At 37.4% G+C, this 144,179-nt stretch overlaps 3 protein-coding genes and 4 long non-coding RNA genes across 8 annotated transcripts; 5 read left to right on the top strand and 2 right to left on the bottom strand.

The window, feature by feature from the left end:
* Positions 1-42,681: 42,681 nt before the first annotated feature.
* LOC309510102 lies at positions 42,682-46,600 on the bottom strand. Of its 2 annotated transcripts, XR_014210206.1 has the most exons (4): positions 46,473-46,600; positions 43,728-45,423; positions 43,539-43,622; positions 42,682-43,094 (listed from the first exon to the last, which is right to left on the bottom strand). It is a non-coding gene; the product is annotated as an uncharacterized lncRNA (long non-coding RNA). The 2 variants fall into 2 exon arrangements; XR_014210207.1 differs by lacking the exon at positions 42,682-43,094 and having other exon boundaries at positions 43,382-43,622.
* Positions 46,601-48,879: 2,279 nt separating this feature from the next.
* On the top strand, positions 48,880-50,812 carry LOC309510101. The gene is made up of 3 exons (XR_014210205.1): positions 48,880-49,050; positions 49,237-49,642; positions 50,757-50,812. It is a non-coding gene; the product is annotated as an uncharacterized lncRNA (long non-coding RNA).
* An 8,340-nt stretch (positions 50,813-59,152) lies between these two features.
* LOC309510103 lies at positions 59,153-61,498 on the top strand. The gene is made up of 4 exons (XR_014210208.1): positions 59,153-59,294; positions 59,789-59,845; positions 60,344-60,416; positions 60,495-61,498. It is a non-coding gene; the product is annotated as an uncharacterized lncRNA (long non-coding RNA).
* Positions 61,499-63,483: 1,985 nt separating this feature from the next.
* LOC309510097 (NLR family CARD domain-containing protein 3-like) lies at positions 63,484-108,082 on the top strand. The gene is made up of 10 exons (XM_082191184.1): positions 63,484-63,780; positions 63,989-64,076; positions 64,268-64,381; positions 65,201-65,308; positions 65,490-67,286; positions 69,100-69,273; positions 77,963-78,133; positions 93,721-93,896; positions 102,644-105,948; positions 106,204-108,082. The coding sequence occupies exons 2-9, from the start codon at positions 64,027-64,029 to the stop codon at positions 102,646-102,648; spliced, it is 2,595 nt and encodes an 864-aa protein (XP_082047310.1). The 5' UTR covers positions 63,484-63,780; positions 63,989-64,026; the 3' UTR covers positions 102,649-105,948; positions 106,204-108,082.
* Positions 107,924-114,534, bottom strand: LOC309510099 (protein adenylyltransferase SelO-like). Its single transcript, XM_082191186.1, has 19 exons — positions 114,292-114,534; positions 114,097-114,215; positions 112,959-113,087; positions 112,807-112,871; positions 112,463-112,519; positions 112,198-112,296; positions 111,908-111,975; positions 111,734-111,821; positions 111,580-111,649; positions 111,406-111,478; positions 111,217-111,300; positions 110,455-110,584; positions 110,333-110,377; positions 110,170-110,251; positions 109,697-109,789; positions 109,526-109,605; positions 109,398-109,444; positions 108,669-108,748; positions 107,924-108,492 (listed from the first exon to the last, which is right to left on the bottom strand). The coding sequence occupies exons 1-19, from the start codon at positions 114,473-114,475 to the stop codon at positions 108,370-108,372; spliced, it is 1,716 nt and encodes a 571-aa protein (XP_082047312.1). The 5' UTR covers positions 114,476-114,534; the 3' UTR covers positions 107,924-108,369.
* Positions 114,535-119,737: 5,203 nt separating this feature from the next.
* LOC309510100 lies at positions 119,738-124,591 on the top strand. Its single transcript, XR_014210204.1, has 3 exons — positions 119,738-120,118; positions 120,396-120,536; positions 124,322-124,591. It is a non-coding gene; the product is annotated as an uncharacterized lncRNA (long non-coding RNA).
* A 1,510-nt stretch (positions 124,592-126,101) lies between these two features.
* LOC309510098 (NLR family CARD domain-containing protein 3-like) lies at positions 126,102-133,765 on the top strand. The gene is made up of 6 exons (XM_082191185.1): positions 126,102-126,254; positions 126,463-126,550; positions 126,740-126,853; positions 127,867-127,974; positions 128,156-129,952; positions 131,770-133,765. The coding sequence occupies exons 2-6, from the start codon at positions 126,501-126,503 to the stop codon at positions 131,945-131,947; spliced, it is 2,247 nt and encodes a 748-aa protein (XP_082047311.1). The 5' UTR covers positions 126,102-126,254; positions 126,463-126,500; the 3' UTR covers positions 131,948-133,765.
* The last annotated feature ends 10,414 nt before the right edge of the window (positions 133,766-144,179 follow it).

Genomic DNA, 144,179 nt, shown 5'->3' with positions numbered 1-144,179 from the left:
TATAGATCTTTTATTGAAATTGCCTCAAGAACCATTGCTGTCAATCAAACACTTAATTAAATATTCATGAATATGTTAAAAACCTACTTTTGCGAACTAGTCCTTGGTTTTTCGCCCGATCGGAACCAGACCAGTCTAGGACAATTCTCTGGACTCTCTAGATCAATAATTATTGAAAAAAAGTTTAACTTTTGCATTTGGGTGGCTGTAATAGGGTAATTTATAAAAGGGGCGTGGCAAAATACACTAAAATGCCTATAAATCATAAATGAAAACTCAAAACTTCACAAAAATTGGTGAGCATATGTGACATAACATCATTAACAAGCATGCCAAATTTTATGGAGATCGGACCAAAGGTGGCGCTATAACTGTTAAAAAGCTTTAAAACCATATATTTCCCATGGTAAACTGCCTGTATTGGCTGTAAATGGTCTTTTCAGTCTATTATGTCAGTTGTTAAATGCTTTCTAAATAAAACTTAATGTCTTTTGATACTTGTGTGCTTAAAGGCCTTAAAGGCGTTAACTGCTTGAACCCCGATAAATGCTGCTTGCAGCTTTAATTATTATTATTATTCTTCTCCGCTAAAACGCATCGTGCAGCCCAAACCGTAAGAGCTAGAGACTTGAAACTTGGCCACAAGGTAGTACAAAAATCGAGGAGAGGTTATCAAAGTATGAGCCCGATTGGCCAATAGGTGGCGCTATAGCGCAAAAAACAAAAAAAAATCACTATTTTGCTCATATCTCAATAACCATTTGTCTCAGCTTCAAGTGTCATACATCATTGGAATCCTTGGCTCAAGCCGAACAAGAAATATAGGAGGTATTTTATTTCCGGTATGCAAATTTTTCCGCCATTTTGGATTTTGTCCAAAACCTACTTTTGCGAACTAGTCCCTGGTTTTTCGCCCGATCGGAACCAAACCAGTGCAGAAATGTTCACAGTAGTCTGAATATCAATAATTATCGAAAAAAAGTTGAAATTTCGATTCACGGTCGCTAAGGGGTGCCAAAACGTTTGAAGAAGGCGGAGCCTATTTTACTAAAATGGCTATAACTCCAGAAGTAAATGAGGTATCTTCACCAAACTCGGTACACATGTGTAAGAGGTCAATCTGAGGTCACAGTAAAAAAATCGCGGCGATTGGCCACATGGTGGCGCTATAACATGAAAAAAACATAAAATGGGCTATAACCACCTGACCGTTAGTCCGATTGACTTGAAAATTGGTATGCAGTGTCTTGGTCCAAGGTGCCATGTATATCTATGAGGACATTAGTGTATCTCAAAAAACATGGCCGCCATCAGCCAATGAAGTTTGAGCACCTATTAGACAAGGTTAACGGAGGCCGATCGGAACGAAACTCGATGGGCATGTTCGACTCATGGCCCTAAAGGTCTGTAAGAATTTTGAAAGAAATCGGCCACTAGTTGGCGCTAACGAGTTTTATGGCTCTGTAATCACGTGGTGTTACACTTATCGTCACAAAATGCATATCATTTGATAGAGCTTCTCATCCTGAACAACTTTGCCTCTAGAACCATTCCTGTCAATCAAACCGTTCATTAAATATTCATGAATATGTTAAAAACCTACTTTTGCAAACTAGTCCCTGGTTTTTCGCCCGATCGGAACCAGACCAGTCTAGGACAATTCTCTGGACTCTCTAGATCAATAATTATCAAAAAAAAGTTGAACTTTTGCATTTGTATGGCTGTAATAGGGTCATTTATAAAATGGGCGTGGCAAAATACACTAAAAAGCCTATAAATCCTAAATGAAAACTCAGAACTTCACAAAAGTTGGTGAGCATATGTGACATGACATCATTAACAAGCATGCAACATTTTATGGAGATTGGACCAAAGGTGGCGCTATAACTGTTAAAAAGCTTTAAAACCATATATTTCCTATGGTAAACTGCCTGTATTGGCTGTAAATGGTCTTTTCCATCTCTGATCATATAGTTTTCATATCATAATGTTCAAAACTAGTGCAATACAATTCTCTGGACTCACTAGGTCAATAATTGTCAGAAAAAGTTGAACTACTTCATTTGGATAGATATAATAGGTTCACTTCAAAATGTAGCCTTTACCAAGTGTCCCCGAAAGCCTATATCTCTTTAATGAATGACTCAGACCTTCTTAAAAAGCCAGTGAAATATCACTCTGAACATGCATGAAAATTTTCAGACCGATCGGACAAAATTTGCCTCTATAACAGTTAAAAAGGTGAAAATTATATGAATATAATGGCATATTAAGCCAATAAGTTGTATTTTACTGCCCCCTGCTGTTTAAAATTTATAAAATCACTATTTTAACATTTACAATTACATTTAGTCAAAATCCGTCCGTTAAAGTATTAGTATTGACAGTTTTATCACATCATATATTTCAAATGTCTGTATCTACAACATAATGTGTTTGTGTAGTCTTAGGTTTCTGAATAAATTCTGAATCTTCTGATTAATAGCTAACAAAGACTTTGTGAAATGTTTATAGACCATTCAAATATATTTTCATTATGACATATCCCAATAGCATTGAAAAAACAACAACAACATTTGTCTTTGTGTGTGTGTGTGTGTGTGCATGCATGATTGAGTTAACATGGAAAAACTGGTTTGCTTTAGTGCAGAAAACTGCTTAACTATATAGTTATAACTATAAATCCTAAACGAAAACTCAGAACTTCACAAAAATTGATGAGCATATGTGTCATAACCTGCTAAAGAAGCATGGAAAATTTTATGGAGATCGGACCATAGTTGGCGCTATAACTGTTAAAACGCTTTAAAACCATATATTTCCTATATGGTAAATTGCCTGTATTTGCTGTAAATGGTGTCTTCTATCTATTATCGTATAATGTTCATATCATAATGTTCAAAACCAGTGCAGCACAATTCTCTGAACTCTCTAGATCAATAATTATCAGAAAAAAAGTTTAACTTCTTCAAAAGGTGATTTTATATGAATATAATGACATATTAAGCCAATAAGTGGTATTTTACTGCCCCCTGCTGTCATTTCATCATACTACTCCCTAATATTGTTATAAAATTCATATTTAGACTTTATAAAATCATTATTTTAACATTTACAATCACATTTTGTCAAAACTCATCTATTGGAGTATTATTATTGACAATTGTGTCACACTGTCTGTCTGAGATATGGAAATTGAAAATGAAAGTAAAACGGCATTTAGGCCACGCCCCCCCAGTACAAATTCATTCATAACTCGAAAACGGAAAGTCGTTGCGCGCTCAAATTTTGATGGTAAGGTCCTCTCCGGGCTCTTGATCGAAACGTGTCATCGCGGGCCTCGGGAGCGCGCCCCCCACGAATCGCAAATTCGTGGGACCCCCGATTTTGAACGGCCGAAACTCCCGACCCAGACCACCCCGAACCTTGTGTGAGAGCTCGTTGGAAAGGGCCAGTTCTTGGCTAGCTTCGATTCAAATGTGGTGTAATTTGCCCTGGGCATTCCAGAGATAAAAGCCCCAATAGATATGCCTTTGAACGGTCATATTTCCGGGCTCCAATCGCCCAAAAACACCGCGATGGTCTCATTCAACAGGGCTCCTCAAGAACTATCTATGCTCTGAATTTCAGAATTTTTCGCCTTCTGGTTCCCGAGATATAAGTGAAAAACCAAATTCCCATTCATTCATTCAAACACTTCAACTGTAAGATGGAGGCTGTAATTCCACTGTTGTCAACTAGAGGGAGCAGCAGTATTAGACATAGTATTAATCTTTTTATCAGCTTTCAGCTTTGGCCAACAAACAAATGGTTAAAGCTATTTTTTTTTTTTATTATTATTATTGGACTGATAATATAGATCACAATGAAATATATGAAATGGTTAGACCATTAAAATATTTTTTTCACAATAACACATCCTAAAGACATTGAAAACATATTTGTATATGTGTGTGTGTGTGTGTGTGTGTGTAAGCATGCATTATTGAGTTAACATGGAAAACACTTATATTACAATAACTATTATAACACAGTCATATTTTGTCAGTGTTTATCACTTCATTTGCACTGACACTTCACATAATTGCTAGTAATGTGGTAAATCACGCTAGAAACATGGTAAATCATAGTAAATAATTGATGGTCTCATTCAACAGGGCTCCTCAAGCACTCTCTATGCTCTGAGTTTCAGAATTTTTCGCCTTCTGGTTCCCGAGATATAAGTGAAATACCAAATTCCCATTCATTAATTCATTCAAACACTTCAACTGTAAGATGGAAGCTGTAATACCACTGTCCACTGGAGGGAGCAGCAGGATTACGCATGACCTTTTCATTAGTTTTCAGTATTGGGAAACAAACAAATGCTTTAAAAAGCAATCTTTTTAAAAAAAATTTTTTTTTAATATTATTAGATCACAAAGGAATTCTAATAGACCAATAAATATATTTTCTCAATAACATATTCCAAAACATTAAAAACATATTTGCATTTGTGTATGTTTATTTCTGTGTGTGTGTGTGTGTGTGTGTGTGTGTGTGTGTGTGTGTGTGTGTGTGTGTGTGTGTGTGTGCGTGTGTGTGCGTGTGTGTGCGTGTGTGTGCGTGTGTGTGCGTGTGTGTGCGTGTGTGTGCGTGTGTGTGCGTGTGTGTGCGTGTGTGTGCGTGTGTGTGCGTGTGTGTGCGTGTGTGTGCGTGTGTGTGCGTGTGTGTGCGTGTGTGTGCGTGTGTGTGCGTGTGTGTGCGTGTGTGTGCGCGTGTGTGCGCGTGTGTGTGCGTGTGTGTGCGTGTGTGTGCGTGTGTGTAAGCATGCATTATTGAGTTAACATGGAAAAACTGGTTTGCTTTAGTCCAGAAAACTGGTGAAAATCATGAAGTTTAAAGTGAAAGTGAGCCAATAAGTGGTCTTCTTCTGCCCTCTGCTGGCCATTCTACTTATTAATGAAGTCTTTTCACATGTGCTCACATTCATATTTAGACTCTAAAAATCACTTATATAACAATAACTATTATAACACAATCAGATTTTGTCAGTGTTTATCACTTCATTTGCACTGACACTTCACATAATTGCTAGAAACATGGTAAATCATAGTGAATAATACTATAATGTGGTGTATCAAGGTAAACCATGCTAGAATCCTGGCAAATCATTCTAGAACGTGGTAAATCATGGTAAACTATGCTAAAACAGGGTAAATCATGGTAAACCATGATAAACTATGGTAAATCATGTTAGAATGTGGTATATCATGGTAAATCATGCTAGAACAGGGTAAATCATGGTAAACTATGATAAATCATGATAAACTATGGTAAACCATGCTAGAATCACAGTAAACAATGGTAAATCATACTAGAATGTAGTATATCATGGTAAATCATGCTAGAATATGGTAAATCAAGGTAAACTAAGATAAAATCATGGTAAACTATGTAAATCATGCTAGAATCATAGTAAATAATACTAGAATGTGGTAAATTATTGTGGGAGGAGCCTATTTTACTAAAATGGCTATAACTCAAGAAGTAAATGAGATATCTTCACCAAACTCAGTACACATGTGTATGGGTTCAATTTGAGGTCACAGTAAACAATTTTATGGAGATCGGTCCATAGATGGCACTATAACTCCTATAAAAAGCTTTAAAACCACATATTTCCTATGGTACATTGCCTGTATTGGCTGTAAATGGTCTTTTATGCCATCTATTATGTCAGTGGTTACATGCTTGCTAAATAAAACTTAATAACTTTTGATGCTTTTGTGCTTAAAGGCCTTAAATGCTTGAACCCCGATAAATGCTGCTTGCAGCTTTAATTATTATTATTATTATTCTTCTCCGCTAAAACGCATCGTGCAGCCCAAACCGTAAGGGCTAGAGCATTGAAACTTTGCCAGATGGTAGTACAAAAATCGAGGAGAGGTTCAGAGATTATGAACCCGATTGGCCCATAGGTGGCGCTATAGCAACCAAAAGCGCGAAACAGCTCATAACTCCTAGACCGTAAGTCGTAGACTCAAGTGTCTTATATCATTGGAAAGCTGGACGGCTGACGAACAAAACGTATATCTCCGATTTCATTTCCGCCATGAAAGATTTTCCGCCATTTTGAATTTTGTCAAAAACCTACTTTTGCGAACTAGTCTGTGGTTTTTCGCCCGATCGGAACCAAACCAGTGCAGAAATGTTCTCTGGAGTCTGAAGATCAATAATTATCGAAAAAAAGTTGAAATTTCGATTCAAGGTCGCTAAGGGGCGCCAAAATGTATGTTGTGGGAGGAGCCTATTTTACTAAAACGGCTATAACTCCAGAAGTAAATGAGGTATATTTACCAAACTCGGTTCACTTGTGTAAGAGGTCAATCTGAGGTCACAGTAAAAAAATCGCGGTGATTGGCCACATGGTGGCGCTATAATATGAAAAAAACATAAAACAGGCTATAACCACCTGACCGTTAGTCCGATTGACTTGAAAATTGGTATGCAGTGTCTTGGTCCAAGGTGACATGTATGTCTATGAGGACATTGGTGTATCTCAAAAAACATGGCCGCCATCGGCCAATGAAGTTTGAGCACCTATTAGACAAGGTTAACGGAGGCCGATCGGAACAAAACTCGATGGGCATGTTCAACTCATGGCCCTAGAGGTCTGTAAGAATTTTGAAAGAAATCGGCCACTAGTTGGCGCTAACGAGTTTTATGGCTCTGTAATCACGTGGTGTTAAACTTATTGTCACATTATGCCTATCATTTGATAGATCTGCTCATGGTGAACAACTTTGCCTCAAGAACCACTACTGTCAATCAAACCATTCATTAAATATTCGCAAACATGTTAAAAACCTACTTTTGCGAACTAGTCCCTGGTTTTTGGCCCGATCGGAACCAGACCAGTCTAGGGCAATTCTCTGGACTCTCTAGATCAATAATTATCGAAAAAAAGTTGAACTTTTGCATTTGGATGGCTGTAATAGGGTCATTTAGAAAATGGGCGTGGCAAAATACACTAAAAAGCCTATAAATCCTAAATGAAAACTCAGAACTTCACAAAAATTGATGAGCATATGTGACATAACATGCTAAAGAAGCATGGAAATTTTTATGAAGATCGGACCATAGTTGGCGCTATAACTGTTAAAAAGCTTTAAAACCATATATTTCCTATGGTAAATTGCCTGTATTGGCTGTAAATTGTGTTTTCCACATGATCATGTTTATAAAATAATGTTAAAAACCAGTGCAATACAATTCTCTGGACTCACTAGATCAATAATTGTCAGAAAAAGTTGAACTACTTCATTTGGATAGCTATAATAGGGTCACTTCAATATGTAGCCTTAAAATGAATACCATATTAAGCCAATAAGTGGTATTTTACTGCCCCCTGCTGTCATTTCATCATACTACTCCCTAATATTGTTATATAATTCATATTTAGACTTTATAAAATCATTATTTTAACATTTAACATGAAAACGAAAGTAAAACGGCATTTAAGCCACGCCCCCGAATACAAATTCATTCATAACTCGAAAACGGAAAGTCGTTGCGCGCTCAAATTTTGATGGTAAGGTCCTCTCCGGGCTCTTGATCGAAACGTGTCGTCGCGGGCCTCGGGAGCGCGCCCCCCACGAATCGCAAATTCGTGGGACCCCCGATTTTGAACGGCCGAAACTCCCGACCCAGACCACCCCGAACCTTGTGTGAGAGCTCGTTGGAAAGGGCCCGTTCTAGGCTAGCTTCGATTCAAATGTGGTGTAATTTGCCCTGGGCATTCCAGAGATAAAAGCCCCAATAGATATGCCTTTGAACGGTCATAATTCCGGGCTCCAATCGCCCAAAAACACCGCGATGGTCTCATTCAACAGGGCTCCTCAAGAACTATCTATGCTCTGAATTTCAGAATTTTTCGCCTTCTGGTTCCCGAGATATAAGTGAAAAACCAAATTCCCATTCATTCATTCAAACACTTCAACTGTAAGATGGAGGCTGTAATTCCACTGTTGTCAACTAGAGGGAGCAGCAGTATTAGACATAGTATTAGACATAGTATTAATCTTTTTATCAGCTTTCAGCTTTGGCCAACAAACAAATGGTTAAAGCAATCTTTTTAAAATTATTATTGGACTGATAATATAGATCACAATGAAATATATGAAATGGTTAGACCATTAAAATATTTTTTCACAATAACACATCCTAAAGACATTGAAAACATATTTGTGTGTGTGTGTGTGTGTGTGTGTGTGTGTGTGTGTGTGTGTGTGTGTGTGTGTGTGTGTGTGTGTGTGTGTGTAAGCATGCATTATTGAGTTAACATGGAAAACACTTATATTACAATAACTATTATAACACAATCATATTTTGTCAGTGTTTATCACTTCATTTGCACTGACACTTCACATAATTGCTAGTAATGTGGTAAATCACGCTAGAAACATGGTAAATCATAGTAAATCATTGATGGTCTCATTCAACAGGGCTCCTCAAGCACTATCTATGCTCTGAGTTTCAGAATTTTTCGCCTTCTGGTTCCCGAGATATAAGTGAAAAACCAAGCACTTCAACTGTAAGATGGAAGCTGTAATACCACTGTCCACTAGAGGGAGCAGCAGTATTGCATATTATCTTTTCATTAGTTTTCAGTATTGGGAAACAAACAAATGCTTTAAAAAGCAATCTTTTTTTCTTTTTTTTCTTTTCTTTTTTATATTATTAGATCACAAAGGAATTCTAATAGACCAATAAATATATTTTCTCAATAACATATTCCAAAACATTAAAAACATATTTGTATTTGTGTATGTTTATTTCTCTGTGTGTGTGTGTGTGTGTGTGTGTGTGTGTGTGTGTGTGTGTGTGTGTGTGTGTGTAAGCATGCATTATTGAGTTAACATGGAAAAACTGGTTTGCTTTAGTCCAGAAAACAGGTGAAAATCATGAAGTTTAAAGTGAAAGTGAGCCAATAAGTGGTCTTCTTCTGCCCTCTGCTGGCCATTCTACTTATTAATGAAGTCTTTTCACATGTGCTCACATTCATATTTAGACTCTAAAAATCACTTATATAACAATAACTATTATAACACAATCAGATTTTGTCAGTGTTTATCACTTCATTTGCACTGACACTTCACATAATTGCTAGAAACATGGTAAATCATAGTAAATAATACTATAATGTGGTGTATCAAGGTAAACCATGCTAGAATCCCGGCAAATCATTCTAGAACGTGGTAAATCATGGTAAACTATGCTAGAACAGGGTAAATCATGGTAAACCATGATAAACTATGGTAAATCATGTTAGAATGTGGTATATCATGGTAAATCATGCTAGAACAGGGTAAATCATGGTAAACTATGATAAATCATGATAAACTATGGTAAACCATGCTAGAATCACAGTAAACAATGGTAAATCATACTAGAATGTAGTATATCATGGTAAATCATGCTAGAATATGGTAAATCAAGGTAAACTAAGATAAAATCATGGTAAACTATGTCAATCATGCTAGAATCATAGTAAATAATACTAGAATGTGGTAAATTATTGTGGGAGGAGCCTATTTTACTAAAATGGCTATAACTCAAGAAGTAAATGAGATATCTTCACCAAACTCAGTACACATGTGTATGGGTTCAATTTGAGGTCACAGTAAACAATTTTATGGAGATCGGTCCATAGATGGCACTATAACTCCTATAAAAAGCTTTAAAACCATATATTTCCTATGGTACATTGCCTGTATTGGCTGTAAATGGTCTTTTCCATCTATTATGTCAGTGCTTACATGCTTGCTAAATAAAACTTAATAACTTTTGATGCTTTTCTACTTAAAGGCCTTAAATGCTTGAACCCCGATAAATGCTGCTTGCAGCTTTAATTAAATTTGACTTTGTGATGTTTTTTACTATTTTTTTAATTTAACAAATTATTTGTGATCAAGCATTAATTGGCGGACCCCTGTAGTACGGCTGCGGACCCTTGTGTTAAACTGATCTGATCTGAACTGAGAGAGTGAAGAGTGTGTCATTGTTCTCTACAGGTTGAGGGATTGTGGAGTCACAGATGAAGGTTGTTCTGCTCTGGCTTCAGCTCTGAGATCAAACCCCTCACACCTGAGAGATCTGGATCTGTCTGAGAATAAACTAGGAGATTCAGTTCATCTGCTCTCTGCTGTACTGGAGGATCCTCACTGTAAACTGGAGAAACTGGGGTAAGATGAACTCTCTGATAAACACATATTTTGTCCTTGGTAAATATATTATGTATTAGTTATTTAATAGTTTTTAACTTTTTTACTCAATTATCACCAACTTTGCTTGTTAAACTCTAGCTTGTTTTCGGGTCCAACCAAACAATTACACATCCACACAACACAAATGAGAGACAAATGAATACATTTCATTGAGAGCTCATTTTCTGTACAATTATAGTTTGACCAGGAAAACCAAAACCAGTATTTTTATGTGTGATTCATAGACACTCAGTTAAACAATAAATTACAAGTGATTCTTACTTCAGTCCAAATGCACAATAAATAAATATTCAGTTAAATCAGTGAACATCACAGGTGAGCCAATGCTTGATTAAACATGCTAATCCTAAAACATAAATGTTCTCCCCAGTGTATACAGTACTGTGCAAAAGTCTTAGGCATGTTAATACCCCCCCCCCCCCCCCCCCCCCCCAAAATATGGTTTTAAGTCAGTTATTTATATATTTTGCTGTAGTGTGTCAGTAGGAAATATCAGTTTAGATTTCCAAACATTCTTTTTGCCATTAATTGTAATAATCCAGTGAGATTTGTGTATGCACAAGGAATCTGACAACAGCCGGTATGATCTGATCTCACCATCATCGAGTCCGTCTGTGATTACATGAAGAAACAGAAAAATGATTAACATGCCTAAGACTTTTGCACAGTACTATATAGTATATATATATATAATTACTCCACATCACAAACAAGACAAAACATTACACAAATACACAAAGTATAAATGTTATATTAAAACAACAGTGTTTTTGAACTGACAGAGTTACAACACCCACAGACTTCCATAGGAATCGAGGAATGCGGAAGTAAAGTTTTGTATTGCAGTAAATATCATTACAATAAGGCAAAACAAAACTATAATAAATGTCCTATAGAACAGAGCACAATATAAAAAAGGAAAAATAAATAGAAAAAAAATAATAATATCAGGGACAAAAAGGTTTCTAATAATTACAATTTCTTTAATAAATTGATTAATCTTCCACTTTTCAATGTTGACATTCTCTGATCCTCTTCGGTTTAAAAATGACCGAACACGTTTTTAATTTAATTGTTTTGCTTCATCTGAATGGGATGACACTTGGTGACGTTTGTTGTATTAGCTTTGTGAACACACACAAAATAATCATAGACATGATTCGGATATGGTAAAGGGTCGTAAAAAAAAAAGTGTCACACTTGGTTCCTTCAAAAATGACCGACAGGAAATGAATGGGAAATACGAAAACTCAGAGAAACTTTTGGTGGTACAAACTACAAATCAGCCGCTGTGCAGAAAAAAAGTGCACAGCAATGAAACACACACACACACACACACACACACACACACACACACACACACACACACACACACACACACACACACACACACAGACACAGACACAGACACACACACACAGGCACACACAGACACACACAGACACACACAGGCACACACAGGCACACACAGACACACACAGACACACACAGAGAGAAATGAACTAGTTAGACTGCAACAGTAAATTTTGAGAATATGCGTAATAAAATCAATAAATGAAGAAAATACAAAAGAGACTCTCTCTCGCTCAAACACACGCACACACACTCACACACACACACACACACACACACACACACACACAGAGAGAGAGAAATGAACTGGTAAGACTGCAACAGCAAATTTTGATAATATGCAAAATAAAATCAATAAATGAAGAAAAATACAAAAGAGACTCTCAAATGCGCACGCACACACACACACACACACACACACACACACACACACACACACACAATAATTGTTTGGTCTTATTTTAGCCTAATAGGTGTTCCTGATATCTGCTGCATATGCAACAATACATAAAATAATTACAGTTTGTATGTACATAGTTAAAATAATATTTATTATTATAATTCAATTTTTATTCCTGTTTTTTAACCTACAGTTTGATAATGATTGTTTGCTGTTGTTATTTTATTGTTTTTGCTGTTGGATCATAATTGCTGTTCCCTTCTGAAGTTTTATTACCATTTATAGAATTAAACTGAATAAAATACCAATTAATTGCAAAATGTCTGTATAAAGTGTTTTGAATTATCACTATCCATCCCTTATTTTGTTAGATTTTTTTAATTATCAAATACTGATTAACAAAAATGCTTGCATTGTGTTCCTTTTCTAACCAAACATTATTGTTTGATTGTAATCATAATGCAAAACCTGATACTTATGTAACAAAAATATCTAAACCTTAAAAAAAATAGTCTTTTAGAATGTCTAAATATATATCTAAATAAATTTTTAAAAAAACTAATAAAATGGAGAAATCATGTCTAAAAAAAACAATGGGAATCAAAAAGCCTCTCTATGTATTTATATAGTGAGCAACAGTACAGCCTACAGGCGGTTACACGACATTACACAAGTTTTTACTTTTTAACGCCACTGGATGACGCTTTTCTCACTTCAAAAAATGGATTTTAAAGGCCTGCACTAATGTGACATGTTGCATTTATTGAAAAATAATAATAATACAAATAAAAATATGAATTCTAATGGAACAAAATGCTCATACATTTTTTTTTTTGTAGTACCATAGAAACCTTTCTAAATTCGAAATAATAATAAAAAAATATTATTGAACAAAAATATGACTGAATTATAAGATTGTATTAGATTGCTACGAAACTATTAATTAGCAATAGCATATATTAGCATGCTAAATGCTAAGCATGAAATCCAATTGTAATATAAGTAATAAACATATTAGAATTATTTATTTATTTTTAAATGGCCATTAATGGATCGTTATTGGACAAATATTTAGAAACAAAAAATATCTTCAAAATATTAAATTAATATTATTGAACCAAAATATAGTACATTTAATTGATAAAGTTACACTTCAGGTGTTATTAATGTTATCTCTTTATCACTCCATAGTTACAGCACTGCATGGTATTTGTCCCTCAGTTTCTCCTCAAGTTCATGGGCAATCTTTAATAAAATATTAATTTTACACACTGTTTACACAGCGTCATTGTTCTCTACAGGTTGAGTGATTGTGGAGTCACAGATGAAGGTTGTTCTGCTCTGGCTTCAGCTCTGAGATCAAACCCCTCACACCTGAGAGATCTGGATCTGTCTGGGAATAAACTAGGAGATTCAGTTCATCTGCTCTCTGCTGTACTGGAGGATCCTCACTGTAAACTGGAGAAACTGGGGTAAGATGAACTCTCTGATAAACACATATTTTGTCCTTGGTAAATATATTATGTATTAGTTATTTAATAGTTTTTAACTTTTTTACTCAATCACCAACTTTGCTTGTTAAACTCTAGCTTGTTTTCGGGTCTGAAGAAGGAGTCCAACCAAACAATTACACATCCACACAACACAGATGAGAGACAAATGAATCCATTGCGCAATGGATAAGACACATGCCTTTGGTGTGAGAGACCCGGGTTCGAATCCACTGTGAGACACCAATGTGTCCCTGAGCAAGACACTTAACCCCTAGTTGCTCCAGAGGCGTGCGACCTCTGACATATATAGCAATTGTAAGTCGCTTTGGATAAAAGCGTCAGCTAAATGAATAAATGTAAATGTAAATGTTTATTGAGAGCTCATTTTCTGTACAATTATAGTTTGGCCAGGAAAACCAAAACCAGTATTTTATGTGTGATTCATAGACACTCAGTTAAACAATAAATTACAAGTGATACTTACTTCAGTCCAAATGCACTTTAAATAAATATTCAGTTAAATCAGTGAACATCACAGGTGAGCCAATGCTTGATTAAACATGCTAATCCTAAAACATAAATGTTCTCCCCAGTGTATACAGTACTGTGCAAAAGTCCCCCCCCCCCCCCCCCCCCCCAAAAAAAAGATGGTTTTAAGTCAGTTATTTATATATTTTGCTGTAGTGTGTCAGTAGGAAATATCAGTTTAGATTTCCAAACATTCTTTTTGCCATTAATTGTAATAATCCAGTGAGATTTGTGTATGCACAAGGAATCTGACAACAGCCGGTATGATCTGATCTCACCATCATCGAGTCCGTCTGTGATTACATGAAGAAACAGAAAAATGATTAACATGCCTAAGACTTTTGCACAGTACTATATAGTATATATATATATAATTACTCCACATCACAAACAAGACAAAACATTACACAAATACACAAAGTATAAATGTTATATTAAAACAACAGTGTTTTTGAACTGACAGAGTTACAACACCCACAGACTTCCATAGGAATCGAGGAATGCGGAAGTAAAGTTTTGTATTGCAGTAAATATCATTACAATAAGGCAAAACAAAACTATAATAAATGTCCTAAAGAACAGAGCACAATATAAAAAAAGGAAAAAGAAATAGAAATAGAAAAACATTTCTTTAATAAATTGATTAATCTTCCACTTTTCAATGTTGACATTCTCTGATCCTCTTCGGTTTAAAAATGATTAATCTTGCTTCATCTGAATGGGATGACACTTGGTGACGTTTGTTGTATTAGCTTTGTGAACACACACAAAATAATCATAGACATGAATCGGATATGGTAAAGGGTCGTAAAAAAAAAAGTGTCACACTTGGTTCCTTCAAAAATGACCGACAGGAAATGAATGGGAAATACGAAAACTCAGAGAAACTTTTGGTGGTACAAACTACAAATCAGCCGCTGTGCAGAAAAAAAGTGCACAGCAATGAAGGAGTGACGCAAATAAGACCCCCCCTCTCTCTCTCTCTCTCTCTCTCTCTCTCTCTCTCTCTCTCTCTCTCTCTCTGTGCGCATGTGCGGCGTGTTTGTGGGGAGCGCGTGAGCAAGGAGTGTGTGGAGTTGCCAGTGGTGGAATGTAACGAAGTACAAATACTTCGTTACTTTACTTAAGTACATTTTTCACGTATCTGTACTTTACTTAAGTAGAATCAATAGTGCATACTTTTGACTTTTACTTCGTTACTTTTTGCAGCAATTATTATACTTTCTACTCCACTACATTTCTACAACGTTTCGTTACATTTTCGGATCAGTTTTTCCCCCTGCCAAAACAGGGATTGAAAAAAATCTCCATGTTTTCGGTGCTGATCGCGTTGGTGGCGCTAACAATAAAGCACCTAAAAGCTGTCACAAAGAACCAGCAAAAGTAATGAATATGTCAAATATAGCAAGAAGACATTTTAATTGTTTATTAATAAACAAGTGTTTTCTGTGTCGGCTGCAAAGATGAGGTTGACGATACTGATACGCGATCTTCGCAGTAGTGAACGCGCCAGAGAGAAATGCGCATTTCATACGGATTATAAGCAGAGAGCAGTCGGTTTTCTTTCGTTTTGAATTGTTCTGTTTAAAAGTACACATTTAAAGCTGTCTAAAGATATATTTATCAGGTCTGTGAGGCAAGTAGGATACCTTATACGCTGAGTTTCGGTTCATTTATGAGACGAGCTCCAGTTCACTCGCCAGCGCCTACGTGTCGTGATTATCTATTTTCTACTTATTTATTAAATCCTGGCAATTGTTTGATGAAACATTGATTAAAATTGAGATACAATTAATACAAAACGAAATTCAAATTTAAAAAAGGCTTTGTGCTTTCTGTTTGAGGTCTCAGTGAAAGTTTTAAAGCAGTCTTTTAGTGCCTTTCAGAGCGGTCACGTCTGTAACATTGTTTTTTCCTCATAAATGGGAACACGAAAAATAAAATAAAATGAATATGTTATGTTCTGTGGAGAGCCAACCCTTCATCCGGTGGGTATTACTTTTGGTTTGCGCAGTGTAATTCACAGAATTACAAAAAAATATTTTTCTACCTAAAAGTTAAATATTGTTTGTGTCCCGTAACGCATGTGTAGCCTAGATTTCCCATTAAATATAAAACGCATACTGGTATTTTTCAATATGTATTAAATGCATTTTCTGAGAATTTATATTTCAAGTTTTTACTGCAAATGTCCCGTTTATAACGATGGAATTGCCAAATATTAAATAATTTATCCTCAACTAGTTTTGTGGTGTAGGTCTACGTATTGTATAATGTTAACTTCAAAAAAGGGGTGTGTCGCGATTCTGCCTTCTCCCTTCTCACACCGCGACACAGGTTCGTAGATCTGAGTGTAGCGATTTCGGATTCATATTGTTACAGCCCTAATTATTAGAATATAGACATTAAGAGAATAAATTGTTATGCAAGTACTTTTACTTTTAATACTTAAAAGTACATTTAAAATCAGGTACTTTTTACTTTTTACTTAAGTAGGGTTTTCATTGTGGTACTTCTACTTTTACTAAAGTAAATATGTCTCTGGTTATTTGTACTTTTACTTAAGTACTGAGATTCAGTACTTCCTCCACCACTGGGAGTTGCTGAGTGAGTTGAACTTTTCCTTTCTGAGTTTATTTATTTATTTTGAATATTGCTGTAAGTTAGAGGAGAAGGTGTTATAGTGGCTATTTTTGTCAGTTTATCTGATAAAGATGGGCTCAAATTCCGATGGATTTTCCTGTTTGTCTGCTCGGCACGCGTGCAAGTGCATGCCGTCAGATGAGTCTGTGTCTATTGAGAGTGTTTTGGTCGCTATTGGTCGAGAAATAGGTGCACAAAACATAATGTCCGCTTCAAGAATGAATAAAGCAATTGTCGTTTTTCTGAAGGAAATCGAAATGGTTAGTCAATTGGTGGAGTGTGGTTTAACTGTTCAGGATGTATTTGTTCCAATTTTACCTTTGTCTTTCTAAAAGAGTGATGTTGTCAAACGTACCTCCGTTTATTTCTGATAAAGCGCTCGAGTCTATCTTAGCTCGTTATGGAAAATTGGTTGGGCAGATTAGAATGATTCCTCTAGGACTGAAAAATCCAGAGTTGAAACATGTCATGTCTTTCAGACGTCAGGCTCTGATGATATTAAGCGCTGAATTTGAAATGCTTGATGTGTCTGTTAAATTGACAGTGTTTGGTAAGGACTATACAATATTTATCACTACTGAGACTATGAAATGCTTTGTTTGCGGAAAATACGGCCATATTAAAACAGGTTGTCCTGTTGTGAAAGAGGCTCAAAGTGCAAAGAATGGTTCAGTGCAAGATTCAATTGTTTTGGAGAATAACGAGTTGGTTAAACCGACTATAGAAAGCGCTGCAGTTGATTTGAATGCGGAAATTGACGCGTCTACTGAAATGAGAGAACAGTTGCCTCAGGGTGGCAATATTGAGATTACAGAAACGGATGCGATCATTCCTGATGCTAGACAGAGTGGAATGAATGACCCTGTAGAGATTGTGGAGGAGGTAGAACAATCTGGAGAACAAGATGGGTCTAAAGTGAGGGATGTCTTGGATGAGGTGCAGGCATCAAATAGGGATATGTCCCAAAATGATGCTGAACCAATATCACAGGATGTTGACAGTGATCCGGATAGTGAGTGTTCAGACTTAATCACTGATGAATTGGATGAATTCAATTCTCAGGAAAGAACTGTTGGGCGATTAAAGAGGATCTGGTATTATAGTTTGGAACAGCTGGATGAATTCTTGAATGCTACAAAAAAACAGAGAAAACCAAAGATTGAAACGTATTTTCCTGATTTGAAGCTTTTTATTGATTCCTCTGCTATGGCTATGAAGAAAGCAACACTTGAGGAATTAGATCAGCCTAAGCGTTATCGTTTAAAAAAGTTTGTAAGTGCTGTCAGAAAAAGAGTAAAGAAAAGTCCTTAAAGAGGTAGCCTATTATGTATTGGAAATTACATCTATATTGGCATTTATTCATTTTCTCTTTTTTCATCCTGATGGTATCCTTTAATATCGGATCCTTAAATATAAATGGATGTAGGGATGTACGAAAGAGAGTGACTTTATTTAAGTATTTACAACTTAAAAAAGCAGATGTAATTTTGTTGCAAGAGACTCATACTGATGCCTGTAATGAGACAGATTGGATAAATGAATGGGAGGGCAGTATTAGTCTTAGTCATGGTACGAACGTGAGTGCTGGTGTTGCGTTTTTATTCTCAAAGCGTGTTAAAGATAATCCAGTTTTCTTAGAAATAATACCAGGACGCCTTCTTAGAGCTGATTTAATAATAGGCAATAATAGTTTTTCTTTTTATAATATCTATGCTCCTAATATAGGAAGCGAGCGCTGTGATTTTTTTCTGAAACTTTCTGAAGAATTGTTGAAGTGTTCAGATGATAAGATTGTTGTTATAGGGGGTGATTTTAATTGTACGGTAGATCATAAATTGGATAGGAATCATGAACAGGGTTTTTCCTGCATAGAGAATTATGAGGCGGCCGCCTCCGTCAAATTTCGGGCCGCCTCCGTCTGTCGACAAAAACTCAAGACGGAATCACATGATTAGATACCTCTTTTCCACCGACACGATTCGGCAGCGGGTTCACGGCCGGGTTCCATTCCATTCTCAAACCGTTCTGCGCATTTCGACTGCATCAGAATAAGCACGAGCCCGGCCCTGGCCCGAGACGCTCAAGCACAAGTCCGACAGCTCATCAGAATTATCAGCCCGAGTCCGTTTTTTTTATTATTATTATTACACAGCGGCAGCCTGCCCTATTTGCAGCCATTAAAATAGGTCAGTTTTGTTAGTTATGTTTCTTTTCATTTCTTTATCATGTTAATTTAGACAAATGTTTTGGAGCATTTTTTTTTTTTAAATGAAGCCGAACCGACAGCGAGTATAGCCTACAACATGTTTGATCAATTTAGCCTCTCAAATCAACGCTAATAGGCTACTTTACTTGGCTACAATCCATAGATAGGCTATAAAACACTTCAAGCATATCACACAGACAGTTAATTTAACAAATGATTATTTATTAAACCACAGTGAGTAAAACAACTTTTTTTGAAATACTGAGGCAGGCTCAGGCTGCTCGAACCAGCGCTCGCAAACGAAAGGAGCAATAGCCTATCTAAACCAATTAAATTAAATAAACTTGCAGGTTATCTTACCTCAAAAATGCACGACAGAACATGGCCATTCTTTTTTCCAGTAGTTTCCAACAGTTAAACGAAAATAAAGTCCAATGAAACGAAAAGTTAGAGCAGTCTTTTACAGAGCATCGTGGAGAAAAAGAATAGCATCCACAGTGTAGCCTAAGGTTTTAACCCAGTCCTCCTCTCTTCTATCACTCTTCCCGCTGCGTTTTAAGTTGGCCATCTGTGATTTTTTCTCTTAATATTCTCCATTATTTGCACATGAGGTGAATCGTGGGTCGCGCTGATGGGAAACCTTCTGTGTGTGTGTGTGCGTGCGTGCGTATGTGTGTGTGTGTGTGTGTGTGTGTGCGTGCGTGCGTGCGTGCATGAGACTGTCATGTCAGTCATATGTCACTGTGTAATTATAAGATTATGAAAGTTATGAGGTTATGAAATGTCTTTCTATGTTTGTTTTTCTATCGTCGTCGTCAGCTTCTCATATTTTTTAAATTAATGTCTAAAAATATAAAAAGAAGGATAACCCCAAAAAAGCCCGAGGCCCGGGCCGCATGTGAATTATGACGTGAGAATTGGCCCGAAGCCCGGCCCTAGGGGCATAAATAAGTCAATAATAATAATATTGGCACGTCGGGCTCGGGCTGAAATGCAGGGCTTTAAGCACCAAAACGTGCTTGTCTCAAACGGAGCAAGGTAAATTTCTGCGAAAGCGCACGAGCCCCTGCCCCTCCCCCTTTTCAACATCACCTGTCAGTTATCACAACCTCCACAGACGCACGAAAGTCAAGAAGCACCTTCTCTGCAGCATCGAAGTGCCTTCACTTGTCACAGCCAGGTACCGATACTGTTTTTCTTAAGCTTCGGCTCTCAAACTAGTTAGGTTACTTAAAATATATCCATAGAGCCAGCCTGACTTAGGCAATAGCCGAAATTCTTCTGCCGTTTTTATAAAATAAGCTATCACAAGTAGCAGTCACGTAATTTACTAGTACTGTTTTGTAATTTCATGGCCCCCTATGAACTGTAAATAAAATCAAATTATCTGATTATTAAAATGCCTAAAAATAAATAAATACATGCTTGTAAAAAGTTTTTTTTTTTTCACCTTCTAGTGGTCATTATACATAAAAAGATGCACCAGATTAATGCATTTATCTTTGAAATGTACAAAATGTTCCTACGGGGGGGCATGCCCCCGGACCCCCCTAGAGGAACCGAGCTATCGGATTTTGCTACCTCCGCCTCATTTTCAGCCAGGAAAAACCTGATGTTCTTAAATCTTTAATTAATAGACATAGTCTTGTAGATTTGTGGAGGGATGTTTATCCTCAAGTTAAACAATATACTTGGCTGAAAATTAATTCAAATAAGGTTTCTGCTGCCAGATTGGATCGTTTTTATATTGAGGAATGCAATAAAGGAAGATTTTTTAGTAATCGTATTTCCCCTACATCTATATCAGATCATCATTATATCTCTATGTCTATGTCTGTCTTGTCACCTAAATCCTATAAGTCACAGTGGCACTTTAATAATACATTACTTCAAGATCACATCTTTGTGCACTCTTTTGGTCTTTTGTGGAAGTCTTGGAGAGAAGAGAGAGGTAGTTATTCATCTCTTAGTCAATGGTGGGATCTGGGAAAAGTCCAGATAAAGGTTTTTTGTCAACAATACACAGCAAATAATACTGAGAACTTGAAAGTGAAGATGAAGATGATAGAGCAAGAAATTCTTCAACAAAGCCTCCGCAATCAGGGAGGAGGTGATATCATTAAAGAGAACAAAGGCCTTTTGAAGGATTTATTGGAAGAGCAGGAGAAGGAGACACTTGTCAGAACAAGATATGTGAAGTGCAATGAAATGGATGCTCCAACTGCTTTTTTTTTTTCGGACTGGAGAAAAAAAATCTAAAGAGCAGAAATTTTTTCACAAACTGAAACTTCCTAATGGCAAAGAAATAACCAATCAACGAGAAATGATAGTTTCTGCTATTTCTTTTTATGAAAAACTTTATCAGTCCGAATTTTGTGATGAAGTAGCAGTTGAAGAACTTCTTCTAGATCTTCCACAGTTGTCTAAAGAAGAAAAGATGGAATTGGAAGAATTCTTGACTTTTGATGAGCTTTCAAGTGCTGTGCAAGGGCTGAACAGTGGCAAATCTTCTGGTGTGGATGATCTCTCTGCTGAGTTTTTTAAAAGCTTTTGGAATGTGATTGGACATGATTTGTATGATGTTTTTTTGGAGTCCTTTAATCAAGGTGTTTTACCCCTAAGCTGTCGGAGGGCAGTGTTGACATTAATCCCTAAGAAAGGAGATCTTGGACTTTTGTAGAATTGGCGCCCTGTGTCGTTGCTGTGTACTGATTTTAAGATACTGTCAAAAGCTATAACTAATAAGTTGAAGAAATGTATGGCAACTATAATTCATGAAGATCAGTCATACTGTATCCCTGAGCGGACAATTTTCGACAACTTGTTTTTGCTAAGAGACATTATTGCAGTTGCTAAAAAACATCAAATTGATATTGGACTCTTATCTTTAGATCAAGAAAAAGCTTTTGACAGAGTGGATCACTTTTATTTACTAAAGACTCTGAAGGCCTTTGGCTTTGGACCACAATTTGTCTCTTGTATTAAACTGCTTTACAGTGAAACATCTAGTATGCTTAAGATTAATGGTTGTCTAACTAGACCTTTTGCAGTAACAAGAGGTATACGACAAGGATGCCCTCTTTCAGGACTTCTATATTCAATTTCTATTGAGCCTTTGTTGTCACATTTGAGGAAACGACTATATGGATTCTGTATTCCTGGTTTTCCAGAGATCCCACCTGTAAAACTCACAGCTTATGCTGATGATATAACTGTTTTCATAAGGAACATTGATGATATGGCTGCTTTGACTTCTAGTTTGAAAACTTTTCAAAAAGCTACATCTGCTAGAATCAATTGGGATAAATGTACATCCCTTCTGTTAGGCGAGTGGAGGGATATAGATCCTCCTCAAATCCCACAACAATGTGAATGGATCAAAGATGGTTTTAAAGTTCTTGGGGTATATTTGGGGTATATCTTGGGGTACATCCTATCTCTCTCCTACCATTCATTGCAAAGACACTTGAAAGAGCTGTCTTCAACCAACTAACATCCTTCTTGTCTCTAAACAACCAGCTGGATGTCAACCAATCTGGCTTCAAGAAAGGACATTCAACTGAGACTGCATTACTGTCAGTCACAGAAGCCCTACGGATCGCAAAAGCTGCTTCCAAATCTTCAGTCCTCATTCTCCTGGATCTGTCTGCTGCCTTCGACACGGTGAATCATCAGATCCTTCTGTCCACCCTCTCATCACTGGGCATCACAGGAACTTCACTCCACTGGTTTGAGTCCTATCTCACAGGTAGGTCCTTCAAGGTCGCATGGAGAGGCGAGGTATCCAGAGCACATCAGCTGACCACAGGGGGGTCATCACTGGGACACATCACATCACACCACATCACTGGGACACATCATACAGGCACACGGTTTTTCCTACCACTGCTATGCTGATGACACACAGCTCTTCCTCTCCTTTCAACCAGATGATCCCACAGTAGCTGCACGGGTCTCAAGCTGTCTGGGGGAGATCTCCACATGGATGAAGGAACATCACCTGCAGCTCAACCTGGCAAAGACTGAGCTTCTCGTCCTCCCTGCCAATCCATCTCTACAGCACGACTTCACCATCCAGCTAGAGTCATCATTAATCACCCCATCAAGATCGGTCAGAAATCTTGGAGTAACGTTTGATGACCAGCTGACCTTCACAGATCACATTTCAAAGACAGCTCGATCATGCAGGTTTGCACTGCACAACATCAGGAAGATCAGGCCTTTCCTAACTGAGCATGCAACACAACTTATCGTCCAGGCCCTGGTCATCTCTAGGCTTGACTACTGCAATGCCCTTCTGGCTGGACTCCCAGCATGTGCGACCAAACCCCTACAGATGATCCAGAATGCTGCAGCTCGTCTTGTCTTCAACGAGCCCAAGAGGGCCCACGTCACTCCTCTGTTCATCTCTCTGCACTGGCTACCTCTAGCTGCTCGCATCAAGTTCAAGGCACTGACGCTTGCTTACAGAACTATCACAGGCTCAGCTCCCTCCTACTTTCACTCACTCCTACGAGTCTACATCCCTACCAGACACCTACGATCGGTCAACGAGCGACGTCTCGTGGTTCCATCACAGAAAGCCACAAAATCACTTTCCAGAACATTCTCATTTACAGTTCCATGCTGGTGGAACGCTCTCTCCACCCTCATCCGGAATGCAGAATCCCTGACAACATTCAAAAAACAGCTGAAAACCAATCTCTTCCGTGAGCACTTAACCTTATAGAAAAAAAAAAGAAAAAAAAAGAAAAAAAAATCTTTTCCCTTTGAAACATCACTTATCAGGCTTATGCTACTCTGAATAATACCTGAACTTCGTATTTTGAGCACTTCCTGCGTTGTTGTTGCTTTTGCCTCTTTATGATGACTCGCTGAATTTAGTCCTAATTTGTAAGTCGCTTTGGATAAGGGCGTCTGCTAAATGACTAAATGTAAATGTAAATGTATATTTAGGATCTGATACTTATATGAAAAATGATTGGGAAGGATTAGTTGATAAAATTGTGGGGAAACTACAGAAGTGGAGATGGATTCTCCCGAGGTTATCTTTCAGAGGGAGATGTTTAATCGTTAATAATCTGGCAGCCTCAATGTTGTGGCACAGATTTACAGTGTTGAATCCCCCTGAAGAGTTATTGACTGGTATTCAAAAAGTCTTTGTTAAATTCTTTTGGGATGGTTATCATTGGCTTCCTCCTGGAGTTTTGTATCTCCCAGTTGTAGAAGGTGGTCAAGGACTTATAAATCTGGAGGCGAGAGTTAAGACAATGAGGTTTCAAACATTACAAAGGCTATTATATTGTTCAGATAAGATACCCTGGATTGCATTAGGTTTGTCTGTTTTACAAAGTATTGGGGGAGTTGGATTAGCTAAGCAGTTATTCCTAATTGAAAAATCTGTCCAAAATCCAAATCCAAGAGTAAGTGTTTCTTCTTCTAACTTTTATGTAACTGTATTAAAGGCCTGGCAAATGTTTAAAAAATTGAGAGATGATGATAAACATTATGGTGTTTTAGAACCATTGTTTTTTAATCCTCTCTTTAAAAGGAATTCTTCCATTCTGAGTTCAGTAATTGACAAGTTTTTAAACACAGGAATAGCTACTGTAAAAGATTGAATTGATTTTTCAAAGGGTCAATGGTATACGGCTAAATCTATAGCTAATAGAGTTGGGCTTAGATCAGAAAGATGTGTTGAAGGGATAATTGGAGATCTTAAAAAATCTTTTCCTCAGTCTTTCTTGACCTATGTAAACAATTTTATTTAGAATGATGAAAGGCCTATGATTTTTCCAGATCTTCGAGTTAATATAAGTCTTGATTTGGATGAAGATTTAAATGATACTTTATTGAAAAGATTTGAAGATGTATTGTTTCATAATGTTGGCAAAAAGATATTATATTGTATGTGTGTGAAATCCTTGTTTTATACTCAATTGAAAAGATGTGTTGATACTAAATGGAGAGAACATCTATCAATTTCTTCGGAAATAACTCCATCATGGAGGTGTTTGTATAAGCCCCCCATTCCTAAGAGGTCTGGGGACCTCCAGTGGAGAGTACTCCATTGTGCGGCAACTAACAGTTTTGTATCAAAATTTAATGAGATGGTTTTATCTGCATGCCTTTTTGCAATATTCTCGATTCTGTTTTTCATTTTTTTTTGTGATTGTTCAAGATTAATTCCTTTGTTTGAATTGTTGGATAAAATGTTTACTAAGCTTGGTTTTATGTTTACAAAAAATATGTTCATTTTTGGTGTGAAGTATAAGAAAGAATGGAAGGTACAATGTACACTTGGTAATTTTCTTGTGGGACAGGCAAAGCTGTCTATTTTAAAATCCCATACATGTAAGAATGAAGGAGAAGATGCTGATTTGCTTGGAATGTTTAAAACTCTTGTAGAGGGCCGGGTTGTTATGGAATATGCATACTGTAAATTAACAAACACAGACACACACACACAGATACAGAGAGAAATGAACTAGTTAGACTGCAACAGTAAATTTTGAGAATATGCGTAATAAAATCAATAAATGAAGAAAATACAAAAGAGACTCTCGCTCAAATGCGCGCACACACACACACACACACACACACAAAGAAATTAACTGGTAAGACTGCAACAGCAAACTTTGAGAATATGCGAAATAAAATCAATAAATTAAAAAATACAAAAGATCTCTCTCTCTCTCTCTCTCTCTCACTCTCACACACACACACACACACACACACACACACACACACACACACACACACACACACACACACACACACACACACACACACACACACACACACACACACACACACACACACACACACACACAATAATTGTTTGGTCTTATTTTAGCCTAATAGGTGTTCCTGATATCTGCAGCATATGCAACAATACATAAAATAATTACAGTTTGTATGTACATAGTTAAAATAATATTTATTATTATAATTACATTTTTATTCCTGTTTTTTAACCTACAGTTTGATAATGATTGTTTGCTGTTGTTATTTTATTGTTTTTGCTGTTGGATCATAATTGCTGTTCCCTTCTGAAGTTTTATTACCATTTATAGAATTAAACTGAATAAAATACCAATTAATTGCAAAATGTCTGTATAAAGTGTTTTGAATTATCACTATCCATCCCTTATTTTGTCAGATTTTTTTAATTATCAAATACTGATTAACAAAAATGCTTGCATTGTGTTCCTTTTCTAACCAAACATTATTGTTTGATTGTAATCATAATGCAAAACCTGATACTTATGTAACAAAAATATCTAAACCTTAAAAAAAATAGTCTTTTAGAATGTCTAAATATATATCTAAATAAATTTTAAAAAACTAATAAAATGGAGAAATCATGTCTAAAAAAAACAATGGGAATCAAAAAGCCTCTCTATGTATTTATATAGTGAGCAACAGTGCAGCCTACAGGCGGTTACACGACATTACACAAGTTTTTACTTTTTAACGCCACTGGATGACGCTTTTCTCACTTCAAAAAAATGGATTTTAAAGGCCTGCACTAATGTGACATGTTGCATTTATTGAAAAATAATAATAATACAAATAAAAATATGAATTCTAATGGAACAAAATGCTCATAAATTTTTTTTAGTAGTACCATAGAAACCTTTCTAAATTCGAAATAATAATAAAAAAATATTATTGAACAAAAATATATTACATTGGTTTTCCTGAAAAAAAAAATGAAAAAAAAAGAAGACATTTTAAGGCTTCGGTCACTTTTGACCGCGAAGGAGCCAAGTGTGACCCCTAAACGAAGAGGACCAGAGGGATTTACAGTAAATCCAAAATTCTTTTTAAGATACAGAAAACAATGCACTGAAAAAGTGTGTAGGATTTAAATGATTGAATCATGCACATCAGTTCCACATGAACCAATTAAGTTCAACAAAGATCATTTGTTCACATAATGTCAACATCGTGGAATCAAGTCATTTCCAAGTAACCCAATTAAGAAGTTTTAAAGTGATTTTAATATGGTTCCCTAACTGGATTAATTCATTCAATTTCTTATATTTGTGTCACATGACTGAGTTATAAGATTGTATTAGATTGCTACGAAACTATTAATTAGCAATAGCATATATTAGCATGCTAAATGCTAAGCATGAAATCTAATTGTAATATAAGTAATAAACATATTAGAAAAAAAATTCTTTTAAATGGCCATTAATGGATCATTATTGGACAAATATTTAGAAACAAAACTATCTTCAAAATATTAAATTAATATTATTGAACTAAAATATAGTACATTTAATTGATAAAGTTACACTTCAGGTGTTATTAATGTTATCTCTTTATCACTCCATAGTTACAGCACTGCATGGCATTTGTCCCTCAGTTTCTCCTGAAGTTCATGGAGAACCGGCATCCTTTATAAAGCAGTGTAGAATATAGTGGCATTGCTTGTCACTACATTCAAATCACATCACACATTGCAATCTTTAATAAAATGGTCATTTTACACACTGTTTACACAGCGATCCTCACTGTAAACTGGAGACACTGGGGTAAGATCATATATGACTCACACATGAAACACAATGTAAAGTCTCCTATATTTGAAATGTTCAGCCTTTTTCTGCTGCTGTGTTATTGAGCTTATTGAACTGTAAGTGATTTGTAAGCTCACGCTAAATCGGCCCAAAGTCCGGCATCCGACCAGCGCGGAAGGTCTTAACGTGTTACTGTCCTTTTCTCGAGGCAAAGTATTTTTTGATTTAATGCAATACATCTGAATATGTATTCTCTGGTTATTTCATCTGACTCCATGAATGAAAAGGTTTAATGATATCTGTGGATCATTAATTGTGAGCGAATATTTGACTATTCCTTTTAACTCTTTAATGCAAATAATGCCAAAGTCAGTTAGAATAATCAAATGTAACAATTTATTATGTCAGGTAAATGTATCATGCCAATTTCTTAATCAATTCAAATATAATCGATACAAAACATCAAATACTCTGGAAAATGAGAAGAGATGCAAACCCAACAATAAGAAATACATGAGGCTGAAGATCTCTCTCTCTCTCTCTCTCTCAGCCTCACGGGCGAATCTGAGGTACAGAAAAAGGCCTCGAATTCCCTGCTGCATTTCATTAAATAGCCAGGACCTCTTTCACTTGGAAATATCTTTTAACAATGGAAATTTGCATTCAGAGGTTACACCTTTGGGTGTAGGGAGACCATTTGTCTAGAGGCCAACCCCTCCTAGTGTGCTAGTTATCCATAAACTCTCAAAAACCTTATTACCTTTTGTTTTACTTATTTGGAAACGAGACATTTGTACCAGTCGCACTGTGACATTTTAAATGATACCAAACATGAAAAATACTCTGTGATAATCATTCACATTAAACTATACATTTTCTTGGGTGATTTACATGTGGTCTCAGCATGAGAGTGTCAAGTCATTCATAAAAGAGGTTCGTACAACGACGTGCTCGGAGCTTGCCTTTATTCAACCACTCAGTACAGCTTCCATCAGCCCTTGAGCCTGAACATAATATCCGCTAAAACACCCCCCCCATCATACGTCATCTCTCTCTTACTTCAAAATAAAAGCATTCCTCACACTATTATTCCATAATACCACATCTCCCTTTCTTTGAGAACAAAGGGTGGACTACCTTTGTCTCAGCAGGTCTTAAGGGGTTTATTCTGCCCTTTTGCTGGAAGACCTGTCCCTGATCTGTCCCTGTTTCAAACATGCAAAACAGGAATAAATAACTTACACATTACCATACTCTGAACTATTACATTACTTAAACTCTCAGGTTTCAGGTAAATGTAAACAGTAAAGCAGAACAATTTCACAATCACATTCAACTCTTTTTTTTTTCTTTTTTTTTTTTTTTTTTGAAACACCAATAAATCAATAAATCACAAATCAAGTCTCTGCGGCTTTCTAACCTCTCTCCCACACCTGGTCCGCACAGTCTCTGTAGTGGGGCCCTCTCTACTGAGTGATGTTGTCACTGCTGGAGCTGGCTCTGGTGATATTATCACCGGTGCGTCTCCCCCCATCGGTGGCTCATCAGCGTCGACTACCCCACTATTGGTCTGCAGTGGCACCAAGTGATGTCGGTTCCTCCTCAGTGTGCCCTGAGGCACCTGGATGATATAAGAGCGAGGGGTATTGTGTGTAGATAGCACTGTGCCCTGGACTCGTGCATCGGTGATCCACACATCCTCCCCAGGTACGAGTGGCTCCAGATTTCTCGCGCCGTGTCTCTTGTTGAAGGATTTTGCGTCGTACCCCCTCTTCTCCCTTTCTTTAGCCTCTAGTGCGTAGTAGTCAGGCAAAACTGGACTCAGCAGGGTTGGAAGGGCAGGAACTGTAGTGCGGAGGCGGCGCCCCATCAACAGCTCTGCTGGGCTATAGCCGTTCTGTAGAGGGGATGCTCTGTAGGCCAGTAATGCAAGATATGGATCTGACGCCTTTGTTAGCAGGTTTTTCACAGTTTGTACAGCGCGTTCCGCCTCCCCATTGCTCTGGGGAAACTTGGGACTGCTCGTGATGTGCACAAAGCCATACTCTGCTGCAAAGGCTTTAAAGTGGCTACCAGAAAACTGGGGCCCATTGTCACTTTTAAGAACTTCACAAATTCCATGACGAGAAAACATGGATTTCAGGTGCACCACCACATCTGCGGACCTTGTGGGTAACAGCAGCGCAATTTCCACATACCGTGAGAAATAATCTACTACTAGTAGATAGGTCTTGCCTTTCAGCATAAATAGGTCAGCTCCCAACGTTTGCCAAGGCCTATCTGGCATCTCCGTTGGCATCAGCGGCTCTTTGACGTTCTTTCTCTCTTGAATGCAGGTTCTACATTTCAATATCATGTCATTCAACTGGCTGCTGAGCCCTGGCCACCACACCGTCTGTTTGGCCCGGCTCCTGCACTTTGTCACCCCCAGGTGTCCCTCATGTAGTCTCTGCAGCACATCACCTTGTAAGACGAATGGGATGACAAGCCTTGTGCCCCGCAGCAGCAGTCCATCATACACAGTCAACACTGCTCTATCAGGCCAGTAATGTCTCAACTCCCCCTGCAGTTGGCTTTTGTCAGGCCAGCCGCCTGTGCAGTACTCCATCAGTGCAGAGCATGTGCTGTCTGCCTTCAGATACTCGCGTAGGCTGCTCAGATAATCTCCACTGACCGGGATACTGCTAATGACGGAGTCTACATAGATGTTGGTATCCTCTATTAGGCTTGTATCGGTGTATGCTCTTACGGTTCTTAGGGGGGCACGAGATAAGGGGGGACAGAGCAAAAGGGCACGAGATAAGGTGTCGGCTGTCCACAGGCTTTTGCCAGGGACATGATTGACTGTATAGTTGTACCTCATGAGTCGCATCCTAAATCTTTGAATTCTTGGTGGGAGGTCATCCAGAGCCTTCCCGCCCAGCAGACTCACCAATGGCTTATGGTCAGTTTCCAGTTCGATTGGTCTTCCCAAGATGAAACAGCTGAACCTTTCACAAGCCCACGTTGCAGCTAATGCCTCCTTCTCTACTTGAGCATAGCGCTGCTCTGTTGGTGTCATTGACCTGGACGCATATGCCACCGGTAACCACCTGGCATCACTCTTCTGCAGCAGGACTGCCCCCAGGCCAAAGGAAGAAGCATCAGCAGAGATTTTTAGTGCACTGTTTGGGTTGTATAGTACGAGCACTGGTGTGGATGACAGCTCTGTTTTTAACTGATCAAAGGCGGCCTGCTGCTCTGTCCCCCAGTACCAGTGGTTCTTCTTGGACAGCAGGTCTCTTAGCACTTTATCTTTTTCAGCCAGGTTAGGCAAAAAGCGGGCCAGCTGATTGACCATGCCCAGAAAACTCCTGAGTTCGCTGACATTTTTAGGTGCGTCCATCTCTTGCACCGCTCTCGTCTTCTCCGGATCCGGCTTCACTCCATCCGCCGAAATCACATGACCCAGGAATCTGACTGTATGGCATGTGAGCTCACATTTGTCCATGTTGAGCGTAATGCCGGCCTTTTGTGCCTTCTCTAGCACCGCATGTAGCCGTATATCATGCTCGTCCTGTGTCTGTCCCCAGACCAGGATGTCATCCATGTGACACAGTACCCCCTCCAGGCCATCGGTCACTTCTGTCATCATCATCCTTTGAAAGTGCTCGGGGGCTGAAGCTATGCCAAAAGGTAGCCGGTTAAAATAATAGCGCCCAAAAGGCGTGATGAAGGTGGTGTATTTGGCAGACTCTTTTGTCAATGGTACTTGCCAGAAGCCCATATTGGCATCTAATTTGCTGAATACTGTTGCGCCAGCTAGCATGCCCAGAGTGTGCTCCACCGAAGGCAGGATAAACTTTTCTCTGCATACTGATTCATTCATCCTTGTGAAATCCACACAAATACGAACAGTACCTGCTTTTTTCGGCACCACCACCATCCCGGCGCACCAATCAGTCGGCTCCTCAATCTTGGTGATTACGCCCATCTTCTCCATACGGTCTATCTCCTCCTTCACTTTTCCCATAAGCGGCAGAGGGACTCTGCGCGGTGCGTGGAGAGAGAAGGGCACAGCTTCTGGCTTTAATTTAATTGAGTATGGCCTCCGAACAAGACCCAAGCCGCTACACAGCTTCGGATACTGTTGTTTCACAGATTCCATGGTGATGCTGTCAACCCTGCACACAAGCTGAAGCTGTTCTATGGCAGGCCTTCCCAGCAGTGCAGTGTGCAGGTCTTTTACAACATAAATGTCCTCTGTGGCTGTTTTTTTGCCTTTGCGCAGTGTTTCTCTGGCTACACCTAGGACAGAAAGTACATTGCCACCTGGCCCAAACAATGGGCGTGTCGACACCGCCAGGCGCTTCACATCAAGTCCTCCAGTAATGTCATAGTACACCTCAGCTGGCAGGGCAGTGACATCAGCACCAGTGTCAATTTTAAAGCACACTTTTTTCTGTCTCACCTGTAGCTGCACTGTCCACGGGTCTTTTCCAGCATCCACAGCTCCCAGGAATAAGCTCCCTTCTTCTTCTGTAGTGACAGCATTCAGAGATTTTGCACTATTTCTGCACACTTTGCCATAATGTCCCGTTTTGCCACAGTTGTAACACACAGTATCTGTAGCAGGGCATTCTGATTTTCCATGTGAGGGCATTTTCCCACATCTATAACAGGCCTTTGAACCTTGCTGTGGCCATGCATTAGGCTTATATTTGCCTGGTATTTGTACTTGTGGCTGAGGCTTTGAGGGAAATTTGGGCTTTCTATAACTTTTCACATGCACAGCATCAACATTGGAGCACTTGCTAGCACCGCCATTTTCTCCTCTTAAATCACACTGCTGTCGTCTAACTTCTTCAGACTGCCTTATCCTTATTATACTAGTTTCAAGGGTTAGGTCTCTGTCTAGCTGTAGCTTTTCTGACAATGAGACGTTTCTCAGCCCAACCACTAACCTGTCGCGTATCAGCTCATTCTGTAATTGTCCATAGTTGCAATGTTCAGCTAATCCGTATAGAGCAGTGATAAAGGGATCCACCATTTCTCCCGGCAGTTGCACACGCTGATTGAACTTGGCTCTTTCGTATATGACATTCTTTTTAGGCACAAAAAATGCATCAAAGCCCGCCTTAACATCCGTGTACTTCTTTTTCTCATCTACAGTTAGCGTTAGCCCCTTAAGCACATCTTCGGCTTCATCGCCCATACAATACACTAACGTGTTTACCTGGTTTTCTTCTGACGTTGCGTTTAAATTGCTCGCAAGCCGAAAGCGGTCAAATCTCCTAATCCAACGCTCCCATTCTTGAGGCTTGGAAAAATCGAATGGCTCTGGAGGTTGTATTGTGAACGTAGCAGTTGGTGTAGGTTGCGCCATATCTGCCAGCTCGTCTCCTGTTCCCCGCCAAACGTTACGCTTTGTTTTTCTTTTCCCTTTTCCGCTTAAAAGTCAATCCGCTTCTGACACCATGTCAAGTCATTCATAAAAGAGGTTCGTACAACGACGTGCTCGGAGCTTGCCTTTATTCAACCACTCAGTACAGCTTCCATCAGCCCTTGAGCCTGAACATAATATCCGCTAAAACACCCCCCCCATCATACGTCATCTCTCTCTTACTTCAAAATAAAAGCATTCCTCACACTATTATTCCATAATACCACAGAGAGAGGGGGAGTGAGGAAGAGGAGGAGAGATGTGTTCTGAGGTGTGACTTTGCCTCACAAATGCTGAGTTCAAATGGTAATTTCCAGAGAGGTCCTTTGTCCTCTCAGGGTCTGGGTGCTCCCCAAACAGACTGTCCGGCATTTCCTAATTGATCAATTCTTACAGATTGAACACATGAGCTGCTCTTCAGGAACATGATTCTGCAGGACTGAGTCACTGAAATACACACTGTCACATCACAATCAACACTTCAGTCTCTTGATTTTAAACCGACTCGATCTCAACACATTCAGAACTGAGAAATGAAGAACATGCTGGATTTATTCTTGCAGTTCATCACGTTCATCTTTCTGCAGGGACTGTTTTTTTAAATATTCTTTACACGATTAAAACAAATCATTACTCCATACGTACTGTATTAGTACAGATCTAAAGACTAGATGTTTAATAATCATGTTTTGAGCTCTGTGACATTTTAGATCTCAGTCCAATGATCCATCAAAACATTTTATTTGTGCTTTAAGTTTGTATTTTCTCTTTAACCCTCTGGGGACCAAGCTGTTTTTGGGGCCCTTGAGATGTTCTGACATGCTCTGACATTTGTGCTTTTTTCAGTTATTTATAAACATGTTAATGGCAAAGGTGTAAATTCACTCTATATAGCACAAACAGGCCTACCATAATATGCGAGCAACATGTATGTAGATGTTTGTATTTTTAAGAGAATAATGTTTATGCGTGGTTATTTAAAAAAATAAAAATGAAAGTTGCTGAAATAAGACCACAAAACTCATACAAAATATGTGCCCACAAGACTTTTGACTAATGGATGTTGTCCCTTTCAGTTCTAGCTTCAAAATTATGTGAAAATAGTCTTGCTTTATCGTTCACAAAAAAAAAATACATTGATTTAAATGGTGTAAAACAGGTTTTGCTTGGAAAGCCAATATGCGAGGGGGAGGAGTAGTTTACACCTTAGTCCCACCCACTCTGCATAATGACTCTGCATAATTAGCCATTCATTCAGGTGTGACACTGACTGAGCCACAATGCAAAGACAAAATATATATTTTGAAGAAGACTTATATTGACCATTTAAGATTTTGCTTACATCTATCTTGTAAATATGTTTTGCTATTTTATTAAAAAGGTTACAATTACAACAATAATTACAATTTCAGCAATATTTCTGCAAAAAAGTACTCTTTCTTTGTAAAAAAAAAAAAAAAAAGATTATAGGCCTACATTTTATCATATGTATTCATTAGTTTGAATATAGCCAACATTGGAACATCTTAGTCTATGACTTTATTTTTGACAAAATAGTATTTTATATATATTCAGAAAAGCTTATTTGATGTGACAGTATATTCTACAGTAAAAACTGTACCCAAATCTAGTCAACAAAATGTTGTCTTTCATACTTCGCCTGACTGTAACGCAGTAACTGTAACTGTAAAAGCAGTTTATTCTTTCACACACAGACGCGCGATTCATATTTAGGCTAAACACTCTTTACAAATAGACGCGCGATTCATATTATAGAAACGCGATTCATCTTTTTGTTTACATAAGCCTACAACGTTATTCCATAACGTTATTCCACATTAACACTTGAGAAAGGATAACTTAGCCTACCTCACTCCTCAGCGGGATCTGCTCCTCATATCAGCACGGAAAATTTTCTCCATAAGGTAGGCTATATTATGCCTCTTTGTTTACAGCTGATGTGGGGGCGTTTCACAGACTGAAATGGTTCTCAGAATTTGCGTTTGAATAGCACGCGCTCTCCGGGGAGTGGTCACATTACTTTTGAATGGCTCTTAATGAGCTCGACTGGAGTCGCTCTCTTTTTATACAGATTACAGAAGCTGATAATATTTGTTTTTTATATAAATTACTTCATTTAAAAGCTGCGATCTCAAGCTTTATGCCCGTGGGTCTGTTTGCCTGTTTGACTGAATTTTCGCGGAGTTATAGATAATTTTCGAACGCGTTTCAAATGGGAGTTTACTGACAGAGAGAAGGCAGAAATAGCATCATGTTAGTTTTTCTTTATTTGTCAAAAAGCAAAACACTTTATTTGTATTGTGAGTATACAGAAAAAAAATAGAAACTGAACAGGATCGATTGATGTATTACACGAAAATGAAAGATCAAAATTAACAGAGCATTTTGTGTTTATTTTTCATTGCTAAAAAAAAAAACGAGCAAAACGCGTGGGCGCGTTTTTGGTCCCCAGAGGGTTAATAATGGATTCACTGCTAAACTGATCTGAACTGAGAGAGTGAAGAGTGTGTCATTGTTCTCTACAGGTTGAGGAATTGTGGAGTCACAGATGAAGGTTGTTCTGCTCTGGCTTCAGCTCTGAGATCAAACCCCTCACACCTGAGAGATCTGAATCTGTCTGAGAATAAACTAGGAGAATCAGCCGTGAAGCTTCTCTCTGATCTGAAGAATGATCCACATTATAAACTGGAGACACTATATTGTAAGTAGATTATTTACTAAAGATTACAAAATACAGTAATTTGTAACATATTTCGTTAGATTACACAAGCTTTGTAACCTAATCTAAATAATTTAGAATACTTTGGAATATTAATAAGGTTTGTAACACAAAGGGTCCACCAAACATAGGACTTGGTTTTCCCCTGCATATTATTTTAATAACATCAGTTTTACACAGTATTTCTTGAAGAAAAAAATGTTTTTTTAGTTTTTAGTAAACATTTAGTTTAATATTTTAGTAAAATATTTGTTATATATATATATATATATATATATATATATATATATATATAATTTTTTTTTTTTTACTGATGCAACACAATGCATTAAAAGCTGGGGTGTGTAAACTTTTTAAATTGCATGAACAGGATAAATTGTAATTATTTTGTCTTCTGTGAAACCGGGAAGTATTCGCTTCTGAAGGGCAGTACTGGATGAAAAAAAAAGATGATCTTTGAACAAAATGTACACATCATCATAATCCTGTTTAAAGTTTACACCCCCTGCTCTTAATGCATCGTTTCCTCCTTAAGCATCAGTAAATGTTTTTACCTTTTGTAATAGTTGTGTATGAGTCACTCAATTGTCCTTAATGTAAAAATATGGATCTCAAAATCATACAGTCATTGTTGGAAAGGTGTCAAATATGCAGAAGATTCTGGAAAACCTAAAAATGTGCAAAACCTGGAGGATTTTTCTGGAGAACAGCGAGTTTAACTGCTCATGATTCTTACTAGGACTGTAAGTTTCACTCTCGGTCCCATCACCGATCAGTAAAAAAAAAAAAAAACTGTTTTTTGTACAGTGTATTTACATAATAATTTGAATGTAATAAGATAACGTTCATTTTGGATGAAGACCTATTTAGCCTGCACAAAATGATCATATTCATCTGAAATGATGGGTCAATCTGATGATCATCATGTTCACAAGAAAGCAAACAGAAGACAGAGCATAAAAGATTATTGAATTTACAGTTTGCTTGTTTTTGTGTGTAACATGATGTTTATTCATTTATTCTTATTATAGAAGGTATAATATCTCACCACTGTAATAGAGGAAATGCAAACTGTCAAAAGTAGCTCTCATTTGTCCACTGGCCAAAGTGTTTTAAAGACACAGCTGTGCAGTGTTGAGCTCACTGCTGTCCTGGGACACTGAAACCATTGTGGAACATTACCTTGAATATGTGCAGGAAGAGCTTCTCTGATCTGATCAAACTCTGTTTCTGTGCAAATCAATCCATGCATTATAACTGTAACCATAATAATACCAGGCATGTGTGACAGTGAGTATCTGTTGTCTCATTTCACTGGCCAGCTCTGTGTAATTCTCTCTGCAGTGGCTCTGAGCTCCAGTCCAGGGCTGCGTTTCCCAGAAGCATTGTGAAGTTGATCGTGAAGACCATTTGCCACCAATGTCCTCTACGATCAACTTATCTCACAATGCTTTGGGAAACGCAGCCCAGGTTTTTCTCTCAGATACCCAGACATTGGCCTATTGTGAGAGGAGATTTCTTTGTACCGCATATATCCAGAGTCTTTATTGCGCAACCACAAACTCTAAAATACAAATCTGGCAATCCCCATTCCCCAGGTTTAACAGTTTCATTTTCAATACTCTCTACCCCAGGCTCTGGGCAGACTTGTCTTAATATTTTCACACATTGAGTCCACTTTTGACATTTCGATTACATCATCCCACTCCGAAACACAATCATATAAGGCTCTATTAGGTAAGAACCCTCTTACATCATATGCTATATCCTTAACTTGTCTCACTCCTGCTTTCATATACAATTTGTCATAAAACACTCTCTCTTTCATTCTAAAATTTGGATATAAAAATATCGGTTGTTTTAAAACTTGATTTATATTTTCACACTCATACTGTATATTTCTGTATATGACCTCTGCCCACACACTTAGCACTTCCTGATAAAACAGCGGCATTTTGTCATACATCGGCTTTTTCAATCCCATAAAAAGCCCTTCTTCCCCACATCCACTACATTTGTCCAGCACATCCTTCATATAACCTTTCCATCCATACTCCACTTTATCACATAAATACTTTTTCATCGTTTTTACCCTTATGGCCTTCTTTTTAACTTCTAAGTCAATCAATCCTAATCCTCCTTCTTTATAACTTGCAATGAATGTTTCCTTGCTATTTTAACTCCTTTCCCTCCCCACATAAAATCATTTGTTATCTCAGTCATCTCATTAAGAAAGCATGACAAATCATCAAGGGTGTTTCAGGCTATGATTAGGTTAGGGTGGGCTGTGTTTTATGTTTGTCAAGCAATTGGGAAATAAAACGCAAAAAATTCAATAAATGTAATACATGCACAATTAAACCCCGACTCCGACAGAAAAGGGACATACATTCTTTGTATGTATGAAATAATTCAAAATTATAAAGCACAATATTTTTGTGGTTCATTTTAGCAATATTTAGGACTAATCCTAAAGTGTGGCATGAGGGGCACTGGCAATCAAATTGTGATTTTAGTGTGTCATCCACTGTCTCTGCTATGCAACTGCAGCTCAATAACATATGTAATCAAAACAATGTTAATATCACCAACTGTCCATTTGGAGAAAAATGAATATTAGCAAAGCATGAACTAATACTGAAAACCCTAGTAAGTTGTTTACCCAACCCTTTGTTGTTTTGAGAACAAAAAAACATTGATTAAAGATTCAATCCCTGAAAAATGAATGGTTCCACAAATCTGTAGAGAATGACAGGGAAACAATAGCGGATACAACTAAATGAAGTGTTATTATCTTGGCCTTCTCAGGTGTGTATATCAGGTGTGTGTCATGTTCATATGGTCACTGTGATCTGCTTTCTTCATCCTCAAATTCAAAAAGAATCCCAATACATCAAGTATCTGAGTTGTGATGATGAGTTGACCATGACTCTGTGGGTGACTGGGATACGTATTGCAAAGGTGAGCAGAAACCAGGCCACACACCAAAAACCAAAATAGATAATGATGATAAATGCAAGAAGACACTAAGTTGAACTTTATGCAGCAAATTAAATTATAAATTATAGTTTACAATGTAAAAACATACTGTAAATTGTAGCTGTATTGTGTTGGGTCCTATTGTGAGCTGTCTACTTTGTCAAAAAAAAAAGTTCTTCTACTTTATTAACGGTCTTGTTTTGTCATGATTTTGTCACAGTATGGTAAGCAGTTATATGAAAACTACAAAGCCGCTGTGAGGAAAGCAGCCGGCACTGGAAGCTGGGCTAACCGCACTATCCAGGCCTCCTCCAGTGCATCCACACCCTCCCCTACACCTAAAGGTAGAGATAATGAGCTAAATAGATTGTTATAAAATGTATCATAGATCTTGATATATTAAAGGATTTTGATGACATTTTTGTGTTTATCTTTCAGCCAAAGCTGCGAATGGACACGCTCCTCAGCTTCCAAAGGACACCAAGGTACCTCTAAATCTATCAGTTAGTAATGAAGAACACCATAATATAATACCATAAATAATATAAGTTCATGGACCATACTGAAGTGTGAACTATTATGTTTTCAGACACTTAACTGCATGTTAATTGCAATTAAACAAAATATAGTTTAAATTTATTAACACACTTAAGTACATAATTTTATAACATTTCATAATTACTTCTACTTTCAATGAAATATGAAGTTTACTGCCGAATGTACTGAGAAGCATTTATAGTAAACTAAAATATACATATTTTATTTCTATTGAAACTTGACATGTTTTCAATATTTAATTACACATTTGTCATGATGAAGTTGCCAATTGGTAAATTTGAAATATATTAACATTAAATGTATTAACGAATAACACACTACAGTTGAAATTATAATCAAATTTGCATGTGCTCTAGTATGTTTGTCAATATCAAAATAAATGTACTGCAAAAGATTACTAAACCATAATTTAAAAAGTATAACTGTTAATTTGTCATGATTGCAAAGTACACTTTTTAAAATTGCACTAAACTCTGTTAAGAAACAGTCATGAAAGTGCAGTGTCTTTAAATACACATATAGTGGCCTTTTATTTAATGAACAATATATTATCTGAAAATATATATTTTTAAATATACTTCAAAGATTTAAAGTATACTTCAAGAGCAGTAAAATTAAGCACACTACTTTTCCACAAAGGGTGACGGTTCCTTTAGAGTTGTTTTAATCCCCTTGTAATTTCATCATTTATCTGAAATGCTCCTGAATGCTACTTTTGGTTTGTTTTTGAAGGGTCCTGGCAACCAAACATCTTTCCCACCACCTCCGCCTTCAATGGAAACCCTGCCTCCTCCACCACCCGACCCCATGTTGCCTCCTCCTCCCCCTGCTCCTCCTGCCAGCACAACCAAAGTCAACAAGTTTCCTCCTCCACCTCGATTCCCACAATCCTCCTTCCCACCTCCACCCATGGATGACCTGCCTCCACCACCACCTCCTCCAGAAGATGCCGAGCTGCCCCCTGACTTTCTTCCTCCACCGCCTCCTAGTTTTGCACCTTACGGGGGAGACTCGCTCCCCCCAAAACCTCCAGACCCCATTACCTCCCTTCCACCTCCTCCTCCTCCTGGTCCCCAAAACTTTGCATCTGCAGGTGGAGCTCCACCACCACCACCTCCACCCCCGCCTCCACCACCAGCTCCTGCACCGGCTGCCAACCCATCCGCCGGCTCCGTCAGAAAAATGCCTCCAGCTCCACCAAAGAGAACGACACCTCTACACACAGCGCCCCCAGGTGGCGAACTCATGTCAGAACTGATGACAGCAATGCTGAAAAAGCGCAGTCAACAATGATCTTGAAGACAGATAGAGCTAATTGACATGTTTTTGTAGTTGGACTGAGGAACTGACCGCCAAACAAGTTCTCGGCGTGACATTAGGACATACATCTTTAATTATTTTGTTGTTTAATATTCTTGCATTACACCACCAGACTAAAATATGTAAATACTTTGTACTTACGCACCTAATCAGTTTATTTGTATTACAAATATGCTATATCATCATTGCTAATGGAATGTCATAATAAATAAGGTCTTGCAAAGTTAACTGTTTAACAGATTTTGACATGCCTAATTGTTAAACAGGAGTAAACGAGATGCATGATGCAAAGATTTTTGCACTTTTGTAGAAATGCAGAAACAGCAATATTACAAAAGACATCCATGTCCATTGTCCATATATAACGTGCATATGTACATATATAACGTCGAACATGACTCATCCTCCAATCAGATCATCCATTAGGAAGTGTGATTACAATGTCATAAACAATATTTTTGGTTCAAATGATGCTGAAATTTGCGATTTTTTCCTGAGTTAGGAAGAACAGCTGACCCTCAGCTGCTGAGCCCAGGATGGAGGTTTACTGGCATATCCGGCTCTCTCAGCCTCTTCCTGCTCCATAAATGGCTCCATTAAAGTCTTCTGCAACAGTGTCACCTAGAAATACATCAAACATACTGTCAACAAGCCATAATGGTCTGTCTGAAGATGTTACATTGTATGTATAATTGTCAAGTCTTCATTTCACAGTAATATATTAAAGCAAAAACTCTAAGATATATGATAAGCATGATCATGACAGTATATTAGTTTGACATCACATGTAATAATACCTCTGAAAAGTCATTTTTCTCTGCTTTTCTGATAGCAGATTCAGCCATCCAGTTCCTCAACACATAGCGTGGGTTTACTCCTGAACAATAGAAAAATTACTAATTACATTAAATACAACATAACACATCGTAAAAAAACACACACTACCGTTTAAACATTTACGGTCAGTAAGGCTTTTAAAAAAAAAAGAAATTAAGAATATTATTCAGCAAGGATGCATAAAAAGGGACAATAAAGACATTTATAATATTACAAAAGATTCAAATAAACGCTGTTCTTTTGAACTTTATATTAATCAAAACATGTATCAGGGTTTCCTCAGAAATATTAAGCAGCTCAACTGTTTTCAAATGTTTCTTGAGCAGCAAATCATCATATTAGAATGATTTCTGAAGGATCATGTGACACTGAAGACTGGAGAAATGATCACAGGAATAAATTACATTCAACTGAACAAATATATTAATTACACAAATACTGTATATTCAAATAGAATAATTTATTTTATATTGTAATAATATCTCATAGTATAATAATATATTATAGTATTAAAAAATTACAGTTTTTATTGTATTTTTGATTAAATAAATGCAGCCTTCGTGAGCATAAGAAACTTCTTTCAAAAACAAATCTTACCAATCATGAACATTTCAGCGGTAGTGTTACTGTAACAATATATAAACACATAATATATAACACTGCATCATATAACATATACAAAAACACACCTTGCATTCTGTGCTGCCGTTCTTCATCTGAGTCACTCATTATCCTGAAGAAGACGATTAACACATCAAGTGATGTTCATTTTTAATCCTCTAAAGAGTTCGAGTTTACATTACAGCAACATTACCTTGACAGACGCTGTAAATACAGCTGAACCCAGTCTCTGAAATGCTTGTGTGATGAGAGGTCTGAAAGAGCCCACAAAGACTGTCAAGAGAGACACAGTCACAGTTAATGGACTGAAATCATGATTATGGATATTGCGGCTGCTGTGGGAGTGAATGGAGAGGAAACGTACCGGAGCAAAGGATCCCTTCTGAAGCCGGGACAGGGTCACTTCACTAAGCTGTCTGAAAGTCATAGTGAAGTCTGCTCCAGTGTCCTCCATTAGCTCAACACATCACACATCATACAACATTATATGGGTCATTCTCAGGAAATGCTGCCATTTGTGTGATCTACTACTGATTTAACTCCATACTGGACTTAACTATTTCTGACAGTTTGGCCGTTAAATATATAATTCTAAAAAAAACAACTATCTAATTAAAAAAAGTTTATAATGAAATTGTGTGTATGTATGTATATATATATATATATATACATACCCTTTTTGTCACAAATGACACCATTTCCTGAGAATGGCCAAATAACTTTATCACATTAATTAATTATAGTACAATTAGAGAAAAAAACAATCCAGCTAATATTTACCTTTAGAAGAAATGCAATCACATATGAATCCTTTTCTTCATTTCCCAGAAAGCCCAACTTTGCTTTGAACATCTCATGAAATCTACAACAGAAACAGTAAAGTGAGATCAGGAACGACTCAGAGAGGAATACAGTGATCTATATTGTCTAATGACAGGCTCACCTTTGATGGTAGATTTGTGGATACTCTCTCAATATTTGCTGAGATCTGAAGTAAATGAATTGACACGAATCACCCTTATTTATTCCAGACCAATACCAACAGAAAATAAAAGGATCTCTTACTGTGAAAGCTGATCTGAGGTCAGCAGTGGTTTCAGAGCTTCTAGAAGTTTCTGTAGATTGAACAGGCCAACATTAGCCTGAGCTCCTATACTGTACCGGCCCTCGTCATCAGACGTGTTGGGGACAAAATCTATACAGAGGAAACAATGCTGTAGCAATAACACACATTTAACAATACAAATATTATATGTTATTATTATGGCTGTCTGTTTCACTTTAACTTATTAGAATATAATGAAGTAAAATAAAACAAGTAATGGATTAAAAAAAGTATGCAATTAATCATGCCCCTCAACCCATGTATATTATACTGTAAGTATATACAAAATTTATAGTAGATCTAAAGTAGCTTACTATTCATACAATTTTCCTCCACTTTTGCAGTATTGTATATATATGTGTGTGTGTGTGTGTGTGTGTGTGTGTGTGTGTGTGTGTGTGTGTGTGTGTGTGTGTGTGTGTGTGTGTGTGTGTGTGTGTGTGTAATGTCAAAATGACAAAAAGCTTAAAAACTAAATTTATAGGAAGATGATTGCTAATATTATGAAAGTTTAAGTTAGACAAAGAAACATACTTGGGTCATATGATTCCATAAATCCAAATGGGCCATAATCAAAAGTGATAGAAAGCAGACTGAAGTTATCTGTGTTACAGACTCCTGTGTGAAGATGCAGATCATGATGTTGTGCATTTTGTGTATTAAGCTCGATCTATAATGATAAATCTATGTGATAACTAAACAAGTAAAGCAGAGTGAACTAACCATGAGCAAAACCAACCGACATCCAGTGGGCGATTAAATGTGCCGTTTCATTCAGCACTCGAGAGAAAAACACCTTCACACAACATGAAAACCATTCAAATATAGTGAGACTGATCAGACAATATAAAATAATCTTGTATTACAGCTAAACAGCAGAGAGACACAGATACTCACCACATACTTGTCAGGGTCATTTGTTGCTATAGATTTAAAATGCTCTTTAATTACAAAGTCCAACAATGTCCTGAAAATAAAAGATAAAAAGAAATTAAAAAGCAAATAAGAGTGAGAAAAAAAATATTATCTCCCAAGTAAAAGTTAATATACCGTAGGACATCTAACTCTCCAGTTCTAGTTAATATCTCCAGTGAACCGATACGAAACCAGGACTTGGCCAGACGCAGAACAACCGCTCCTGATAGATACAGAGAACAATCACATAAAGCTGAGGAGGATAAAGAACTTAGTTACTCGATTTTTCCAAATCTGATCGTATTTTACCTCTTTCTTTTATGACACTGCCATTATAAAACGGATCCCTCCAAACAGGTTCCTCACTCACAACCAGACTGACAAACAATAAAGGCAAAAAAATGGAAAAAGTATAAATAAAAATAAAAATAATATTCAACACCAAGCATTTGAATGTGATAAATCCATATATTACTCTTCTTGTGCATGTCCATTCATATATATTGTGCATTTATATGTATGTGTATGTGTGTGTGTGTGTGTGTGTGTGTGTGTGTGTGTGTGTGTGTGTGTGTGTGTGTGTGTGTGTGTGTGTGTGTGTGTGTGTGTGTGTGTGTGTGTGTGTGTGTGTGTGTGTGTGTGTGTACCTGAGGGCTTCACTGCACAGGAACTCCCTCACAGAGGAGCGAATCACAGCCCGTCCATCACCAGACCTGCACACAAAACATCATGTACAGTAAACAGCATAACCATTACACTCCTGCCAGACAGAGAATCACACACTATGAGTCATAATGTAAGATCATTTACAACTAAATATATCTCAGAATTACTTAAAAAGCATATCAAAAATATTGAGCAGCAGAAACTGATATTCACCTTGAGTACGGTGTCTTTCCAGAGCCTTTCAACTGGACTTCCCATCTTTCACCCTTTCTGGATAAAAGAGAGATTGTATACCGCTCTAACGGTTAACACTTGTCAGTTCTAAACTGAGAGATGTCATTGTTCAGACGCATGTTTAAGCATTAAGTGAGAATTAGATTTAAAAAATGCCAGAATCATCTATTTGCTGAAAAACCAGTAAGTATAGATCACACTTTCCATTCTTTAATCTTAAACAACATTATGGGAAAGTTGACATGCATTACAACAGAAAAGTCACATCTGACAATAACAACTGATGATTTGTGTTGAACGCTGATGGAAAAGGATGATTTTACCTGTTTGTGTATTCACCCAACAAATGTGCTCTTCCATCCCCCAGCTGTCCGGCCCAATAACCAAACTATAATAATAATAACACATGGTTGACATGTTTGCTCTGGTTGTCTTACGCCATCGCTGTCGGGTTTGAAGTGACGGTCAGTTTTACCTGATGGCCCCCGTATCTGTGTGCCAGTGGAACAGAGCCAGGAAACAGTTTCCCACCACTGACACAACGGACAAACTCTTCATTCTGAATCACAGACTCATTCAGATCCAAAATATTCCTCAACACATCCTGAAATACACAAAAGAGCCTGAATATATGCAGAAACAACATTTACACAAAAGTACTGTGGTGGTACCATGGTCCAGTTTGGTTTTAAAGCAGTTTTCTCAGACTGTGATCCTCAGACCACTGGTGGTTCTGTAAAGAGTCCAAGTGGCCCACGAGTTCATTAGCTGATTAAAAGCTTTATGACTGAATCAATTAATAAAAGTATAACTGACAAAAAAAAACAAAAAAAAATGAATTAACTGAATTTATTAACTCAATACAATAAATGAACTGTTTGTGACTAAATAAATGTATGAAAAAGTGTTTCTATTGGTATGTAAGTGTTTGGTCCAATTTTGAAGCTAGCATTATATAATATCTATATATATATAATAGAGTATAATAGCTCAAAAATAATTTGCCCACAACCTAAAGTAGACATTTATTTGAGGAGTTGGGTGGTTCAAATTTATTTATTTTTTTAAGTGATCTGCTTCACCCTTGTAAAAAATAAGTGTTAAAAATAAAAATGGAAAACTATGTTTCTTTTAAAAAACAGTTATTGCAGATAATACAAAATTAATTAAATAAAAAGCCACTTAACGAGTATACTTTCATGACCGTTTCTTAACAAACTATAATAAATGTTCATTTAATTTCAGTTAACATGATGCAATTAAGTGTCCGAAACATTATATTCAGTTTGCACCAAAGTATATTCTTTTAAAGTAGCCTATATTATTTTCATATAATTTCTCTTTTTAAAAGTATGATGAAGTGTACTTCTTTGTAACAACAGCCTGAATAAGTTCAAAATTATGCTGACGACGACAATGTTATTGGTAGTGATGATGATGATTAATTTATTACTATTTTAAAATGTGGACAAGAAAAATGATAAAGAATGGGTGGGTGTGACCAAACTTTTGACTGGTGGTTAGATGGCACTAGCTCCATTGTATTTTTCTGTTTCATAAATTATACACAGTTACTGCAACAATATCCCCAGGTTTGACTGCAGTGAAGCACAAGTTCTCTGTAAATGATGATGAGTGGATGGGTTTATTGACCTGTGACACAGCAGCCAGTGTCAGGGGCTCTTTCAGAGGAGAGGGCTGAGACTCTGAAAACACACTTCTCTTCACAGTACGAATAACATTACCATCAACCTCATCAAGAGGCAGAGCATCTGTAAAACACACAGAAGTTATTAAAACAGAGTCAACGTGTACAATAGCATGTTGGCACTCGTATCTGTATCTTACCTAGTAGTTTATGTGATAATGCCAGTGGTATTTCTCCACAGTGTTTCACATTGCTATAAAAGTGACTCTTATCGAACTCTCTTTCATTACAACTTTCATTCTCACAGAATTCTTGTTCGTCCCTAAATGTAGCGATGGCGACGGCCGATAAAAATAAAAATAATGTGAAACCATGTTTTGTCATTACATCAAACTCACAGGCATATATTTTTTTAGTTTATATGCCCTGTACTTCCTTACATCACGTAACTAGAGGAAAACATCAGAACTGTCACACAAACAATCCTTCAATGTTCCACCAGAGGGCGCTCATCGGCTCAAAAACACGAATGCTCCATTTATGCAATATTCGGGACTTTTTTGTCTTTTTGGAAATGTATGCGAGTTATAAAGTATAACCGATTAAATCTATTAGTTGTATGGGTTCAGAAGCTGTCGTACAAATGGAAACTCTCGGAACTTTCTCACTATAATGATTAAATAAGCGTCTCTAGCCAATGATCAGAGACGACTGTGATTGGTCAACCTCAAATCTGTATAGTAAAAAGTAACAGGTGCCATGTGACCAGCCGTTTTAAAAAAATACTGAATACTTAAAAATTATAAATATTACTGGAGAAGATTGAAATCTCTATGATTGAAATGAATGTAATGAAAATGTAATTTTTTTAATGTAAAAATGTAAACATGTTTTAAGCCCACCCACACCCCATAAATAACCTATTTAACTCACTTTTATATTTATATAACTATTTATATTTATCGAAATATAATAATAATAATATCTGTTATTATTACAATTATTATTAATAACATGAACAAAATACATGAATTAGATTAAATTGTCATTGTTAACATTTATTCATTTTATTTATTTACTATTTATAATATTTAAATAATAATAATAATAATAACAATTTATATATATATATATATATATAGTTATTTTTGGAGACTTATTAGAACTACCGTACTTGACCAATTGGAGACAAGTTATGGGACACTATGGAACGTCCATTTTATATCAATTTTATGTTAACTGCCAATCTTTCCCCTATTAATTGTATTCCTAAAAGGGCAATCTTCTCCAGTAGCACATCACGTGACAGTATCTTATGGTATATTTTGGTTTCAGAGGGCGGACTCGGAGCACATAAATATTCATGAGTTTCCAGGGCATGCATGTGGAACTGATAATTTTAGTTCATGCTTTTTTTTTTTTTTTTTTTTTTTTTTTTTTTATTGCAGAGAAGGTAACATACAGAAAATAACACAAAAATAAATAAATACATAAAACAAAATAAAAGAAAAGAAAAAAAGAAAAAGGATATCTCACATTCAATTTTAACGAATAAAGATATTACAGAATATCAGGGGTATTAAAGAGTGTATCATAGCATTTTAAATATTTCACAGACTTTTTGTTTTTTAACAGTCTTATAGAAGAAATATAAAAATCAAAGTCAGAGCAAAACAAATTTAACATAGGAGATGAATTAAGACATTTTTGTTTATGTATGTGAAATTTTGCTAATAAAATAAAAAGGTTAACAATAAATTCCAGATCCTTATTGCTTTTGTTTCCATAATACAAGGTAACATCCTTTAAGCTAAAGCAGTAATTAATATTCATCAGATTAAATATGAATTCTGCCAAATCAGTCCAAAACTTGTTCACGACATTACAGTCAAAAAATAAGTGAGTCAGTATCTCTTTCTCATTATTACAAAAACAACACATATCATCAATATCAGAGAATCTTGATATTAAAGATTTAGAAGGATAAATGGTATGCAGAATTTTGAAGTGTATTTCTTTAATTTTATTATTAATACAGTATTTGAAAGGATTTAACCAAGCTCTTCTCCAATCAATATTTTCAATCTTAGAGTTCCAGAAAAATTTCCCTCTAGGAGATATTTTGTTTTGTTTTTGGAAAATATTACAAATATGCTTGTTATTGCATTTTTTCTCAATTAACTCAACACCTTCTAAAATTAAATTTGGGTTTGTCACAGATAAGGAATTGTAACAAATATGACATTTGATAAGTTGACGAAGTGTTACAGGAATAGCTTTATTAACTAAATTAAATTCCCTAAACAGTACGGGAAAATTGTAAGTTGACATGAATTGTTCGTAAGTTAAAAGATTCCCAGAGCTGTCAAACAGTTTTATAAGATGATTAATGCCTCTGTTGAACCAATTTGTTAAAAACAAAGATTTATTTGAAACAGTTATATTTCCATTATTCCAAATGAAAGAGGTGTGAGGAGAGAAATTGTGACAGTAGCAAATTTTCCAAGCGAGAAGAGCTTGCTTTTAGTTCATGCTGCTTGAGTTTCAGCAGGTGTAATGATGTAATGGATTATTTCAAAAAAGGTAAATATGACAGTTTCAGTTTATAATGTTTTCATTCGTTTGCATGTTTTGTGGTCCCTGACTTAATGCAGGCATTTACTTTGTGTAATGTTAGGATAAAGCACAGAAAACTTCAACTAGTCGTATACATTCATTTCATTTCGTTGTGCTTTTCCTTTGTACCTTACCATGCTTTATAACCAGCAGGTCTGGCGCAGAGAATGTCTAATAAGGGGAGAAGTTCCACTCTCAGTAAACTTCCGGCTTCTGAACTGGTTGCAGTTCCACTCTGGTTCCATATGGGGGCGCTCACAGGACGAGTGCAGAATGAATGGAGGTCTATGGAGCTATAGCCATCAAAATCCACTTTTCTCTGGATATAATTTTTTGTCTAGTAATTTGAATGTTGTATTCGAAAGGAGATGCAAAGAAATTACACATTGCTGGGTGTTAGATTTTTTAGAGTCACTTATTTGCTTTAAAAAGTATTTTAAAATGTCAATGACATCATACATCGTACGACCAGAGATACTGCTTTACGGCAATCCTTCAGTCACTTTGGTGCTTTCGCACTTTCTTTTCTCTCGAGGCATCGACAACACAGCTGACACAGGTAAACACACAACACAGCTGACACAGGTAAACACACAACACAGCTGTCACAGGTAAACACACAACACAGCTGACACAGGTAAACACACAACACAGCTGTCACAGGTAAACACACAACACAGCTGACACAGGTAAACACACAACACAGCTGTCACAGGTAAACACACAACACAGCTGACACAGGTAAACACACAACACAGCTGACACAGGTAAACACACAACACAGCTGACACAGGTAAACACACAACACAGCTGACACAGGTAAACACACAACACAGCTGTCACAGGTAAACACACAACACAGCTGACACAGGTAAACACACAACACAGCTGTCACAGGTAAACACACAACACAGCTGACACAGGTAAACACACAACACAGCTGTCACAGGTAAACACACAACACAGCTGACACAGGTAAACACACAACACAGCTGACACAGGTAAACACACAACACAGCTGACACAGGTAAACACACAACACAGCTGACACAGGTAAACACACAACACAGCTGTCACAGGTAAACACACAACACAGCTGACACAGGTAAACACACAACACAGCTGACACAGGTAAACACACAACACAGCTGACACAGGTAAACACACAACACAGCTGTCACAGGTAAACACACAACACAGCTGTCACAGGTAAACACACAACACAGCTGACACAGGTAAACACACAACACAGCTGACACAGGTATACACAACACAGCTGACACAGGTAAACACACAACACAGCTGTCACAGGTAAACACACAACACAGCTGACACAGGTAAACACACAACACAGCTGACACAGGTAAACACACAACACAGCTGACACAGGTAAACACACAACACAGCTGTCACAGGTAAACACACAACACAGCTGTCACAGGTAAACACACAACACAGCTGACACAGGTAAACACACAACACAGCTGACACAGGTATACACAACACAGCTGACACAGGTAAACACACAACACAGCTGTCACAGGTAAACACACAACACAGCTGTCACAGGTAAACACACAACACAGCTGACACAGGTAAACACACAACACAGCTGACACAGGTAAACACACAACACAGCTGACACAGGTAAACACACAACACAGCTGACACAGGTAAACACAACACAGCTGACACAGGTAAACACACAACACAGCTGTCACAGGTAAACACACAACACAGCTGTCACAGGTTAATACACGTGCTAGAAGAGTTTTTGTTGTGTTTGATTCTGGTCCCGCTTCGGATGCCACGATGCCATCAAGCGGTATTTCTGGTCGTAATCAGTCCTTCACTGACCAATCAGTTCATTAGCAGAATGCTAGCGTGTTATGGGCAACAACAACTCAACCTGTAAGAAATCGAAAGGACATAAGTACTTGTTCATTCAACTTTCGACCTATAACCCATGTTGAACTTGCAAATCAATCAAATCTGAGATTTCTCAACAGCAATCGGGTGAAAGAGACAAATTTAGGCATCTAGCTCCATAGACTCCCATTCATTTTGCACTCATGGGCGATCGCCCCCAGTGGAACTCTGGTGGAACTACAACCAAAATTCGGTACAATAGGACTTAATAGGGAGTGGCCAGGCTGGCAGGTTCTCCGTAGACGGGCTCTGTCTGGCGCAAAATGTGGCAGCGGCACTTCCGGTGGCATCTCCAGCTGCCAGGGATTTTCTCAGGCAGCTGCGCTGTTTGCACCTGCCGCTGACGAGTTATGATTCACTATAAAAAGTATATTTTTACTACAAAAAGTGCATTTGAAAAACAAAACAAACGTTCAATAAACATTCAATTCAATTAAATCGTCCAATTACGTCTCCATATCAACTGCATACAACTAAAACAAACCATTACAGCTCACCAAAAAGCCAACAAAACGTGTGGAACCAATGTTTTCTGAAATCACGCCTTATGTAAATTTGGATAGTGGCTCTTAAAGGGGAAATGCACAATAAATAATAAAGTGGCATAGCTATATATAGCCTAGACATTTTTTTCCAAGCGCCACCTACTGACAGAAAGTGAATTTGCGTTTTCATTCAGTCCGTCTGCTGTTTTTGTTTTGTGCAGGTGTCTTCTAGCATAATTTCACAAAACAAAAGTCAGACCATTTTGTTTTTGCTTTAAATCTTGAAATTATACAATCTAATTTAAATTTAAAAAAAAAATTATCATGCTACATGTGTGTAGCCTCTTTGTTTGCATCATGATTACATTTCAAATGGCTGGAGACAGATGTTATAGAGCAAATAAACAACAAATACATTTGCTTAAAGGAAAAAAGGTCAGCTATTGGAATTGGCCAATTTGCTTGAAAAAAATTGGAACCCGCAATAGAAAATCATAATCGGGCCACCCTTATAAAAAATATTAAATAAAACATTATTAACAGTCTTTTCACAGTTTTATTTTTCTAGTTTTATTAATTTGTAGTTTGTATGGTTAATATTAATGTAGGTTTATTGTCAGGCTCTGGTTGAGCTCAGCTTGGGAGCTCAAGTTGAGATTTCTTACCTCAAGGCGACTCTCAGGCCCGACGGACTGGCCAAATCCAGCTATTGAGCTGTGGAGGTACACAACATCATGCATCATGTTACCTTATTATTCCCTAATTGATCTGTCTTCATCTTCCTACTCTTGTAAGTGTACCAAGTGAATGTACGTTTCTGAACTTTTTGTACTGTACATTCATTGGTACATTTCAAATATTGGTCACACTTTAGAATAAGACCCTATTAGTTAATGTCAATGCATACATATGAATCTTTGTTATAGAAAATAAAATACAACAGTTCCACAACGAGGCAAGGCAGCGAATGATCCATCTGTTGTATTCTTCATTTCACAGGAAACGAAGGACACTTTTGGAGGCTGCATGTGAAGGAGGCTTAGAATTGGATCAGCCTTCGTCGTGCCACGGTGACTCAGTCGGATGCAGCCTCTGAATTGGGAAGCAGCAATGGATCCTTCACAAATTACACTTTTAAACGCAAGTACTGGGTTTCAGCTTACTCAAATATCTAATGATATGAATATTAAAGTCCGGCCTTCGAAGGATGCAGCCTTTGAATTGGGACGCAGCCCCAGAGTCGGGGTCGACTCCAGCACAGGAATCTACTCTCATACTGACTCTGTTTCTGTGTCCGAAATCTATCACTTGTTTACTGATTCTCTAACCCCTATATAGTGCATGGCAGTTGAGTGCCTATGAAAGTTAGATAAGCAAGGAGTGAAAGAAATGAAGCGAGGAATGCGGACACTGACGTATTACACCTCGTCAAAGTGCTGTCGCAGAAACTTTGCCACATACATTTACATTTACATTTATTCATTTAGCTGACGCTTATATCCGAAACGACTTACAATTGCTATATATGTCAGAGGTCGCACGCCTCTGGAGCAACTAGGGGTTAAGTGGCTTGCTCAGGGACACATTGGTGTCTCACAGTGGATTCGAACCCGGGTCTCTCACACCAAAGGCATGTGTCTTATCCATTGCGCCACAACCACCCATACATTTATCCTACATGTAGCTTACTTTAAAAATAGATAAAAGTCATATTGGCTTTAGTTTGTAATTATACATTCCTCCGTGCCAGCTTTAGTTTAACTGATGTTATATTAACCCTCTGATGGTCTTCGTTTAGCAGTCACAGTGGGGGCCTTCCCGGTCATAAATGACCGGACACCTAAAAATGAAACTTCCTCCATCCCAGTAAAAACCAATGCAATTTATTTTTGTTCTATAATATTTATTCTTTTTAATTTAGAATTTTGAGACAATTTGATTGAACTTATTAATATTTATGCAATATTTATAGTCCATTTTTTGCCATTGGAAATAATGTTTATTTTTATTTATTTTTTTTATTTTTTTTTATTTCTATGCAGTATTTTCGGGTAAAATAGAGACTAGGCTTTCAGAAAAAAAATTAAATAAAAAAAAATTAATCAATTTATTAAACATAAAATTAAATAAAACATGTTATTGCATGGGTTTACCACTAGATGCCTGTATAGCTCTAAATGGAGATGTTTGTGAATTCTAGTTGTTTTTGGACCAAATTACTTACTTTTAAGATGTGGATTGAATGTATTTTTTTAGAAATTCTCGAATAATACTTTTTGCCAAGGTTTATAACATTTTATTAATTATTATTTTAATCATTTTAATAATTATTATATTAATTATATATACATATATTAATTATAATTATTAATTATGTTATGTTTTTCACTCTTGATGTTTTAGAGCTTCACCCCTTCATAGCTGAGCACTTTTTTTCTGCATCGTGGCTGATTTGTAGAGAATTTTTGTGTTTTTGTAAATTTCCCATTCATTTCCTATGGGGGTAATTTTGACCGAAGACCAAAATCATGACTAATTTTTTACGACCACTTAGCATGCTCGGATCATGAACTTAATTTTTTTGTGTGTTCACATACCTAATGCCAGAAAAGTCACCAAGTTTCGTAACATTCTGATGAAGCTGTGATTTTTAAAAATTCAAAACAGATTTTTGTAATGTGTGTTTGTATGTGTGTGTGTGTGGGTGGGTGTGAATTTTTTGCACTCTTGATGTTGTAGAGTGTCACCCCTTTACTACGGTGTACTTTTTTTTAGAATCGTGTCCGATTTGTAGATTGTACAAATCGGTGTTTTTGTAAATTTCCCATTCATTTCCTATGGGTCGGTCATTTTTGACCGAAGACCACGAGTGTGACTATTTTTTTTAAGACCACTTAGCATGCTCGTACGGAAGCGTATTGCATTCACTTGAGGAAAAAAAATCTACTCTGTTTTTCTGAATTAATGAGTTAATTATCTCAGAATTACGAGATAATTTTTCATGAATAAAAAGTTTTTGCTCTGTTTTTCTGAATTAATTACTTAATTATCTCAAAATTATGAGATAATTTTTTCTTTAAATAAAAATATTTGCTGTTTTTCTGAATTAATGACTTAATTATCTCAGAATTATGAGATAATTTTTCATTAAAAAAATTGCTCTGTTTTTCTGAATTAATGACTTAATTATCTCAGAATTCTGAGATAATTAACTCGTTAATTCAGAAAAACAGAGCAAAAACTTTTTTTTCATGAAAAATGATCTCGTAATTCTGAGATAATTAACTCGTTAATTCAGAAAAACAGAGCAAAAACTTTTTTTTTCATGAAAAATTATCTCGTAATTCTGAGATAATTAACTCGTTAATTCAGAAAAACAGAATAAAAAAATTTTTTATGAAAAATTATCTAGTAATTCTGAGATAATTAACTCGTTAATTCAGAAAAACAGAGTAGATTTTTTTTTTCTCAAGTGAATGCAATACACTTCCGTATGCTCGGATCATGACCTCAATTTTTTTTTGTATTCACATACCTAATCCCAGAAAAGTCACCAAGTATCATAACCTTCCGATGAAGCTGTGATTTTTAGAAATTCAAAACAGAAAATTATTCGGTCAGAAATGACCGAGGACCATCAGAGGGTTAATGAATGAGGGAGTGTATGTGGTTTTAACTGTAGTCGGAGTCTACTCCAAAAAACCTGTATTGAACAGCACTAGTTCTACGCACATGTCCGGGAAACTCATGAATATTAATATGAGCTCTGCCCACTGAAACAGAACATTTCAGAAATAAAAATCTCATAACACCAGTCGACGTTATTTTCCATGTCGGTTCACAGTTTAAAGCTGCAGTCCGTAACTTTTTGGGGTTAAAAATTATCCAAAATAATTTTTTGAGCAAGTACATAACCAGCCAGTGTTCAAAACTGCTTGCCTTAGCTCGATTCAAAACGGTAAGCTTGTAATAATGTTTTTAATCCCAGTGGCACTGGTGGATTTCTGCGGGAAATTCAAGTACGTCTTTGCGTCATTACATCACATCTGTACACATGAAGAAGAGTCTCGGCTAGTAGGCAATATTGCGTGAGGATGTTGGAGGTGGAGATTTATAGCCTTTTCTCACAGCACTTGATATAATTAAACTTATCAGTTTGATGGCGGATCCAGAAAGGTTCAAACGACAAACGATAACTGGAGATTCACCCGCTGTAAAATGGACTTCGGACTTCGGAGTGGCTACAGAAAAAAAGAGACTGCACCCGGCCCATGCGAAAACAAGGATAAATATCGGAAGGGCATTAAATGTAGTCACGCAATGCTGATGTTGTTAACATTAACAATTTGAGAACAAAGTATAATTTGCACGGTTTGGCGTGATATGATAAGCGATCGTTAGATTTTATCAGCGCGATTTACTGCAATGCTTTTTTCCCCTTAGTTGGTCAGAACAAAACTGGATGTTACTTTCTTGTTCAGATACATTTTCCGAAACTGAAATTTCTTATGTTGGTCATACTTCCAAAAAGTAGTATCTGTGATTGCGAATGACAGTATCCACACCGGCGGCGACTGACAGCCACATATTCTCCTCAAAACATTGGATTCATCAGCGCTGTGCCGTGCCGAGGCAAAACCCACGCAAAGTTGATCATTCTGCGAATAACTGCAATTGCAGATTTCGAACAGAGATGGCGACAAAGAGGAAAAACTACGGACTGCAGCTTTAACTGTAATGTTAATATTTAAAACAAGACCAATTGTACGTCTATACTCCAAAGCATTCTTTAATCACAACCATTTAAGTTCAAAATGTGCATTTTCATGTCTACTCAAAGGGGGGGGGGGGGGGGGGGGGGTTCATCATATAAAGTGATTTGGATTAAACAGCTCGATTCATTTTACGACGCCTTTAAGACCGTTTTGGATCTTTAAAGTTTTGGTTAAATTGACTTTCTCAATGGAGAGACAGAAACTTATCAGGTTCCATTATAAATGGAAAAAGGGATAGTTCACCTAAAAATGAACATTTGCTGTTAATTTACTTAAAAGTTTGTTAGATTATTACTATAAATGGAACAAATAAACATAAGAAACAAAATTATGAATTTTTACAAAAAACATATCAGTGACAAACTAGCATTCACTAAAAGCAACATGCTACTGTTAAAGGGATGGTTCGGAGTAAAATCAACCTAGGGTCCTTTGCACCATGACCTCGAGCCAAACACCCCCTGAGAAGGGGTCATGCTACTGCTAACCCGGACGTCGACGTCACTTCAGTGGTTTGGGAAAAGCACGTAAAAGTCCTGGCAGAAAGCAATGCATAAGGATGCCTTAAACCACTTAAGTTTTTACACAAGGGGAAACTAAAGAGATCAAGCATAACACATTAAGTGGATGCAGTAGACAAATCAAGTTTACATTAGTAGTCTTTACTTAAAATCATTAGTTCACATATTTATTTTTATTTGGAGTGTATGCTGTATAAGTTTATAACTACTGTATAAGTTTGGTACAATTCTGAGCATTATTAGTGGGGTAATTTACGAGATACATCATAGGATCCATTAGCGCTTGCACTACGCCATCCGGCTGATTTCTCTAAATAAGCTCTAACTTTAATAATATTCAACCAAGGGAAAAAAAGCTTCTGGGGGGTGTTTGGCTCGAGGTCATGGTGTAAAGGACCCTAGGTTGATTTTACTCCGAACCATCCCTTTAACCGCCTGAAACACTTCTTTGTTGGTAAACCAGCTAATGGTGCATATCCTGACACCTACTGGAATGGAGTGTGAGGCGTTAATATCAAGGGAAAATGTAAAAAAATAAAATAAATTACCTATATTTTATTATTTTGTATAATCATGTAACTGTTATATTCAGGAAATTAATAAGAGTTTTATGACCTTTATAAGAACTATTTAGCACATTCTCTAATGTCAGAGAGCCAGAAACACTAACGAAATGCTAACGTTATAGCTAAACTGTGAACATACAGAAACACACTTGCTAAAGTTATCGTAACTGTGAACTGACAGAAACACCTATTTAAAGAAGACATTTGGCAGATTTTTGTAGAAGTTAAATAAATTAAGAAAGTGAAACAGAAAAAAAGTTATAGAAGTTTGAGTTTATGGAAATGTACAATGTAAAAAATTTAATTATTCATATTTTATATAAAATATATATTTTTAAAACCTGGGCGACTCTAAAACTGCAAAAAAAATCAAAGTAAAAAATCTGAACAAGTTGTTTTTCAAAATTTAGGTTGATATCTCAAAAAATTAGCTTCAGTAAGATGTTGTTTGGGCGCAGTACCACATTTTTTTACTAGGTGACAACCTGACTCCATTTCTGCCCATATAAGGGCGCCTCCATTTCCATATGTGGTTTGAGTGATCTGAACCATTATTTCCACAATTTTAATACAATTTATGAAGTAGACATTCTATTCAGAAGTAATATGGGAAGTTTCTACCATTCTTTCATGATTTTTCATGTTCATTGCTATTTCAAAATAAAGGTCTGAACACACCTTAGGAATATGAAAATATTCTTGTTGCAAATTGATAAATTACGGCTCCTCTGTAATTTATTTTGAAAATCTGAAATCTGAAATATGAAAACTAGAGATTGTAAACTTTCAAATGATATATAGTTTGTCAAGATTAGTTTAGGTTTAGTATAGGATATTACTGTTTTAAATATGTAATGGCTTTGGGCCCACCACGATCATTGTGATGACGGAATTGTTATTTTTGGGTAGACTATCTCTTTAATATACTCCAGCAGTCATAACCAGTTCACACATTCCCTCATGTGTTTGATTGTCTCATGACTAGACTCTATTGCTTAACATTATTGATGGTTATTTAATGAGAAATGTCATGATTGTGCTCTTATGTTACACTGTAAAAACTAAAGGAGCCTCAAATATCCTGTCGGATACTCAAGGAACTTCAAAATGTAATTTAAGTGCCTCAAAGCTCTTTCTCCTATAGTAGGGTTACTGGAGGAGCATTGACATTCTTTGAGGTTCTTGCTGGAACTTATGGGATCCTTTAAGCACTTTGTATTTAGTTCAGAGGTTCTGGAGTCACCTTTTCATTACCATGAGACCTTGAAGTGCTTTGGGGGAAAATAGAGGAACTTGAATGCGATAAAAGGGTTATTGGAAGATCTTTTAACATTTAAGTGGTTCCTGGAAGATCTCTTATGTTAAAGCCAGCATCTGGAGGAACCCAATGGTTCTGTGAGGCCAGAATGAGAATATTATTATCCTATTATTATTATAGGCTACTTAAGTTTGATTCAGTATAGCCTACATACCCAGGTGAAAAAAGACGTACTATTAAAAATGTACTTGAGTGTGTTTTAGTAGGCCTACAATACAAATATACTTAAATGCATTTTTAATACATTTAACAGTAGCCTACGTCTTTTTCACCTGGGTAGCTTACATTTATTTAGTATCTATAGGCCTATTTTGTTGATTAATTTAAACCTTAAACAACAACACTAAATTATAATAATATTAATAAGAAGAATTCATTAATTATTATTGAATAAATAATAGTAATAAAATAAAAAATTTTACCTACTTCATAAATTATTATTTGAAGAAGAAGAACTAGGAGGAGAAAAGTTTTATTCTGTCACGAAACTGCTGCTATTCCTCTGCTGTCGTCGCTTCAGTGATGCTCGCGCGCAACAAAGCTCAGCTGATCGACGTCATCGGGTAACGGCTCCTCTCATCAAAGCTTCCGCCGTTTGATCGGCTCTCCGTTACAAGGTTTGTAAACTCGCCAAATACATATAAATACAGAGTCTACTCACTATATAATATATTCAAACACACATATATATAAACTAAATTGATTATACATTACTACTTTTTTACAGTGTTTACCACTCGTTTATTGCACAGTATCTGTTATGAAGGTTTTAGCCGCGATGCTAACTACGTTGATCTAACGTAAGTTAATGAACAAATGGAAATTATTGACTTATTGTCTTAGATTGATTTAGTCATTCAATTCAAAATATTCTGTAAAACTGTGTCTTCAAATTGCTGAGATAGCCTAACTAATGTAGCTGATTCCTGCTGTCCTCATTGGCGTTTGTTATGAATAACAAAAGCAGGTTAATATAGTTTGGTCTGTTTTTGTTTAGCCTAACTTTACTTACTACATGTGCCCTCATTCTCTCAAATACCATTTTAAAGCCATTTACTGGTCAATAAATATTATGTTGTGAATAATCAGCTTTGTTCTTTTGTTTCCCCAGAACAACCAGTACATTTCTAAAATAATCTGAACATTTCAGAGGCAACATTGAATTACAGTAAGTTACCTATACACCACATGCAAGTACTTTATTACTATGAACTTTCTCTGTGTGAAATTGTACTGTTTGACTGTGTACTTTTTTAATAAGTTATTCTCTGAAAATCTTCCCTCATGCTCTCAAATCTCATTCATGTTACTCAGAAAAATTATATCACAGGTTTGGAGCTAATAATGCTATGCATTTTTTATAGGCTATACCTTAATCATATGCATTTGAATATAAGACATTTGAACCCTGAATTATAACTTAAAGTTTAGTTTTTTTCGACAAAAAAAAGGAAAAAGCTATTATATGACTTCAGAAGACTTACAACACAACCCATAACACATGAGTTGTGAACTCATTGACTATTTTTAGGATCTTTTCTGGGACATTTTTGGAGCTTAACTATTTTTTACATAAATTGTTGCATTGAATTGAACTAGACAAGTGTACATAAGAATAGTTTGAATGAATTACAAAAAAAAAAATGTATGCTTGTGTTTCATGCAGTGATATTGAATGGTGACGGGTTGCATTATGCCTGAGATCTGCTTTCGGGTTCCACAGACAGAAAGTCAAACAGGTTTGGAACGTCACAATGCTGAGGAAATTATTTAATAACTTTAATAACCTTACTAACAGTAAATTTTGTACTTTGCAGGGATCTCGGTAAGCTGAAATACAAGTTTGATCAAGAATAAAAATCCTCCTGTAGACCTGAAAATCACTGAAGTGCCTGGACCATCCACCAGAAAAGAGGAAAAGCAAACAGAAAATGAAGCTGATGCACCTTTTCACTTTTCTAACTCGTTAAGTACCTCACGTGTCCCTTGTGAAGATTTTATAATTGATTGCATTTTATGTTGCAGCGAGTAAAGGTGCATCACATTTGTGAATTTCGTGAAATTACACAGGCAAAAAGACAAAATTGCTGATCGTGTGGATTCTTATTGAAATGACTGAATTCACCAGTGAACATTCACAGAACAACAGATCATTTTACTGCACCTTAACTCTGTTAAAATGGAAAATGTTTTCTGCTTGCTGTGACATAAGGAATACTGTTTCCGGGTCGAAGCCTCTACTTCTACTTTCTCTATCTTGTTTCTAGATATTGAGAATACTCAACAACCATTTATGGGAACTGTTGATTCAAGTCACACATTTAAGCTTTTCAAAAGGCATAGTGTACATTTCAGTCTCCAGTCTCACGGCATCCCAGACTTCAACATTTTATGATTCAAAATAGCTGAATAACTAACCATCTGAGATTTCGGAATAGAGATAAAGGTTAGGATCCTAATTTTCAGGAATATTACAGCACAATGAGTGTATATTAGCACTGTTTGTTGTTTGTTTTTGGCATCTGATAGAGCTTTTGGACTTGGAAACAGTGACGTCAGACTTAACAAGCGGACTGAAACACATGTTTTAAAATTAAGTGAAGATGGACATTTTTAATTAGTCAAAATTGTAATTTTTTACATTGATTTATTACATGGAACATGTGTTTTCCATGCATTTTGTTGAGATGTCTTTTCTTGTGTAGCCTATTGTATACACATGGTTGATTATTCATGTTACTTATGTATTATACTATTTTTTGTGTGTGTGTGTATTCATTGATATTAATCTATTACTAGCTTTTTTTTTTCAAGTGCATGGAAGTGTATGTATAAAATGGATCTAAAATATGTAATAAACAATTCTTATTTTGTATTTGGTTCAGTTTGTTTATTATAATAGAAGTTAATGGTGGTAACCATAGTAACAACATGAAATTAATTTAATACAAATAAAATAAAATTGAAATTTGGTTCCTGGAGGCACCCACAGTGGTTCCACACAGTGCCTTATATAAGAGTTCCTCAGGAAACCTGTGTGGTTCCTCAGAGAACCGCCCCTTTTTAAAGGGTGCCTAGAGGATCTACAGACGGTTCCGCCGGTGTGGCAAAGTGAAGAACCCCAAAAGGTTCCTCCAGGCACCTTTTATTTTTACAGTGTAGGACTCTAATGACGATGACTCATTCTGCCATCTGGACATTAGAATCCTCCTCATTGAGCATGAAGGTGTTGTGCTCTCGTCTTCTCTCCGTCTCAATCAAGCGTCATTGAACATCATCATTGAGGAAGAAGTTATGATGGACAACATTGAAACTGTGCTAAAAGCTATGTGCATTCTGATTGGACTTGCAAGCAGTTTCAATGCTTATTTTTACTTATCTTTTGGTTGACAAGTTTATTACATTGAAGTGTTTCCTGTTTTTTGTTTTGTTTTTGTCGTCAACAATTAATAAAAAAAACATTGGAACATTGAAATTAATGGTTTAATTTTCTTCCCCTCCAATTTATGTGACAGAATGTATTTATTACAATAAATCTCAAAATAGTATAAGACATTACATAAATATAACATTTGTGTAACATAAAATAGTTATTTTATACAACGTACACTCCAAATAAAAATAAATATGTGAACTAATGATTTTAAGTAAAGACTACTAATGTAAACTTGATTTGTCTACTGCATCCACTTAATGTGTTATGCTTGATCTCTAGTTTCACCTTGTGTAAAAACTTAAATGGTTTAAGACAACAGGTTTCCGTGCAATTTTCTAGTAAAGTCAAGTAATTCGGGTTAAGAGTGGGATATAGATGCATGCATCTGACTTGACTTTGTCCATTGTAGTGATCAGAAATAGGAAGAAACCAAACACGGCACACAATGCTTTTTTAAACAAACAAACAAAAAAATATTTTTGGCTAAAGACAGTTTCAAAAGAAAGTATGTAATAAAGCATCAGTTGTACATAAAAAAAAAAAGTATAATGATTAAATTACACTTAATTTTACACTATTGGTTCTTTTCGGTCTCTATCCTCTGTGAGTTCATGGAGTTATGGAGTGTTTGAGAATAGATTTGTTAAATACATGGACAGACGATAGGTTTAGAATACTTAGAGATAATGAATTATGTTTTCCTTCGAGAAACCTATAGAAATAGAAAACAGAGTATTGATAACAGAGTTTGGGGTAAACATGTAGGTCCTATTTGAAACTATACACACACAAAAAAAAATTGTGTATAGAAGAAGACTGGAGCTAAACAAGAAGGATCCTTCCTCATGGTCAATGTTGTGAGGTCTATATAGTCAAGTCAAGTATATTTGTATAGCGCTTTTCACAATACAGATTGTATCAAAGCAGCTTCACAGTATTAAATTAAAATAATACAACAAAGTTTGTTTCAAGAGGAATTTATTGATTGATAAAATTAAATTAAATATCCCCAAAATATCCCCAAATGAGCAAGCCAAAGGCAACGTTATATAGTTAAGTTTATTTAGTGAATGTGAAGAAGAGGATGAGTGTAGAAGTGGTTTAGAGTTGCCTATTAAATAAGAAGAAAGTAGTGCCAGATAGATTCTATTTAAGTGAGATGTGGAATAATAGGCTAATGAACGCTTAAATGTTTTATTACTGACTGATATAGACAGGTGACCTGATCTGCACGCCTGTCTCGCACACCCGCTTTCACTACACAGCGCACACCGCCCTCTACTGGCGAACACAGGTATGAATAATCTGCTGTGGCTCCTACAAATGCATTAATAATCCTCCGTGTAATAAATATGTTTGTTTTGAGTTTGTCAGCACACAAAACTGACTGGAGTTATTAACTGTAAACCTTACTGGTGATTAAACTCAAGTCATTTGCCAATAAGGGCAACCATTAAAACACTAACTTACTAACCAACATTATAGTGACATCAGCAGTTTAATCACGTGTGCCTTTCGTCACAGATAATAGCGAAAGTAAAAGAAAGCTGATGTTTCGCCATTTTAATAAAATAGTCGATTCCTTTCTTATGTGTAGCTAGCCTACTCGATGGAACAGATGGAGGAGTTTGTGAATCGGTTGGCTATGTAGATACATTTTGATAAAGGTTAGTCGCGCACTCGAGGTGACTTCCACATTAATATTTTCTCTGAAAGGAAATGAACGAGGTTTATTTTGTGTATCGTGTATATGATGATTTATCAAAATATCTCTATCTATTTCTCCAACTCTCGCGATCTAGTCAGATCAATTATAAAGATGTTTAACAATGTTTAATTACATTAGTTTTGTGTTTGTTTGTCATTTCCACCCAGAGTCAGTGGAGATCAGACTGTTACTGTTCAGCTTCATCATGGATGACAGACAAACATCCAGAGATGAAGATTTTTCTAAAGGATGCAGGTACTAATAAATAAACACATTAATTAACCTTTTATATAATAAAAAAGATGTCTCCTGAAGAAAATAATGTGACATTCATTTTTTTTAATATACATTATTTTAAAGGACATTTCTTGAAAACAATGTCTAAACCCTCCTCAAGTGCTTTCCATTAAAACGTTTTGTTTTTACGTTTCGTTGTTCTGTTATAGTTCAGTTCAGCAGGAGAGATCAGAACCAGCGCCCAGCTGTGTGTCTTTGAGGAGTGACTGGTCTATGGGTCAGCCAGTAAATTTTAAGAATGACAATACACAGGCTGATCTCAGGTAGGCTATAACATTTTTATTAATACATGATTGGCATTTTTATATTATGGTGTTTTTGTATTTTGCGTTTATGATATTCATACTAGACATTGTTGTCTTCAACTGATGCGAGACAGACATATATTCAGAGCTCAAATAATGCCCTATATATTCTGACCTCAAACCCATCATAACCTCCTCCAAAATGAGTCCTCCAAAAATTACCAACAAATGGTATCAATGTAATACAATTAAACTTAATGAAATGAATCATGTTGTTGGTAGAAAACATTGTTTCTACTCAGATAATCACTGGGACCAAATCATCTGCACATATTGCCAAATAGGCACAAGGTTTTGTTATCAGTTGAAGATCCTCCTTTATGCCTCTTATGACAGAGTCCACGATCTTTAAAGCATATTTTAAGGAAATGCGATGGTTTTAACTATTTTAGGACTCTGTTGATTCTTATGAAAAGAATAGTGAGGCCGATTTAGTTAAAAAACTTTTGTAATTGTAGTTTTTTGTTTATTTCTCTTTTTATATTTTGCTACCGGTACTTTTATTCTCACCATTAAAATATCTCTGACAACTGGCATGAAGTTAAATTATAAGCAATCAATAAACAATGTATTATTTTAATTTAATATGTACAATATTTAATACAACATATTGTCAAACTTACAGTTTTTGTTTTTAGTATTATTACAGTTGTGCCCTTTAGGAGTTGATTTATTAATGTGCATTTACTTATTAACTGTTAGAATTATTCAGGTGATGTAAAATAAATCCACCAATATCACAGTGTCTGATTCTTGATTCTCTTCATGATGTTTCAGTTCAATCCCACCACAAAGATCAGCAGTAACAAAACCCGCCTGTAAGAAGAATGACCAATCTATGAATCAACTACAGGACTTTAATGAAAGCAGGGATGCTGGTGTCAGGTAAAGTGTGGAATTTTAGATTGAGATCAAAATTAATACACATTAATAATTAACACATTTCCTAAATATTATGATATGTTCTTGGTCATGATACAGAGAATAAATAAGACATTTTACTCTATATATTTATCTCTATATTTAACTTATGTAATACATGTAACATGGAATTTGAATTTTGCAGCCATGAAGTCCTCAACACATTTAGATCAAATCTGATGAAGAAGTTTAAGCGTCTGAATGAGGGAACAGCAAAGCAGGGAAACCCAACACTCCTGAATGAGATCTACACAGAGCTCTACATCACAGAGGGTGACAGTGGAGAGATCTGTAATGAACATGAGGTGAGACAGATTGAGACACAATCCAGGAGAGCAGCAACAGAGGACAAACCCATCAAATGCAATGACATCTTTAAACCTTTACCTGGACAAAACAAACCCATCACAACTGTGCTGACAAAGGGAGTCGCTGGCATTGGAAAAACAGTCTCTGTGCAGAAGTTCATCCTAGACTGGGCTGAAGGCAAAGTGAATCAGGACGTCCAGCTCATATTTCCACTACCTTTCAGAGAGATCAATTTGATGAAGGGTGAAACATTCAGCCTTTCAGATCTTCTTCATGTGTTTTTTCCTGAAACAAAAGAAATGGAAATATCCAGTGACAAATATAAAGTGTTGTTCATCTTTGATGGTCTGGATGAGTGTCGTCTTCCCTTACATTTTCAAAGGAATGAGACTCTACGAGATGTAAACAAAAAGAAATCAGTGGACGTACTGCTGACGAACCTCATTGCGGGGAATCTGCTTCCCTCTGCTCTGATCTGGATCACCTCTAGACCAGCAGCAGCCGATCTCGTCCCCTCTGAGTGTGTCCATCGAGTGACAGAGGTACGAGGCTTCAATGAGCCACAGAAGGAGGAATACTTCAGGAAGAGAATCAGTGATCAGAATCTGGCCAATACAATCATCTCACACCTGAAGTCATCAAGGAGCCTCTACATCATGTGCCACATCCCAGTGTTCTGCTGGATCTCAGCCACTGTTCTAGAGAAGATGTTGAGTGAAGCAGAGAGTGGAGAGATTCCCAAGACTCTCACTCAAATGTACACACACTTCCTGATCCTTCAGTCCAACATAAAACATGAGAAGAACTATAAGAAGAACCTGACAGATGAAGACATGATCCTCAAACTGGGGAAAGTGGCTTTTCAGCAGCTTGTGAAAGGCAATGTGATCTTCTATGAGAAAGACCTGAGAGAGTGTGACATTGATGTGACAGAAGCATCAGTGTACTCAGGATTGTGCACTCAGATCTTCAGAGAGGAGTCAGGCCTGTATCAGGCGAAAGTCTTCTGCTTTGTTCACCTGAGTGTTCAGGAACATCTAGCAGCTTTATATGTGCATCTCTGCTTCACAAACAACAACAGAAATGTATTTGACCCAGTCTCTGAACCAGGTGTGTTGTCTATGTTTAAGAACTGGTTTAAACTTGATTTACCAGAACATGTTTCATTTTCTGAGCTCCATGAGAGAGCCGTGAATGAGGCTCTACAGAGTAAAAATGGACATCTGGACCTTTTCCTGCGCTTCCTTCTGGGTTTGTCAGTGGAGTCTCATCAGATTCTCCTTCAGGGACTAATGACACTGAGAAGAAGAAGGTCTGACAGCAATGAGAAAACAGTTGAGTACATCAAGGAGAAGATCAGGACCATTGACTCTCCAGAGAAATCCATCAATCTGTTCCACTGTCTGAATGAACTGGGTGACCAGTCACTAGTGGAGGAAATACAACAGTATCTGAAATCTGGAACAATAAGTGAAGCCAGACTCTCTTCATCTCAGTGGTCAGCTGTAGTTTTTGTGTTGTTGACATCAGAGAAGAGTCTGGAGAAGTTTGATATTAATACATTTGTTGGAGAAAACAATAAAGCTGAAAAACTGAAGGTTCTTCAGAAGCTGCTGCCCGTGATTCAAGTTCAGTAAGTATCAGTGAAAACTATCACTTTACTGTTAAAACAAAAGAAAATCAAAAGATCATAAATCTAAGAAACATACGAACATTTATTGTATCAGTAATAGGAGCAATATGGCAGCATACTTGTTTTTATTTCTGATTTTTTAAAATTTGAATTTATCTATTTTATTGACGGGAATAATGACGGGGAGATGTGATTGGGAAACAATACAAGCTGACTCAAACTTGTGTTAAAGCACCTGACAGCCAATGTCTTCAACATGAGGATTCATTTAAAATAAACAAGTTTAATGTTACAAATGAATTAGTACTTAAACCATTTATATGGATTTGATCCACGTTAAAAGTTAATTCTTTATTGTTGCAAATTTGACAATGAAACTTGACTACTTAGTTGAGGTTTTCATTAAAGGGTTAGTTCATCCAAAAATTAAAATTATGTAATTAATGACTCACCCGCATGTCATTCCAAGCCCGTAAGACCTCCGTTCATCTTCGGAACAGTTTAAGATATTTTAGATTTAGTCCGAGAGCTTTCTGTCCCTCCATTGAAAATGTATGTACGGTATACTGTCCATGTCCAGAAAGGTAATAAAAACATCATCAAAGTAGTCCATGTGACATCAGTGGGTTAGTTAGAAGTTTGACCACACACATGACCAGCGTCGGCCAATAGTGAGCTTACGTGTGACGTATAACACAGAAGCGCTACGCTGTTACACTACGTGAACTAACTCGAGGCCCAGAGAGAAGGAAATTAATAGTGGAATAAAGTCGTTTTTTGGGGGGTTTTTTTTCACAAAAAGTGTTTTCGATGCTTCAAAAACTTATAACTAACCCACTGATGCCCCATGGACTACTTTGATGATGTTTTTATTACCTTTCTGGACATGGACAGTATACCGTACATACATTTTCAATGGAGGGACAGAAAGCTCTCGGACTAAATCTAAAATATCTTAAACTGTGTTCCGAAGATGAACGGAGGTCTTACGGGCTTGGAACGACATGAGGGTGAGTCATTAATGACATCATTTTCCTTTTTGGGTGAACTAATCCTTTAACATTTTAAGTATTACATTTTAAACAGACAAACAAAGCCCAACTCTTATAATAGAGGTAAACAACATCAACTGGATAGAGCCAAAGACTGGACTAAAAAGGCAAAGGTCAAAATCTATAAATATGACATCATAATATATATAATAAAGCATGTATAATATGACATAATAAAGCACAAATGTTATTTAAAAAAAAAGGCTATCATGGTTGAGATATCAGTTGATGGTTGTAAAATTCTTGTCATGGGAATAATTTTTCTTAATTATATGCTAGACAAAGAGAGTGATTTATCACTGATCCAGTTTTATAAAGTAGTTTTCCTGGCAACAACGGACAAAAAATAAAATATTCATATAGCATGTTTATTGGTTATTCACCTGCAAGGGAGGCCAAGAATTCTAGCCCAAGAATGCGGTCTTACATTTAGAGCAAAGCGTGGAGTTAGTTGGTTTAATTTTATGTTGTATATGTCGTGTCTGTTCAGAATCTTGTTCTTTTGCACACTGAGAGTTTGTTATCCTGAGTCCACACCATGTCCCATTTGTCTTTTATTCACACTTAACTCTCTCCAATTGTAATCTGTGACACCATTACCTCAAGGTTCCTGAGTAATTTTGAGACAATGCCATCCATTGGTGACCAAGTGCAGTGTTTTCTTTACTCAATCTACAAATTGTCTATTTTTTCTCAATTTTCTATTGCTTTTTGTTTTCAGTTCATAGTGTTTACCAAGTATGATTTTCATCTCTCTACAGTTTGAGTGATTGTGGAGTCACAGAGAAAGATTCTGCTGCTCTGACTTCAGTTCTGATATCAAACCCCTCACAACTGAGAGAACTGGATCTGGATAATAGAAACCTACGAGATCCGGGTGTGAAGCTTCTCTCTGTTGTACTGGAGGATCCTGACTGTAAACTGGAGAAACTCTGGTAAGATCATCTACGGTATATCATAGTCAGACATGTTAATGTCTTCTGTAAGACTAAATCAGGGTTCCACAAATCTGGCACTGGAGGGCCACTGCCTTACTGAGTTACTTACCTTACTAAACTCTGCAGGACAGCGGCACTTCAAAACCGGATTTGAGGAACCCTGGACTAAATTCTTTGATGTCAATTTTAGGACTACCCCGCAGAAAATAAATTTCTTTCTCCGTATTTTTGTCTTCTTTTCTTTTTTGTATTCTTAATTTAAGATAAATTTAGCACAATAACTTAAAATGTTAAGTCTTGTATACTGAAAAATTGCTTATGTATCTTGATTTAAGAATTTTTAGATATTAGATATTCAGACTACGTCTGGATCGGATTCAGAAGTTCAAGTCCAACAACACCCCCAAAGCTTCACAGTCCTATACCTCGTCCTGCGTCGACATTTCATCAAGTAACATTAGGCAGTTTTGATTTTACATATGCGTCTGCTGACATACGTGACCCGTTCTGGCAAAATGAGTCGCAATGAGCAAATGTTCATGACTGAGCTACACCTGTTTGACTTTAATTGTCAAAGTCAATTTTGAGAAAAATCGAGTTAAACGTTTTCTGAAGGTTCCAAAACAAAATCATCTACCAACCATACCTTAAAATCTCTGGTAATAACACCAAATTTTTAATTTTTCCCCCATGGTGCCACAATTGTTTGATTAACATTAATGAAAAAGACTATATATTCAGACCTACTGTACTGCATGGGTCTAATATAATGTTACACATCAGATGTTTTTCCCCAACAGTTAAAAAACGTTCACTTAAGACATAGCAGATTATGTTTGCTTGAATACTCGCCAAGACAGATATTTTGAAATGCTGTAATTCTGTGTAGGTATAAGAGTATATCGGGATCACGCGCTGTCTGAGGCGTCTTTGAGGCACACTTCGGATGTGTCAGTCAGTGTGGGTAAAATCATTTTGTTTAAATCAGTATGAGTTTGAAAATCACATTTCATTGGTTCTAGAGGTGGGAATTGGCAAAAATTTGACAATCCGATAGTATTGTGATATTTGGGCCATGATTCAATATTATTGCGATTCTTAACATATTGCGATACAGCAAGTATTGCGTTTCGATTCTGCGATATATTGCGATTCATGTCCCCCATATTATTCAAAGGCATTACAAAAAATGTGGATAATAAGACTGCTCAACTCACTTCAAATGTCACATTAAATCTGTGAACATCTTCTACACATTTACTGAAGTGCAACTTAGGAGGGAAGTGCAAAAACTTTGTCCTTGAACATTCAGGACACAGGACCTTATTACAGAACGTAATTATATGAACGCGTCACCACCGCATTAGCACCAAAAACATGGATATTTTATTTTAGAGAATAATTACACAACCTATTCGATATTCTATAATTCATTAATTAAATAAACTAATCGAATATTCCAAAATCGTGACTCATCCCTGCATGTAATCTCTTGTTTTTTCCCCTCAAATCTTCAGTCACGTCTCGATTTTCTAAGGGGATTATAAACGTTTCTTCCTTGGTTCGCTTTTAATTAGGCCTATTATATTCAGATTCTTTACTGTGGTAAAGTAGAAAAACGTTGTTGGACAGATAGCCTACATTTTTACTTGCACGTCAGATTCATTTTAACACAGTTTTTGCTTGTTATTAGACATGTAAGGCGCGTCAAGTTTATTTGTAAAGCGCGTTTCACACGCGCGGGTGATTTTTAGTCTCGCTCTCTCTGGCAGCGCAATTTCAAACATAGCTTAAATGTCTTGCCCTTAAGATTAAATTCGCTTTTCATACCTTATACAACAAGTAGCCTAGAAAACATGAAGATATCAGAAAATAGATTGATGGTCTCTGACTCTTTCCTCCTCGTGTCCCACATCCCTCTCAAAGCGCAGAACTGTAGGCTTCATGTGGAATCACGCGTCTTTGTGTGGAAGTAGGCTATTAAACGAAAGTTTTTTGTTGTTTTTTTAATAGATTTAACTTTATATTATTTAAGTTTCCAATATTTACTGATATTTATTTCAATGCTTTACAGGCTTTGTGTTGCTTCTTTGACGGAATTGCTCAAATTAACACTTTTTTGCTCGAATAAACCATAGACTGTAAAAAATATGGACAAAGCGTCTGTGACGTCACCCATAGACTTTCTGAAGAACGGGTTTGGAGCCGTTTATGGGGGGTATGGGCGGCGCCATCTTGGAAAATCTCGGGAAATCCTAACCCCGCCCACCTTCTGGCCAATCCATATATGGGTAAAAGGGCGGGCTTTGTGTGAGACTGGAACGATGTCATTTTCGCGTGAAGAAAGCAAAATAAACAACAATGGATGACATACAGCAGATCTTGTTCTTGCTTCCCGGCGTGTTTGTCACAAGAAGCCAAGCGCCGACATTAGGCGTTTCTCGATAGCAAGTACACAAAGTTCGGATTGCCAAGTTAATTGCCAAGTCCGACTCAGGAGAATGACTCCCGAGGACGCGAGTCCGGTTTATGGGATCAAATTCCCGCCAAATATATAGCGGTCACGTATAAAAAAATAATAAGCGTGAATCAAAATTTTTAAAACACATGTAAAAATATATTGCACAAACTGAAAAAAAAGAATGCAAAATGATCAGAATAGCAAACAACGTGGTCATGGATCAAAATATAATAAGCGTGAATCAAGAAATAACAAGCATGAATAAAAACTTTAAACACATTAAAAGTTATTTTGCAGAAAACTTAAACTTATGGTCATGCTTTCTTAAAAAGTATGTTTTCCTTGGTTTTATTACTGTGTACTTTGTGCTTTCTTGCATTTTCTGCTCATATTTTACTCTTTTGTACGCTTGTGCTGTTTTTCTCTTCGCTCTTCTTTCTATGTTCTGCGCTTGCTTTCCCAAATGTTGCAGTTCTAGTTTCATGTAAATTAGGGCAGGCTTAAGTGTCACCATTGGTCCACTAGTTCTAGATTGACAGCTACTCCTCTAGCCAATCAATCGAAGAGGGGAGTTGACGTCACACCAATGCGACTCGTGGCTACTGATGCTTATGTAGGAGTACAAGTTGTTTTTGTTTGTACAATTTCTTCAATGCCATTATAATATACTAAAATGTTATTTTTCTAATACTTTTATATACTGTTCAATTTCTTATTTGTGCTTTATGTGCATTTATTAAATTAATTATTTTCGCTTGGCATACCAGCGTGATTACGTCACCGCACACTTCAGTGGGTGGTGCGCGCCCGTGATGCACTTCATTCTGAGTAAATATAACAACAAAGAAGCACTGCTGCGCTCTCTTTTATTTCATTTTTCTTTAATCCTTACTCTTTTTCAGGAGTGCTGCACTTACTTATACAGGGGAAGACGGCAGTTCAATTTAACTTTACAAAGACTTTCAAGCAGTAAAGCTATCTGAACTCTGGACAAAAATAATTAAATTCATATTTTTTGAGATACATGAGAATGTTAATGTGCACACTGGTAATTGGTGTTAAACAATATTACTTGGCTCATGATGTCAATATGCTAAGGCTGCTGTAAGTAAAACATCCTGCAGTTATGAAACGCTGATTGTCACACATGTCTTTGTCCTCAGTAAGACGAATCATTTGATGTAAATTTTAGGACTAAAATTAGCTTGTAAAAGTTTCTGTAAACACTGAATCTCAGCACAGAAATCACAGGTGTACACAAATGTCTAATCTCATGATCTGGTACCAGTGTTCATTTAAAAAAAAAATCCTTTAAATTTGATCAATATTTCATTATATTCAATAATTTTAGTCTGTTTCACTCTGACTACAATGACATTCCTGTTCCCCCATGTTATTCAACAGTGTTTTCCCCAATGATGTTCCTGTATAATAATTCAGTGGTTTTCAACCCTGATCCTGGAGTTTCACCAGCACTGCACAGTTTTAGATGTCTCTCTAATCAAACACAGCTGACTCAACTCATCAGCTCGTTAGTAAAGACTCCAAGATCTCAGGTGTGTTTGTCAGAGAAGAGAGACATCCAAAATGTGCAGTGATGGGGTTCTCCTGGGTGGTTTCTCAGATCTAAGAACGGACTTGTGTTCTTGTGGAGAAAGAATGTACGTGCCCGAATGAATAGTTCAGTATTATGTATGATTTTGATGCACAGAATCAGGAAACGTAAATCATGTGTCTATCTCGTTAATCTAAATCTGGAGCGCCCAAAACTGTTCCTGGAGATCTACCTATCAGCAGAGTTCAGATCCAACACACTAAACCAGCTCATTAAGCTCTTCAGGAGCACTTCAGAATGACAGTGAGTGGTGTTTGTTACTGCAGTGTTTCCCACTGTTTCTGTGTCCTGTTGCATGAAGCCAGTTTCAGTTGCTCCCCTTGTAAATTTGAGATTATTTTGAGCAAACTCTATTTTTTCGGGCTCAAGAAGGTGGATTGGTTTTGAACGGGTTCGATCACCATGGTAACTTGTGCTGCAGGATGACCTTGAATAAAATTAATGTATTCTGTGTTAGAGATCACAAACCAAAACTGGACCAATCAGCTGTGAGTAAAGTGACATGTATCTGATGCAATAAAGCCACTCCCCCTGTATCTCTCACTCCAAATTAAAGCAGTTTAGAGTGAAATAATTTTATATTTATATTAAATGAATTGTAATTATTTATAATTAATATAGTATATTCATATAATTATTCTCTTAATTTAAAATTAACCCTAAAAGGGGCGATGTATCCTGAGATAAGCAGGGAAAGTGTTGGTTTAATTTCTCAGTTTTCATGTTGAAAGGGTGTTTGTTGTGAATATTTAGATCTGGGGCCTGTTTCAATAAAGAGGTTCAACCAACTCTGAGTTAAAACTTGAACTCTGAGTTGACTTACCCTGAGATGGGAAACTCTGAGTTTTTGGTTTCAGAACAGCTGAAATGAGTTAGTTCAATCAACTCTGAGTTGACTGACTCTGAGTTAAGCGCGTGCGCCACAACTATAAAAAGCCATTATCAATGGAGCACAGATATTATGAGTCACCATGGCAACAGCGCCAGACAAAAAGAGGTCTGCATATTTCTTCACATTTTAATTACTGTTATACAGTGTTGGGTGTAATTAATTACCAAGTAATCTAAATACTGTAATTTAATTAAAGGGATTACTCTTAATTCTTCTGTAATTTAAAGTTAAATCTGATGTAATTGTATTAGACTATAGAGCAATTCTGTATAGGCTATTTAACATACATTTTTAAAAGTTATATTTTTAATGTAACCTTCTCCCTCTACACACTTTGGTCAATTCAAGAATAATTCATGCAATTGTATATTGTTTATTTGAAAGCATTAAAAGTGCTGTTTCTTGTCTCTCCTTGTATTGTTCAAGTGTTTAAGGTTGACATGGGATTTAGTAATTAGTAATAAGTAGACCAATAATTTCTAAAGATAGTCATTATTACATTAATCTAATTACAATGTTGAAGATGTCATTTGTAGTTAGTAATACAAGTAACTTGCCCAACTGTTATAATATCAGAGGTGAAACTGGAAGAACAGTATGTTATTCAACCTAATTTTAATTTTCATGTAGGGGCAATCCTGCAGGTATTAAAAGAACATGGCAGCAGCTGAAATTTAAATATAAAAACATAATTCAGTCAAGTAAGGCCTACTGCAGTGTAGGCTACCTGGCTTTACAAACATGTGACATATTAAATAACTAAAGCATCCAGTGTCTAGCAGTGCAGCAGCATTTTTGGCTGAGGGAATTCCTGGACGGACTTCAGAGCCAGTCACTCCCAAAGATCCAAGGGCCTTCATAAAATGTAAGAGGTTTACATATGTGTTATTTTTGATATAGGCTATTTTTGATATTTCCATTTATTTTACTTTGGGTTAGGATTTTTGTTGGTCCCAATAGATTCTGATGGTAATATCTGTCTTTTGGAGCCTCCTGTCCCAACAGAAACCCAGGTAGTTGTAAGTTGCCTACTCAATACACCAGAAATTATGACAAATAGTGTTATAAAGTGTACTCAACCAAATGCTCATCACATGGGGATAAAGAGTTTCTGCTGCTACAGAGATTAACATTATGTGTCTACACATTCTTTCACATTTTTATGTGGAGTAGCCTATAGAATCTACATTTACGCATTTGGCAGATGCTTTTATCCAAAGCGACTTACATTGCATTATCCTATACATTTATACATAGGTATGTGCAATCCCCTGGGATCAAACCCACAACCTTGCATTGTTAACGCAGTGCTCTTACCACTGAGCTACAGGAAAGCTACTTTTCAATCTAAGTCTAAATCTAAGTTTAAATCTAAGTATAAACGGGTATTCTTATCTCTCCCCGCGCCCCCAGAGTGTGGAAGGTGGAGGACGGTCCATCAACTTCTGTTGCACAGATGAACAGTTCAGTGATTTCCAGTAAATGCCACAGTTTAATTCTGTAGAATTTGTTTAGAACTACATTATGTAACTCTAATATACTACTGTGTTTTCAGTTGCCAGTTAAGGAGTTATATAGACTTTATCTTATAAAAAAATAAAAAAAAGCAATATTTTATTTATTAATAAAAGATTAATTTTATTAATAAAAATGTACTGAAAGAATGAATGAGGTGTTTAAACACCACTTCCTCTTTAAAAAGGGGAGGAGACCGAAAGAAACTCTGGGTTTACTGAAGAAAACCTGCTCCCGACCAGGTTAGGTTCACAGAGTAAGTTACCATGGTAACTGACTCTGAGTATAAGTTACCTCTCTTTCTGAAACAGGCTTGACTTACTCTGCTTTCTCAGGTTTAACATACCTCCCATTCTGAAACAGAAAACTCAGAGTTTCCCTCATTTCAGGGTTAACATACTCAGAGTTTTCACTTAACCTCCTTTCTGAAACAGGCCCCTGGTGACTTCATTCATACATTCTCTGTTTAGCTCATGGGCAGCATTTAAAAACAACATGACCTGTAGTGGGAAATCTACTCGCCTTCAGTGATACATTTCACATATTTACAATATTTGAGGAGACTTGCATGTTTGAAGAGTTGTTGTTAAGTGTTAGCTTATTATGTTTATGTTGAAATTTTATGGATTTAATTTTTCCATTTTCCATAATCTGCCTGTAAATGTTTGTATCTCCCAGGATACGTTTCCCCTTTGGGAGTTTAAATTAATTGGAAAAAAAGAATGCTTGTTTGGCAATGCGTGTTACAACATTTTAATACGAATTTTAAAACATTTATTCTCTCATAACTTTAACTAAACATTCTTTGTAAAATTCGGTTGAACAATAAGTAAATGCCTATTTATGAATATATTAGCCTACTTTATCAAATTTAAAATGCAAATTTCTAGGGCCTATAAATTATCAATATGACCAACACTTTGCTGAGAAACATCGTGTACACAATCTTCTTCATACCTTCTGTCCTCTGATTAATTGTTTATATATATATATATATATATATATATATATAATTTTTTTTTTTTTTTTTTTTTTCAAGTAAGGTCCCTTTGCTCAGAAAATCTTTAATTATTTTTATAAAGTAAATGTAAGAAACATTTACTAGACTGAAGCAACTGGGGTTTGATTATTAATACATTTAATTTATGTTAAAAATTGCATATATGATCCATAAAAGCTGTTTGTGTGTGTGTGTGTGTGTGTGTGTGTGTGTGTGTGTGTGTGTGTAATATGATACTCAACAAAAAACAGATACAAACTTGTATATGCATGTATGTGTGGTTTTTTTGTTGAGTATCATATTTATACATCGCTTTTATGGCTCATATGCAATTCAGTGCAAATCAATGATAATTAAGAGATGGAAAATGTTCCCCAAAAGTCTGTTGCGTCATATTTGACATTTATATTAACATGAAAAAATGTCTGAAGAATTACATTTTTAACATTAACAAATGGTGGATTAATATCAATAAACCCAGTTGCTTCAGTCCAGTAAATGTTTCTTACATTAATTTATAATAATCATGAATCATTAATAAATCATTTCTCAGCAAAAAATACTTTATTTGATTTTTTTTTTTTTTTTTTTTTTGTATAAACTATCAATCAGAGGACAGAAGGCATGAAGTAGATTGTGTGCAAGAGCAAAACAGAGAGGCAGAAGGTAGCATTAGGAAGACAGAAACAATCACTGCATATCCAGTAAAACCTCATGGTATGTTCACTGTCAGCAACAGTGTTGTCATAATTATCAGTTTAGGTTTGACCATATTGGTTTTCACTTTATTTTAATGGTCCCTTGAACACATTCTGTTGACTATAAGTACAGTTGCACATGTCTACTAACTCCCATTGGAGTGTTAATAGATTTATTAGTAGACTGGTAGGGTTAGGGTTAGAATAAGTTGGCATGTAGTTGCAAAGTTACTTATAGTCAGTAGTTAACCTACCATACTCTTGTGTGCTTTCATCTTCACGATGAGTCTGTCACAGAGAAGAGGTGTAGTTGTGTTTGAGCTCATTTAGAACTGTTGGGTTTATGAAGCACATGTGTTGAAAGCTTTTTGAATTTCTTTATTTTTTTTATGACTGATAAATCTCCAATTGAAATTTAGACATATTTAATAGTCTGTGTAGAATTGTGGCTTGTACGTGTTGATCTGAACTGAGAGAGTGAAGAGTGTGTCATTGTTCTCTACAGGTTGAGGGATTGTGGAGTCACAGATGAAGGTTGTTCTGCTCTGGCTTCAGCTCTGAGATCAAACCCCTCACACCTGAGATATCTGGATCTGTCTGTGAATAAACTAGGAGATTCAGTTCATCTGCTCTCTGCTGTACTGGAGGATCCTCACTGTAAACTGAAGACACTGTGGTAAGATTGTCTCTCTGATTGTCACACATGTCTTTGTCCTCAGTAAGACGAATCATTTGATGTACATTTTAGGACTAAAATTAGCTTGTAAAATGTTCTGTAAACACTAAATCTCAGCACAGAAATCACAGGTGTACACAAATGTCTAATCTCATGATCTGGTATTAGTGACTACGTTTACATGCAGCCAATAACCCGTTCAAAACCGGGATATTAGCAATAACCCGGTCGCGCACGGCCATGTAAACACCGGCAAAAACCCGGATATGCTCATATCCCGGTTTTTAAAAACCCGGATATTATCCCTGGGGTACCCCTTTTCTAACCCGAATATTTGGTCATGTAAACGCGTATCGGCATATCCCCATCAAAAGGAACATTGATTTGTGTTCTGCGCATGTTCTATTCGCAAGGAATCTTGGTCTTTTGAGTAGAGACGGCGCATACAAAAACCCGCGTGCAGTATACCGGAAGTAAACAAGAAGTAGAGGTAAACATGGCGAGATGCAGCACAGCACCACACTTTTGGAGCGAGGAGGAAGGCGCAAACAAAGGCGATCGCTATCTGCCCCGAACTATTCATTATCCGCGTGCTGCTGCTGTTGTTGTTGCCTTTGGATACAGGAAGAAGAATCGGAAATGACGCACATTGCGTCTTAACGTTGTCCGTGCGTCCAGACGCTAACCGTGCGTCGCCGTTTACATCGGGATATTGCCAATTGATTACAAATTCCATGTATACAGGAGTAACTCTCTCTACTCACGCATGTAAACGGGTTATTCCGAATGTTTCAGAAACCCAAATAGTGACTCTAACCCGACCATAACCCGAATATTGGCTGCATGTAAACGTAGTCAGTGTTCATTTTTACATTCTTTTTAAAATATATCCTTTAAATGTAGTCAGTATTTCATTATATTCATTATGTTCAATAATTTTAGTCTGTTTCACTCTGACTACAATGACAACTCTTTTCCCCCACGTTTACTCAACAGTGTTTTCCCTAATGATGTTTCTGTGCAATAATAGTGTTTCCCAACCCTGATCCTATAGTTCCCCCGGCACTGCACAGTCCTTAATCGTTGAAGTTTCTGCTTTGAACGGCTCTTTCCATGGCTACAAAAATACAATTCTTCAAAGTAGCTTTTCAAAAACTACTAATGTACTAATATGAAAGATAATAAGCAAAAGAAATGTAATAACTTCATGCTGATCTTCATTATCTTATATGCAGGGAAAACACCTGAACTTCTGCAGAGCAGTAATGAATAAAGTAACATGGTCAGCGCCGCGCTGGTGAGATTAGTTTGCGCTGTCCATTCGGTTTCGCTAGCAAACACGTCCTCCCTGCGATGTCGAGTCGGTCACACAGCTCGGTCCATTGAGCCGCACCGATGATGTCAGCACGGCACGAGCTCTGTAACACCGCTCCGTTTCGTCCCACTATTGGTGTGTTTGGCTTCCCATACAACTCGTTACAACTAACCGACATTGCTTAAAAGAGTTTGTGAGACGCGCCAAATTAAACAGAAGTGCGGACACACAACTTCCTTTTCAAGGGAAATTAGCCATCATCAACTACCGAAATCTCTTCTTATTTCAGTAATGCGTATGAATGAATTTCACCAAGGTTGATCAATGTTTTTCATTTCACTAGTGTTGAGGCTTTTCAATAATTGTTGCCTAATGGCCCTTCATACTGGAGATCTCATATTTGTCTCCTCTAAAGTTTAGAAGAAATCTCAGCAACATCACACACTGTGCTCAGATTTCTCTCTGTAGAAACTCTGGATCGCTCACATTTGTCTATTTTGGAGTTTAGAAGTGATCTCAACAACATCACACACTGTGCTCAGAGTTTTTCCCTGAACTAAAGACCCTGGTGGTCTCATATTTGTCTCCTCCAAAGTTTCAGACAAGAATGAACATTGATCTAGTTCATTTGTACAGTATGGTGCACTGGCAGAATAGTTTTGTATAATTAGTGTAGAAATATGTGAAATGCTTATAAATCATTAAATGTTTAAGTTTTATAGACCCCATTATTACACATTTTTCAAGTGTGTAATAATGATGAAGTTAATAAATAATAATGAAGTAAATAAATACTTATGTGTTAAACTGCAAGCATGAAGTTATAAGGCAACGCAAATAATAGAAATAAATGATATACATATATTGTTATCCATTTAATATGAAGAGACAATTTTATTAGTCTTTTTCATTATAAAATATATTATAAGTAAGTAAGTAAAATGTATTTATACAGCGCCTTTCACAGACTAGGTCACAAAGCGCTTTACAATAGACAATAAAACATAATAAAGAACAAACTAAAATAAAACAGATAAAATTTTCAATATATAAAAGGACAGAGATTACCCAAAAGCTAACCTGAACAAATGAGTCTTCACTTGTCCCCTAAAACTGTCCACATTCTCAGCAAACCTAAAACTGGTTGGCAAAGCATTCCATAGTCTGGGTGCCATAGCGGCGAAGGCTCTATCCCCACCTGTCTTTAAACGAGTGCGTAGCGTAGATAGCAGATTATTAGACCTGAGAGACCGGAGAGGGGTATGAAGATGAATTATGTCAGCAAGATAAGCAGGGGCCTGACCATGTAAAGCCCTATAGGTTATGGTTAAAATTTTGAATTGGATCCTGTAAATTACAGGAAGCTAGTGAAGGGAGCAAAGTATCGGGGTGATATGGGTGCGCCTATTTGATCTAGTGAGTAACCTAGCAGCAGAATTTGGAATAGATTGCAGTCGATGAAGAACAGATTTGTTAAGTGAGGAGAAAAGTGAGTTATAATAATCAAATATATTATAACATTTCTAAAGACACTTATTTACTGTTGTGGTAATAAACACTTATGTGTTAAACTGCAAGCATGAAGTTATAAGGCAACGCAAATAATAGAAATAAATGATAAACATGAAAATGGTCTTGATATAAAAGCTTCAGGTCAGGGGCATTCAGTCCGTATACTGTACGCTGTGAATGCTCTGCAGACCCAAGCCATTTAAGAGAATGAGTTTGTGGACTCGCAAATTAATATTAACACTATAAATATGACTATAAATTCCCTTGTCGTTTGAGGTGTAAAATAAAGCTTACATAATACAATTATGGTAATACTGTACATATGTTACTGTCCATCATTTATTTATTTGCCATTCGACTTTTTTTTCCAAATAAGTGCCAGTTATTAATAAAATAAAATTAATACATTATTAGCTAACTGTGTGATTTGTATGTACATTTCTGAAATGCATAACTTGGACACAGTCACCTCTGATAACAGATCACTCTAAATTGTAATGTAGATGTGCATTTTCTGTAAAGCTGCTTTGAAACAATATGTATTGTGAAAAGCACTATACAAATAAAATGTGAAATTAATTGAAAAGTTATGGAGGGTTTTGGGTAAGTGTATCCACAACGCTGGCGTTATTATGCATCATCATCATTTCGCGTTCTATGGAAGCATGTGGGTAGCAATATTCAATTTGAAATGTAATATGCAAAATGATAATGTAATATGTAAAATGGCAATGCATTTCTGTATTTAAATTTACGTTTTCCATTACATTTGTACAACGTTTGGTGCAAAATTAAATTATAATATGCACATACACTAGTTTTAATATGTAAATTGAATACATATTTTAACATTTTAAGTTTGCAGTGGCTTCATAAATTATTAAAAAAACAAAGTACACTTGATGCACATTTCTTTGTTCTTCATTTTCTAGAACTAGTTTAAGAACCTTGCTGTATTTATGTTACGAACCGCTCTGAGACACGAGGGTAGAGGATCCAAATGCAGCTTTATTTGAGGGCAATCCAGAGGCGTAATCCAATGTACAGGCAAGGGTCATACACAGATAGGCAGTCCAAACAAAGAAACAAAGAAACAAAACCGGCAGGGACCAGAGGCAAGAGAGTAATCCAGGGAACAGGGCAAGATATCCAAAAACCAAGAGACAAGAAAACCAAGAGAATGCTCAGAAATGCAGTGTAACACTAAAACAAGACTTTGCGGTGAGTGAATGAATGAACATGGTATAAATAGACTGAGACTAAGGGCGCTTTCACACTGGCAGTTTAGTGCGGACCGGGGCACGGTTCGCATGAAAAATCGCTAATGTGAACGCTGTCATCGGACCCGGGTGCGCACTAGAGTACCGAACCCGAGACTACCTGGAGGAGATGGTCTGAGCTCGGTTGCTCCCGAACCGTGGCGCGGTTCGCGTTAATGTGCAAGCAACACAGACTCGGGTGCGCGCTTGTTCAGGAAGTATAGTATCCCGCGCATGCGTATCACTGTCGATATCATTGTTTCCTCACACACGACAACTATGAGTGGCAGGGGAACGTTGTGGGACACTGAAGAGGTGATGTCTCTCACTATGTTGTGCATAATAGCACCAAAAAAACAGACAAATTACAGCTATGCTCAGTCGAGTTGTATTATCCATGCATTTTCCGTGTGCGTTTGCGATGACGTAAGATCACTGCAAACGCACCTGGGTTCGATACAACTAATTGAGTGTGAAACCAGACCAATGCTGCGGGGGGCGCCGGGAACGAGCGCACTCGGGTTCGGACCGCAGCAAACGAACCCAGTGGAAAAACGCCCTAACAGGGTGATGGGACACAGGCGAATGCAATCAGTGATAATGAGGTACAGGTGACTGTAGCCGCGTTTCCATTACCCTTCAAATTGCGCAAATTGAAATTGCGAATTGAAAATACGCTTAATGGAAACACGTCAATTTCGCAAAAACTCCCATTTATCGCAAAAAAGTTTTTACGCTCTCATGAGGTGGTTTTTCAGGCAATTCGAAAAATGAATATTTCGCAAAACTGCAATGGAAACAGTTTTTGCGCATTTACAGTCACCTGACTTAGAAGACGCAGTGTGTTTGAAGTCCATGTATAGCTACGCAAATAATAATAATTTTATATTATTTTATTATAACATTTAATAGGCTATATTTAGAAGAGGCTTTTATGCAAAAAAGGAACAAAGCTGAGCGTGGAGCGCGCACTGCATGACACGGAGGCGCGGCCGCAAACACTTGCATTTTCCTATTAACAGTGGAAACAACTTATACTCTATCATTTCTGGTCAGACAGAAAATAATAATACATTATTCTCAACCACTTTTATTTGTGTAAACTCACAATAACAAGAAAATGCTGTGCTTTTGTAAAATAAAAGAAACAATCAGACGCACATGATCTCCGTAAACTGGGGCGCGAGAACTGAAACAAAATATAGCCTGTGTAGGCTAAAGCTTGAAATGTCCACTTTAAAACGAACAAATTCGAATCGAAAGCTAATACCTTCTGATTATGTAGGCTAATCCGTATGAAAGTTGCATTTCTCTCTAAAAGCGCATCTGATAACAGCGGAGATGGAGATGTGATTTTAGCCGACACTTAGAAAACAATAGTTTATTAATTATATTAATGGCTCTTCTCATTCAGCACTGCGGGAAATACATCAATTCCAGTTTCTAATTTGGCCTTAGAAAACCAGTAAAATCGACATGTTTTCCATATTAATTTGTGAATATTTTAAATGTTTAATGAAGGGGCAAAAAGTCATAAATAAAGCACAGCAGTTGTGTGTAGCCAGTTCAAATTAAAATTTTGGTGTTCAACTTGTTTTAAGAAGACAACAACCGTTCATTTTTCGTTTTTCAATTAGGGGTTAAAAAAGGAAAAACAAATAGACACAAAAGTTGCCTACATGGATCATTTGGACAGAACACGAGACAGAATTATTTATTAAATTCATAAAAGAAACAATAATTAGCCTATAGGAATACTGGATTCTAAATCTCAAAGAAATGCCACAATCGGAGCAGAAATGAGGGCGAAACACCCAGAAACTCCTTATATGTGTCGTTCGGGGGTCTTTCCCTGCCATTAATGCTTGGATAACACGCCACGTCTCCTTCCATTAATAATAATAATAATGTCTAATGCGGTGGCTGTGATATTATAACCAACGTCCGTTGCCGTGATTTTTGGAATGACTTATCGCGAGAGAAAAAAAGACGTTTTAGTCGCATAACATCGGTTAATGGAAACGCCGTCATTTCGCAATAGTTTTTTATCGATATTTAGATAATAGCGCAAAACATTTGCGCAAATCTGTAATGGAAACGCGGCTTGTGATGAGTGATCAGAGATGAGTCCGGGCAGTGAGTATGGGAAATGTAGTCTGAGAGTGAACGTGAGTGTCTGATGTGGAGTGCCCTCTGGTGGCTCTCAAGGGCACTCCAGCTGGTGACCGTTACAATTTATATATAGTTAATTAAGAGAAAGTACACTGCCATCTTATTCTGACGAAAGTGACTTGACCGCACTGCCGTCGTAAACACGACTTCCCAGGAGGACTTATAGATGATGTCACCAGGGGGGCCAACTTCACACAGTGATTGACAGGGAGGGGGCGGGGCCAACTTCACACAGTGATTGACAGGGTGGGAGGGGGCAGGGCCAACTTCACACAGTGATTGACAGGGTGGGTGGGGACGGGGCCAACTTCACGCAGTGATTGACAAGGAGGGAGGGTGCTGGGCCAACTTCACGCAGTGATTGACAGGGTGGGAGGGGGCGGGGCCAACTTCACACAAGGCTTGTTCGACTTCATACAGCTCTGCGCAGACCGATCGGCGGCTGACTTGAAGCAGTGCATGCCGGTTAGAAATTTTGTCCGACTTCATACAGCGCCGACGCCATGTGACTGTGACATATGCCATCAAAGTACCGCGAGAGCGATTGGAGAGTAGCCGGAGAACTCAGCCAGCGCAGCTTCTCAAGAGCGGCTGCACGAGCTCTGATGACGACACAGCTGTTCCACGATTGGCCGGATTCACCGCATGACAACGATCACGTGTGTTTCGTGTTTATTCGAACACCTTTAGTTCCTCTAAAGCTCACAAATCAGTTTTTTATAACAGTAAATACTCTTTTCATGTAGTTGCGATGTTATATTGTGTCATGTTTATCAAATTAAAACTGATTAAAAAACGTAGACTCCACTTCATTGATAGAAGTTTATGTTGAACACTTGAACTTTATTCTTGTTCAAACAGACGCTGTATGAAGCAGTACCAGGGGCGTCACTAGGCCCTTTTTAGGGGGGCTTCAGGGGCTTTATCGCTTCAGTCCCCTTTAAAAAAACTCATTTGAAACGGCGGCAAGCTGCGTCAAGTTTCGGCTCCTCCCCTTATCTGAGTCTGCTTGGATTTAGCGCATTTTTCAATCTGCAGGGGCGCCGAGCAGAGCGAGGTGTGTCGTGAGTGCATTTATTGATAGATTGCTATGATATTACATCTGCATCGGTGCAGTTCTTTGTCATTTATGCATTGCAGTTTACATAATGTAATGTTACTGGAGCATTGGGAGCAACACGGGACGGTTCGGTTTCTCTTCCAATACCAATACGTTTCGCTGCGTTCACCTTCAGCCCTTATCAGTGTGATAGTTGTTTTTTTCTACAAAACAAAAATGAAGCGATTAACACCCATGAAAACATACTTTAGAAAACGATCATGATTTATTTTAATTTACTTTTTAAACTTTAAAACATATTATTTTGTATTTCGTTATTACATTATGCTGCCATGCACAGAAATGATTAAAGACACACATCATTGTCTGAAAGCACTAGATGGCCTTGAGAGAGAAACATCATGTGGAGTTATTTGGTTTTGTATAAATAAATATAGTTTTGTATTAAGTAATAATGAATCAGTAGAAGTGTATAGCCTACATATATTAGAGTAAGAGTAGAGTAAAGGGATTTGTGCTTTTCTTTTAAGCACTTGATTTATAGAAGTGGCAAATTGATAATTCATGTTGTTATTTTTAATAAATAGAAATAAATATAGAACAGATTAATCATATTGCCAATAGACAGTTACATTAATACACGTTTAGCTGGTTAGTTAAATGATTTGAAATTAAATAGATTTTCACGGGGTGACTTGATGAATAACCAACCGTATTGTTGATTACAAAGGCTAAAAAGCTTAAAAAATAAAATAAATAATTTATACTTCATTGTAGATGGACTTAGTTACCTAGCTTTCCTGGTAGCTTTGTCTGAGAAAATGATTCATAAATCAACCTATCAGTTGACCCTATGTTTACTTTCTTCACTGACAGACAAAAATTAAAAGCCTGTATCAGTCAAAGCTCAGCTTTAGGAGGGGAAAAGACAGAGCAAGATAAAAACAAAGAGAAAAAGAGTGTGATGCTGATGAGGTGAGAAAAAAAACAGCTGCCCGCACATGGTTTTAAAGCTATTGTCATCCAATTTTTTTGGCCTTCAAAACATCTTAAAATGCACATATGTAGATCAGAGAAATCAAAATTTTCTTAAAGGTCTTAAAATGAAAGGTCTTAAATTTTAGATGACACTTTGACTTAGACTTATCTAAATGCTTTCGAAATTAAAACTATCTAATTAGCGTAGCCCTACGTATTATTATTTTTTATTCTATCTTGGTGGATTTGCTTGTTCACGTGACAATTCGCGTCACTTACGGCAGTATATCAGCCTACGTCTGTCTCCTACTGCACGCGAGAGGAGAGAAGAAAACGAGTAAATGTCAGTTCAGTTGTAAGTTCATTCTTTATGTGCTTAGGAGTGTGCGATATTGTCTATGAACTATGATGATATTGTAATCATTGTTTTAACTATGTATGAGGCACTGCGAGTGCGAGCTGACATCGCGTTTCTCTCATGCTTACTTTCATTGCGTGATGTGTCAGTGCAGTTATAGATGTCCCCAAATGAGTTTTTGTCTTATATTTATATCATATTATGTTGTTGTTATATTAGAATATCACATGAGCAAGAGTGCCGTTTTCCTTTGCACAATTGCAAATGTGCTATTTATTTTAGTGAGTTACTTTTTGGACACAATATTGTCAATTTTCACTTTATATCGCCGACGAGAATTTCATAATGAAGCCGTGGTCCAACAGAACCACGTTCTGTTTTTTTTTTTACTGAAATCCGCGTTTTGAACGAATCATTTTAACGATTCAATGAACAATCACTTGTTTTTCTGAATGAATCAGCCGTTTGAACAAATCGGTTGAATAAATGACTCCAACAACTCGCTTATTCTTGCCGCCACCTACTGGTGGTTTTAGTTTCATATTTAAAGTATCCTTTAATTAAAGGTGCTCTAAGTGATGCCGGGAGTGTTGACATTCGAATTGTTGTCAAACAAAACGGAGGCTAGCTAGACCCTCCCTCCTCCTCATCCCGTCTCCTCCCTCCTCCCCTCCCTTCCGCCATAAAGGAAAGTCAAAGTAGTCACTAAAAACAAAGTTAAGTTTTACTGATACTTCATTCAATGTGTTATCACCAAGTTAGATAAATGCTTTTATATATTGCAGAACAGAATGCAGAAAAAGAGAAACATTGTCTTAAAATCGTTTTGCCACCTGAGGTTATAAATATAACTATAGCTCCCAAGGACGCAATAATAGCAAGATAACGTTAGCTTCGCGTTTCCCAGTGAGCATAAACAACGGCGGCGTCGTAAACAAATTTAGTCAAAGTTGTCAATAGCCTATAAATGAACATTCAAATCCATAACAAACAGAGGGTGAAAACAGTCATTCACACAAATTGTCGCCCTACTGTGAATTTGCTTGACCATTTACAATAGAGATTGATCGCTAGCTGAAACATATATGTTGTATTCACCAAAGCTAACGCTGACTGCATAGTTCTAGCTAATTACATCCTTGTGTTGGTTTGGCGAACATGAACGTCTATTTAGAAAGAAAAATGGATTAACCTGTTCTGCAAAAACAGAGCAACTGAATGTCGGATTGGAAGCCCTTCTGCCGGCGGAGTTCTCGCCACCTTTCGAGGGTTTTTCCGATGTAAATTCGGGACTTCGCGCGTTCCTTATCCTTGTCCCTCTTCTTTACAATTTGTTCATCGGAACGTCGTCTCTTTAGTCGTGTGTCGGCCATAATTCAAACTTCCCTCTTCATGCTTCTCTCTCTCTCGTCTCTCCTCCACACCCCCTTCATGTCCACGCGCACTAACCCCCAAACCACACCCCTCAAATACTTCTTGCCAGTGATTGGCTGGAGCACTGTTTGTTGTGTTTCGTGGTGCAGATGAGCCCAGTTTGTTTTTGTTGCCGTTCGTTTTTTTACAGTGTGTTCAGGGGACAGGCAGCTAGCGGATAGTGAGGAGATGTTTGCTGTATGTGACAAAAAATGTTTTGGCCTAAAAAACGCATGACATCACTTAGAGCACCTTTAAAACGTTAAAATTATAAATCATTTCATATTTAAATATTGAATAGCTTTATTTATGCAATTGTAAATGAAGTGTAAATATAGTAGGCTAATGCCAGTTTTGATGCCGCTTCTGTGTCACCTCTGCACTGCAAGGATGAATTTTAATTTAATGATTTATTTTGACATTGGTACTGTGTTATTCTAATATAATTTAATTTGAATGTTAGAATTTGACATAAAAGGTGATGCATACCTCTAAATACGTTTAGAAACAATGTCCATATGTAGGTGAAAATGCCCCTGGAAATCAATTTAAGGTGTCAAATATTGCCCCTTAATTAAAATGTTAATTTCGGTCACTACTGTGAACTGATCACTGCATAGAATATAAAAAATATGAATATCTTTGTGGGTCTGCTGTCAACAACAGGCCTAAACCAGCCAGGCTACCAGTACAAAAACACAATCAGTAAAATATCATCTAATTATTATCAACAAAACTTTGAAAATATCGAGACATATTTTTGTCAATATTGCGCACCCCTAATGTACGGTATTAATTTTGATTTCTTCAGGTCTTAAAAAGCCTTAAATTTGACTTTAAAAATTGTGCAGATACCCTGTCTGTGTATTATTTGGCAAATATTGAATTTATTTCACTTCAGCTGTGGTAAAGTATGCAAACACCACGTGAGCGGTCACTACGGGAACCAGAAAGTGTCCGACTTCACGTGTCCATTTGCAGCTCCTCCCCGCCTGCACTCGACTACTCTCAAGAAGTCCTCTCTGCAGCCTGTACAGTTTTTGTACTGGTATGTTAAGTTGTTTACTGACCATATTGTATTGTAGCTTTAGGATTAACATTACAGAGACAATTACTTGACTCATTTTTGCTTCCACTCAACAGCAAATATGACCTGAATAAAACTAAATGGCTTAATTTTAAAATGTTCTGTATACACGCATTAAAAAAATAATAATACTTGCGGTGACCACATGCTATTAATCCATCAAATTTAGGTTTAAAATTATGTGATTTAAAATGTTGTAAAATTAACTATTTTGCATGTATGTAGAGAGAAACTAGGATAACTTAAGCATCACATTTATGTAAATAATTATTCATCAATAATTACTTATTACTATTTATCAGTACTACTACTACACAGGTTAGAACATCATCTCAATACAATATTGAGCATACTAATACCCTCAAAATTAATTGGTTAAAATTTTGTTTGAAAAAAACCTTCTTTGTGGAATTTTATTCCTAATTTTATTTTTGACCGACTTGGGGGTCTTTCTTTTTTACTAATGTGTGATTATAAAATTGACAAATTGCCAGTGAAACTTTCTGCCTTTCATGCTCAAGCTTTATTGGCTTGGAAACTGATCTACAAGCACAACTTCTCTCTGCACCGTTTTCTTATTTGGAATAACTGTTGTATTTTGTATAAACACAAAAGTATTTTTTTTTTAAACTGGCTTGAAAAGAGTATTGTTTTAGTTTGTCATTTGTTTAACTCTCAAGGATACCTTATGATGTATGACGAGTTTCTTCTGCACTTTAATTTTCCTGACTCCCAAGGAATTTGCTCTTGTATTTTCTACAATCAATTCTGGTATAATTTCCTTATGTAGAAGTGTGTTGTCATCAGTTGATATGCTCACAATTAACCCAGCTGACACAGTATGTGGCAAAATTAGTTTTTTACAGTACAAAAACAATAACCAATCTATTCGTTCTCTATTTTTAAAGGAGGTTGTCACCAAATCTTGCTCTATTGCTTATTGGACTAAATGTGTTAATGACCTTGATTGGGAAAGTGTCTGGTTATTACCTCATACGTTTTTTGTTACAAACAAGGTGAAAGAAATCTCTTTCAAGATATTGCACAAATTCTACCCTGTCAAACATTTTCTTAGTAAGTTTAAGACATTGATGTAAGTTACTCGTTTTGCTCTTTGCACTTGGAAACAGTTCCCCACATTTTCTGGCATTGTAGTCGTGTGAAAAAGTTATGGTATGAAGTGTCTGTTTATTAAGGAAAAGGTACTCTCTAAGTTTTGCATTTTGAAAATGTAATTTTTGGATATTCAAAGTATGATAACAGTGTGATTAAGGAGGCTTTTGTAATTAATCTGTTAATTTTATTAGTCAAATTTCACATCCATAAGTGTAAGTTTTCTAACAAAAAGCCCCTTTTCTCTAGCCTGGCAAGCCAGACCTACATCAAGATGTTTAGTCTGGCAACTCACCATAGACACGGCTCAATCCGATGGGCGGGATAAACGGCTGTCTTTCAAATTCCCTCTGCACGCAATAGGACAGCGCTTCATCCAACCAGAGCGTTTTCCCAACAGCGGAGCTAACGTTAGTTGATAGATTCAACTTTTGCCATATCTGGCCGGCAAAACGACGAACACATCTTCCTTTTTTTAAGAATGACTTAAGTGCCGTTCTTTGCTCTTTTCTCAAAGAAAAGCTTAACTCCAAGTCCTCCAGAGTCGCGGACAAAGCCGATTCGAAAGATGTTCTCCAGCAGCAGCCGTCATTCTTTGTTTTCAAGGTAATCGTAGCAACTCTGTCGTCATTATGTTAAGCCCGCCCCACCTACTCTATACACGACGTGATTGGCCTGACCCAATTTAGGTTTTTGCAGCTCCAAAGTCTATGGAGAGTTGCTAGACTGCCCTGGCTGCAAAATACATTTTGCTGCCGCTAGGGTGCGTCTAGATTTCTAGGCTACCCTTTCTCAGTATTCCTTAAAGAATTTGAAAATTACTTTTCTACTATTTATTCTAGTACTAATGGAAAAGCTATTAAGACTGTTAATTTGTGTACTGTCTTCAAAATCGTTGATTGATACAAAGGTCTTGTATTCTTGTGATTTATTATTATTTATTTAGATTTGTGTGTGTGTTTGTGTGTGTGTGTTTGTGTGTGTGTGTGTGTTTGTGTGTTTGTGTGTGTGTTTGTGTGTGTGTGTGTGTGTGTGTGTGTGTGTGTGTGTGTGTGTGTGTGTGTGTGTGTGTGTGTGTGTGTGTGTGTGTGTGTGTGTGTGTGTGTGTGTGTGTGTGTGTGTGTGTGTGTGTGTGTGTGTGTGTGTGTGTGTGTGTGTGTGTGTTCTTTGCTCCCCTGGCTCTAAAATTGTATATTGTTTTGTTGTTTAAAAAAAAGTATTATATTGAGTATACATGTCACTTAAGACCAGCGCATTATAACCCAGAGATCGGTACTGCGCATGCGTCTATGACGTCGCCAAAACACACCACCATCCAGTATGTACTGGATCTGATCCAGCATCGTGCTACAGGCTGCAGTGCCGGCCCGAACCTTTTGGGGGCCCTAAGCAGAATTTGATTTGGGGGCCCCCTCCCACCACGCGGAGTCACCTGTTTGATGATTATTGACACAAATGTCACGATATAATGTTACATTATAAATTAATACAATGAGGTTATGTATTAATACAAAATAAATACTTAATAAAAAGTAGATACTTAAAAAGTTTTAACTCTTTGAAACTTCTGAAAACAAACTGTCACAAAACACATTAAATAAATTATTTACAAAATATCCTCCAACGTTTTGCAACACTTTGCAGTTTGAATGATGTCTTGTATGAACATGACGGAGTATGTTTTTATGTTTCCACTTTTCGATCGCGCCCGCGCCTCACACACACACATACAACATATTCCAGCATTGTAATCTTGCAGCCTGTTCATTATAGCCGTAATAAAAAATTATAATAAAATAGTCAACCTAACATATAAAAAATTGCACTGCTCTGTTTAAATAGTCAGCAGTATAATTCGTACATTCACAGTAAGCACCGCTCCACAGTCATAGTCATTGACAGGGAGGGAGGGAGGGAGGGAGGGGGCGGGGCCAACTTCACACAATTTGCACATTGAATTTTGCTTCATTCATTGCGGGACATTTAATGAAAATGCAATCGCAAGTGTCTTAACTGTGGGTGTAAATGCAATTAAGAAAAATAACATTTGAATGATCATTTTGCTACATTATTTGTTTGAACATGTTAAACATATCTAATCATTTCTGTAATACATTTTAATTTTACTTTTGCAACTTATAAAGCGTTAATATGTTCAATTTACATATTAAAACTAGTGTATGAAATGGCAAATGTAAATTATATAATTGAATTTTCACTTTCATTTTGCACCAAAAGTTGCACAAATGTAATGGAAAATGTCAATTTAAATACAGAAATGCATTGCCATTTTACATATTGCATTGTCATTTTGCATATTACATTTCAAATTGAATATTGCTACCCATAAGCTTCCATAGCATTCTCATTGGTTTGCTGGCATTTGGGGGGTTTCATGCGAAAGGAAAGCTGACTGTGAATAGAGCTACAGGGATGACATCAAACCTGGAAGACTAATTCGCCACTGGTTGCCTCTAATTTATGGAAGCTTGTTTCCGCCACGAAATAAAACAATTTAAAAGATAATTGTGACTTTTTATCTCACAATTCTGACTGTTTTTCACCTCAGAATTGCAAGGTACAAACTCGCAATTCTGACTTTTTCTTGCAATTGCTATTTATGTCACGCAATTGTGAGTTTGGCCCTGTCACAAACGGCACCCTAAACACTCGCGGTCTTCCTCTGAGTCCGCACTTTCCTGACGTAACGCCGCTTTGACTGTCGGGAACAAGTCAGCTGTGGAGCTCGATCGCTTCAGTGCGCATTTAGAGCACATATCGACCGCAGAGGGGCGCTCGTGAGTACCCTTCTGAAACCTAAAACTACTAAATGGGACACCCTACGGTTTCATGGACTTAAAGGGCACGCAGAAGCCATTGTAAGTCTACAAGACTGAAAGTGCATATGAAGTGTGCCATTTAGGACAGGGCCCTTATATCTCGGTGAGTGGACTCTGACAAAATGAAACACCTCTGATTGGCCACTGCGTTCAATAGACCAACAAACATGACTGTGATTGGCTACATTTCTCACCGCTGTAAAAACATTTGACGTTCTCCAGAGCTCAAACACAAAAACACACTTGAGAGTTTGCCAGTATGATATTATTACAGCATCAACTGAGGAAGATCTTCCATTCGCTTGAGAGTGCTTATATTTAAATTTGACTTTGTGATGTTTTTTACCATTTTTTTATTTAACAAACTATTTGTGATCAAGCATTAATTGACGAACCCCCTGCAGTACGGCTGCGGACCCTTGTGTTAAACTGATCTGATCTGAACTGAGAGAGTGAAGAGTGTGTCATTGTTCTCTACAGGTTGAGGGATTGTGGAGTCTCAGATGAAGGTTGTTCTGCTCTGGCTTCAGCTCTGAGATCAAACCCCTCACACCTGAGAGATCTGGATCTGTCTCGGAATAAACTAGGAGAATCAGCCGTGAAGCTTCTCTCTGATCTGAAGAATGATCCACATTATAAACTGGAGACACTATCTTGTAAGTAGATTATTTACTACAGATTACAAAATACAGTAATTTGTAACATATTTCGTTAGATTACACAAGCTTTGTAACCTAATCTAAATAATTTAGAATACTTTGGAATACTAATAAGGTTTGTAACACAAAGGGTCCACCAAACATAGGACTTGGTTTTCCCCTGCATATTATTTTAATAACATCAGTTTTACACAGTATTTCTTGAAGAAAAATTATTTTTTTTAGTTTTTAGTATACATTTAGTTTAATATTTTAGTAAAATATTTGTTATATATATATAAAAAAATTATTTTTTTTTTTTTTTTTTTTTTTTTACTGATGCAACAATGCATTAAAAGCTGGGGTGTGTAAACTTTTTAAATTGCATGAACAGGATAAATTGTAATTATTTCGTCTTCTGTGAAACCGGGAAGTATTCGCTTCTGAAGGGCAGTACTGGATGAAAAAAAAAAGATGATCTTTAAACAAAATGTACACATCATCATAATCCTGTTTAAAGTTTACACCCCCTGCTCTTAATGCATCGTTTCCTTCTTAAGCATCAGTAAACGTTTTCACCTTTTGTAATAGTTGTGTACGAGTCACTCAATTGTCCTTAATGTAAAAATATGGATCTCAAAATCATACAGTCATTGTTGGAAAGGTGTCAAATATGCAGAAGATTCTGGAAAACCTAAAAATGTGCAAAACCTGGAGGATTTTTCTGGAGAACAGCGAGTTTAACTGCTCAGTTATTTAGATCCTGTAATAAACATTATTTGTTCTCATTATTCTGAGAACACACACAGTCTCTATGGAATGGACTACATATGCCGTATTATCATTTAATCAGTTAGTACATAGATGTTGTCCGACAGGAGGTCCGCTCTGACTCTCGGCTGCAGGACATTGTCACAGAAGAATCTAGATCACTCCCAGAAAAGATTACAATTAATTGAGAGAGTAGTTTCTGTTCATCACATCATTCATATAATGCGAATAATCGACTGAACCTTTCGTTTCCACGACGGTAAGTGGGAAGTGGTCCTGACACGATGATCTGTTCACAATGGTCTTGATCAGGATCTTCCTCATCTTGTCGTTCTCCTGCGTGCAGAACAACAGCTCTGATGTTCTCCTCACCTTTATATCTCTGGCTGTAATATTAATGTACTCTGTATGAAGGAACTGTACTATAATGGGAATGGTTCAGGTGAAGTGAGGGTTTGGTGAGCAAACAGAGTCTCGGTCAGAAGACGTCAGATGATATAGAGTGATGATGGAAGCAAGGAGAAGGCAAGGTTTATTGCAACACCAGTAGTAGTTTATTTATTGTTACGGTTGTCTTTGGTTGAGATGCATGGTTTGTGTGCTGCAAAATTAAATATAAGGAGAGATAACAATTAATTGACAGTTGTCAATCCACATAAATTAAACAATACAAATAAACAAAAGAGATATGAGTTTACTAATCACAACTAAACAGGCTGTTAAAACATGAATCAAACAAACAATCGTCCCACATGGTTCATGGCACATGTCTGGCAAACAAAGAAATCAACCAACAGTGCACATGTTAACAGTTGACAGTAAATCATAAAAAGAAGACAGTCAAATGGAAACAAATTAACTCACGTTAACTGATGAAGACACACACAGTATACATCAGAGTGCCAGGAGAAAGTGCAAAGAGTGAGCCAAGAGGTGTAGAAGCAATTTATAGACAACAGGTGAGGCGGGCGTGGTCAGGTGGCGAGTGGGAAAGTATCTTGGAAAGAGCGAAATGGAGTAGAAAGGGAATGGAATGGCCGGAGTCTTTTCATAGCCGCCCCGGAATTGAGATCAATTCCTCCTGATAAAAAGACTCACTCGTCTACCAGCTCAGGAAGCACCATCAAACGTGACACTGGTCTTGTGTAAATCCGACCGCCAACTTGGACGTCCACTGACCGGACACGACCATCCCTCCCGGTCGTGACGGTGGTGACACGCCCGGTTGGCCAAGAAGCCCGAGGCAGTTGTGGGTCAAAGATTAGAACAGTCTTCCCTACTTCGAGATTCTGGACCTCCCTCAGCCACTTTCCTCTAGGTTGCAGGTTAGGCAAATAGTCACGAATGAATCGTGTCCAGAAGTGGTCAGCTAAAATCTGGCTATGACGCCACTTCCTTCGCCCAAGGAGCTTACTGCTGACAAACATGGCTTGTGGCAGAGAGGCATCACGCCGCCCCATCAGGAGCAAATTGGGAGTGACCGGATCAGGATCCGCAACATTGGAGGAAAGATAACCTAAAGGCTTGGAATTCATGATGCCTTCTACCTCGATCAGGACAGTTTGAAGGACAACTTCAGAGATGGTTTGCTTTCCAAGAATCACTCGCAGGGCATTCTTAACTGATCTGATTTCACGCTCCCAGACTCCACCGAAGTGTGGAGCCCCTGGTGGATTGAAGTTAAATGAAATCTGCTGATCGGCTAAGTGTTCCTGGAGCTTGGGTTCCATCTCCTGGAAGCATTTACTCAGTTCTCTGTCTCCAGCACGGAAGTTTGTTCCTCTGTCTGCCCAGATCTCCAAGGGCTTGCCACGACGGGATATAAAGCGACGGAGAGCTAGAAGAAAGGCATCAACATCCAAACTTCCGAGCAAGTCGAGATGTAAACAACGAGTAGTCAAGCACTTAAAGATGATTCCCCATCGCTTTTCTGTTCTACGGCCCTGGTGGATAACAAAGGGTCCAAAGCAATCTACCCCGGTGGACCAGAATGGTGGTTTAAAGAGACGCAGCCTCGCTGGGGGCAGATCAGCCATCTTCGGTACTTCAGGAGAGGATTTCCATCTCTGACACTCCCGACAGCTGTGCTGATGTTTACGGATAGCTGGTCTTCCTCCCATGATCCAATACTTGCGTCTCAATTCTCCAAAGACCCTCTCTGGGCCCGGATGCAGCAGGGACTCATCATAGTCCTTAATGATGAGCTGCGTAGTAGGATGCTTCGGGTCTAGAATAATTGGGTGAATGATGTCGGGGTCCAAGTCCTGGGATCGACGGAGTCTTCCTCCTACTCTCATCAGCCCCACATCTGGATCCAGTTCAGGAGACAATGAGAGGAGACGACTCTGCCTAGGGAGAGGTTTCCCTTTCTGGAGAGCGTCAAGTTCTTCAGGGAAACATGACGCCTGAGCTTGCCGTAAGATTAAGGTTTCGGCTGCTGCTCCTTTAGAGACTTGGTCTGACTGAGTTCGTGCCTGCTCAGTGGCGACGATTAAGTCACTCCAGTTTTGATACTGGGAGACATCTGGTAAGATACAGGTAGCAGAAACATTCAGACACAGAACAGCTTTCTTCAATTCAGTACTGTCTGCGAGTGGTGATGGTTGGGCAACAGTAGGGGCAACTGGCCAGCAATTTTCAGACTTCTGCAAGAAGAACGGCCCGGCCATCCAGCAGTTGGGTTGAGCCAAATCACTCAGTTTCTTGCCTCGGGTCAGGGCATCCGCTGGGTTGTTTGAGCTGTCGACATATCTCCAGTCATCACTGTCGGTAAGTTCCTGTATTTCTGCGATCCGGGTGCCAACGAAGACCTTATAGTGGCACGACTCGGATTTCAACCAGGTCAGCACCGTTGTGGAGTCACTCCAGAGGATAGTTTGAGCTAACGACAAGGTAAGTTCCGACCTCAAGGTCGTGGCTAACTGTGACCCTAATAAGGCAGCACTCAGTTCAAGTCGGGGTATTGACAACTGTCTCTTCGGTGACACTCTGGAACGGGCCATGATGAAGGCCACATGAATGTGATTTTGATTGTCCTGGACACGCAGATAAGCCACAGCACCATAGGCCCGTTCCGCGGCATCACAGAAGACATGAAGCTCTCGGTATATACCTGACTGGTCCGCACAAGGGGGCACATAACAGCGGGGCAGTCTGATGCTGGGGAGCTCCGACAGTTCCTGTTCCCACTTTAGCCATTGATCTGCTAGTTCGGACGGAGTGATGGGGTCATCCCAACCTTGTTTGAGTTTCCACAAGTCCTGCACCAGCACTTTAGCCCGGGTGGTATAAGGTAAGATGTACCCTAATGGGTCATATTGACTGGCAAGAGTGCGGTAGATGAGACGGAGTGTGGGAATCCTGATTGGCGTCACCCTGTGTTTGTATCCCAGGCTATCAGGAAGGCAGCGCCAACACAAGCCTAGGGTGGATTCTTGAGGATCAACACCCAATTGAGAGAGCCACAAGTCAGTGCTCACAGATCTTGCCTCAGGGGGAAGATGTTCTACCACACTGGAGTCATTACTTGCCCACTGACGGATTTCGAATCCTCCTCGAGACAGTGTGGCGCGAAGTTTGTCCAACAGAGCTTTGGCGGTGGCTGATGTATCAAAGCTCTGCAGACAATTGTCAACATAGAAAGCTCTTAGCACTGAGTTCAACACTTCATGGTCACTCTCAGGGTGCTCCTTCACGTGACGTTGCAGGGCGTAAATGGCGCAGCAAGGACTGCAAGCTGTGCCAAAAGGTAACACTTGCCACTCATAGGTTTTTGGGGGAGTTGTCTTAGCCATAGCTCGCCAGAGAAACCTGAGTAATGGCCGGTCAGCAGGGAGTAGATGCACTTGGTGGAACATAGATTTTATATCACCACTGATGGCCACACTATGCTCACGGAAACGGAGGAGCACACCAAGAAGAGAGGGACCGAGAGTTGGACCAGGAAGAAGACTACAATTCAGGCTGGGACTATGAAGCTGGAAAGAGCAGTTGAACACCAGTCGGTGTTTCCCACTGGCCTGTTTGATAACATGATGTGGGACTAGCCAAGATTCTGACCCTGGCTGGTCATCTTTGGGATCCACCTCCTTCACATACTCCAAATCAACGAGCTTCTGAATCTCCTGGTGGTAAATCTCAATTAGATCTGGGTCCTTATTCAATCTGCGCTCGGTTCCCCGGAGCCATGGCAACAAAGTATGGGCTGAGGAGGATAACCTAGGACTGTTGGGTGCTCTTAGCAGTGGGGTAGCATACCGCAAGACCTCACCTACTTCTTTGATGGCAGTCTTAGTCTCAAGCAGTTCCAGGCAATAATGGTCTTGTTTAGATCGGGTTACATCCTTCTCCTTACGATGTGGGAAGGAATCCAGTCTCCACAGTCTCTCCACATTCTCCATCAACTCCGCAGTAGCTGGGCAGGATACACGATCACAAATAGTAAACAAAGCTTGTGCATCTGAAGGAGGAGATCGAGGTAAGGCATTGGATGGGCCTTGAACAGCCCATCCCAGGGCAGTATGAATGGCGATAGGTCCCCCATAAAGTCCAATGCGGACAGGCTCTTTGGGCACCAACAAGTGGGAATGATCTGAGCCTATTAGGATTAATGGCCGAGCATGGACAAAGTCCGGTAAGGGTAAGCCTCGCAAGTGGGAATATTCCCTCTGCAGGTCAGAGGCACAACAAGAATGCTCAGCCAAATTGAGGACTGGGGCAGTAAAGGCATTGGCTATATGAAACCTAATCTTCTTCCTCTGGCTCACAGGGGAGATATAACAGGAGATGGTCTCACCACTCATGGGAATTACTTCATGTCGCACGGTTCTGAGATTAAGGGTCTCTTTTGGCCCTGTAAGTTGTAGCTGGGACGCTGCTGAGGTCAGAATGATTGTTCTTTCTGAGCCATCATCGAGTATGGCATACGTCTGCAGCCTCTTCCGGCCATTGATTAATAAGACCGGAACTACCTTCAACATCACCCGAGGAGATCGGTTTTGCTGATCGATGTACAGTGTGTCGTCAATGCAGGGTGCACGGACGAGCACATTGAGAATGTCTGCCGTAGCCAATTTCTCTGGGCTTTGTGGGTGTGTGGCCAGTTGACGTGCAATGCTATGCAGGATGGTGAGATGCAGTTCGTTACAAATGTTGCAAGGCTTTTTTAGGGTGCATTTATCCGGCTTATGGCAGCGGGCACATCTGTAACAACGATCATTCTTCTCTATCCAAGTTTTCAGTTCTGATGGACTGAACTCCTTCACCTTTGGACAGGTTCCCAAGAAGTGGTTGTTATTGTTACAGTATGGACAAAAAGGTTGGAATTTGGGTTTACCAAGGATGGTCATCCCTTTTCCACGGCCTCCTTGGACACTAGGCTGTCTTTCCACAGTGGCTGTGTTGCTTAGGTACATAGTGGTAGGCATCACCTTTCTCACTTGGCTCTTTTGAACTGGTTCTCTTCTCTCAATTGAGGCAGGGACAAAGACTTGTTGGGCAAGACTCTTGGCCCTGGCTTTCACCTGGAGCCAGTCAGAAAAGTCTTCCAAGGTATATGTTTGTTCTGCACCATCTCTAAGGATGCCACGATTCAAACAGTGCTCAACGAAACTGTCCCGATAATTAAGAGGGAGCTTGGTTAATAGCTTATCGACATGAGAACCACACCGCAATTCACTTCCACCTGCACCGTCCACCGATCGCAGCATGCCAATCAATGACTGTACAGAAAGAGCAAATTCCTGGAATGCATTGCTATCTCCGAATCTGACAGGTGGTGAATGAAGGATGCTGGCTAGTTCACTTTGGACCAACTGCCGTGGCTGGCCATACTTTGTCTTAAGGGCAGCAAGAGCAGATGTGTAGGGAGTTGAGGCATGCATATAAGACTTGGCTAGTTTGTACGCAGTAGGCAGCCTCAAGTGGTCCATTAGAACCTGGAACTTATATTGTTCAGAAAGGTGAGCATGGATATCTAACAGGTTTTCCAACGCCATCTTAAGCAAAACAAAGTCACTTTCTCTTCCACTCTCAAAATAAGGCAGTCTTGGCTTGGGGATGCCAAAAGCAGTGGCTACTAACAGCTCCATGATACTGGCTCCCTCTGATGTCCTGTCACTGGACTTGTGTAATGAAAGAGGTGCAGACGTATCAGGAACTGGATCTGAGGGTCTTTGACTCTGGGAAGGACGAGGTGCGGTCCGCACTAAATGGATGAACGAAGGAGGTGAGGGAGTTGCCTGCTCTGGACTGGACATCTGAACTGCTGGGTGGCTTCCTTGAACAGGATGGAGACTCACAGCATCAACAGGCTGAGGTAAGGATTGGAACGACGAAGTGGTTGGCTGATTCACTGGAACGGGATCAGAGACAGATGTTGGATGACCAACACTACAAGCTTGTTGCTCTGAGTACAGATCGACAGGTTCACCTGAATCCAAAACTCTGGAGCTCATTGAAAAATGAGCCAGCTCTTGAGGTGGCGGAGCAGGTGAATGTTCTGTGGTCACTTCTCCAGTGAATGAGGTTATTAGCCGAGCCTCTTCTAATTCTCGTTGAACTTTCCGCAGTCGTCGCTGTAGAGTCAGAGATCGGGACATCCTTTCTCGCTCTGTTAAAGCTGCTTGTGCTTGCCTGTCCAGTTCTCGAGCCCGGCTATCCAGGGCTTGTTCCTCTTGGATTTGATTTTGGATCTCTTGCAGTTCTCCAAGTTTCCTCCTCTCCTCAATCATGGCTGCTTGTCGAGAAGTGAGCTCCACACCATGGCTCTTGCGCGAGCTTCGGGAACTTCCACTGCCAGAAAAGTAAGTATAGGAGGTGGCCTTCGACCTGGGTGATGACTCCTGCTTATCCCTCTTGCTTCTAGATCTATTAGATCTCCCCTCTCCCTGTGAGGGTGGAGCTGGTTGTGGAGCTAGTTGTGGAAGTGAATGTTCCTCAGCCGATTCGGGCTGGACATAATCGTGGGTGATTTCTTCATCCTCCACTTCTCCATTTCCAGTTTCGATTGGGTTAGGAGATGGTTTGGCTGCTTGGCTGGGATAAAGTAGGCTCTCGGGCTTACTGGAGGCTTTCCTAGCAGGAACCGGGAAGCCATAGCGGTCAGGTTGATGCCTCTCTCGCCTGGATAAGGTGCTACTGGGTTTAACTGGGAGAGCCCTCTCCAACTCCAACTCTTCCTCATCTTTTCCATCCATACCAATGCCTGCCATGGTATCCCTCACTCAGTCTCCGGCTCGAAGGACCATTGAAGGAACTGTACTATAATGGGAATGGTTCAGGTGAAGTGAGGGTTTGGTGAGCAAACAGAGTCTCGGTCAGAAGACGTCAGATGATATAGAGTGATGATGGAAGCAAGGAGAAGGCAAGGTTTATTGCAACACCAGTAGTAGTTTATTTATTGTTACGGTTGTCTTTGGTTGAGATGCATGGTTTGTGTGCTGCAAAATTAAATATAAGGAGAGATAACAATTAATTGACAGTTGTCAATCCACATAAATTAAACAATACAAATAAACAAAAGAGATATGAGTTTACTAATCACAACTAAACAGGCTGTTAAAACATGAATCAAACAAACAATCGTCCCACATGGTTCATGGCACATGTCTGGCAAACAAAGAAATCAACCAACAGTGCACATGTTAACAGTTGACAGTAAATCATAAAAAGAAGACAGTCAAATGGAAACAAATTAACTCACGTTAACTGATGAAGACACACACAGTATACATCAGAGTGCCAGGAGAAAGTGCAAAGAGTGAGCCAAGAGGTGTAGAAGCAATTTATAGACAACAGGTGAGGCGGGCGTGGTCAGGTGGCGAGTGGGAAAGTATCTTGGAAAGAGCGAAATGGAGTAGAAAGGGAATGGAATGGCCGGAGTCTTTTCACTGTATGTATCTCTGCCTGTGTTTGTTCTGAAATGAATCTACTGATGTGATGTGACCGCAGTAATGTCTCATACTCCATATGTGACTCTGTGTGTTTAATTGTAGTTTAAGGATCAGCTGATGGTGAATAAGGAGCCGCTACAGAGACCGAAGACGCAGAGACCGAAGACGCAGAGACCGAAGACACAGAGACCGAAGACACAGAGACTGTGACATTACTATTTTATTTTTTATTTTTTTCTGTATGTGCAGATCCAAAGACAGTTTGAAAAAGCATGAAACCTTAATACATTTTCTTTGTGTACAGGAATGCACCCTTATGTCTCTTATGAACTGGTTTTACATTTATCAATGGTGAAGTTGCTCGGAAGTCATCATCTAAGAAATTCTTCTTGAACTGAAAATTTGTTTTGTTACTTAATTATTTAAACTTTCATGATGGTTTCACATTGCGACATTGTTTTTCTTTAACCTATTCTACACTTGTAAGTTTCACTCTCGGTCCCATCACCGATCAGTAAAAAAAAAAAACTGTGAATAAAAGTGTTTTTTGTACAGTGTATTTACATAATAATTTCAATGTAATAAGATAACGTTCATTTTGGATGAAGACTTATTTAGCCTGCACAAAATGATCATATTCATCTGAAATGATGGGTCAATCTGATGATCATCATGTTCACAAGAAAGCAAACCGAAGACAGAGCATAAAAGATTATTGAATTTACAGTTTGCTTGTTTTTGTGTGTAACATGATGTTTATTCATTTATTCTTATTATAGAAGGTATAATATCTCACCACTGTAATAGAGGAACTGCAAACTGTCAAAAGTAGCTCTCATTTGTCCACTGGCCACAGCTGTGCAGTGTTGAGCTCACTGCTGTCCTGGGACACTGAAACCATTGTGGAACATTACCTTGAATATGTGCAGGAAGAGCTTCTCTGATCTGATCAAACTCTGTTTCTGTACAAATCAATCCATGCATTATAACTGTAACCATAATAATACCAGGCATGTGTGACAGTGAGTATCTGTTGTCTCATTTCACTGGCCAGCTCTGTGTAATTCTCTCTGCAGTGGCTCTGAGCTCCAGTCCAGGGCTGCGTTTCCCAGAAGCATTGTGAAGTTGATCGTGAAGACCATTTGCCACCAATGTCCTCTACGATCAACTTATCTCACAATGCTTTGGGAAACGCAGCCCAGGTTTTTCTCTCAGATACCCAGACATTGGCCTATTGTGAGAGATTTCTTTGTACCGCATATATCCAGAGTCTTTATTGCGCAACCACAAACTCTAATGATCACAGTACATCTATGTGTGTAAGTCGCATAGTTGTACTATGTTTTACTAGTTTTACGACGTAGGCAATTGCATAGATACAAATAGAAATCCTTTTCATTGCTGAATGTGTTCCTAACAATTCAACTATTAATTTTCCCACACAGGGCCTCTGACGTGAGTTCACGAGAGCGCCACGGCGCATGCGCGAGAACTGAGAAGTTTTCCCTTCATAAAACGCTTAGTTTCTCCTTGCCCATATCTTGCATGACTCAGTACATAATTGCAGAGATTCACTTTCATATCTTTATAGTCTACACAATCTCCAATTTTTTTCCATTCATCTTGTTTAACATTTCCCCCCCAGTTTTCTTTGATTAGCTCTTTTAGCTTTTCATGAAAACCATCAAGTTCTCTGCACTCTAAAAAAACATGCATCAACGTTTCTGGAGCAGATCTACACACATCACAATCCCTCTTTATGTTCTTGTTTATCTGGTGGAGGACCACTTTCCTGTAGATTCTGTTGTGTCTTAATTTAAAATCCAGGTTTTCACATTCTATTCCATTGTACTTTACACATAGATTTTCCCAAATTTCCTTAACCTTTAAGCCAGGGAGCACCTTAGGCCACACATTTTCTGATGCTGGTAATTTGATCTCTTTTTTCAAAATAAATGTGTACATCATATTAGTGGATACTCCTTCTAGTAGTCTTTTCCCATCACCTCCGTCAAAATACAAATCTGGCAATCCCCATTCCCCAGGTTTAAGTTTCATTTTCAATACTCTCTACCCAGGCTCTGGGCAGACTTGTCTTAATATTTTCACACATCGAGTCCACTTTTGACATTTCGATTTCATCATCCCACTCCGAAACACAATCATATAAGGCTCTATTAGGTAAGAACCCTCTTACATCATATGCTATATCCTTAACTTGTCTCACTCCTGCTTTCATATACAATTTGTCATAAAACACTCTCTCTTTCATTCTAATATTTGGATATAAAAATATCGGTTGTTTTAAAACTTGATTTATATTTTCACACTCATACTGTATATTTCTGTATATGACCTCTGCCCACACACTTAGCACTTCCTGATAAAACAGCGGCATTTTGTCATACATCGGCTTTTTCAATCCCATAAAAAGCCCTTCTTCCCCACATCCACTACATTTGTCCAGCACATCCTTCATATAACCTTTCCATCCATACTCCACTTTATCACATAAATACTGTTTCATCGTTTTTACCCTTATGGCCTTCTTTTTAACTTCTAAGTCAATCAATCCTAATCCTCCTTCTTTATAACTTGCAATTAATGTTTCCTTGCTATTTTAACTCCTTTCCCTCCCCACATAAAATCATTTGTTATCTCAGTCATCTCATTAAGAAAGCATGACAAATCATCAAGGGTGTTTCAGGCTATGATTAGGTTAGGGTGGGCTGTGTTTTATGTTTGTCAAGCAATTGGGAAATAAAACGCAAAAAATGCAATAAATGTAATACATGCACAATTAAACCCCGACTCCGACAGAAAAGGGACATACATTCTTTGTATGTATGAAATAATTCAAAATTATAAAGCAAAAGATTTTTGTGGTTCATTTTAGCAATATTTAGAGCTAATCCTAAAGTGTGGCATGAGGGGCACTGGCAATCAAATTGTGACTTTAGTGTGTCATCCACTGTCTCTGCTATGCAACTGCAGCTCAATAACATATGTAATCAAAACAATGTTAATATCACCAACTGTCCAATTTGAAGAAAAATGAATATTAGCAAAGCATGAACTAATACTGAAAACTCTAGTAAGTTGTTACCAAACCCTTTGTTGTTTTGAGAACAAAAAAAAACATTGATTAAAGATTCAACCCCTGAAAAATGAATGGTTCCACAAATCTGTAGAGAATGACAGGGAAACAATAGCGAAAACAACTAAATGAAGTGTTATTATCTTGGCCTTCTCAGGTGTGTATATCAGGTGTGTGTCATGTTCATATGGTCACTGTGATCTGCTTTCAGCATCCTCAAATTCAAAAAGAATCCCAATACATCAAGTATCTGTGTTGTGATGATGAGTTGACCATGACTCTGTGGGTGACTGGGATACGTATTGCAAAGGTGAGCAGAAACCAGGCCACACACCAAAAACCAAAATAGATAATGATTAATTATTGCATAAATGCAAGAAGACACTAAGTTGAACTTTATGCAGCAAATTAAATTATAAATTATAGTTTACAATGCAAAAATGTACTGTAAATTGTAGCTGTATTGTGTTGGGTCCTATTGTGAGCTGTCTACTTTGTCAAAAAAAATTATAATAATGAAAACCTACCTTATTAATGGTCTTGTTTTGTCATGATTTTGTCATAGTATGGTAAGCAGTTATATGAAAACTACAAAGCCGCTGTGAGGAAAGCAGCCGGCACTGGAAGCTGGGCTAACCGCACTATCCAGGCCTCCTCCAGCGCATCCACACCCTCTCCTACACCTAAAGGTAGAGATAATGAGCTAAATAGATTGTTATAAAATGTATCATAGATCTTGATATATTAAAGGATTTTGATGACATTTTTGTGCTTATCTTTCAGCCAAAGCTGTGAATGGACACGCTCCTCAGCTTCCAAAGGACACCAAGGTACCTCTAAATCTATCAGTTGCCTTAGTAATGAAGAACACCATAATATAATACCATAAATAATATAAGTTCATGGACCATACTGAAGTGTGAACTATAATGTTTTCAGACACTTAACTGCATGTTAATTGCAATTAAACAAAATATAGTTTAAATTTATTAACACACTTAAGTACATAATTTTATAACATTTCATAATTACTTCTACTTTCAATGAAATATGAAGTTTACTGCCGAATGTACTGAGAAGCATTTATAGTAAACTAAAATATACATATATCATTTCTATTGAAACTTGACATGTTTTCAATATTTAATTACACATTTGTCATGATGAAGTTGCCAATTGGTAAATTTAAAATATATTAACATTAAATGTATTAACGAATAACACACTACAGTTGAAATTATAATCAAATTTGCATGTGCTCTAGTATGTTTGTCAATATCAAAATAAATGTACTGCAAAAGATTACTAAACCATAATTTAAAAAGTATAACTGTTAATTTGTCATGATTGCAAAGTACACTTTTTAAAATTGCACTAAACTCTGTTAAGAAACAGTCATGAAAGTGCAGTGTCTTTAAATACACATATAGTGGCCTTTTATTTAATGAACAATATATTATCTGAAAATATATATTTTTAAATATACTTCAAAGATTTAAAGTATACTTCAAGAGCAGTAAAATTAAGCACACTACTTTTCCACAAAGGGTGACGGTTCCTTTAGAGTTGTTTTAATCCCCTTGTAATTTCATCATTTATCTGAAATGCTCCTGAATGCTACTTTTGGTTTGTTTTTGAAGGGTCCTGGCAACCAAACATCTTTCCCACCACCTCCGCCTTCAATGGAAACCCTGCCTCCTCCACCACCCGACCCCATGTTGCCTCCTCCTCCCCCTGCTCCTCCTGCCAGCACAACCAAAGTCAACAAGTTTCCTCCTCCACCTCGATTCCCACAATCCTCCTTCCCACCTCCACCCATGGATGACCTGCCTCCACCACCACCTCCTCCAGAAGATGCCGAGCTGCCCCCTGACTTTCTTCCTCCACCGCCTCCTAGTTTTGCACCTCACGGGGGAGACTCACTCCCCCCACCACCTCCAGACCCCATTACCTCCCTTCCACCTCCTCCTCCTCCTGGTCCCCAAAACTTTGCATCTGCAGGTGGAGCTCCACCACCACCGCCTCCACCACCAGCTCCTGCACCGGCTGCCAACCCATCCGCCGGCTCCATCAGAAAAATGCCTCCAGCTCCACCAAAGAGAACGACACCTCTACAAACAGCGCCGCCAGGTGGCGAACTCATGTCAGAACTGATGACAGCAATGCTGAAAAAGCGCAGTCAACAATGATCTTGAAGACAGATAGAGCTAATTGACATGTTTTTGTAGTTGGACTGAGGAACTGACCGCCAAACAAGTTCTCGGCGTGACATTAGGACATACATCTTTAATTATTTTGTTGTTTAATATTCTTGCATTACACCACCAGACTAAAATATGTAAATACTTTGTACTTACGCACCTAATCAGATTATTTGTATTACAAATATGCTATATCATCATTGCTAATGGAATGTCATAATAAATAAGGTCTTGCAAAGTTAACTGTTTAACAGATTTTGACATGCCTAATTGTTAAACAGGAGTAAACGAGATGCATGATGCAAAGATTTTTGCACTTTTGTAGAAATGCAGAAACAGCAATATTACAAAAGACATCCATGTCCATTGTCCATATATAACGTGCATATATGTACATATATAACATCAAACATGGCGCATCCTCCAATCAGATCATCCATTAGGAAGTGTGATTACAATGTCATAAACAATATTTTTGGTTCAAATGATGCTGAAATTTGTGATTTTTTTTTTTTTCATTCGACCCTGAGTTAGGAAGAACAGCTGACCCTCAGCTGCTGAGCCCAGGATGGAGGTTTACTGGCATATCCGGCTCTCTCAGCCTCTTCCTGCTCCATAAATGGCTCCATTAAAGTCTTCTGCAACAGTGTCACCTAGAAATACATCAAACATACTGTCAACAAGCCATAATGGTCTGTCTGAAGATGTTACATTGTATGTATAATTGTCAAGTCTTCATTTCACAGTAATATATTAAAGCAAACACTCTAAGATATATGATAAGCATGATCATGACAGCATATTAGTTTGACATCACATGTAATAATACCTCTGAAAAGTCATTTTTCTCTGCTTTTCTGATAGCAGATTCAGCCATCCAGTTCCTCAACACATAGCGTGGGTTTACTCCTGAACAATAGAAAAATTACAAATAACATTAAATACAACATAACACATCGTAAAAAAACACACACTACCGTTTAAACATTTACGGTCAGTAAGGCTTTTTAAAAAAAAAGAAATTAATAATATTATTCAGCAAGGATGCATAAAAAGGGACAATAAAGACATTTATAATATTACAAAAGATTCAAATAAACACTGTTCTTTTGAACTTTATATTAATCAAAACATGTATCAGGGTTTCCTCAGAAATATTAAGCAGCTCAACTGTTTTCAAATGTTTCTTGAGCAGCAAATCATCATATTAGAATGATTTCTGAAGGATCATGTGACACTGAAGACTGGAGAAATGATCACAGGAATAAATTACATTCAACTGAACAAATATATTAATTACACAAATACTGTATATTCAAATAGAATAATTTATTTTATATTGTAATAATATCTCATAGTATAATAATATATTATAGTATTACAAAATTACTGTTTTTATTGTATTTTTGATTAAATAAATGCAGCCTTCGTGAGCATAAGAAACTTCTTTCAAAAACAAATCTTACCAATCATGAACATTTCAGCGGTAGTGTTACTGTAACAATATATAAACACATAATATATAACACTGCATCATATAACATATACAAAAACACACCTTGCATTCTGTGCTGCCGTTCTTCATCTGAGTCACTCATTATTATCCTGAAGAAGACGATAAACACATCAAGTGATGTTCATTTTTAATCCTCTAAAGAGTTTGAGTTTACATTACAGCAACATTACCTTGACAGACGCTGTAAATACAGCTGAACCCAGTCTCTGAAATGCTTGTGTGATGAGAGGTCTGAAAGAGCCCACAAAGACTGTCAAGAGAGACACAGTCACAGTTAATGGACTGAAATCATGATTATGGATATTGCGGCTGCTGTGGGAGTGAATGGAGAGGAAACGTACCGGAGCAAAGGATCCCTTCTGAAGCCGGGACAGGGTCACTTCACTCAGCTGTCTGAAAGTCATAGTGAAGTCTGCTCCAGTGTCCTCCATTAGCTCAACACATCACACATCATACAACATTATATGGGTCATTCTCAGGAAATGCTGCCATTTGTGTGATCTACTACTGATTTAACTCCATACTGGACTTTTACTGGACTGGACTATTTCTGACAGTTTGGCCGTTAAATATATAATAAAAATAAAAAAACCTATCTAATTAAAAAAGTTTATAATGAAATTGTGTGTGTATATATATATATATATATATATATATCAGTGTGTGTGTGTGTGTCTTACTGATTCCTTACTTTTTTTTATTTCTTTTTTTTATTGTCACAAATGACACCATTTCCTGAGAATGGCCAAATAACTTTATCACATTAATTAATTATAGTACAATTAGAGAAAAAAACAATCCAGCTAATATTTACCTTTAGAAGAAATGCAATCACATATGAATCCTTTTCTTCATTTCCCAGAAAGCCCAACTTTGCTTTGAACATCTCATGAAATCTACAACAGAAACAGTAAAGTGAGATCAGGAACGACTCAGAGAGGAATACAGTGATCTATATTGTCTAATGACAGGCTCACCTTTGATGGTAGATTTGTGGATACTCTCTCAATATTTGCTGAGATCTGAAGTAAATGAATTGACATGAATCACCCTTATTTATTCCAGACCAATACCAACAGAAAATAAAAGGATCTCTTACTGTGAAAGCTGATCTGAGGTCAGCAGTGGTTTCAGAGCTTCTAGAAGTTTCTGTAGATTGAACAGGCCAACATTAGCCTGAGCTCCTATACTGTACCGGCCCTCGTCATCAGACGTGTTGGGGACAAAATCTATACAGAGGAAACAATGCTGTAGCAATAACACACATTTAACAATACAATTATTATATGTTATTATTATGGCTGTCTGTTTCACTTTAACTTATTAGAATATAATGAAGTAAAATAAAACAAGTAATGGATTAAAAAAATTATGCAATTAATCATGCCCCTCAACCCATGTATGTAAACTGTAAGTAGCCTATATACAAAATTTATAGTAGATCTAAAGTAGCTTACTATTCATACAATGTTCCACTTTTGCAGTATTGTATACATATATATATAATATATATATATATGTATGCGTGTGTGTGTGTGTTCTCGTATATGGTTTAGGAGGACACAAATGTGTATAATGACAACGTAAACATCTTCACACTTCCTGTGTCCTCATAGGTTTAGGGGTAGGGTTAATATACAGAGTCCCTGTGTGTGTGTGCGTGTGTGTGTGTGTGTGCGTGTGTGTGTGTGTGTATGTGTGTGCGTGTCTGTGTGTGTGTGTGTGTGTGTGTGTGTGTGTGCGTGCGTGCGTGCGTGCGTGCGTGTGTGTGAAATGTTATATGACAAAAAGCTTAAAAACTAAACGTATAGGAAGATGATTGCTAATATTATGAAAGTTTAAGTTAGACAAAGAAACATACTTGGGTCATATGATTCCATAAATCCAAATGGGCCATAATCAAAAGTGATAGAAAGCAGACTGAAGTTATCTGTGTTGCAGACTCCTGTGAGAAGATGCAGATCATGATGTTGTGCATGTTGCGTATTAAGCTTGATCTATAATGATAAATCTATATGATAACTAAACAAGTAAAGCAGAGTGAACTAACCATGAGCAAAACCAACCGACATCCAGTGGGCGATTAAATGTGCCGTTTCATTCAGCACTCGAGAGAAAAACACCTTCACACAACATGAAAACCATTCAAATATAGTGAGACTGATCAGACAATATAAAATAATCTTGTATTACAGCTAAACAGCAGAGAGACACAGATACTCACCACATACTTGTCAGGGTCATTTGTTGCTATAGATTTAAAATGCTCTTTAATTACAAAGTCCAACAATGTCCCTTAAAATAAAAGATAAAAAGAAATTAAAAAGCAAATAAGAGTGAGAAAAAAAATATTATCTCCCAAGTAAAAGTTAATATACCGTAGGACATCTAACTCTCCAGTTCTAGTTAATATCTCCAGTGAACCGATACGAAACCAGGACTTGGCCAGACGCAGAACAACCGCTCCTGATAGATACAGAGAACAATCACATAAAGCTGAGGAGGATAAAGAACTTAGTTACTCGATTTTTCCAAATCTGATCGTATTTTACCTCTTTCTTTTATGACACTGCCATTATAAAACGGATCCCTCCAAACAGGTTCCTCACTCACAACCAGACTGACAAACAATAAAGGCAAAAAAATGGAAAAGGTATAAATAAATAAAATTATAATATTCAACACCAAACATTTGAATGTGATAAACACATATATTACTCTTCTTGTGCATGTCCATTCATATATATTGTGCATTTATATGTGTGTGTGTGTGTGTGTGTGTGTGTGTGTGTGTGTGTGTGTGTGTGTGTGTGTGTGTGTGTGTGTGTGTGTGTGTGTGTACCTGAGGGCTCTGCTGGTAGGAACTCCCAGAAAGTGCATGGCTTCACTGCACAGGAACTCCCTCACAGAGGAGCGAATCACAGCCCGTCCATCACCAGACCTGCACACAAAACATCATGTACAGTAAACAGCATAACCATTACACTCCTGCCAGACAGAGAATCACACACTATGAGTCATAATGTAAGATCATTTACAACTAAATATATCTCAGAATTACTTAAAAAGCATATCAAAAATATTGAGCAGCAGAAACTGATATTCACCTTGAGTACGGTGTCTTTCCAGAGCCTTTCAACTGGACTTCCCATCTTTCACCTTTTCTGGATAAAAGAGAGATTGTATACCGCTCTAACGGTTAACACTTGTCAGTTCTAAACTGAGAGATGTCATTGTTCAGACGCATGTTTAAGCATTAAGTGAGAATTAGATTTTAAAAATGCCAGAATCATCTATTTGCTGAAAAACCAGTAAGTATAGATCACACTTTCCATTCTTTAATCTTAAACAACATTATGGGAAAGTTGACATGCATTACAACAGAAAAGTCACATCTGACAATAACAACTGATGATTTCTGTTGAACGCTGATGGAAAAGGATGATTTTACCTGTTTGTGTATTCACCCAACAAATGTGCTCTTCCATCCCCCAGCTGTCCGGCCCAATAACCAAACTATAATAATAATAACACATGGTTGACATGTTTGCTCTGGTTGTCTTACGCCATCGCTGTCGGGTTTGAAGTGACGGTCAGTTTTACCTGATGGCCCCCGTATCTGTGTGCCAGTGGAACAGAGCCAGGAAACAGTTTCCCACCACTGACACAACGGACAAACTCTTCATTCTGAATCACAGACTCATTCAGATCCAAAATATTCCTCAACACATCCTGAAATACACAAAAGAGCCTGAATATATGCAGAAACAACATTTACACAAAAGTACTGTGGTGGTACCATGGTCCAGTTTGGTTTTAAAGCAGTTTTCTCAGACTGTGATCCTCAGACCACTGGTGGTTCTGTAAAGAGTCCAAGTGGCCCACGAGTTCATTAGCTGATTAAAAGCTTTATGACTGAATAAATAAATAAAAGTATAACTGACAAAAAAAAAAAAAAAAAAATGAATTAACTGAATTAATTAACTCAATACAATAAATGAACTGTTTGTGACTAAATAAATGTATGATAAAGTGTTTCTATTGGTATGTAAGTGTTTGGTCCAATTTTGAAGCTAGCATCATATAGAGTATAATAGCTAAAAAATAATTTGCCCACAACCTAAAGTAGACATTTATCTGAGGAATTTTTTTAAGTGATCTGCTTCACCCTTGTAAAAAATAAGTGTTAAAAATAAAAATGGAAAACTATGTTTCTTTTAAAAAAGTTATTGCAGATAATACAAAATTAATGAAATAAAAAGCCACTTAACGAGTATACTTTCATGACCGTTTCTTAACAAACTATAATAAATGTTCATTTAATTTCAGTTAACATGATGCAATTAAGTGTCCGAAACATTATATTCAGTTTGCACCAAAGTATATTCTTTTAAAGTAGCCTATATTATTTTCATATAATTTCTCTTTTTAAAAGTATGATGAAGTGTACTTCTTTGTAACAACAGCCTGAATAAGTTCAAAATTATGCTGACGACGACAATGTTATTGGTGGTGATGATGATGATTAATTTATTACTATTTTAAAATGTGGACAAGAAAAATGATAAAGAATGGGTGGGTGTGACCAAACTTTTGACTGGTGGTTAGATGGCACTAGCTCCATTGTATTTTTCTGTTTCATAAATTACATATACACAGTTACTGCAACAATATCCCCAGGTTTGACTGCAGTGAAGCACAAGTTCTCTGTAAATGATGATGAGTGGATGGGTTTATTGACCTGTGACACAGCAGCCAGTGTCAGGGGCTCTTTCAGAGGAGAGGGCTGAGACTCTGAAAACACACTTCTCTTCACAGTACGAATAACATTACCATCAACCTCATCAAGAGGCAGAGCATCTGTAAAACACACAGAAGTTATTCAAACATAGTCAACGTGTAAAATAGCATGTTGGCACTCATATCTGTATCTTACCTAGTAGTTTACGTGATAATGCCAGTAGTATTTCTCCACAGTGTTTCACATTGCTATAAAAGTGACTCTTATCGAACTCTCTTTCATTACAACTTTCATTCTCACAGAATTCTTGTTCGTCCCTAAATGTAGCGATGGCGACGGCCGATAAAAATAAAAATAACGTGAAACCATGTTTTGTCATTACATCAAACTCACAGGCATATTTTTTTAGTTTATATGCCCTGTACTTCCTTACATCACGTAACTAGAGGAAAACATCAGAACTGTCACGCAAACAATCCTTCAATGTTCCACCAGAGGGCGCTCATCGGCTCAAAAACACGAATGCTCCATTTATGCAATATTCGGGACTTTTTTGTCTTTTTGGAAATGTATGCGAGTTATAAAGTATAACCGATTAAATCTATTAGTTGTATGGGTTCAGAAGCTGTCGTACAAATGGAAACTCTCGGAACTTTCTCACTATAATGATTAAATAAGCGTCTCTAGCCAATGATCAGAGACGACTGTGATTGGTCAACCTCAAATCTGTATTGTAAAAAGTAACAGATGCCATGTGACCAGCCGTCTATTAAAAATACTGAATACTTAAAAATGATAAATATTACTGGAGAAGATTGAAATCTCTATGATTGAAATGAATGTAATGAAAATGTAATTTTTTAAATGTAAAAATGTAAACATGTTTTAAGCCCACCCACACCCCTTAAATAACCTATTTAACTCACTTTTATATTTAAATATAACTATTTATATTTATCGAAATATAATAATATCTGTTATTATTACAATTATTATTAACATGAACAAAATACATGAATTAGATTAAATTGTCATTGTTAACATTTATTAATTTTATTTATTTATTATTTATAATATTTAAATAATAATAATAATAATAATAACAATTTATATATATATATAGTTATTTTTGGAGACTTATTAGAACTACCGTACTTGACCAATTGGAGACAAGTTATGGGCCACTATGGAACGTCCATTTTATATAAATTTTATGTTAACTGCCAATCTTTCCCCTATTAATTGTATTCCCAAAAGGGCAATCTTCTCCAGTAGCACATCACGTGACAGTATCTTATGGTATATTTTGGTTTCAGAGGGCGGACTCGGAGCACATACATATTCATGAGTTTCCAGGGCATGCATGTGGAACTGATAATTTTAGTTCATGCTTTTTATTTATTTTTATTTTCATTTTTATTTTTTTTATTTTTTATTGCAGAGAAGGTAACATACAGAAAATAACACAAAAATAAATAAATACATAAAATAAAATAAAAACAGAAAAAGGATATCTCACATTCAATTTTAACGAATAAAGATATTACAAAATATCAGGGGTATTAAAGAGTGTATCATAGCATTTTAAATATTTCACAGACTTTTTTTTTTTAACAGTCTTATAGAAGAAATATAAAAATCAAAGTCAGAGCAAAACAAATTTAACATAGGAGATGAATTAAGAAATTTTTGTTTATGTATGTGAAATTTTGCTAATAAAATAAAAAGGTTAACAATAAATTCCAGATCCTTATTGCTTTTGTTTCCATAATACAAGGTAACATCCTTTAAGGTAAAGCAGTAATTAATATTCATCAGATTAAATATGAATTCTGCCAAATCAGTCCAAAACTTGTTCACGACATTACAGTCAAAAAATAAGTGAGTCAGTATCTCTTTCTCATTATTACAAAAACAACACATATCATCAATATCAGAGAATCTTGATATTAAAGATTTAGAAGGATAAATGGTATGCAGAATTTTTAAGTGTATTTCTTTAATTGTATTATTAATACAGTATTTGAAAGGATTTAACCAAGCTCTTCTCCAATCAATATTTTCAATCTTAGAGTTCCAGAAAAATTTCCCTCTAGGAGATATTTTGTTTTGTTTTTGGAAAATATTACAAATATGCTTGTTATTGCATTTTTTCTCAATTAACTCAACACCTTCTAAAATTAAATTTGGGTTTGTCACAGATAAGGAATTGTAACAAATATGACATTTGATAAGTTGACGAAGTGTTACAGGAATAGCTTTATTAACTAAATTAAATTCCCTAAACAGTACGGGAAAATTGTAAGTTGACATGAATTGTTCGTAAGTTAAGAGATTCCCAGAGCTGTCAAACAGTTTTATAAGATGATTAATGCCTCTGTTGAACCAATTTGTTAAAAACAAAGATTTATTTGAAACAGTTATATTTCCATTATTCCAAATGAAAGAGGTGTGAGGAGAGAAATTGTGACAGTAGCAAATTTTCCAAGCGAGAAGAGCTTGCTTTTAGTTCATGCTGCTTGTGTTTCAGCAGGTGTAATGATGTAATGGATTATTTCAAAAAAGGTAAATATGACAGTGTCAGTTTATAATGTTTTTATTCGTTTGCATGTTTTGTGGTCCCTGACTTAATGCAGGCATTTACTTCGTGTAATGTTAGGATAAAGCACAGAAAACTTCAACTAGTCGTATACATTAATTTCATTTCGTTGTGCTTTTCCTTTGTACCTTACCATGCTTTATAACCAGCAGGTCTGGCGCAGAGAATGTCTAATAAGGGGAGAAGTTCCACTCTCAGTAAACTTCCGGCTTCTGAACTGGTTGCAGTTCCACTCTGGTTCCACATGAGGGCGCTCACAGGACGAGTGCAGAATGAATGGAGGTCTATGGAGCTATAGCCATCAAAATCCACTTTTCTTAGGATATCATTTTTTGTCTAGTAATTTGAATGTTGTATTCGAAAGGAGATGCAAAGAAATTACACATTGCTGGGTGTTAGATTTTTTAGAGTCACTTATTTGCTTTAAAAAGTATTTTAAAATGTCAATGACATCATACATCGTACGACCAGAGATACTGCTTTACGGCAATCCTTCAGTCACTTTGGTGCTTTCGCACTTTCTTTTCTCTCGAGGCATCGACAACACAGCTGACACAGGTAAACACACAACACAGCTGACACAGGTAAACACACAACACAGCTGTCACAGGTAAACACACAACACAGCTGACACAGGTAAACACACAACACAGCTGACACAGGTAAACACACAACACAGCTGTCACAGGTAAACACACAACACAGCTGACACAGGTAAACACACAACACAGCTGTCACAGGTAAACACAACACAGCTGACACAGGTAAACACAACACAGCTGACACAGGTAAACACACAACACAGCTGACACAGGTAAACACAACACAGCTGACACAGGTAAACACACAACACAGCTGACACAGGTAAACACAACACAGCTGACACAGGTAAACACAACACAGCTGACACAGGTAAACACAACACAGCTGACACAGGTAAACACAACACAGCTGACACAGGTAAACACACAACACAGCTGTCACAGGTAAACACACAACACAGCTGACACAGGTAAACACAACACAGCTGTCACAGGTAAACACACAACACAGCTGACACAGGTAAACACACAACACAGCTGACACAGGTAAACACACAACACAGCTGTCACAGGTAAACACACAACACAGCTGACACAGGTAAACACACAACACAGCTGACACAGGTAAACACACAACACAGCTGTCACAGGTAAACACACAACACAGCTGTCACAGGTAAACACAACACAGCTGACACAGGTAAACACAACACAGCTGACACAGGTAAACACACAACACAGCTGACACAGGTAAACACAACACAGCTGACACAGGTAAACACACAACACAGCTGACACAGGTAAACACAACACAGCTGACACAGGTAAACACAACACAGCTGACACAGGTAAACACAACACAGCTGACACAGGTAAACACAACACAGCTGACACAGGTAAACACACAACACAGCTGACACAGGTAAACACACAACACAGCTGTCACAGGTAAACACACAACACAGCTGACACAGGTAAACACAACACAGCTGACACAGGTAAACACACAACACAGCTGACACAGGTAAACACACAACACAGCTGTCACAGGTAAACACACAACACAGCTGACACAGGTAAACACACAACACAGCTGACACAGGTAAACACACAACACAGCTGACACAGGTAAACACACAACACAGCTGACACAGGTAAACACACAACACAGCTGACACAGGTAAACACACAACACAGCTGACACAGGTAAACACACAACACAGCTGACACAGGTAAACACACAACACAGCTGACACAGGTAAACACACAACACAGCTGACACAGGTAAACACACAACACAGCTGACACAGGTAAACACACAACACAGCTGACACAGGTAAACACACAACACAGCTGACACAGGTAAACACACAACACAGCTGTCACAGGTAAACACACAACACAGCTGACACAGGTAAACACACAACACAGCTGACACAGGTAAACACACAACACAGCTGACACAGGTAAACACACAACACAGCTGACACAGGTTTATACACGTGCTAGAAGAGTTTTTGTTGTGTTTGATTCTGGTCCCGCTTCGGATGCCACGATGCCATCAAGCGGTATCTCTGGTCGTAATCAGTCCTTCACTGACCAATCAACGTTCATTAGCAGAATGCTAGCGTGTTATGGGCAACAACAACTCAACCTGTAAGAAATCGAAAGGACATAAGTACTCGTTCATTCAACTTTCGACCTATAACCCATGTTGAACTTGCAAAACAATCAAATCTGAGATTTCTCAACAGCAATCGGGTGAAAGAGACAAATTTAGCCATCTAGCTCCATAGACTCCCATTCATTTTGCACTCATGGGCAATCGCCCCCAGTGGAACTCTGGTGGAACTACAACCAAAATTCGGTACAATAGGACTTAATAGGGAGTGGCCAGGATGGCAGGTTCTCCGTAGACGGGCTCTGTCTGGCGCAAAATGTGGCATTGGCACTTCCAGTGGCATCTCCAGCTGCCAGGGATTTTCTCAGGCAGCTGCGCTGTTTGCACCTGCCGCTGACGAGTTATGATTCACTATAAAAAGTATATTTTTACTACAAAAAGTGCATTTGAAAAACAAAACAAACGTTCAATAAACATTCAATTCAATTAAATCGTCCAATTACGTCTCCATATCAACTGCATACAACTAAAACAAACCATTACAGCTCACCAAAAAGCCAACAAAACGTGTGGAACCAATGTTTTCTGAAATCAGCCTTATGTAAATTTGGATAGTGGCTCTTAAAGGGGAAATGCACAATAAATAATAAAGTGGCATAGCTATATATAGCCTAGACATTTTTTTCCAAGCGCCACCTACTGACAGAAAGTGAATTTGCGTTTTCATTCAGTCCGTCTGCTGTTTTTGTTTTGTGCAGGTGTCTTCTAGCATAATTTCACAAAACAAAAGTCAGACCATTTTGTTTTTGCTTTAAATCTTGAAATTATACAATTTAATTTAAATTTAAAAAAATAATTATCATGCTACATGTGTGTAGCCTCTTTGTTTGCATCATGATTACATTTCAAATGGCTGGAGACAGATGTTATAGAGCAAATAAACAACAAATACATTTGCTTAAAGGAAAAAAGGTCAGCTATTGGAATTGGCCAATTTGCTTGAAAAAAAATTGGAATCCGCAATAGAAAATCATAATCGGGCCACCCTTATAAAAAATATTAAATAAAACATTATTAACAGTCTTTTCACAGTTTTATTTTTCTAGTTTTATTAATTTGTAGTTTGTATGGTTAATATTAATGTAGGTTTATTGTCAGGCTCTGGTTGAGCTCAGCTTGGGAGCTCAAGTTGAGATTTCTTACCTCAAGGCGACTCTCAGGCCCGACGGACTGGCCAAATCCAGCTATTGAGCTGTGGAGGTACACAACATCATGCATCATGTTACCTTATTATTCCCTAATTGATCTGTCTTCATCTTCCTACTCTTGTAAGTGTACCAAGTGGATGTACGTTTCTGAACTTTTTGTACTGTACATTCATTGGTACATTTCAAATATTGGTCACACTTTAGAATAAGACCCTATTAGTTAATGTCAATGCATACATATGAATCTTTGTTACAGAAAATAAAATACAACAGTTCCACAACGAGGCAAGGCAGCGAATGATCCATCTGTTGTATTCTTCATTTCACAGGAAACGAAGGACACTTTTGGAGGCTGCATGTGAAGGAGGCTTAGAATTGGATCAGCCTTCGTCGTGCCACGGTGACTCAGTCGGATGCAGCCTCTGAATTGGGAAGCAGCAATGGATCCTTCACGAATTACACTTTTAAACGCAAGTACTGGGTTTCAGCTTACTCAAATATCTAATGATATGAAGCCTTCGAAGGATGCAGCCTTTGAATTGGGACGCAGCCCCAGAGTCGGGGTCGACTCCAGCACAGGAATCTACTCTCATACTGACTCTGTTTCTGTGTCCGAAATCTATCACTTGTTTACTGATTCTCTAATCCCTATATAGTGCATGGCAGTTGAGTGCCTATGAAAGTTAGATAAGCAAGGAGTGAAAGAAATGAAGCGAGGAATGCGGACACTGACGTATTACACCTCGTCAAAGTGCTGTCGCAGAAACTTTGCCACATACATTTATCCTACATGTAGCTTACTTTAAAAATAGATAAAAGTCATATTGGCTTTAGTTTGTAATTATACATTCCTCCGTGCCAGCTTTAGTTTAACTGATGTTATATTAATGAATGAGGGAGTGTATGTGGTTTTAACTGTAGTCGGAGTCTACTCCAAAAAACCTGTATTGAACAGCACTAGTACATGTCCGGGAAACTCATGAATATTAATATGAGCTCTGCCCACTGAAACAGAACATTTCAGAAATAAAAATCTCATAACACCAGTCGACGTTATTTTCCATGTCGGTTCACAGTTTAAAGCTGCAGTCCGTAACTTTTTGGGGTTAAAAATTATCCAAACTAATTTTTTGAGCAAGTACATAACCAGCCAGTGTTCAAAACCGCTTGCCTTAGCTCGATTCAAAACGGTAAGCTTGTAATAATGTTTTTAATCCCAGTGGCACTGGTGGATTTCTGCGGGAAATTCAAGCACGTCTTTGCGTCATTACGTCACATCTGTACACATGAAGAAGGGTCTCGGCTAGTAGGCTATATTGTGTGAGGATGTTGGAGGTGGAGATTTATAGCCTTTTCTCACAGCACTTGATATAATTAAACTTATCAGTTTGACGGCGGATCCAGAAAGGTTCAAACGACAAACGACAACTGGAGATTCACCCGCTGTAAAATGGACTTCGGACTTCGGAGTGGCTACAGAAAAAAAGAGACTGCACCCGGCCCATGCGAAAACAAGGATAAATATCGGAAGGGCATTAAATGTAGTCACGCAATGCTGATGTTGTTAACATTAACAATTTGAGAACAAGGTATAATTTGCACGGTTTGACGTGATATGATAAGCGATCGTTAGATTTTATCAGCGCGATTTACTGCAATGCTTTTTTCCCCTTAGTTGGTCAGAACAAAACTGGATGTTACTTACTTGTTCAGATTACATTTTCCGAAACTGAAATTTCTTATGTTGGTCATACTTCCAAAAAGTAGTATCTGTGATTGCGAATGACAGTATATTCTCCTCAAAACATTGGATTCATCAGCGCTGTGCCGTGCCGAGGCAAAACCCACGTAAAGTTGATCATTCTGCGAATAACTGCAATTGCAGATTTCGAACAGAGATGGCGAACAAGAGGAAAAACTATGGACTGCAGCTTTAACTGTAATGTTAATATTTAAATAGGTGTTTCTGTCAGTTCACAGTTACGATAACTTTAGCAAGTGTGTTTCTGTATGTTCACAGTTTAGCTATAACGTTAGCATTTCGTTAGTGTTTCTGGCTCTCTGACATTAGAGAATGTGCTAAATAGTTCTTATAAAGGTCATAAAGCTCTTATTAATTTCCTGAATATAACAGTTACATGATTATACAAAATAATAAAATATAGGTAATTTATTTTATTTTTTTACATTTTCCCTTGATATTAACGCCTCACACTCCATTCCAGTTGGTGTCAGGATATGCACCATTAGCTGGTTTACCAACAAAGAAGTGTTTCAGGCGGTTAAAGGGATGGTTCGGAGTAAAATCAACCTAGGGTCCTTTACACCATGACCTCGAGCCAAACACCCCCCAGAAGCTTTTTTTCCCTTGGTTGAATATTATTAAAGTTAGAGCTTATTTAGAGAAATCAGCCGGATGGCGTAGTGCAAGCGCTAATGGATCCTATGATGTATCTCGTAAATTACCCCACTAATAATGCTCAGAATTGTACCAAACTTATACAGTAGTTATAAACTTATACAGCATACACTCCAAATAAAAATAAATATGTGAACTAATGATTTTAAGTAAAGACTACTAATGTAAACTTGATTTGTCTACTGCATCCACTTAATGTGTTATGCTTGATCTCTTTAGTTTCCCCTTGTGTAAAAACTTAAGTGGTTTAAGGCATCCTTATGCATTGCTTTCTGCCAGGACTTTTACGTGCTTTTCCCAAACCACTGAAGTGACGTCGACGTCCGGGTTAGCAGTAGCATGACCCCTTCTCAGGGGGTGTTTGGCTCGAGGTCATGGTGCAAAGGACCCTAGGTTGATTTTACTCCGAACCATCCCTTTAACAGTAGCATGTTGCTTTTAGTGAATGCTAGTTTGTCACTGATATGTTTTTTGTAAAAATTCATAATTTTGTTTCTTATGTTTATTTGTTCCATTTATAGTAATAATCTAACAAACTTTTAAGTAAATTAACAGCAAATGTTCATTTTTAGGTGAACTATCCCTTTTTCCATTTATAATGGAACCTGATAAGTTTCTGTCTCTCCATTGAGAAAGTCAATTTAACCAAAACTTTAAAGATCCAAAACGGTCTTAAAGGCGTCGTAAAATGAATCGAGCTGTTTAATCCAAATCACTTTATATGATGAACAGATTTACTTCTATATCTAAAGAAAAAAAACGACACACATTCATAGAGCACATCACGTATGGTAAACACAGAAAACATGCGTGAGGAATGAGAACCAATGGGGTTTGTTCTGGTGTGTGATGCATGCACAAGCTTCTGTGTTTACCATAAATGATGTGCTTTAACCTGTTAACTGTTAACGAAAATTCACATTTTGAACTTAAATGGTTGTGATTAAAGAATGCTTTGGAGTATAGACGTACAATTGGTCTTGTTTTAAAGAAGACATTTGGCAGATTTTTGTAGAAGTTAAATAAATTAAGAAAATGAAACAGAAAAAAAGTTATAGAAGTTTGAGTTTATGGAAATGTACAATGTAAAACATTTTATTATTCATATTTTATATAAAATATATTTTTTTAAAACCTGGGCGACTCTAAAACTGCAAAAAAATGTCAAAAATCTGAACAAGTTGTTTTTCAAAATTTAGGTTGATATCTCAAAAAATGAGCTTTCAGTAAGATTTTGTTTGGGCGCAGTACCACATTTTTTTACTAGGTGACAACCTGACTCCATTTCTGCCCATATAAGGGCGCCGCCATTTCCATATGTGGTTTGAGTGATCTGAACCATTATTTCCACAATTTTAATACAATTTATGAAGTAGACATTCTATTCAGAAGTAATATGGGAAGTTTCTACCATTCTTTCATGATTTTTCATATTCATTGCTATTTCAAAATAAAGGTCTGAACACACCTTAGGAATATGAAAATATTCTTGTTGCAAATTGATAAATTACGGCTCCTCTGTAATTTATTTTGAAAATCAGTAACCAAATATGAAAACTAGAGATTGTAAACTTTCAAATGATATATAGTTTGTCAAGATTAGTTTAGGTTTAGTATAGGATATTACTGTTTTAAATATGTAATGGCTTTGGGCCCACGATCATTGTGATGACGGAATTGTTATTTTTGGGTAGACTATCTCTTTAATATACTCCAGCAGTCATAACCAGTTCACACATTCCCTCATGTGTTTGATTGTCTCATGACTAGACTCTATTGCTTAACATTATTGATGGTTATTTAATGAGAAATGTCATGATTGTGTTCTTATGTTAGGACTCTAATGACGATGACTCATTCTGCCATCTGGACATTAGAATCCTCCTCATTGAGCATGAAGGTGTTGTGCTCTCGTCTTCTCTCCGTCTCAATCAAGCGTCATTGAACATCATCATTGAGGAAGAAGTTATGATGGACAACATTGAAACCGTGCTAAAAGCTATGTGCATTCTGATTGGACTTGCAAGCAGTTTCAATTCTTATTTTTACTTATCTTTTGGTTGACAAGTTTATTACATTGAAGTGTTTCCTGTTGTTTTGTTTTGTTTTTGTCGTCAACAATTAATAAAAAAAAACATTGGAACATTGAAATGAATGGTTTAATTTTCTTCCCTTCCAATTTATGTGACAGAATGCATTTATTACAATAAATCTCAAAATAGTATAAGACATTACATAAATATAACATTTGTGTAACATAAAATAGTTATTTTATACAGCATACACTCCAAATAAAAATAAATATGTGAACTAATGATTTTAAGTAAAGACTACTAATGTAAACTTGATTTGTCTACTGCATCCACTTAATGTGTTATGCTTGATCTCTAGTTTCACCTTGTGTAAAAACTTAAATGGTTTAAGACAACAGGTTTCCGTGCAATTTTCTAGTAAAGTCAAGTAATTCGGGTTAAGAGTGGGATATAGATGCATGCATCTGACGTGACTTTGTCCATTGTTGTAATCAGAAATAGGAAGAAACCAAACACGGCACACAATGCTTTTTTAAACAAACAAACAAAAAAATTATTTTGGCTAAAGACAATTTCAAAAGAAAGTATGTAATAAAGCATCAGTTGTACATAAAAAAGTATAATGATTAAATTATACTTAATTTTACACTATTGGTTCTTTTCGGTCTCTATCCTCTGTGAGTTCATGGAGTTATGGAGTGTTTGAGAATAGGTTTGTTAAATACATGGACAGACGATAGGTTTAGAATACTTAGAGATAATGAATTATGTTTTCCTTCGAGAAACCTATAGAAATAGAAAACAGAGTATTGATAACAGAGTTTGGGGTAAACATGTAGGTCCTATTTGAAACTATACACACACAAAAAAAAATTGTGTATAGAAGAAGACTGGAGCTAAACAAGAAGGATCCTTCCTCATGGTCAATGTTGTGAGGTCTATAGTCAAGTCAAGTATATTTGTATAGCGCTTTTCACAATACAGATTGTATCAAAGCAGCTTCACAGTATTAAATTAAAATAATACAACAAAGTTTGTTTCAAGAGGAATTTATTGATTGATAAAATTAAATTAAATATCCCCAAAATATCCCCAACTGAGCAAGCCAAAGGCAACATTATATAGTTAAGTTTATTTAGTGAATGTGAAGAAGAGGATGAATGTAGAAGTGGTTTAGAGTTGCCTATTAAATAAGAAGAAAGTAGTGCTAGATAGATTCTATTTAAGTGAGATGTGGAATAATAGGCTAATGAACGCTTAAATGTTTTATTACTGACTGATATAGACAGGTGACCTGATCTGCACGCCTGTCTCGCACACCCGCTTTCACTACACAGCGCACACCGCCCTCTACTGGCGAACACAGGTATGAATAATCTGCTGTGGCTCCTACAAATGCATTAATAATCCGTGTAATAAATATGTTTGTTTTGAGTTTATCAGCACACAAAACTGACTGGAGTTATTAACTGTAAACCTTACTGGTGATTAAACTCAAGTCATTTGCCAATAAGGGCAACCATTAAAACACTTACTTACTAACCAACATTATAGTGACTTCAGAAGTTTAATCACGTGTCCCTTTCGTCACAGATAATAGCGAAAGTAAAAGAAAGCTGATGTTTCGCCATTTTAATAAAATAGTCGATTCCTTTCTTATGTGTAGCTAGCCTACTCGGTGGAACAGATGGAGGAGTTTGTGAATCGGTTGGCTATTTAGATACATTTTGATAAAGGTTAGTCGTGCACTCGAGGTGACTTCCACATTAATATCTTCTCTGAAAGGAAATGAACGAGGTTTATTTTGTGTATCGTGTATATGATGATTTATCAAAATATCTCTATCTATTTCTCCAACTCTCGCGATCTAGTCAGATAAATTATAAAGATGTTTAACAATGTTTAATTACATTAGTTTTGTGTTTGTTTGTCATTTCCACCCAGAGTCAGTGGAGATCAGACTGTTACTGTTCCGCTTTATCATGGATGACAGACAAACATCCAGAGATGAAGATTTTTCTAAAGGATGCAGGTACTATGAATAAACACATTAATTAACCTTTTATATAATAAAAAAGATGTCTCCTGAAGAAAATAATGTGACATTCATTTTTTTTTAATACATTATTTTAAAGGACATTTCTTGAAAACAATGTCTAAACCCTCCTCAAGTGCTTTCCATTAAAACGTTTTGTTTTTACGTTTCGTTGTTCTGTTATAGTTCAGTTCATCAGGAGAGATCAGAACCAGCGCCCAGCTGTGTGTCTTTGAGGAGTGACAGGTCTATGGGTCAGCTAATAGATTTTAAGAATGACAATACACAGGCTGATCTCAGGTAGCTATAACATTTTTATTAATACATGATTGGCATTTTTATATTATGGTGTTTTTGTATTTTGCGTTTATGATATTCATACTAGACATTGTTGTCTTCACCTGATGCGAGAGAGACATATCTACAAAATTCATTTTTTTGGCTTGGACTCAGATATAGCATTTTATTGAATGAGATGCTTATATTATTTTAAACACCCAGCTTTTGTGTACATTTTAAATGGACTGTAGTTATTTTTGTTGGTACCTGGGCGTTGTGGAACTCCAGGTAATGTGCAGCAGTGCTGCTGTGGAGGCCTTATATTCAGAGCTCAAATAATGCCCTATATATTCTGACCTCAAACCCATCATAACCTCCTCCAAAATGAGTCCTCCAAAAATTACCAACAAATGGTATCAATGTAATAAAATTAAACTTAATGAAATAAATCATGTTGTTGGTAGAAAACATTGTTTCTACTCAGATAATCACTGGGACCATATCATCTGCACATATTGCCAAATAGGCACAAGGTTTTGTTATCAGTTGAAGATCCTCCTTTATGCCTCTTATGACAGAGTCCACTATCTTTAAAGCATATTTTAAGGAAATGCGATGGTTTTAACTATTTTAGGACTCTGTTTTTATTCTGTTGATTCTTATGAAAAGAATAGTGAGGCCGATTTAGTTAAAAAACTTTTGTAATTGTAGTTTTTTGTTTATTTCTCTTTTTATATTTTGCTACCGGTACTTTTATTCTCACCATTAAAATATCTCTGACAACTGGCATGAAGTTAAATTATAAGCAATCAATAAACAATGTATTATTTTAATTTAATATGTACAATATTTAATACAACATATTGTCAAACTTATAGTTTTTGTTTTTAGTATTATTACAGTTGTGCCCTTTAGGAGTTGATTTATTAATGTGCATTTGAATTAGTTGAAACTGTTAGAATTATTCAGGTGATGTAAAATAAATCCACCAATATCACAGTGTCTGATTCTTGATTCTCTTCATGATGTTTCAGTTCAATCCCACCACAAAGATCAGCAGTAACAAAACCCGCCTGTAAGAAGAATGACCAATCTATGAATCAACTACAGGACTTTAATGAAAGCAGGGATGCTGGTGTCAGGTAAAGTGTGGAATTTTAGATTGAGATCAAAATTAATACACATTAATAATGAACACATTTCCTAAATATTATGATATGTTCTTGGTCATGATACAGAGAATAAATAAGACATTTTACTCTATATATTTATCTCTATATTTAACTTATGTAATACATGTAACATGGAATTTGAATTTTGCAGCCATGAAGTCCTCAACACATTTAGATCAAATCTGATGAAGAAGTTTAAGCGTCTGAATGAGGGAACAGCAAAGCAGGGAAACCCAACACTCCTGAATGAGATCTACACAGAGCTCTACATCACAGAGGGTGACAGTGGAGAGATCTGTAATGAACATGAGGTGAGACAGATTGAGACACAATCCAGGAGAGCAGCAACAGAGGACAAACCCATCAAATGCAATGACATCTTTAAACCTTTACCTGGACAAAACAAACCCATCACAACTGTGCTGACAAAGGGAGTCGCTGGCATTGGAAAAACAGTCTCTGTGCAGAAGTTCATCCTAGACTGGGCTGAAGGCAAAGAGAATCAGGACGTCCAGCTCATATTTCCACTACCTTTCAGAGAGATCAATCTGATGAAGGGTGAAACATTCAGTCTTTCAGATCTTCTTCATGTGTTTTTTCCTGAAACAAAAGAAATGGAAATATCCAGTGACAAATATAAAGTGTTGTTCATCTTTGATGGTCTGGATGAGTGTCGTCTTCCCTTACATTTTCAAAGGAATGAGACTCTACGAGATGTAAACAAAAAGAAATCAGTGGACGTACTGCTGACGAACCTCATTGCGGGGAATCTGCTTCCCTCTGCTCTGATCTGGATCACCTCTAGACCAGCAGCAGCCGATCTCGTCCCCTCTGAGTGTGTCCATCGAGTGACAGAGGTACGAGGCTTCAATGAGCCACAGAAGGAGGAATACTTCAGGAAGAGAATCAGTGATCAGAGTCTGGCCAATACAATCATCTCACACCTGAAGTCATCAAGGAGCCTCTACATCATGTGCCACATCCCAGTGTTCTGCTGGATCTCCTCCACTGTTCTAGAGAAGATGTTGAGTGAAGCAGAGAGTGGAGAGATTCCCAAGACTCTCACTCAAATGTACACACACTTCCTGATCCTTCAGTCCAACATAAAACATGAGAAGAACTATAAGAAGAACCTGACAGATGAAGACATGATCCTCAAACTGGGGAAAGTGGCTTTTCAGCAGCTTGTGAAAGGCAATGTGATCTTCTATGAGAAAGACCTGAGAGAGTGTGGCATTGATGTGACAGAAGCATCAGTGTACTCAGGATTGTGCACTCAGATCTTCAGAGAGGAGTCAGGCCTGTATCAGGCGAAAGTCTTCTGCTTTGTTCATCTGAGTGTTCAGGAACATCTAGCAGCTCTATATGTGCATCTCTGCTTCACAAACAACAACAGAAATGTATTTGACCCAGTCTCTGAACCAGGTTTGTTGTCTATGTTTAAGAACTGGTTTAAACTCGATTTACCAGAACATGTTTCATTTTCTGAGCTCCATGAGAGAGCCGTGAATGAGGCTCTACAGAGTAAAAATGGACATCTGGACCTTTTCCTGCGCTTCCTTCTGGGTTTGTCAGTGAAGTCTCATCAGATTCTCCTTCAGGGACTAATGACACTGAGAAGAAGAAGTTCTGACAGCAATGAGAAAACAGTTGAGTACATCAAGGAGAAGATCAGGACCATTGACTCTCCAGAGAAATCCATCAATCTGTTCCACTGTCTGAATGAACTGGGTGACCAGTCACTAGTGGAGGAAATACAACAGTATCTGAAATCTGGAACAATAAGTGAAGCCAGACTCTCTTCATCTCAGTGGTCAGCTGTAGTTTTTGTGTTGTTGACATCAGAGAAGAGTCTGGAGAAGTTTGATATTAATACATTTGTTGGAGAAAACAATAAAGCTGAAAAACTGAAGGTTCTTCAGAAGCTGCTGCCCGTGATTAAAGTTCAGTAAGTATCAGTGAAAACTATCACTTTACTGTTAAAACAAAAGAAAATCAAAAGATCATAAATCTAAGAAACATACGAACATTTATTGTATCAGTAATAGGAGCAATATGGCAGCATACTTGTTTTTATTGTTTTTCTGATTTGTAAAAATTTGAATTTATCTATTTTATTGATGGGAATAATGACGGGGAGATGTGATTGGGAAACAATACAAGCTGACTCAAACTTGTGTTAAAGCACCTGACAGCCAATGTCTTCAACATGAGGATTCATTTAAAATAAACAAGTTTAATGTTACAAATGAATTAGTACTTAAACCATTTATATGGATTTGATCCACGTTAAAAGTTAATTCTTTATTGTTGCAAATTTGACAATGAAACTTGACTACTTAGTTGAGGTTTTCATTAAAGGGTTAGTTCATCCAAAAATGAAAATTATGTAATTAATGACTCACCCGCATGTCATTCCAAGCCCGTAAGACCTCCGTTCATCTTCGGAACAGTTTAAGATATTTTAGATTTAGTCCGAGAGCTTTCTGTCTCTCCATTGAAAATGTATGTACGGTATACTGTCCATGTCCAGAAAGGTAATAAAAACATCATCAAAGTAGTCCATTTGACATCAGTGGGTTAGTTAGAAGTTTGACCACACACATGACCAGCGTCGGCCAATAGTGAGCTTACGTGTGACGTATAACACAGAAGCGCTACGCTGTTACACTACGTGAACTAACTCGAGGCCCAGAGAGAAGGAAATTAATAGTGGAATAAAGTCTTTTTTTTTTTTTTTTTTCACAAAAAGTATTTTCGATGCTTCAAAAACTTCTAACTAACCCACTGATGCCCCATGGACTACTTTGATGATGTTTTTATTACCTTTCTGGACATGGACAGTATACCGTACATACATTTTCAATGGAGGGACAGAAAGCTCTCGGACTAAATCTAAAATATCTTAAACTGTGTTCCGAAGATGAACGGAGGTCTTACGGGCTTGGAACGACATGAGGGTGAGTCATTAATGACATCATTTTCCTTTTTGGGTGAACTAATCCTTTAACATTTTAAGTATTACATTTTAAACAGACAAACAAAGCCCAACTCTTATAATAGAGGTAAACAACATCAACTGGATAGAGCCAAAGACTGGACTAAAAAAGCAAAGGTCAAAATCTATAAATATGACATCATAATATATATAATAAAGCATGTATAATATGACATAATAAAGCACAAATGTTATTTAAAAAAAAAGGCTATCATGGTTGAGATATCAGTTGATGGTTGTAAAATTCTTGTCATGGGAATAATTTTTCTTAATTATATGCTAGACAAAGAGAGTGATTTATCACTGATCCAGTTTTATAAAGTAGTTTTCCTGGCAACAACGGACAAAAAATAAAATATTCATATAGCATGTTTATTGGTTATTCACCTGCAAGGGAGGCCAAAAATTCTAGCCCAAGAATGCGGTCTTACATTTAGAGCAAAGCGTGGAGTTAGTTGGTTTAATTTTATGTTGTATATGTCGTGTCTGTTCAGAATCTTGTTCTTTTGCACACTGAGAGTTTGTTATCCTGAGTCCACACCATGTCCCATATGTCTTTTATTCACACTTAACTCTCTCTCCCATTGTAATCTGTGACACCATTACCTCAAGGTTCCTGAGTAATTTTGAGACAATGCCATCCATTGGTGACCAAGTGCAGTGTTTTCTTTACTCCATCTACAAATTGTCTATTTTTTCTCAATTTTCTATTGCTTTTTGTTTTCAGTTCATAGTGTTTACCTAGTATGATTTTCATCTCTCTACAGTTTGAGTGATTGTGGAGTCACAGAGAAAGATTCTGCTGCTCTGACTTCAGTTCTGATATCAAACCCCTCACAACTGAGAGAACTGGATCTGGATAATAGAAAACTGCGAGATCCGGGTGTGAAGCTTCTCTCTGTTGTACTGAAGGATCCTGACTGTAAACTGGAGAAACTCTGGTAAGATCCTCTATGGTATATCATAGTCAGACATGTTATTGTCTTCTGTAAGACTAAATCAGGGTTCCACAAATCTGGCACTGGAGGGCTGCTGCCTTACTGAGTTACTTACCTTACTAAACTCTGCAGGACAGCGGCACTTCAAAACCGGATTTGAGGAACCCTGGACTAAATGCTTTGATGTCAATTTTAGGACTACCCCGCAGAAAATACATTTCTTTCTCCGTATTTTTGTCTTCTTTTCTTTTTTGTATTCTTAATTTAAGATAAATTTAGCACAATAACTTAAAATGTTAAGTCTTGTATACTGAAAAATTGCTTATGTATCTTGATTTAAGAATTTTTAGAAATTAGATATTCAGACTACGTCTGGATCGGATTCAGAAGTTCAAGTCCAACAACACCCCCAAAGCTTCACAGTCCTATACCTCGTCCTGCGTCGACATTTCATCAAGTAACATTAGGCAGTTTTGATTTTACATATGCGTCTGCTGACATACGTGACCCGTTCTGGCAAAATGAGTCGCAATGAGCAAATGTTCATGACTGAGCTACACCTGTTTGACTTTAATTGTCAAAGTCAATTTTGAGAAAAATCGAGTTAAACGTTTTCTGAAGGTTCCAAAACAAAATCATCTACCAACCATACCTTAAAATCTCGGGTAATAACACCAATTTTTTTATTTTCCCCCATGGTACCACAATTGTTTGATTAACATTAATGAAAAAGACTATATATTCAGACCTACTGTACTGCATGGGTCTAATATAATGTTACACATCAGATGTTTTTCCCCAACAGTTAACCAAATGTTCACTTAACACATAGCAGATTATGTTTGCTTGAATACTCGCCAAGACAGATATTTTGAAACACTGTAATTCTGTGTAGGTATAAGAGTATATCGGGATCACGCGCTGTCTGAGGCGTCTTTGAGGCACGCTTCGGATGTGTCAGTCAGTGTGGGTAAAATCATTTTGTTTAAATCAGTATGAGTTTGAAAATCACATTTCATTGGTTCTAGAGGTGGGAATTGGCAAAAATTTGACAATCCGATAGTATTGTGATATTTGGGCCACGATTCGATATTATTGTGATTCTTAACATATTGCGATACAGCAAGTATTGCGATTCGATTCTGCGATATATTGCGATTCATGTCCCCCATATTATTCAAAGGCATTACAAAAAATTTGGATAATAAGACTGCTCAACTCACTTCAAATGTCACATTAAATCTGTGAACATCTTCTACACATTTACTGAAGTGCAACTTAGGAGGGAAGTGCAAAAACTTTGTCCTTGAACATTCAGGACACAGGACCTTATTACAGAACGTAATTATATGAACGCGTCACCACCGCATTAGCACCAAAAACATGGATATTTTATTTTAGAGAATAATTACACAACCTATTCGATATTCTATAATTCATTAATTAAATAAACTAATCGAATATTCCAAAATCGTGACTCATCCCTGCATGTAATCTCTTGTTTTTTCCCCTCAAATCTTCAGTCACGTCTCGATTTTCTAAGGGGATTATAAACGTTTCTTCCTTGGTTCGCTTTTAGTTAGGCCTATTATATTCAGATTCTTTACTGTGGTAAAGTAGAAAAACGTTGTTGGACAGATAGCCTACATTTTTACTTGCACGTCAGATTCATTTTAACACAGTTTTTGCTTGTTATTAGACATGCAAGGCGCGTCAAGTTTATTTGTAAAGCGCGTTTCACACGCGCGGGTGATTTTTAGTCTCGCTCTCTCTGGCAACGCAATTTAGGTCACAAATAGGTCAAAAATGAAAGTCATATTGACGTCGATGTCAATTTGATGTCAAGATTTTAACCTCTGCTGATGTCATTTTGCCAAACAAAAAGGTGAAATGCATGGCCGTACACTTATTACACGCTTCACTTAAAACGAACCAGATTTACTTTATTTAATTTCCGGTTTAAAGAAATCATATTTTGTATTTTAAAGACACCATGATGGTGGTTAGCGTTTGCTTTAGTTGGGCTCTTGACCCTTGACTTTTTAATATAATAATGTCTCTGGCTGCTATAATTGTGTGTTTATAAAGCACAATTGTTGTAGCAAAAAAAGCCATGAGAAAATGAGATCAGGTGATGTTGGCTGTTTATTGATGATGATGACGATATCATCATGTAATTGCCTGAATCCCTGATCTTATTCTGGGTCTAATGTTTTGATCATATTGGACTTGTGGTTTTAATATTGTTTTATAATAGAAGCCATTTAATTTTACAGCATGAGAGTAATGTTGTTTATCAAATAATGTAAAGGATTTTAAAAGCATTTAAAGCATTAAACTTTTTCCTCTACATTATTACTTAGCCATCAGTGTATGACTCTCAACAATGGTGACAGTCAATGAAATGCTTCATGCTGCAGTGCATGCTGGGTACCACCAATCAAAACTCACCCTTATCTCCCAGCATGCATTGCGGCTTTAACAAATTATGCAGCTGGATTTTTTATAGCTTGTTTTATGCTCAGAGTTGATCTGATTATCTGGATATTTTGTTTGAATGTCACCATTGTTGAGATTCATATGCTGTTTCTTGATGTCTGTGTGCGTCTAAGTAATGCCATAGATGAAAGGTTTTTGTGCACTAAATACTAGTTTTTAAAAACCAAGTATATTATTTGATAAACAACACTGCTAGACATGACTTCTTTTGCCATTAATGATTATGAATAAAATAGTTTTAAAATCACAAGTCCTATATAATCATAGCATTAGACATTGAATAAGATCAGGGATTCAGGCAATTACATGATGATATCGTCGTCATCATCAATAAACAGCCAACATCACCTGATCTCATTTTCTCATGGCTTTTTTTGCTACAACAATTGTGCTTTATAAACACACAATTATAGCAGCCAGAGAAATTTTTATATTAAAGGTCCCATATTATGCAACATTCACTTTTGCATGCTGTTTGGACATAAATGTGTGTTGGCAGTGCGTGTACAGAACCACCCAATAGTGATAAAAATCCACTCACTCCTTTTTTATTAATCCCCATAAATCATCAGCAGTGTCTCCCAACGACCTGTTTTCAGAATGCTGTTTTAGTGACGTCACTACAGCACAGGCCCCGCCCACGAGTGTTGACAGACACTGCCGTTTGAACATAGACCCGCCCTGATCGAGTTCACAGCTGCTGCACTGACGAGAATGTCTCCCAAGCGTTGTAAGTGTTGTGTGGCTGGATGTATTAATCCACATAGCTCTCTCTCTATTTACTCCCGAAATCTGAGGCAGCCGCTGAAGACGAGGTGGAATTATTTAGTTTTTTAAAGAAAATGCTCCCTCAACTCTACTGAAATTTGTTTATGTACTTGCGCACTTCTTATAACTTACTGTGTTTACAGTTCAGATAATTAACCAAATTATGCACAGCTGGAGATTAATCAGTAATCAACTCAATGACAGAGTATAAATTCACAGCAGACCTATCTCTGTTCATTGAAAGTTTGTCAGCATCCCTCCTCCACCCCATCTCCTCACTTCCAGTTCCATCTACACTTACCGACTGGGGGGAGTACTCTGGGTTCGGGCCTAACTCCGAGCTCGGAGCCCTCCCCCCGGACAGCACGCCAAATACGCATAAACTTATTGTACTAATTATATGTAGATGTGAACTCGTGAAACTTTATTAAACTCATCAGTATATGTTTGATCATCATTCGGACCTGGTCCGAAACAGCAGACTTGTAGGCTATTAATAGTGGATACATACAAGCAGATGACAAATACGTTATAACCGTAATACCTGTTCCATCTCTATACAGCACTCTGACTCTGTAGGCATTATTGTCCGACTCCGGGTCGAAATGAACACCGTTACTGAGAGTTTCTGATATTATTATCATCATTCCGTGAGATGAAATTGTCCTGAGACTGAGCGCGAGCTCATGAAGCTCCGCCCCCTGTGTTGTGCAGCAGCAGCTTATTTGCATTTAAAGGGCACACACTAAAACAGCGTGTTTTTCTGAGCCCCAAAAAATGACAATTTAAACATGCTGTAAAAAATGATCTGTTGGGTATTTTGAGCTAAAACTTCACATACACACTCTGGGGACATCAGAGACTTATTTTACATCTTGTCAAAAGGGGCATAATAGGGGACCTTTAAAAAGTCAAGGGTCAAGAGCCCAACTAAAGCAAACGCTAACCACCATCATGGTGACTTTAAAATGCAAAATATGATTTCATTAAACCGGAAATTAAATAAAGTAAATCTGGTTAGTTTTAAGTGAAGCGTGTAATAAGTGTACGGCCATGCATTTCACCTTTTTGTTTGGCAAAATGACATCAGCAGAGGTCAAAATCTTGACATCAAATTGACATCGACACTTTGACATCAATATGACTTTCATTTTTGACCTATTTCGTGACGTCATTTTGACATCAATGTTGATGTCATATTGATGTTAAATTGACGTCAAGGTGCCCGCTGGGTTGTGGAAGATTAAATTCGCTTTTCATACCTTATACAACAAGTAGCCTAGAAAACATGAAGATATCAGAAAATAGATTGATGGTCTCTGACTCTTTCCTCCTCGTGTCCCACATCCCTCTCAAAGCGCAGAACTGTAGGCTTCATGTGGAATCACGCGTCTTTGTGTGGAAGTAGGCTATTAAACGAAAGTTTTTTGTTTTTTTAATAGATTTAACTTTATATTATTTAAGTTTCCAATATTTACTGATATTTATTTCAATGCTTTACAGGCTTTGTGTTGCTTCTTTGACGGAATTGCTCAAATTAACACTTTTTTGCTCGAATAAACCATAGACTGTAAAAAATATGGACAAAGCGTCTGTGACGTCACCCATAGACTTTCTGAAGAACGGGTTTGGAGCCGTTTATGGGGGGTATGGGCGGCGCCATCTTGGAAAATCTCGGGAAATCCTAACCCCGCCCACCTTCTGGCCAATCCATATATGGGTAAAAGGGCGGGCTTTGTGTGAGACTGGAACGATGTCATTTTCGCGTGAAGAAAGCAAAATAAACAACAATGGATGACATACAGCAGATCTTGTTCTTGCTTCCCGGCGTGTTTGTCACAAGAAGCCAAGCGCCGACATTAGGCGTTTCTCGATAGCAAGTACACAAAGTTCGGATTGCCAAGTTAATTGCCAAGTCCGACTCAGGAGAATGACTCCCGAGGACGCGAGTCCGGTTTATGGGATCAAATTCCCGCCAAATATATAGCGGTCACGTATAAAAAAATAATAAGCGTGAATCAAAATTTTTAAAACACATGTAAAAATATATTGCACAAACTGAAAAAAATGAATGCAAAATGATCAGAATAGCAAACAACGTGGTCATGGATCAAAATATAATAAGCGTGAATCAAGAAATAACAAGCATGAATAAAAACTTTAAACACATTAAAAGTTATTTTGCAGAAAACTTAAACTTATGGTCATGCTTTCTTAAAAAGTATGTTTTCCTTGGTTTTATTACTGTGTACTTTGTGCTTTCTTGCATTTTCTGCTCATATTTTACTCTTTTGTACGCTTGTGCTGTTTTTCTCTTCGCTCTTCTTTCTATGTTCTGCGCTTGCTTTCCCAAATGTTGCAGTTCGAGTTTCATGTAAATTAGGGCAGGCTTAAGTGTCACCATTGGTCCACTAGTTCTAGATTGACAGCTACTCCTCTAGCCAATCAATCGAAGAGGGGAGTTGACGTCACACTAATGCGACTCGTGGCTACTGATGCTTATGTAGGAGTACAAGCTGTTTTTGTTTGTACAATTTCTTCAATGCCATTATAATATACTAAAATGTTATTTTTCTAATACTTTTATATACTGTTCAATTTCTTATTTGTGCTTTATGTGCATTTATTAAATTAATTATTTTCGCTTGGCATACCAGCGTGATTACGTCACCGCACACTTCAGTGGGTGGTGCGCGCCCGTGATGCACTTCATTCTGAGTAAATATAACAACAAAGAAGCACTGCTGCGCTCTCTTTTATTTCATTTTTCTTTAATCCTTACTCTTTTTCAGGAGTGCTGCACTTACTTATACAGGGGAAGACGGCAGTTCAATTTAACTTTACAAAGACTTTCAAGCAGTAAAGCTATCTGAACTCTGGACAAAAATAATTAAATTCATATTTTTTGAGATACATGAGAATGTTAATGTGCACACTGGTAATTGGTGTTAAACAATATTACTTGGCTCATGATGTCAATATGCTAAGGCTGCTGTAAGTAAAACATCCTGCAGTTATGAAACGCTGATTGTCACACATGTCTTTGTCCTCAGTAAGACGAATCATTTGATGTAAATTTTAGGACTAAAATTAGCTTGTAAAAGTTTCTGTAAACACTGAATCTCAGCACAGAAATCACAGGTGTACACAAATGTCTAATCTCATGATCTGGTACCAGTGTTCATTTAAAAAAAAAATCCCTTAAATTTGATCAATATTTCTTTATATTCAATAATTTTAGTCTGTTTCACTCTGACTACAATGACATTCCTGTTCCCCATGTTATTCAACAGTGTTTTCCCCAATGATGTTCCTGTATAATAATTCAGTGGTTCTCAACCCTGATCCTGGAGTTTCACCAGCACTGCACAGTTTTAGATGTCTCTCTAATCAAACACAGCTGACTCAACTCATCAGCTCGTTAGTAAAGACTCCAAGATCTCAGGTGTGTTTGTCAGAGAAGAGAGACATCCAAAATGTGCAGTGATGGGGTTCTCCTGGGTGGTTTCTCAGATCTAAGAACAGACTTGTGTTCTTGCGGAGAAAGAATGTACGTGCCCGAATGAATAGTTCAGTATTATGTATGATTTTGATGCACAGAAGCAGGAAACGTAAATCATGTGTCTATCTCGTTAATCTAAATCTGGAGCGCCCAAAACTGTTCCTGGAGATCTACCTATCAGCAGAGTTCAGATCCAACACACTAAACCAGCTCATTAAGCTCTTCAGGAGCACTTCAGAATGACAGTGAGTGGTGTTTGTTACAGCAGTGTTTCCCACTGTTTCTGTGTCCTGTTGCATGAAGCCAGTTTCAGTTGCTCCCCTTGTAAATTTGAGATTATTTTGAGCAAACTCTATTTTTTCGGGCTCGAGAAGGTGGATTGGTTTTTAGCGGGTTCGATCACCATGGTAACTTGCGCTGCAGGATGACCTTGAATAAAATGAATGTATTCTGTGTTAGAGATCACAAACCAAAACTGGACCAATCAGCTGTGAGTAAAGTGACATGTATCTGATGCAATAAAGCCACTCCCCCTGTATCTCTCACTCCAAATTAAAGCAGTTTAGAGTGAAAGAATTTTATGTTTATATTAAATGAATTGTAATTATTTATAATTCATATAGTATATTCATTATTCTCTTAATTTAAAATTAACCCTAAAAGGGGCGATGTATCCTGAGATAAGCAGGGAAAGTGTTGGTTTAATTTCTCAGTTTTCATGTTGAAAGGGTGTTTGTTGTGAATATTTAGATCTGGTGACTTCATTCATACATTCTCTGTTTAGCTCATTGGCAGCATTTAAAAACAACATGACCTCCTGTAGTGGGAAATCTACTCGCCTTCAGTGATACATTTCACATATTTACAATATTTGAGGAGACTTGCATGTTTGAAGAGTTGTTGTTAAGTGTTAGCTTATTATGTTTATGTTGAAATTTTATGGATTTAATTTTTCCATTTTCCATAATCTGCCTGTAAATGTTTGTATCTCCCAGGATACGTTTCCCCTTTGGGAGTTTAAATTAATTGGAAAAAAAGAATGCTTGTTTGGCAATGCGTGTTACAACATTTTAATACGAATTTTAAAACATTTATTCTCTCATAACTTTAACTAAACATTCTTTGTAAAATTCGGTTGAACAATAAGTAAATGCCTATTTATGAATAAAATTAGCTTGTAAAATGTTCTGTAAACACTAAATCTCAGCACAGAAATCACAGGTGTACACAAATGTCTAATCTCATGATCTGGTATTAGTGTTCATTTTTACATTCTTTTTAAAATATATCCTTTAAATTTTTTCAGTATTTCATTATGTCCAATAATTATGACCGCCGCTAGCGTAGCTAGCCGGTCATATAGGGATTGTCAAAGTTTTTTTTTTTTTTTTTTTCGTCACCTTACTGAATTTTTCGTCAACGATACCAGGGACACCGAAGCACCGGGGAACATGAAATTTGGTGGGCATGTAGCCCCACTAGACTTCTAAGGAAAAATTTCGTTTGGTCCCTGGGGGCCACTTCCCCCCCCGCGCTGGGGCCCCCTTAAATTTTTCGTCAACGATACCAGGGACACCGAAACACCGGGGAACATGAAATTTGGTGGGCATGTAGCCCCACTAGACTTCTAAGGAAAAATTTCGTTTGGTCCCCGGGGGCCACTCCCCCCCCCCGCGCTGGGCCCCCCCAAACCCAAAAAAATGCAGTTTTTCCTAAATAACTACCTGAACCGTGGCACCGAGGATGAAGAAATTTTTATGGTATGTTCGTCTACTAGACTTTTACGGAAAAATTTCGTTTGGTCCCCGGGGGCCACTCCCCCCTCCCCGCGCTGGGGCCCCCGTAAATTTTTCGTCAACGATACCAGGGACACCGAAGCACCGGGGAACATGAAATTTGGTGGGCATGTAGCCCCACTACACTTCTACGGAAAAATTTCGTTTGGTCCCCGGGGGCCACTCCCCCCCCGCGCTGGGCCCCCCCAAACCCCAAAAAATGCAGTTTTTCCTAAATAACTACCTGAACCGTGGCACCGAGGATGAAGAAATTTTTATGGTATGTTGGTCTACTAGACTTTTACGGAAAAATTTCGTTTGGTCCCCGGGGGCCACTTCCCCCCCCTGCGCTGGGGCCCCCGTAAATTTTTCGTCAACGATACCAGGGACACCGAACATGAAATTTGGTGGGCATGTAGCCCCACTAGACTTCTACTGAAAAATTTCGTTTGGTCCCCGGGGGCCACTCCCCCCCCCCCCCCCCCCCCCGCGCTGGGCCCCCCCAAACCCCAAAAAATGCAGTTTTTCCTAAATAACTACCTGAACCGTGGCACCGAGGATGAAGAAATTTTTATGGCACATCAACCTAGCCCATAATCACTCATTTGTGATTTGCGCCCCTCCCATAAAAAATGAAAATGCAATATTATTCTGCTTTAATCGCCCCTATCTTCAGTGGAGATGTTCAGAACTGCACCATATTTCATGTGTATGATTAACTTGACAACCTCTGGGGGTATCCTCTGCTAAGTTTTGTAGAATTTCATCCATGGGGGGGTATAAAATAAATTCATTTATGTGCACATTTAGTGACTGTACACTCATCGGCCTGTAGATGGTGCTGTTGAGCGAAGGGTTGCTGGTTTAGGATGATACTGTCACACACACACATGCAGGAATACAAACAAACGCAAGCATGCACACACACTGACATCCACACGCACAGACACACACCCATACACACACATACAAATCCACATGCACAGACACACACACACACAAACACACACGCGCACACATGTACGCACACATACATACACGCACAGACACACACACACACACACACACACACACACACACACACACACATACACAAATACACACACACACACACACACACACACACACACACACACACACACACACACACACACACACACAGACAGACATGCACATACTATTACTTTTTTTAGGTATATACATAAACACGCAATACAGCCAAATTACTCCACGTCATTTATTTTTGTGGAAAGCCAGTGCAGGCCGCGGCGGTCATATTTTGTACCGCGATGCGGTACATCTAGTTTTAGTCTGTTTCACTCTGACTACAATGACAACTCGTTTCCCCCACGTTTACTCAACAGTGTTTTCCCTAATGATGTTTCTGTGTAATAATAGTGTTTCCCAACCCTGATCCTATAGTTCCCCCGGCACTGCACAGTCCTTAATCGTTGAAGTTTCTGTTTTGAACGGCTCTTTCCGTGGCTACAAAAATACAATTCTTCAAAGTAGCTTTTCAAACACTACTAATGTACTAATATGAAAGATAATTAGCAAAAGAAATGTAATAACTTCATGCTGATCTTCATTATCTTATATGCAGGGAAAACACCTGAACTTCTGCAGAGCAGTAATGAATAAAGTAACATGGTCAGCGTCGCGCTGGTGAGATTAGTTTGCTCTGTCCATTCGGTTTCGCTAGCAAACACGTCCTCCCTGCGATGTCGAGTCGGTCACACAGCTCGGTCCATTGAGCCGCACCGATGATGTCAGCACGGCACGAGCTCTGTAACACCGCTCCGTTTCGTCCCACTGTTGGTGTGTTTGGCTTCCCATACAACTCGTTACAACTAACAGACATTGCTTAAAAGAGTTTGTGAGACGCGCCAAATTAAACAGAAGTGCGGACACACAACTTCCTTTTCAAGGGAAATTAGCCATCATCAACTACCGAAATCTCTTCTTATTTCAGTAATGCGTATGAATGAATTTCACCAAGGTTGATCAATGTTTTTTGTTTCACTAGTGTTGAGGCTTTTCAATAACTGTTGCCTAACGGCCCTTCATACTGGAGATCTCATAGTTGTCTCCTCCAAAGTTTAGAAGAAATCTCAGCAACATCACACACTGTGCTCAGATTTCTCTCTGTAGAAACTCGGGATCGCTCACATTTGTCTCTTTTGAAGTTTAGAAGTGATCTCAACAACATCACACACTGTGCTCAGAGTTTTTCCCTAAACTAAAGACCCTGGTGGTTTCATATTTGTCTCCTCCAAAGTTTCAGACAAGAATGAACATTGATCTAGTTCATTTGTACAGTATGGTGCACTGGCAGAATAGTTTTGTATAATTAGTGTAGAAATATGTGAAATGCTTATAAATCATTAAATGTTTAAGTTTTATAGACCCCATTATTACACATTTTTCAAGTGTCCAGACATATATTGTTATCCATTTAATATGAAGAGACAATTTTATTAGTCTTTTTCATTATAAAATATATTATGAGTAAGTAAAATGTATTTATACAGCGCCTTTCACAGACTAGGTCACAAAGCGCTTTACAATAGACAATAAAACATAATAAAGAACAAAATAAAATAAAATAGATACAATTTTCAATATATAAAAGGACAGAGATTACCCGAAAGCTAACCTGAACAAATGAGTCTTCACTTGTCCCCTAAAACTGTCCACATTCTCAGCAAACCTAATACTGGTTGGCAAAGCATTCCATAGTCTGGGTGCCATAGCGGCGAAGGCTCTATCCCCACCTGTCTTTAAACGAGTGCGTAGCGTAGATAGCAGATTATTAGACCTGAGAGACCGGAGAGGGGTATGAAGATGAATTATGTCAGCAAGATAAGCAGGGGCCTGACCATGTAAAGCCCTATAGGTTATGGTTACAATTTTGAATTGGATCCTGTAAATTACAGGAAGCCAGTGAAGGGAGCAAAGTATCGGGGTGATATGGGTGCGCCTATTTGATCTAGTGAGTAACCTAGCAGCAGAATTTGGAATAGATTGCAGTCGATAAAGAACAGATTTGTTAAGTGAGGAGAAAAGTGAGTTATAATAATCAAATATATTATAACATTTCTAAAGACACTTATTTACTGTTGTGGTAATAAACACTTATGTGTTAAACTGCAAGCATGAAGTTATAAGGCAACGCAAATAATAGAAATAAATGATAAACATGAAAATGGTCTTGATATAAAAGCTTCAGGTCAGAGGCATTCAGTCCGTATACTGTACGCTGTGAATGCTCTGCAGACCCAAGCCATTTAAGAGAATGAGTTTGTGGACTCGCAAATTAATATTAATAAATATGACTATAAATTCCCTTGTCGTTTGAGGTGTAAAATAAAGCTTACATAATAAAATTATGGTAATACTGTACATATGTTACTGTCCGTCATTTATTTATTTGCCATTCGACTTTTTTTTCCAGATAAGTGCCAGTTATAAATAAAATAAAATTAATTTTCTGTAAAGCTGCTTTGAAACAATATGTATTGTGAAAAGCACTATACAAATAAATGTGAAATTAATTGAAAAGTTATGGAGGGTTTTGGGTAAGTGTATCCACAACGCTGGCGTTATTATGCATTATCATCATTGTTTCGCGTTCTATGGAAGCATATGGGTAGCAATATTCAATTTGAAATGTAATATGCAAAATGATAATGCAA

Source organism: Leuciscus leuciscus (genome assembly GCF_965113295.1).
Source record: "Leuciscus leuciscus genome assembly, contig: SUPER_11_unloc_14, whole genome shotgun sequence".
Taxonomy (NCBI): Eukaryota; Metazoa; Chordata; class Actinopteri; order Cypriniformes; family Leuciscidae; genus Leuciscus; species Leuciscus leuciscus.
This window is presented reverse-complemented; position numbering and strand designations above follow the sequence as displayed.

Coding starts and splice junctions, on each gene's coding strand:
- LOC309510097 (XM_082191184.1), top strand. CDS start 64,027: ATGGATGACAGACAAACATCCAGAGATGAAGATTTTTCTAAAGGATGC. Junction 67,287..69,099: donor CTGCCCGTGATTCAAGTTCA/GTAAGTATCAGT, acceptor ATCTCTCTACAG/TTTGAGTGATTGTGGAGTCA. Junction 78,134..93,720: donor TGTAAACTGAAGACACTGTG/GTAAGATTGTCT, acceptor TGTTCTCTACAG/GTTGAGGGATTGTGGAGTCT.
- LOC309510099 (XM_082191186.1), bottom strand. CDS start 114,475: ATGACAAAACATGGTTTCACGTTATTTTTATTTTTATCGGCCGTCGCC. Junction 111,650..111,733: donor GGAGAGTTAGATGTCCTACG/GTATATTAACTT, acceptor TTTATTTTAAGG/GACATTGTTGGACTTTGTAA. Junction 111,479..111,579: donor ATGACCCTGACAAGTATGTG/GTGAGTATCTGT, acceptor TGTTGTGTGAAG/GTGTTTTTCTCTCGAGTGCT.
- LOC309510098 (XM_082191185.1), top strand. CDS start 126,501: ATGGATGACAGACAAACATCCAGAGATGAAGATTTTTCTAAAGGATGC. Junction 126,854..127,866: donor AATACACAGGCTGATCTCAG/GTAGCTATAACA, acceptor ATGATGTTTCAG/TTCAATCCCACCACAAAGAT. Junction 127,975..128,155: donor AGCAGGGATGCTGGTGTCAG/GTAAAGTGTGGA, acceptor TGAATTTTGCAG/CCATGAAGTCCTCAACACAT.